Genomic DNA, 144,179 nt, shown 5'->3' with positions numbered 1-144,179 from the left:
TCCTCACCATGAGAATTATATCCACATTTGATTTTATTATTTCCTTTATTTAAAAAAATTTATTTATTTTCCAATTACAGTTGACACACAATATTATATTAGTTTCAGGTGTGCAAGATAGCAATTAGATATTTATGTACTTTATGAAGTGATTATCCTGGTAAGTCTTGTAACCATCTGACAGTATGCACAGTGAACATTATTACTGACCACATTCTCCATGCAGTATTTATATCCGCATGACTATTTTCATAACTGACCATTTCTGTCATGCTAAGTGAAATAAGTCACACAGAGAAAGACAAATGCCATATGATTTCACTTATATATGGGCTCTAAAAAATAAAATAAATGAACAAACAGAATGGAAACAAACTCACAGATACAGAGAACAAACTGATGGTCACCATATGGGAGGCAATTTGGGGAAATAGGTAAAAAAAGGCAAAGGGGAATAAGAACCATTTTTTAGAATCGTAATTTTCCAGAGCCTCTCTCTAAAGCACATTCTGTATATCATAGTCACCTTTGCAACTCAGTTGGAATAAAACTGACTTGTCAGTTTTTACCTTGCCAATTGATAATTCTTTCTTGATTAACTCACTTTAGGCATACTATAAATGAATCTGCCTTTGGGGGGAAAACCATCATCTGACACATTAGAAGTTGCCCCTGGCACTGTCTGCATTACCCAAGGAAACCAGGATGACAACTGGCAGTTCTGCTACTTCACAAAGTTAACCCAATTTAGCAAGTATGTTAACTTAGTTACAAGGAACTAGCAGTTGGTCCAGTACCCTTCCTTTCCTTTCACCCTGAGAAGGTGATCCTGATGCATATTTGAGAGTAAACAGAGGAAAGTAGCAAATACACAGAATCTCCTCTCTTCAGTTTGCACCTGCTACTGTGCAGGGGGAGGGGGTAAGAGGGAAGGGTGTGTGGCTGAAACAGCCAGAGGAAGTTCAGGGCCTGCACTATCCCTGCTCCACACACACACACACACACTCAAACAGGCAGTCAACCCAAGGGTTCCTCTAGGGTCTGGATACACATAGGAACAATCCCACTGGGCCTAAGAAAAATCTCACCACAAAGTGATGCTGATTAAGAGAGCCCTAGAAGACTAGAGTGATTCTCACCTCAACTCCCTTTGTCACTTGAGGTTACATGTGCTCCATGAATTGGATCAAAACAAGAATAAAACCAAAAGCTCTGTTCAGACCCCATCTTGCCAGCCTGGGCACGTATCCTTTAGGTGAACAGGAAGGCGGGCCACTAGCTCCTGAACAATGTTTGTCAAACACTGCAATACTTTGCTTTCTTGGCCTAGTCATTCCAAAAATTCAGTGCTGTCTTCTCTAGCATCACCTTATTGAGTCATTTGTTTCAATCAGCCCACTTACTCACCTGGAAAAGGGGGCAAGTACCCCAATTCACTTAGCAGAAATAGTTTTACAATGGTGTCTTCGCTAAGACACTATGCACAATCATGAAAAATCCTTTAGAACACCACTATTTACTTAATAAATCCCCAAATTCCTTGAAAACTGACTGAATACTGGCTAACCCAACATAGTAAGTAGAGAATAAACTTGAGAGTTGGAAAAGACTTGATTTAGAAATCAGCTTTGTCATTTCCTAGCTCTGTGATCATGAATAAATTACTTATTATCTTTAAGCCTAAGTTTTCTTTTTTACAAAATAATCTTAATAAAATTTATTTCACAATATAGTTCTGAGGATCACATGAAAAACATAGGAAAAGGCATAAAAATGCCTGACTCATTATGTAAACTAAATAAATTTTAATTGCCTTTCCTCATTTTTTTGCTAGTAAAGAAAATATCCATTAAAATGCTTTTGAATGTTGTATATGGTTTAAAAATTAAGTAACATGCTAATGTCTTATCTATGTAACTGTACTTTATTTTACTGATTTGAAGCAACTACTGTTTATATGATTATATATAAAATATGAATGAATTATACCTCTGTGTAGTCACCTCGTTGAACAGTTCAAATTGGTACCACAATCTGGATGTCTTATTCCAGAAAAGTATTGCAACTTTATTTCTCTTCTAACCAATCCCACTATGACAGAGAAGAAGAGATCTATCCATTTTCAGTTAAATAATAGCAAGACTTTATGACCTTTTGTTCCATGTCATACTTTTCTTTTGTGTTAGATACCACATATCTCTCCAGATCTTCTTATCTGTTTTCCAAAGCCTGCTTAGGGTCTTAATATCACAGATATAGCAAGACAGTGTTAAGAGAAAACTATGTGCGGGGTGGGGGGTGGGGGGTGGGGGGGGGAAGAAATGAATGTTGATGCATCAAAGAGAGTAGACAGAAATGGTCTTATGGCCAAGAACAACAGCAGGCTTGTCCATCTGTCCATCATAAAACTGAGTTGCGCCCACCAGTTATTAACAGAAGGTGGTTGTGTGGGCATCACGCTAAAATAGAATTTCTGTCATCAGGAAGACAAGGTGAGGAGGGAAGAAAAGGATTAACTGTTTCAGAATCAAGTTGTGGATTAGCATGATGTTTACAAAGAATTTCTGCATGTTTCTTACTTACCGACTATAAAGCTTTTACTCATTATTTTGCTCATTCATTAAATATGTCCTGGGTACTTTTCAGAAGCCAGGCACATGCCAACTGCTAAGGCTACAAGGAATCATTTCCTTGTTTTAGAGATCCAGTTTCATGAGAGGGACAGACAAATAAACAATTATAACACAGCAAGATGACAACTAATGTATGCATACAATGTGCCATGAGAACCCAAAGGAAAAAGTATTTAACTATGTAAAAATATGACTACAAATCTGCATCCTCTTTACACAGGGCCTATGCTAATTTTCTCTGTAACATTGCAGTGTTGTTACATGTGTCATAGGAGTCAGACCAGCCACAGAAGTAGAACAGAAAACTCAGGAATGAACAGATGGATCTTGATGAACTATGTTTGCCTTAGGATGTAAGAAAAGCATTGTTGACTTTACATTCACTTACTGCAGTCTTTATTTAAGTATGTGTGTGTTTAATTTGATATGATTTTTAATCCTGTTAACTCCATTTAAACATGTAAATTTCTGTTTTCTCTAATATCAGTATATCAGAGAGTGTGATCATTGAACAACACAGATAGATATAGGTTTGAATACAGATGTAGAAATAGATACAGATATAGTTGCAGACATAAAATAGTTTCTTGGCTTCTGGAAACATGATGTATGACAAATTTGTTAAATTTTACAACCAAACATTTTCTTTCAGGCAACTTCCTAACGAAAAAGTGAATATAAGACACAGCATTTATTGGCATTTAGCAAAAGTAAGACGTTCATATAAATAAATCCTTAGTGCTTTAAGACATACTATAAAGACTTCCTTTCAAATGCAGAAAAGAATAAAGAGCGAGCTAAGGTACTCCCATTGAAGCTAAAGTATAAAATCTATTTAAACTGTCAGCTTGAAAATCGTATTCAAATGTTTACTGGCCATGTTGTCAGTGTCCTCAGAAACATGAAACTCACAACAGTCTCAGATGAAATTTATTACTACTCTCTGAGACAATCTGCCCTAGTCGCACCTTGGCTGTCTCTGGCACTGGTGTTCCTCTCTGTTGTCCCTGAAGCCATGTAGTGCCCTGGAACTGCATGCTGCATGACCCCTCCGTGAACCCTCCCACAGCCACAGGAGCCAAAGGCACATTCCGAAATGTAGCGCAAAGTCTTTGGCATGCCTCAGGCACCCAGAGTTTGGTCAGCCTGGAAGAACCCACTCTAAAGAAACAGCCATCACTCTCCCTACCTCTGTCCTAAGGTCCTGTCCCAGTGGCCACCAAAACTGAAATGCTTTAACTCAAGGGGCCATAGTCACACTGTTACTATTATGCATCAGCCTAACAAGACATTAGAGTCCTAAACTTTCTCTCTAATCTTTCCTTCAGCCACCTAATTAACCTTTACCACATGACAAAATTTCATTTGTACCCTTAGTTACACAAGGTCTGCCCAGAAGGTATCCAGCCAAATAATATGAAAAACAGAGACATTTATTGAAGAAGGTACAAGATACAAGAAACATTTTGCATAGGACAATGATGCCTCAATCCCCTTCAGAGTAGGTACCTTGGGACCTCACACAATTCTTCCAATGGCCATCAGCTGCCCCATCGTATTTTCCTGAATCTCATTGACAGTCTGAAATCTCTTCCCTTTCAAAGGTGATTTTAGTTTTGGGAAAACCCAGGAGTCACAGAGCACCAAATCTAGGCTATAGGAGGGCTGAGTCACCTGGGTGGTGTGATGTTTCATCAGAAAATTCTGCATGGGACGTGATGCATGAGCAGGTGTAGTGTTGTGATGAAGCTACCCACCACCAGTTACCCATAGCTACAGCCTTCTGAATCATCTAAACTGTTCCTGCAGAAAAATGTTCAAACTTAACACAAAATTTGATGCAGATTTGTAGCTCTACTCCCTTAGTCATTTTGAATGTGATGGCCACACTGTATACATGCTCACTCAAGAACATCTATAGGCCCCACTGACTAATACCGTGAAGTTGTTATTGTTTACACATGCTCATTCCTGTCCACTCTCCTCAGTTGCCAGGTTACATCACCATTGTGCAAACCATTCTTATTTTATTAACAATGGCTGGACTTTTTTCAGACAGACCTTGTATACCATAAAAGCCACAATGCCCATATATAAATATTTTCTTAACTTTTTTATTCTGCCCATCTATAAATTCTATAAATTCCCAAAATACTTGGGCACGGTGTCAGTTTAATCCTTACTTCAGTCAGTGAGATAACTGTTCTCTCATATGGCTCTCATATTATGACACTTAGCACAGTTTCACATGGAATTTCATATTCACTGAATGTTTTCTGTTGATAGTGATGGCTCTTGTAGTGCGGCATCTGCCCTGTTCCACAAGTGTCATCCTATGAATGGACATGTTTTCCCCAAGATCTATCTTAGTTTCTTTTATTTTTCTCACAGATTCTAATTATCATAGTTTTTTTTTCATTTATTGTAGTTGAAGATTTGCAAAGAAAAACTGAACAAAGTAGATATCCTTACAGAGTGGGTTGAGTAATGACCCAAGCCCAAAGAGTCTGACTTACAAAAGCTATGAAGAAAGTCATTCACTAATTTAAGGCCAAAGGCCTGTAAGCTACTTGACATTAAATGGAGGCCAACAGAAGCATCAGTTTTGGAAGTTTCCACTTCCAGAAGTGGAAGTTTTTTTTTTTTTAAAGCAGATATTACTGTGAAAGAAATGGTTTCTTTCTGATGGTGAAAGTTGTGATATCTCTTCTACGTTTTCTATTAGCCAATATACAAAAAAGAGATAAACATTAACTAAATGATATAGAAAAAAGCTAGATAACACTCAATTTATGATTGTGTCATGGTTCCCAAACTCCAGAAACATGCCAGTTTGTACAGTTCTGAGAAATTACTTTCCCTGAAAGTTTTGGTAGACACGGTAGCAATACCCTGCTCTCTGCTCACAGAAACTAATCTAAGCTACAATGCTGTTAAAGTACAATACAGACCTCATAACTCGACCTCAAATATACTAAACTATTTGTAACACACTTCTGAATTTCAATTTATGAACAAAATAAAAACCATTATTTATTCAGCATATACAAAATACTTGGGCACTGTGTCAGTCTAATCCTTACTTCAGTCAGTGAGATAACTGTTCTCTAAAAGAGAATAACAATAAAAGAGAAAACAGGCCTAAAAAACTAATCTGCCCCAGGCATGAGTACTTTAATAACACTGTTTATTTGCATAAAAGATTTAAGCCAGTCATTCCCTGGTTTTCATACTTGAGGAACAATTGCAATCCACACTCAGAGGGCAGAGGCTCTGGATGCAGAATTTCCTTACCACATTCATAAAAGATGCTCAGTATCACTAGCCATCCAAGAGATGCAAATTAAAACCACAATGAGATACCACTTAACACCATTGAGAATGGCCATCAAAAACAAAGCAACAAACAAGTGTAGGAGAGGTTGTGGAGAAAAAGGAACCCTAGTGCACCATTGGTGAGATTGCAGACTGGTGCAGTCACTGTGGAAAACAGTGTAGAATTTCCCCAGAAAACTAAAAATGGAACTGCTTTTTGACCCAGAAATTCCACTGCTAGGATTATATTCTAACAACTCTGAAATACCAATCCAAAAGAACCTATGCACCCCAATATTCATAGCAGCACAATTTACAATAGCCAAGTGCTGGAAATAACCTAAGTGTCCATCAGTAAATGAGTGGATCAAAAAACTATGGTACATTTACACAATGGAATTCTATGCAGCAGAAAAAGAGAAGGGGCTCATACCCTTTGTGACAGCATGAATGGAACTGGAGAGCATTATGCTAAGTGAAAGAAGCCAGTGAAGGACAAATATCATATCATCTCACCCCTAACTAGAACCTAATCAATAAAATTAACAAGCAAGCAAAATATAACCAAAGACACTGAAATTGAGAACAGGCTGACAGTGACCAGAGGGGAGTGGGGAAGGGATAATTGGGCAAAAGGGTGAAGGGTTTACAGGAACAATTATAAAGGACACATGGATAATAACAAGGGGGGTAGAAACAAGGGAAGGAGATGAGAGGGGCTGGGGTGGTGGGAAGGGGTGGGAGAAAAGGCAGGAAACTGTACTTGAACAACAATTAAATATAAAAAAAACTGGAATGCAAAAGAAAACTCATCCATAAATAAATAAATAAAAGTACGTTGCCTATCAGGGACAGTACATATAATACAAGATATTTGTACCTTCCAGAGCCTATGTAGATTAAGACACTTTCTTTTTAAAGTCTTGTTCGACCTGTAGATCCTATTTCTAATAACCCTTTTAATCTTTTTAAAATAATCAAAGATCAAAGCTGTTACTTAGCTTTAAGCTACACATTCTATATCTTCCATTTTAATTTGTACTTATGCAAACTTTTACTTAGCGAGAAATACATTTCCCTTCATGAAGGAATGAAATTTGTCCTTATGGAAAATAGTACTTATTTTCAATAAACATTGACTAAGTAAGTACCTCTTTGAAATTTAAAGACTAAGCCTGAGGAGGGTAAAAAAGGTGCATGAGGCCTGGTCTGTGCCTGCCAGAGATGTGAAACTTAATCATGGAGACAGAAATAGTAGGAGTCAAGGTCAAAATTTAAAGTGGAGTCAAATGGTCTCTCCCCAAGGAACAAATTCTGACCTTGTTGCTTCTCTCAGAGCAAGCTGTGGCTTCCCAATCTGGGAGAGGGACCTGAAAACAATCATCCTCTAAGAAAAATGTTAAAGAATCTATTTCTACAATAATTCTTAAGGTGGAACGTGTGATGCAGGAGAAAGGAGGCAGTTTCAGAACTGACTTGAGTATGCACTGGAACGTGCATACTTTTACAAACAATATAGCCCACACCTTCCCCAGAATCACTGCTATAGGGAGCTGCCACACATAGGAGGGAGGATCTCGCGTATCCTTAGGGGTCTTCGGATAGAAAAAGACTGAGAACCACGGTGTCTAACGTGCAGAAGTTTCTCAGGTACAGCTCCTAATGACCCTATGGTGCATATTTCACTTATCTTATTTAATATTGACTGAATAATATTTTACATAAAAATCAAGATCAAGAGGGACTTAATTTGAGTAGCTGGTTACCTTTGTCACTCATTAAGATAAAAGGCTGTGTCTTCAGAAGGCCTGAATCACCACAAAGTTGAGTTGCTTAGAAAGCAGTCTGTGATAAAAAAAAAAAACAACAAACAAGCACGAAGATGGTTATCTAAAGCAAATGATTCTGACTTATTAAAAGCCCACCTTTGGGGATACTCCCATTAGCTACTATGGTTTATGCTCCCTAGATACCCAAAGTACACTAATTCTCTACGAACATAAAATACTGCAGGTTATTACGCTTTTCAGAAGACTTTGTTCTCTTCCTTACTACTAACATAAAATTCCCAATAATGCCACAGCCTCCTCAGTCTATCTGGGCCCTCAGTTTTACTGCCTACTCTCCCACTTCACATCCACCTGAGAAATGTACTCCTAACCAGTTGATGGGTCTATCTTACCCTCCACCTACAGACACCCTTTTTCCAGCATCCAGATTTATGTTTCTTATAGTTAGCTGCTGTACTGATCGACAATTTGGATTGTGGCACATGGCATCTTTCTTTTGAGTTTAGCTTTTCCCCCCTAATCATAGGAAGACATTTGTTTACTTTTTACATGCTTCTAGAAATCATAAAAATTTGTTGCACTAAAAAAGCATTTTTTAAATGAAAGGAATAAAAGCTGCTTAATTTTACCACATAGAAACCATTTAAAATTTTATTTTCCCATCAGTAGTTTTTTTAGGCATGTTTTTCTAAATTTTTATTTTGAAATAATGTTAGGCTTAGAGAAAAGTTGCAAAAATAGTGCAGAGAGTTCCTGTATATTCTTCACCCAGCTTCCCCTACTAACATCTTTCATTACCATAGTATAATTACCAAAATCTATGTATATTTTCCCAAGCTTATATCATACTTTTTGTTCACAGCTTCTCATATTCAATGATAGCATAAGCATTTTGATTATTTAAAAATTTGAAAAACATTAATTTATTGTCTAAGTAATGTCATACTACATCAATGCATTTTTTAAAACTATTTACACACTATTAATTAGATTGCTTGCAATTTCTTTCTATTATTAAAAATTCTCACCAACACAGCTTATCATGTTTTGAAACACCTACTAATTTTATAGGTCAAAAAATGTTCTCTCATTTTAAATTGCTATTTTTAGTTATTTTTGGTTTTTATTTTTGTTTATTTGAGAGAGGGGTATGGGAGGAGAAAGAGAGGGAGAGAAACATCAATGTGTGGCTGCCTCTCTCATGGCCCCCTACTGGGAACCTGGCCTGCAACCCAGTGCTATGCCCTGACTGTGAGCCTTTGGTTAACAGGACAGCACTCAATCCACTGAGCCACACCATCCAAGGCTGTTTTTAGTTATTTTTGAAGGTGAACATTTAACGTGCTTATTAACCATTTTTATATAATCTTTCATAAATTACTCATTTTGGATTTTTGCCCACGTACCTATGGGTGTATAAATGTATTACTTAACAATTTTAATAAAACTTGCACATTGAGAATGTTAAGCTTTGGATTCAGTGGTTGCCAATATTATTCATTGTTTGAATATTATGTTTTATTTGTTTGGTTTTCATTTTGATAATACAAAACAATTTTGTCAACTGAAAACACAATCTCTCTTTTATAGTCACAATTTGTAACAGAAATAACATTTCATAAAATTCAACTTTGATCCACTAACTCAGCATTTCTCAAACTGAGATCCACCCACTGTTGGGAATTAAGGAATTTTTTTTCCTTAATAAAAAGTCTATATGTGGCCCTGACCAGATAGGTCAGGTGGTTAGAGTGTCATCCTGATATGCCAGGGTTGTAGGTTCAATCCCTGATCAGAGCTCATACAAGAAACAACCAGTGAATGCATAAATAAGTGGAACAACAAAGTGAAACAAAGTGATGTTTGTCTCTCCTCCTCCTTTTCTCTTTCCCACTCTCTAAAAGTTAATCAATAAATTTTTAAAAGGGTCCGCACGATACTCAAATTTGACAAAAACTATTATCAGTACAAGGTCAAAGGAAAAATCTCAAGTTATAATGAGATGCCATGTCATACAAAATAAAAAGTTCATCAAAGGATCAACTTGCATTTTATATTCTCTAGTGTTAGTTACTGCATGCCCTTTTAATGTCTTATATTTATAACTAAATAATACTCTGCTAAAAATTATTTACTTTTTATTATTACAAACTGAAAATCAGAAAGCTGTATTCTGCTTCAGCAATTCCAAGTTACTTTCAAGTCCCCAAACACCCTAAGATTTCTCATAATTACTCACTGCTCTCTTTGCCTGAAACCATTATTACTGCATACCTACCAGGAGGAAAACTCCTCGCCTCACTGTCATTCCCTTCCACCACGCCACCCCTTCCTCCCACCCTAATACTGTCTTAATTAACGCATTCTCCACCGACTTTTTCTCTAGGTGTACATTTCCTGTTGCATACTAAATTTGTTTTTATAGCTTCGCCCTCCCTAACTGTCCGTAACCTGAGAGTAGGAGACAGTCATTGCTGTAGGCTGTGGTGGTTCTCACTAAGTTCCTTGAGCAACCTTATAACCAGTGTTTTGAACTCTGCATCTGGTAGATTGCTTTTCTCTATTTTGCTGAGTTCTTTTTCTAGAGTTTTGATCTGTTCTTTCACTTAGACCATGTTTCTTTGTCTCCTCGTTTTGACAGCCTCCCTGTCTTTGTTTCTAAATATTAGGTAGAGCCTAGCAAAGTTCCTGACATATAATAGGAGACCCTTCGTGTTTATAAAATGAACTGTGTTTTTCATATAAGGTAAAACACTTCTGGGAGAGTTTTAAGAAACTTGACTTTGTTTTCTGAATTACAGTGCTAAATAATACTGCAAGTCATCTACCAACTCTGCCATTTGTTCTGTCTCTGGAGTCCACATTTTCTCTTCAGCACTAATAAATGCTTTCTATTCAGTTAGAGTGACTCAAGGAGAGAAGAACACTTTCCTCAAAAATATGATTAATAATCACTCATTTAAAAAATTATTTCTGAACTTCCAGTTGAATTGGTGGCATAGGCAGACATGGCATGACTGTTTGCACAACCACACCAAAATTATGACTAAAATATAGAACAATCATCACTCAGAACAATCAGAAATTGGGCTGAATGGAAATCTGACAACTATGGAATTAAAGACAGAAAACTATACTTGAACTACAATTAAAATAAGAAAAAAGAAACCACATCCATCCAGACTGAGCCAGCAAGCTGGTGCCATGTCTATGATTTCATCAACCTGGCTAACACTTTGACCCATCTTGGAGATCCCCAGAGACTCCGCCACACCCAACTTACAAGCTCACTCAAATTGCTTTTTCATGTGAATGGCTGGTCTTGGTTCATGCTTCACAACTTCCTAAATTCTCTCAAACAAGCAACAGCTGGCCTCAGTGAGCCCCATGCCTGGCACTAGCAACAGTCAGCCTAAAGTCACAATTTGGCTTTGCCTGGGAATCTCCAAGCCCAACACAAGTAGCAGCCATCTCAGATTGCTTTATACCCCAGGCAGAGTGTCCCTGGACAAAACACAGGTGAGGGGCTGACCTTGGCCTGAACGACCCAAGAAACCCCAGGGCCAATACACACAGTGGACAGATACAGATCATGTCGTGGAGCACCACCACCCTCCCCCTGCACAGCTGATCTTCCAAGGAGGGTAGAGGTTGGTGGTCAGTGGTCACACCCAGTCCTTATACCTGACTGGCCTGGGTAAATCCCTCCCATTAATCTGCCAACAGAAACCAAGGCTTAACTTCAGGAGAATGGTGTGCTCAGCCCACAGGAAGGGTAAACCCTGAATACCCAGTTTGGGTGATAGGGGAGGGTGTGCCACAGGACCCTACAGGACACCTACTACATTGGGCCACACTAGAAAGACATGGAATCAAAGCAGCTCTACCTAATATTTAGAAACAAAGACAGGGAGGCTGTCAAAACGAGGAGACAAAGAAACATGGTCTAAGTGAAAGAACAGATCAAAACTCTAGAAAAAGAACTCAGCAAAATAGAGAAAAGCAATCTACCAGATGCNCCACAGGACCCTACAGGACACCTACTACATTGGGCCACACTAGAAAGACATGGAATCAAAGCAGCTCTACCTAATACTTAGAAACAAAAACAGGGAGGCTGTCAAAACGAGGAGACAAAGAAACATGGTCTAAGTGAAAGAACAGATCAAAACTCTAGAAAAAGAACTCAGCAAAATAGAGAAAAGCAATCTACCAGATGCAGAGTTCAAAACACTGGTTATAAGGTTGCTCAAGGAACTTAGTGAGAACCACCACAGCATAAAAAAGATCCAGTCAGAAACAAGGGATACACTAGTCAAAATAAAGAACAATTTACAGGGAAATATTAGGATGGATGAAGTCAAGAATAAAACAAAAATACGGAACAGGCCCTGGCTGGTGTAGCTCAGTGGATTGAACGTAGGCCTGCAAACCAAAGGATCACGGTTCAATTCCCAGTCAGGGCACATGCCTGGGTTGCAGGCCAGTTCCCAGCAAGGGATGCATGAGAGACAACCATACATTGATATTTCTCTCCCTCTCTCCTTCCCTTCCCCTCTAAGGACTAATAAATAAAAATCTTTAAAAAAAATACAGAACATAAGGAAGCAAAAATCAGCCATTTTTGGTTGAGAGAAATATCAGAACTGCAATAGCATAATCAATAAAACATAATTAAAAAAATCATTTGTAATGTTGAAATATTTTCAAACTTACAGAAGGGTTGGAAGCATAGAACAAAGAACTACTGAATATGCTTCAACCAGATTCACTAGTTGCTATGATTTTGCCATATTTAACTTCTCCCTTTCCACACATATCACAACATTTTTTCCTGAATCATTTGAGAGTTATTGGCAGAATCATGTTTTCTATACCTACATACTTCAGTATTCATTTCCTACAACATTCTCTTATGTAGCCACATTATATGGATCAAATTCAAGAATATAACATTTATACAACACTTTTAGGTAGTACACAGTCTTTTTCATTTTTATACAGTTATTTCCATAATGTCCTTTACACATTTTTTCTGAGTCAGATACAAAATTACATATTACATGTAGTTGGCACATCTTGTTGGTCTTCTTCAGCTAGAACAGTCCTTTACACTTTGTTTTCCAATACATTGAAATTTTTCAAAAGTCCCTTTGGGTCTGTCTGATACTTCCACGTGATTAGGTTCAGATTATACATTTTCAGCAGGAATACTATATACACCATGTTGTGACTTTCTCAGCACAGCACATCAGGAATCAAATTTCAGTTTCTCTATCACCACTGACGATATTCATTTTGATCACTCAATGAGGTGGTGACAGACAGGTTTCTCCACTGTAAAGCTGCCATTTCTCACTTTGGAAATAAGAAATCTCTGGGGAGATACTATGATAATACATCAATATGTTCCATTCCTCTTAAAACTTTAGAATCCATTGATTATTCTCTGAATCAACTACAGTGGTTACAAAATGGTAATTTTCTACCTCTACTATTCCTTTTAATTTTATTAGTGGATATAACTATTCTTTCTTCTGGAGGTTCTTTTCCTTGACTTGTATTTTTATTCCTTATAAGAATATCCAAATTAATGGCTTTTTAAAAGTTATTTTTAAATCACTTTGAAAATATTATCACATTTTTTAAATTTATTTTTTGAATTGTTGTTCAAGTACAGTTGTCTCCATTTCCCCCCCACCATTCCCCGCACCCCAGACACCACACCATCTCCCACCGCTGCTCCCACCCCACCTTGGTTTTGCCCATGTGTCCTTTAGACATTCCTGAAAACCCTTGCCTCTTCCCCTCTCCAATTATCCCCTCCTAGCTCCCCTCTGGGTACTGTCAGCTTGTACTTAATTTTAATTTTTCTTTAGTTTTGCATTTTTCATTATTACATATTAGGAAGCCCAGAACTGACTACACATAACCATTTTTCTATTGCATAAAACTTTGTTTCAAACTTCTAAGTCTTGCTTCAGACTTATAGTTATTAAGCCAATACTAAACTCCCAATCCTCTCTATCTTGCTGTGGCAGGATCCACAGCTGGCCATGATCTGGAGCATATTAACACAGAAAAAAATGGGCTGGTTGAAATAATACTCAGATCTCTCAGACAAAGAGGTATAGTCTTGTGGAGAAGGCACAGTGTGTTCCAGTAACTAAATGACAGTTTTCTTATTAAAAGCATCCAACTCACTTTCTCCTAACTTTATACTTTTTTGGCATTCTTCTGTCCTTACTTTTATTTCCCAAGCCTTCTTTCCCATAGGAAATAAAATGTGCTGACAAGCTGACATAACTATTGTAGTCTACTTGGCAGTTAATTTCCTCATAGAGACTTGCAAATTGATGTTGTGGTTCATAACCAGACTCTTGTAAGTTTGGTTAGAAGGAAGCAGTTTGTCTGGGCCTATTAACTTCTGGGTGACCACATGACAACCCCGCTTCTGAACCTGAAAGCTGTGTGTCAGACTCTGGACAACGACAATCACTAAGGAATGTCACATACACTATAACACCAGGCAGGAATGGCCATTCAGATTTAACAGAACAATGTTTCACAGAACAGTTGTGGATACTACATGAGTAATATATATTAAAGTGCCTGAAATACATTGCATTCTCAATAAACTGTCATTAGTTTATTTTTTTATTTTTCTAAACCAAATTTCTAAGGTTTTTCTAAACCTTAACAGGAGGAAAAATCCAAGTCTGAAAAATTTCCTGATGAAATGAGATTATCCTAAATTTTTCCCCCACTACTTCCTAATTTATTCTTAACACTTCTTCTTTCAAAGAGTTTTCAGTGTTTTCTCATTCGCACAGCTACCTTTTGCCCTTGACTGTCTTGCTAGCTTATTCAGAAATGCTTGGGGAGAGAATTAATGCAAACAAAAATAATATCTAAAAATAACTATATTCTGAAGAATAATGTATAAGATCTGTGATCTTAGGCAAGTCTCTTAACCTTTCTACAAGACTGTGTCATTAGTCAGTAATTATGCCTCTTGGTCCATCCTATAATCTCTCTTGGTGTCCCTCCCATCTCTAACATCTATAATCTATTTCCCTACTGTATCTTTAGGAATCGGCACCAAGCACGAGTTATATTAATGTTGAATGATTAGATAGATGCATTTTAAGACTACTATTTTGCTCACAAATACCATAAATAAGCTCAATTTTTACCATAAAGAAAATGAAGATCAGTTACTAACTTGCTATCCATAAAGTTTAAAGTTCTGGTTTAAAGAAACATGATTGACAAAAAAAATTATTGAGTGATGGTAAAAAATGGACACTAACACAGACTTCCTATACAAACCTCGACACCATTATGATGAGTGAATGGGTGGATTAATTGATTAAATACTTTATTCATTCCAAAAAAATATACCTTACTAATTTTTGTAGAGCATAAATTCTTGGCCAGTTTTTCCATTTGTGTTTTATTCCCTACCTACTAATGTTCAGAACACCTTGCTCACAATAACTAATTTCAAAAATCTGTCCCTCTGGAGTTTCTGTCATTTTTAATAAATAATGACACCTTTCAATATTGATCATAATCACAACACATAAGAGAAGCTTCTATATGTGTCTCTTTGGGTTTTGCAGTGGCATGTTTACTTTCTAGAAATTATTTTTAGTTTTCTATTTTACCCATTCCACATTAGTGATGAAAAATAATTATAAATGATAACTTTTTCATACCTTTCATTTTTTGTTAAATAATTTAACAAATTGGGGACTTTTAAAAATTCAATTGCAATCTATTACTGCAGGTACATAGCAGAAACTAGGCCAACAGTTTGAAAATTACCTACTGAGTCAAGAATGCAAAAACTTGAGTTAAAAGAAAAAGATTTATTGTCTTTTCTACTGAACCTTACTTTTCTAGAACTATATCTCTGTTTCGTTTCTTCCTTTATCTGCAATCACTGTGTCCTAAATGAAATGATTCACATTTCCTAGACCTGTTTCCTCAATCCAATTTGGTGCAGTTTAACACACATCGTAGACTACTTACTTCAAGTGAGCCACTACACTAGGTTCTTAGAAGTCAAATATCAATAAAACATATTTTCCAACTCTCATGAAGTTATAGCTTAATAGGTGCATTGTTTTTGCTTTTCAAAGCCACTGCCCTCATAATCATTTTAATTAGATATGCTCTGCTTTTACCAGTTTTATATTTGGGGGTTTGATATATTTCTGTTCCAAGATGTTTGAAAAGTCATTGGTCTGGAGGAAGCAACAGATATTTAAATAGTTACAATACAGTGTTATCAAGGTAATACATGTACAGTCTCAGCCTGGGTTCCTCAGAATACAGAGCCTGAGACAAAGGAATGTGATTCATGGAAGAACGGTTAGGAAAGAGGGAGAAAAGAAGGAAAGGGAGGAGAGTCAATCCTAGATTCACTATTGAATTGGCGGGCTACCCATACACATGGCTGTACATTCAGTCTTTAAAACCACCCTGATAATCTGCAAGGTATAGAAAGCCGGAAGCATTTATATGTCACTCTGTTCTTCACTGATCAAGGGAATCGCCCAGAGCATTAACTCTTCATCACTTCTGGGTTTTCATATGCTTGAGTGATGAAAATATTCCCAGGGGTGTCCCATGCTACTTCACTATCAAGTGAAGAATCCATAGGTGGAGAGTGAGGGAGTGAGTGGATATTGCATAAGCCTGAGGCAGGCACTGTCAGTTTGTCCCTGTAAAAAATGGGCAGAATCTTCATAGAAAATGTCATTCCAGTGTTGCTGGAATGAGAGGTAGGGTGAAGAATGTCTGAAGTGGAGCACAGGAAGCATCAGATGTAAGTAGAACAGAGTAGAAAATGATTAATTCTTCCTGGAAGAGAGGAGTCAGGAAAAGTTTCACAGACATAGAATTCCTCAGGAAAATTCTTAAAGTGGCAAAAGGAGATGTGTATTCCAGACAGACACAGAGGTTTCAAACACTACAATGTATTTGAAAAATTATAAGAAAATCAGTATTCCTGGAGTTGAAGTGCCTATAGATGAGGTTAGAGATATGGACCAAGCCCTAAACATGGTGGATTTAAAAAGCCATATTAGGAATTTAAATTTGGTAACAAAAAAATGGACAGTCATTTGAGTAATTTCAAATGAAATTTGAGAGAAGATGTAATAGAATAATACTGATTATTATATTTGTGAAATGAGAGGTGGGATGTGTGAAAAAGAATTAGAAAACACAAAAAGGTAGAATATTGCATTTACTTATTTTTTAAAATTATTTTATTGTTGTTGAATTACACTTGTCTATGTTTTCCCCTTACCACACCCCCCTACCCCAGCCAAACCTATCTCCCTCACTTGCTTCCACCACCCTTACGGTTTTGCCCATGTGTCCTTTATAGAAGTTCCTGAAAGTTCTTCTCTCCACTGTCCCCTTCCCCTCCCCTCTGGCTATTGTTAGATTGTTTTTAATTTCAATGTCTCTGGTTATATTTTGGTTGCTTTTTTCTTTTGTCGATTAGATTCCTGTTAAAGGTGGGGTCATATGGCATTTGTCTTTCACCTCCTGGCTTATTTCACTTAGCATAATACCCTCCAGTTCCATCCATGCTGTTGCAAAGGGTAAGAGCTCCTTCTCTCTTTCTGCTGCATAGAATTCCATTGTGTAAATGTACCACTGTTTTTTGATACACTCACTTAGTGATGGGCACCTAGGTTACTTTCAGCACTTGGCTATTGTAAATTGTGCTGCTATAAATATTGGGGTGCATAGGTTCTTTTGGATTGGTATTTCAGAGTTGTTAGAATATAATCCTAGCAGTGGAAATTCTGGGTCAAAAGGCAGTTCCATTTTTAGTTTTCTGAAGAAATTCCATTCTGTTTTCCACAGTGGCTGCTCCAGTCTGGAATCCCACCAACAGTGCATTAGAGTTCCCTTTTCTCCACAACCTCTCCAACACTTGTTCATTGCTTTGTTTATGATGATCATTCTCAATAGTGTGAAGTAGTATCTTATTGTGGTTTTAATTTGCATCTTTCTGATGCCTACTGATACTGAGAATCTTTTCATATGTCTCTGGGCCCTCTTTATGACCTCCTTGGAGAAGTGTCTCTTCAAGTCTTTTGCCCATTTTTTTAACTGTTTTTTTGTCTTCCTGGAGTGAAGTCATGTGAGTTCTTTACATGTTTTGGAGATCAAACCCTTGTCCAAGGTATCATTGGCAGATATGTTTTCCCATATAATTGGTTCTCTTTTCATTTTTAATGCTGTTTTCTTCAGCCATGCAGAAGCTCTTTTATTTGATGATGTCCCATTTGTTTATTCTTTCCTTTATGTCCCTTGCTTTAGGGGACATATCAGTGAAGACGGTGCTGCATAGAATGTGTGAGATTTTCCTGTCAGTGTTTTCCTCTACGACTTTTATCACATCATGACTTACATTTAATTCTTTGAATAATTCCCTAGATTAAATGGACTTAACTGAGATATATAGAAGTTTTCATCCCAAGGAAGCTAAATACAGTCTTTTCAAATGCACATGGCACATTTTCAAAGACAGACCATGTGATGGGACACAAAACAAGCCTCAGCAAATTCAAGAAAATTGAAATCATCCCAAGCATTTTCTCCAACCACAAGGGACTGAAACTAGAAACCAACCCCAAAGGGAAAAAAACAAAAACACTCACACTCATGGAGATTGAATAGCATGCTACTAAGCAATGAATGGGTCAAGAATGAAATTAGGGAAGAAATCAAAAAGTTTCTCAAACAAATGAAAATGAACTCAGGACAACCCAAAACTTATGGAACACAGTGAAGGCAGTCCTGAGAGGGAAGTTCATAGCAATACAGGCCTACCTAAAAATGATAGAAACTTTTCAAACAAACAACCTGGAAGAACTCGAGGAACAACAACAAAGACAGCCCAGAGCAAGTAAAAGGAAGAAAATAACCAAGATCAGAGCAGAATTAAGCAACATAGATACTAAAAGCACAATTCTAATGATCAATAAGTCCAAGAGCTGGTTCTTTGAAAAGGTAAACAAAATTGGCAAGCCTTTAAGCAGAATCATCAAGAAAAAAAGAGAGAGGACCCAAATAAACACAATCAGAAATGAAAAAGAGAGATTACAACTGATGCCATAGAAATACAAAGGATTGTAAGAAATTATTATGAAGAATTATATGCCAAGTCATTTGAAAACCTAGGTGAAATGGACAAATGTCTAGAAAAACATAATATTCTAAAACTGAATGAGGAAGAAGCAGAAAGCCTGAACAGACCAATAACGGCTAATGAAATTGAAGCAGTAATCAAAAAGCTTCTGACACACAAAAGCCCTGGACCAGATGGTTTCACCAGAGAATTTTACACAGCATTTAAGGAAGAGCTATCCTTCACAGATTATTCCCCAAAATTCAAGAAGATGGAAGACTCCCAAACTCTTTTTATGAAGCCAGCATCAACCTAATTCCAAAACCAGATAAAGGTACAACAAAGAAAGAAAACTGCAGGCCAATATTGCTGATGAACATAGATGCTAAAATCCTCAATAAAATATTGGCAAACCATATCCAGCAATACATTAAAAAGATCATACACCATGACCAAGTAGAATTCATCCCAGGGATGCAAGGATGGTTCAATATTTGCAAAGCAGTAAATGTAATACATCACATAAACAAAAGCAAAGACAAAAATCACATGATCATATCAATAGATACAGAAAAAGCATTTGATAAGGTACAGCACCCATTTATGATAAAAACACTCAGAAAAGTGGGAATAGAGGGAGCATTCCTCAACATAATGAAAGCCATATACGAGAGACCTACAGCCAACATCACAGTGAATGGGCACAAACTTAGAGCTTTCCATTAAGACCAGGAACACGACAAGGATACCCACTTTCACCACTCCTATTTAACATAGTATTGGAAGTCCTAGCCACGGCAATCTGACAACAAAAAGAAATAAAAGGCATCCAAATAGAAAGGGAGGAAGCAAAACTGTCATTTTTGCAGATGACATGATAGTGTACATAGAATATCCTATAGACACCACCAAAAACTACTCAACCTAATAAGCGAACATGGCAAAACAGCAGGATACAGAGTCAATATTTAGAAATCAAGGGCATTTTATACACCAACATTAAATATCAGAAATAGAAATCAGGAAAAAAATCCCATTTGATATAGCAACAAGAAAAATAAAGTACCTTGGAATAAACCTAACCAATGAGGTAAAACACCTAGACTCAGAAAACTATACAACACTGAAGAAGGAAATAGAGGAAGACACAAACAAAAGGAAGCATGTACCACCTTCATGGATTGGAAGAATTAACATCATCAAAATGTCCTACCCAAAACAATTTATAGATTCAATGCAATCCCTATTAAAGTGCCAATGACATATTTCACAGATATAGAACAAACATTTCAGAAACTTATATGGAACCATAAACGATGCCAAATAGCTGCAAAAATCTTGAGAAAGAAGAACAAGAGGGATCATAATACCTGATATCAAACTGTATTTCAAGGCCACTATAATCAAAACAGCCTGGTACTGGCATAAAAACAGGCACATAGACCAATGGAACAAAACAGAGATTCTAGAAATAAACCTAAGTCTCTATGGTCAATGAATATTTGACAAAGGGGTCAAAAGCATAAAATGAAGTAAAAATGGCCTCTTCAACAAATGGTGTTGGGAGATCTGGACAGCTACATGCAAAAAAAAAGAAACCCGGTCAGCAAATTACACCATACACAGAAATAAGTTCAAGGTAAACATTGCCTTTAGATAGATTATGTTATATTAAGGACATATGACATAAATCACTACTTAGAAAATAATAAAAGGTATATACTTAGACTTCTAGTCAAGATGACAGCATAGGTAAATACAGCTCACCTCTTCACAAAACCACATCAAAATTACAAGTAAACTACAGAACAACCATCCTTCGGAACCATAAGAAATCAAGCAGAATGGAAGTCCTACAACTATGAAATTAAGAAGAAACCACATCAAGACTGGCAGGAGGGGTGGAACTATGGAATAGGCTGGCCCCATGTTCATGTGTAGCAGGTAAAAATTAGGAGCAATGGGTTCCAGCCCCACACCAAGCCCCCAGCCTCAGGTTCCAGTGGCAGTAAAATAAGTCTTCACAAATTCTGGCTATAAAAGCCAATGGGGATTGAGGCTGTGGATGGCAGAAACTGCTGAACTCCCTAGAAGATCCTCTTAAAGGTGCCCATACACAGACTTACTCAGATTCGTCCCCTCTGAATTCCAACATAGGGGTAGCAGCTTGAAAGGCACCAGAAACATATGGAGAGAAATAGAATTGTCTGGCATCAGGGCAAGAACTGGGGGTATAGCTTTCTCCCAGACAGAGATGTTGGCAGAGGCCATTATTCCTTTTCTGAGCCATCATCCCACAGAGCTGTCAGGCAACCACCATGTATGAGATTCCATCAACCTGGTTCACACATTTGGTCCCACACTAGTGATTTCCTGAGGCCCCTTCCCACTTCACTTTTAAGCCCACCCAAAGTGTTTCCAGTGGCTTTGCTATACAAATGGCTTGTTTTGGTTCATGCTTTAGATTTTCTAAAATAAGAAGATCTGGCCTCAGCAAGCCCCATACCTCTTGGTAAGTGGCCCCAGGTCTGGCACTAGCAGTAGCTGGCTTGATTCACAGCTTGGCTTCACCTTGGCACCTACACGCCCAGCACAAGTGGAAGATTTGCAGATCACTTTGTAGCTTATGCTGTGTGACCCAGGACAGGAAACAAGATGGCTGACCTTGGATGTGCCAACAGCAATAAAGGCCTAACTATGATAAGAGGGTGTACATGACACACGTGATTGGCACACCTCAAGTACCCAGCTTAGGTGATAGAGGAGGCTGTGCCACTGGACCCTATAGGATACCTACTACACTAGGCCACTCTAGCAAGCCTGGAAGACATAGCAGCTCTACCTAATACATAGAAACAAACACAGAGAGGCTGTCAAAATGAGGTGACATAGAAACATGGCCCAAATGAAAGAACAGCATAAAACTCCATAAAAAGTACTAAACAAAATGGAGATAAGCAATCCACCAAATGCAGAGTTCAAAGCACTGGTTATAAGAATGCTCAAGAACTTAGTAAGAATCTCAACAGCATAAAAAAGATTCAGTCAGAAATGAGTGATACGCTAATTAAAATAAAAGACAATTCACAGAAAATCAACAGTAGAGTGAATGAAGCAAAAAATCATATCAGGAATTTGGAATATAAGGAAGCAAGAAACAACCAATCAGAACATCAAGAAGAAGAAAAAATAATTAAAAAAATGAAGATAGTGTGAGGAGCTCTGGGACAACAGCATGCTACCAACATTTGCACCATGGGGGTGCCAGAGGAAAAAAGAAAGAGCAAGAAATTGGAAACCTATCTGAAAAAATAATGACAAAAAAACTTCCCTAACTTGGTGAAGAAGAAAGACATACAAGTCTAGGAAACACAGGGAGTCCCAAATGAGACGAATGCTAACAGGCCCACTCCAAGACCTCTTTGAAGTTAAAATGCCAAAAACACTGAATCTTTAAAATGCCAAAGAGACTAAATCTTAAAAACAGTTAGTTACCTACAAGGGAGCTCTCATAATACTGTCATCTGATTTCTCAAAAGAAACTTGCAGGCTAGAAGGAATTGTCAAGAAAAATTCAAAGTGGACTTCCGCCAAGATGGAGGCATAGGTGGAAACACTGTGCCTTCTCCCACAACCAAGTTTGAATATAACAAAAGTTTTGGAGAACTAGGACACACCCAAAGACCAGAACATGGAATTATACAGAAGTCCGACAGCTACGAACCGTTCAACGAGGACGGTAAGAGAGGCGGAGCCAGCAGCGGAGCTGGGTCGGGCAGGACAGATCCCCCGACCTAGGCGCTAGGCATGCAGGCAGCCCGAAGCCAGTCGGGGTGCGGGGCAGACTGACCAAGGTTGCACATTCGCGCACAGTGAGACGGACCACGCAGGACCCAGGGGACGAACCCAGTGGTGGAGGGCTGACAGCAGTGGCAAACTCGCATGCAGTGGAACGAAACGCGTGGGCCTGGTGATGGTGGTGGCTGCGGTGCGGTGGGGGTCGCGGCAGCGGGCGGCAAAGGGAAGCCATTGTCCCTCTTTGACCCCGCCCCCACATACAACGTCACAACCCTGCGACTGAGTTGCCCTGCTCTGGTGAAAACCTAGGGCTCCGTTCCTGCTACTTAACAGGCAGGAACAGCCCAAAAGATGGCCCAAGAGGAACTCAAAGTCCTAGAGCCAATAACTCTAAGCGACCAACAGATTGCCAGCCTCTCAGAAGCCCAATTTAAGACACTATTTATCAGGATGCTCACAGAATTGGTAGATTACAGTCACAAATTAGAGGAACATATGAAGGCTAAACTAATTGAAATGAAGGGAGATGTCCAGGAAACCAATAGCGATGGAAAGGAAACTGGGACTCAAATCAATGGAATGGACCAGAAGGAAGAACGAAACATCCCACCAGAAAGGAATGAAGAAATGAGAATTCAAAAAAATGAGGAGAGGCTTAGGAACCTCCAGGACATCTTTAAACGTTCCAACATCCGGATTATAGGGGTACCAGAAGGGGGAAAGAAACAGCCACGAGTGGAAAACGTATTTGAACAAATAATAAAGGAGAACTTCCCCAGTCTGGCAAAGGAAATAGACTTCCAGGAAATCCAGGAAGCTCAGAGAGTCCCAAAGAAGTTGGACCCAAGAAGGAACACACCAAGGCACATCATAATTACATTAGCCAAGACCAAAATGAAGGAGAGAATCCTAGAAGCAGCAAGGGATAAGGGGACAGTCACCTACAAAGGAGTACCCATCAGACTGTCAGCGGATTTCTCAAAAGAGACCTTACAGGCAAGAAGGGGCTGGAAAGAAGTATTCCAAGTCATGAAATCCAAAGACCTACAGCCAAGATTGCTTTATCCAGCAAAACTTTCATTTAGAATGGAAGGACAGATAAAGTGCTTCTCAGATAAGGTCAAGTTCAAGGAGTTCATCATCACCAAGCCCTTATTATATGAAATGCTAAAGGGACTTATATAAGAAAAAGAAGATGAAAAATATGAACAGTGAAAGGACAGCAAACACACAGTTATTAACAACCACACCTAAAACCAATGCAAACCAAGAAGACAGCTAGATCAGGAGCGGAACCATAGAAATGAAGAACACATGGAGGGTTAGAAACAGGGGGGTGGGAGGAGGAGAAGGGGGGAGAAGTCACAGAAAATAGCATAGATGGTAGGTAGAAAATAGATAGGGGGAGGGCGAGAATAGTGTGGGAAATATAGAATCTAAAGAAATTGAGACACGTGGTTATAAACTAAGGGGGGAGAATAGTGGGGGAGGGAGTGTGTGGGTGGAGGGGAATGAAGGGGGGGAATAGAAAAACTGTAATGGTATAATCAATAAAATATATTTAAAAAAAGAAAAATTCAAAGTGATGTAAAGCAAGGACCTACAATCAAGATTATTCTACCCATTACTCAGTTACCCAGCAGAGCTGTCATTTAGAATGGAAAAATAAATAAAGAGCGTCCTGTACAGGAAAAAGCTAAAGGAGTTCAACACCATCAAACCAGTATTATATGAGATGTTAAAGGGTCTTCTTTAAAGAAGATCAAAGCTATGAACAATAAAATGGCAATAAATACATATCTATCAGTAATTGAATCTAAAAAGCAAAGTAAGCAAGCAAGCAGAACAGGAACAGAAACAGAATCATAGATACAGAGAATATTTTGATGGTAATATTTCTTCAAACCCTGGAAAGAGGCCTGAGGGTTGAAAGAAAAGGTGAAGGGACTAAGAAGTACAAATGGGTAGTTACAGAATAGTCATAGGGATGTAAAGTACAGCACAGGGAATATAGTGGCTAAAGAACATCTATGCATGACCGATGAACACGGGCAATGGCGTAGGGATTGCCTGAGGGAGTGGGGGGTGCTAGGTGGAGCTGGACAAAAAGGAAAAATTGGGACAACTGGAATAATATACTCAATAAAATATAATTTTGAAAAGAGGTGTATAGCTAAGAAGCCAACTGAGGTAATAAAATGGGACACACACAAAAAATATTTAATCAACACAAAGGCAGGAAGAAAGAACAACAGAGTAGGAAAAAAAGAACAGAAAGAAAAAGCCCTGGCTGGCATAGCTCAGTGGATTGAGCATGGGCCTGTGGACCATACCATTGGGGTTTGATTCCCAGTCAGGGCACATGCCTGGGTTGCAGTCCAGTTCCTAGCAGGGGACTCACAAGAGGCAACCATACATTAATACTTCTCTCCATCTCTCCTTCCCTTCCCCTCTAAAGATAAATAAATAAAATCTTTAAAAGAAAAAATAGCAAGACAGTATATTTAAACCAAAACATTTTAATTATTCTAAATATAAGTGGACTAAACATCCACAATTAAAAGGACAAGTTAATTCAATATGGTCTTTCTGAAACTGAACACAAAAGAGTACATAGTGAATAATTTAATTTATATGAAAGTTAAAATCAAACAACTGTATATTGATAGAAATTAGACCAATGGTTGTCTGGGGCAAAGGGTTAGAGCACAAGACCGACAGTTTGAGTCAGTCTCAAACACTAAAAGGTACAAGGAGAAAAGGGGTAGAGATGCGAGGCCAGAGGAGCAAACCACTAATTTCTGCCCCAGCTACTAACAGATAGAGTCAGGATTTTATCTAGATTATTTCCCAAGCCTTAACTATGATGTCGTGACTGAACTTTCCATAAATCCTTCCAAAGGTTATCTTAATATGCCAAGCAAGGGAGTGAAATTTCATCCTGAGCAACATGGACTTGATATGAGTATCACAGGAAGCTTGCGGGCATTTAAATAACACGTTAGCTTCTATTTTTCCTGAAAATGGAAGGAGTGAGTATGGAAAGTGAGGGGTGAGCAATGGTGACCTATAGCCAAACTTCACGTATTTTCTCTCCAATAGCTTTGCCTTCTCTGTTGCCTTGTGATTTAGCATCAGTTCCTCAATATCTCATGTCTAGAAAGTTCTCTGGTGTTTTGTCAGGGTAATTTTCATGTTCTTCAAATGTTATGTGTGTGAAGGTGAAGCAAGATAGGCAGCATATCATCTCTAGAAAAAGTAAGTTTTTAAAAAAATATATTTTATTTATTTATTTTTAGAGAGAGGGGAATGGAAGGAGAAAGAGTGGGAAACATCAATGTGTGGTTGCCTCTCATATGACCCCTACTAGGGAACTGGCCTGCAACCCAGGCATGTGCCCTGACTGGAAATCGAACCAGTGACCCTTTGCTTCACAGGCCCATGCTCAATCCACTGAGCTACAGCAGCCAGGGCTAGAAAAATAAAGTTTTAAAGTGAGGAAAGAAGAATGTGGTTCATACATAGACAGCTGAAATATTTTCACAATGACTAAATTCCAAACCACACTCTATTCATCACCAGCTATGAGATCAAGCAAGCCCACACACATTTATCATGTATATAGTGTATACCCAGTATTCTGGTCAATTAGAATGGATATCATTCACTTGCTGAAGAATTCAGTACCTGGTAAAAACATTGTTACAACTGTAAAATGTGATGTGTTATTTTTATGAACCTATTAATATTTGGTCAATGAGTCCAACATTAAGAATTCATTGTAAGTCTAAATATTAAAGCTTCATTCTATATTAGCCCACTCCAGAAATATATGGGTAAATTCAGCAACAATTTATTGAACACCTACTATAAGCTATGTATTGTGGGCTAGGTTCAGAAATGAAATAAAGTATACTCCTTGCCCTAAAAAAATAAATAATTCACAATCTAATGATGACAATTTGATAAAGGCTATAGTAGATGTATGCAACTGGCACAGCAAATGTCCTTGTAACCTGCTTTTTTTTCATTTTTATTACTTCTTAAGAAGTAAACAGCAAAATAGTTGAGCAAGATGCTCAAGAAATAGCAAGATCCCTGCTGTAGAGTTTATGCCTGAGAGATTCTGGAAACATACTCTCTAAAATTTTTGTCACTGGATAAAATGTAACATACAGTTTCAAATTACTTTGCCAAAGATCAAGTGTGTTGGTTATAGAGACATATCAGTTATTTTCTGTTAGAAATGTCAGGCTGCTGCCTATAAACTAGCACAGGTATTGCATTGTACTGAAGCCAACAGAAGTGGGTATTCGAGACAGCACAGTTCACTGAGCTTTGTCATCTAGGAGCACAGCAGTTGCACACTGTTGATTTGCCATTCCACTAAAAAAAAAAAAACCCACACATATAAATACTGTCAGTATTGTTGGTTAGTTAGCTAAGACACAAACTATATATAATTTTCTATTATTATCAGTTTTGTGATCTTTTGATTTAAGTCCTGAGGCTTCAATATTGAGTCATTGTCATAAAAACCAACACAATCTGATTAAACACAGACACACACAAACATTCATGTGAAATATCAAGCTCATCTAAAGAGAAGGAATATGGCCCTGGCTAGTATAGCTCAGTGGGTTGAACGTGGGCCTGAAAAACAAAGGATCGTGGTTCAATTCCCAGTCGGGGCATATGCCTAGGTTGCAGGCCAGTTCCCAGCAGGGGACACACAAGAGGCAGCCATACATTGATATTTCTCTCCCTCTCTCCTTCCCTTCCCCTCTAAAGATAAATAAATAAAATCTTAAAAAAATAAAGAGAAGGAATATGTAGAGTGATCAGGTATACATTTCTATCCAAATCGAAAAAAGATAAAATAGTTTATTCTTGTTATTATTATTATTAAAGAAAACTCATCTCACTGATAGAGATGCAGATTTCCAAAGGAACTCAGGGTATAACACTAAGTGCTCACTGATGTGTAACATTGACTTACAGTAACTCTGTTCTCTACTGAGAAGAAAAGTCTTATAAACACCAAGACATGAGAAAACAAAAGTGCACATTCTTAGTGTTAAATTGAACTGTACAGAGTATTAGAAACTAATAATAATGTATAGTATAGTGAATAAACCGTTCCTAATAAGTATTAATTGTCCATCTCAAAGGAGTGTAATAGAAAATAGTGACGAGTAGTCAAAGAAAAGGAAGAACTGGAATTGGGTGTTAAATGATGAACAGAATATGAATAAGAGAAAAGAGAACAGTTTAGGTACTAGGAACTACACAGGCAAAAGCACAAAAGCACATGTAGTCAGTTGGGTCATGAAAACGACATCTCTGGTTCTCGTGGTCAATTAACATCAAGCACTGGGTATAATCATGTTGGACAGTTAGGTTTGGAGCATGGAATACTATTCTGAGAGGTTTGAATCTCATCTAGTAGATAATAAGGAACCATTGAAAGTAGTAAAGAAGAAGGAAGTGGTTAATATACAGATGGAGACACCTAGAAGAATAGCATGTCTCAAGTCTAAGGGGAAATCTGTGAGCAAGATGCTAAAGCCTTGGTGGGCATGAGAGAGTGAATAAAAATGTCAGTAAATTATATTGAACAGAAAGGATAGGGAGTGGTTTCCAGAGAGCGTAAAACTCAAATGAAATTTGGTTGGGGGATCTGTGATACACGGAGCATGAAAGAACAAGAAGCACCCAATTCAGGACATTATGTGGGAAAGTGCCCTTTAGAAAGAAGCAGGTTTCTGAAACAGCAGGAAGTGAGTTGATGGAGGAGTTGGATGTGGGATCTTAAGAAAATTAAATGAAGTAATTAATGTAAGTATATGACATATAAGTGATTATTTGCACATCCACAGTTCAGGTTAAACCTCATCACCGCACCCTTGCAGGAAAGTACTTATGAAAAAAAAACATTTAAGGGTTTAAAAGGTGGTTGGAACGAAGGGGAAGGAACTCTTGAGTCCTAAAAATACCACTTCTTCCTTGCATTCCCATCCATATGTCTACCAAGTGGCTTGATCAGCCCACTTCAAATCACAGTAATTTCATGACCATTTAGCCCCTTATTACAAATCACCCTCTCAAATATAATAAAATTATTCAGGATGATTTATAACTTTAGAAAAGTAGTCAATCCCTGTGCTCACTCATGCTTAGCACTGGTGTAGTGCTCAGTGCAGAGTGTTTATTGACCACACATTGAAATGTTTCTTATATGACATCAAAAGCACAAGTGAAAAAAAGAAAAATAAATTGAATTTTATTAACATTAAAAATTTTTGTGCTACAAATGACACAAACAAGAAATTAAAAAGACAACACCCAGAATAGGAGAAAATATTTGCAAATCACATATCTGATAAATGACTCATCTTCAGAATGTATAAAGAAATTTACCACACTATAAGGAAAGGACAAATAGCCCAATTTAAAAATGAACAAAGATTGGAAAAGATATTTCTCTAAAGAAGATCCACATATGGTCAATAATCACATGACAAGATGTTGAACATCATTTGTCATTAGGGAAATGCAAATCAAAACCAGGATATACCACTTTACACCCACTGGGATGGCTATAATAAAAAAAAAAAGACAATAGCAAGTGCTGGTGAAGCTACAGACAAACTAGAATTCTCATGCATGACTGAGAGGAACGTAACTGGCGCAGCCTCTCAGAAAACAGTTTGACAGCTCTTTAGGAGAGGAAATGCAGAGTTACTGTACGACCCAGCATTCCACTCTTTGGTAAATATGCCTCCCCAAAATGAAAATATACATCCACGGAAAAAGTACACACATGTGTTTACAGGGACATTAGTAATAATAGCCAAAAAGTAAAAAGTGGAAACAATCCAAATGTCCATCAACTGATGAATGGATAAACAAGATGGAACATTTTTTGGCCATAAAAAGTCTGAATGAAATGTGCAGAATGGCCAAAACTATAGAAAGGTAGAGTAAATGAATGATTGCCTAGAATTTTGGGAGTAGGGAGTTAATAAAATTGGTGCTTCTTTAATGGGGATAAAATATTCTAAAATTAGATTGTAATGATGGTTGAACAACCCTGTGAATATACTAAAAAATTAAATCAAACATTTAAAATGGATGAATGGTGTGATATGTGCATTACATCTAGAATAAAAAATAAAGTTTTTAAACTCTATTGACCTAACAAAGTTGTCTATGGTGGATTTGGTCCTCTACCTTCCTGTAGGGAACTGCTTTGCATGGCATGAAAATGTAGCTCAGCCTCCGTGTAAAAAACCAGTGGGGAGCAAGTGGCATGCAGGACTATGCCCATGAAGAGATCTTCCCCTGGGGAATCAGGCCTGCATTGTACCTAGGCTGTTATGAGACTTGCTTTTGCTAAAACTCCCTCACTCTGAATTGGGGCACAGGTGCTTACTGTAACTTCCTGAAATCTGAGCTAAACCTCCCAAGTATGGAGTGTAACCAGTTCAACCACTTTTTCCCCCTGATCTGCATGCAACATTCTTCTCTTTGACATGATTAGCAACATTCTTTCCTTTGTTACTTGTAAAAGGTACACCTGCAGTGAACCTGTGCATAATAAATGAGGACTGTCCTCCAGGTAATGTACCCAGAAAAGCAATAAAAGCTTGTCCAGGCAGGGGCTGGGGCCCTCTCTCTTTCTCAGAGAGTGGCCATGCCATCCCTTTTTCTCCACAGGATTTCTGTAGTCTGTGTGTATTTGTTCACTAACAACCACAACACACACAGATCCTGCTGGCCGGATCTGTATCACCTTCCTATGTCCCAAGACTTAGCAAATCCTCCAGGGATGGAAGTAACCCCAGCTTCTGCTCACTTAAACAGACTAATCCCTAAAAAATGTGTATTTATCACATACTATGGATCACCTACTATATTGACAAATGAACCTACATCTTAGATTTCCAATTTAGTTATGTTTTCAATGTACACTTCCAGTGACCAAAACCAAGACCAGATTGATAAAAAAAATATGTACTGACTCCTACTTAGCTACACCTTCTGTAAATATTTTAATAGGATTAAAAATCACTCTGATTAAAAGTACTTCACTCTAAGATTCCCACACATCTATCTATTCAAAACTCTGCTTGCTAGTTAGTTGTAGTTTCTGGAAGCAAACAAAATGTCAGTTTTTATTTCCATGGATCATTTTCATTTGAAATCTTTTCTCTGCATAATCCAAATGTACTAGAATCATAATGTACTCTTTGTAATATAGGAAAAAGTGTAGAAATGAGTTATGTATAATTACACATGGAACATCTGTTTATTATTAGTATTTTTGACAATATATAAAGCAAGAACAGAAATATTTTATTTCATTGAAGTTATTCTAGGGTAATTTGTTCAAATTATTCTTACCCTAAAAAAAAAAGTTCTTAGTCTAAATATTTTTCTCAATTGTATTTCATGCAAACTGGCATACTTCACATACCTTTGTCTCTTTTTTTAGTTCTCTTTATTCTTCCAGGGGAGTGTAAATACTATGAGAACCTTGACTTTGGTGTTTTTCACTACCATATCTCCAACACCTATAACATACAATACTGAAGGGCTCAATATTCCAATATTGTAGGTGAATATATTCACAAAATCCCTCCAGTTTCCCAAGGACCCTATCTCTGGTGTATACAGAATAAAGATTTGGCATTTTCAACAAACAAAGTGAACAAAATATTTGAGGTTATCATTTACTATCATACTATGGTTATTTTAAATTTTGTGCTCATTATTGTTGTCATTTACCATGAAGTAATGGCTATAATCTAATTTGCACCGGGACTAGAGAAATAGGAAAATTTTACTTAGAGCTACAAGTTACCTCTTATTGAGAGTCAAATTAATGTAGTATTTTTCATTATAACAAACACAACTTTAGGATCTTCTAAAATATTTTTAAAAATAATTTCCTTGTAGAGAGTCATCAGAGACTATTTACCACGCTTTATTCATATTTTTTCTTCTTTGTTCCTTTCCCATTATCACCTACTATATTTTTTCAATTATTATTTTTATTTTTGTAGAAATAAATCCAAAAACTATATTACCATTTTTGCATAATTGTGTTTTATGTTATTTTTACAAGACGCAATTTTGATGCAATTACTAATACATAGTTTTTGCCTTTCTAACTTTCATGAAAGTTTTCCTGAACCTTTACTCCCTGCCAACTCAAGCTCTGTATCTTCCCACAGTCCATTTCTCTATCAAACAAGTGATACCACCCACTTTTCTTAGTTGTCTATAATATTTGCTCCCACACTTTGTTTTAGCTATCAAAGTCATATCAATCCTCAATATGAGAAAAAACCTCAAGAAACCATTCATAGGAAATCACTGTGAAGTTTTCCAAATATATATCACAGTTCAGAATTTTTTTCTGTTCTGAGACTAATTTGGGTCCCTTTCAACACTTGAAACTTCTATTTGTTATTTTTTCTCTTTGATAGACAATAATTGGATTCTACGGAATTTGAAATATGGATTTAGACTACATATATCTTAATACCATTAAGATAGTATAGTTTAGTTTAGCATAGTTTAGGTTTATACGAGAACATTCCGTAACAGTATGCAAGTAGAGGAATCCTTGGAAAATAAAAATTTTCCTAGCTGTGCTAGGAAAATAAAAAACAATTTGGATGTAAGTAAAGTTTTACAGTACAATCTCACGCATAGTGGGAGATACGAAACGAAGGTAAGCAGTTGTTAAGGTTAATAGTTTAGCATCAATGGCCTTACCAACTCATTAACACTGAAGAAAAGTAGAAGATGATTAGTATTTTTTGAGTGAGTACATGGCAGCCCCGAACAACAGAAACCACTCTGCAAAAGCAGTAGTTTGTTCTACCTATTCTGAACTCCAAAATCTTGGTTGAAAGTTTCTTCTGTTATCTTAGTTCAGATACTATCTTTAATACTATTTGGAAAAGTCATTTTAATAAAATATTTTAAATGATAGCCAAAGGATGAATTAGTTAAGAATACTTGACCCAATAATGTATACAGAGCCAAATGAATAATTTAGAGTATGGTTTTATATATGGGTCTGAATGAATTTTAAAGTCTCAAAACAAGCTGACAGTAACCAGAGGGAAAGTGGGAGGGGACAGTGGCGGGGGGGGGGGGGACAAGGGGGAGGGTTTTCAGGAACATGTATAAAGGACACATGGACAACCTAAAGGGGGTTAGGATTGGGGATGGGAAGTGGGTCTGGCTGGAGTGGGAAGGGGTGATGAGGGGAAAATGGAGACAACTGTACCTGAACAACAATTAAAAATGTGAAAATAAAATTTAGATGCAGATTCAAGAATAAAAAAAAGAGATATTGGAGAGCTACTGATGAACTTACATTATATCATAAATATCCTTTAAAATACATTGATTGACAACAGACCTAGAATTGTACTTGTACCTATAGGAGTGTAAGGATTTATAAATATGGAAAAATATATTCTGCAACAGAAATAAGTTTGCACCTTAAAAAAAGAAAGAAAAGCCAGAAGCATTTGGTATAAAATGTAAGAGAAATGGTTATATGTATGTGAACTCATCGTCCTAAACCATATAACTGAAAATAACATAATTGTTCCATTATATTATGTATCAAAGCATTTGACTATTTCAGTTTTCATACAGGAGTCTGAAAATCACACAAATCGCTCATGATTTCCAACTGTTTCAAGCCCAATTATAAGAGCTGCCTTTGAAAAGTCTGATTGAAAAATATTCAGCTTAGTAATAGAGAACATAAGGCAAAGTCTTAATTATACCACGGAAATTTAAAATCTGTACCTTGTAGCATGTAGGAAAAAAAAGGCTGGTTTATTACCCAGGTCTTTACATGTTTAAACGATGTGAAATTACACTAAAAGATTCTTGCCATCAAATATATTAAAATATATTTCAGCCTTTGGATTCATCAGAACACAATCCAAATACACACAAGCTCCTTGTTACAGCTGTGAAATGCTCGACTATCCTGACCCAGGAACAGCATGAAAAGTACCACAATCTAACAACACTAAACCCAAAGAAGCAGGGCTGATAGCCTCTACAGGAAAACTGGAGCTGCTTCTCCTTCGGGGACAATTAGTTTCAAATTAAGCATGCTAATTTCACGCTGAAGCGATCCACGGGGTTGATTTTCAAGCATCAGTGGCCACTATCAAAAGATTATCAATTGGCTAGAGGGGTTTTGTGAACCGATCACCTTCCTCTCCTAATACCCCCAGAAAGAATTTCAGTTTTGAAAGTGAGGGAGTGAATGATTACTTATAATTTATAAATTGTTGCCCATTACAAATGTTTACCTGATGTCTCTGCCTCAGGTTAATCCTTACTGAGGCTGCCTACCCATCAGGATCACTAAGCCAGCCCATTTTCCCAGACCATGGCTGGTAAGAGTCTTTCCATCTATTTCCATCTGAATAGTCTCACATTAAATTATGCAGAAAATAGCATTCACATTATTGAAAGGATGTAAACTGCTGATTAGTTCATCCTCAAAATGTTTAACAAGATCTCAGCTGAAGATTAAGGGAAGTCTAGAGAGAACAATCAAGCTCTTGCTAAATAGGAAAATTCACCTAGCCTCACAAAATTGCCATTAATGTACAAAGTTACAACAACAATAATTATGGGTAATGCTGTACCCTCGTATGGGAACAAAACTCAGAACAGAAATTTATATCGCACGATTCTATACAAGTGGGATCATTCTATGAAAGGGTTCAACGTTACATTGATGTTTGCTGTAACAAGGGCCAGCACTTTCTGTGTTAGAACTTGGTAGAACTATCCTTCCAGACGGTCACAGCCATTCCTATTTTCATTTCACACATTTCTTTCTCCTTCACTGCAGGCAGTGGAGTGGAAAGGTGGGTACAGGCAGTGGACATCTTCAGTGTCAGGTCCAGGTTCAAGTCCTAGCTGTGCACTTAATAGTTTTGCAAATAGTATTACTTCTTTGATGCTCAGTTTCCTCCTCTATAAAATAAGGGTATTAATTACTACTTCCTAGAGCTAGTATGAGAATTAAATAATACAATTTATCCAAGATGCCTGGCACTGGAAAGCAAGTAAATAAATATCAGATGCTTTCCCTACCTGGTATGGATAGAGCTTTATAAGTAGTAAAGTAGCATTTGAGACACAAACTTCTGAAATTATTGTGGAATTCAATTTGACTTCCAAAACTTAATATTGAAGGTGCTGTTTTTTCACACTGATGCATTATTCAAATGTAAAAAAAGAAAAGGAAAAAGAAAAACATCGCTGTCTTGAAATAGCAGATCTTCCACTTCAGGCTACCTGTTCATGACAATGAACTGGGAACATTATGCAGTAATGAGGCACTTCTGAAATCAGTGTCTGGGGCCTGTGAGAACTGGGAGAAAAACAGAATGCCATAGCACCAGATGATTAGAGCTCCAGCTCATACAAAATTAAAAGGAGTGAGAGTTATCTGAGTACTAGTTATAATAAAAATATGCGTGATAGTCACCTTGAGTTTACTTTGAACAACTACAGTTCTTCTATGAGACTCAGAAATCATTTTGATAGAACCAAAGTATAGATAAAAATGCCTTTATTTTTCAAATGCCTAAGACCGAGTCTATGAAAAAAGGTAAATTCCAGCTACAGTTAAAAACAGGATATGTGTTGTTTTTTTCATGGAAAACAGCACGGGCCAAAAGTCCCAATACCAGTGTGAAATAAATCATGCTGCTAAAAGGTAAATACTTTTGTCACCTCTAACCACTTTTTAATTAAAGCCTTTGTGAAAATATAGCTAGATTTTTAATAACTAATTTAAACATGGTTATCCATGTGAATGACACGTAAATTATGCTGTCAAGTCAGTCTGATACAATGCAAAATATAGCAGAAAAGATTTTATTCAAGAAGCTGGACCAACAACGCATTTCTTTGACTACAGTCAGTAAAAGATTTTAGCAAAAAATTAAAAGAAATGGTCCTTTTTGTTCTGAAGGTAAGGAATAAAAACAACTTACTTATATTTATTTAATATTTAGGATATTCCAGGCCCCTCACTTAATATCAACAATTCTATGGTGTAGGTTTTATTAATACCCCTAGCTAACTGCTAAAAGGATTAAGGCAAACAGAGGTTAATTAACTCATGTAAAATCATGTAATTGTAAGCAGAAGATATAGAGTTCAGTGTTGGACTCCACACTTTTCGCTCCTAAATTGTGTCGCTCCCTCTCTACCTCATATTTATCCTGTTCAAGTACTGGACAGGAATGTCTCTTTCAAGTTCCTTAGCCTAATGATTATATGATTCCAGAAGTGAATGAGTTCGGAGTCATACAACTTCTGCAGGTAGTAAGGTCTCCTGGGTTTCTCCAGGATGTTTCATTTTCTTCCAAATCTAAATGTGGAACAGAAAAGGTGCAACCTTCTTAAGAACAGCTTCACCCCATTGATGACAATCTCAGAAGTTCTTCAGAAGACGTACCTCCCACTCTGGCATTGGAACCTTTTGCATAATTTGCTAAACAGAAATATTTAATAGTAACAAAGCAGAAACATTTTAGTTATATTTCTGTCGATGGGAAGCAATGATAAATTTGTCAAAAGAACAGGTGAGATTGGGAAAAAATGTTTTTAGAGAACGTGGGACGTTTTGGGGTATTGCTCATTTCAAAATCCTAAGAAAGTAGAATCCCATGTTGTTGGATGACCAAACAAACAAAACAGAAAAGAACCTCCAATATGAATTACTAATAGGTTAAAGTGTAGAAGCCAGAAGAGTGTGATGCCACATGTACATGTGGCTGACAGGAAAAAAGTGGGAAGTGACCTTGAAGGGACATGGGACATAAAATAAGTCTTTGTGATTTATGGTCTGAAAGATCAACTAATATGCTAGAACAATTCTAAGTGCTATTTGGTAAGGTTGAGGAAGGAGAGCAAAGGCCAGTTACTAGATGATTTAAGCTTTCCCACTTCTTTAAGACTGTTGTTTTCTTAATTAATTTTATATCATACAGATATCCAAGGGAGAAGAAAATACAACACAGGCTGCTTATTATTGGTAGAGCAACTTCTCTGAAACAGTAGCTCATAACTTATTCATGTGCAGCTACAGCTACCCTATGGCTGCAGTGATGAGCATCTTTTCAGCATATAGTTAAATACATGTAGCCAGATACAGTATCCTTCCAAACTAATAATGTTAATTTATGGCTTGGTGCCTAAGAAATCGACATTGTGGGAAAGCAGTAAATTCTGTTTTGTAATTATTCTCCATAGAGGAAATCTTCACATGGAAGTCAGTAAAATAGCTGTTATGACCACAACAGTAAATCAGTTTGAGCAGAAACTCTAATGTACAATTTAAAGGTCCCACCTTAACTCTTCCAGTTAAGCTCAAGATTTGATTATTGATGAAGAATGTATTACTTTTTATTTTTAAAACTGTTTCATTGAAACCCCTTTAGGGGACTGGTATGAAAAAATTGTTTCTTCAAAATAAACCCAAACTGAACCTTCAATAGATTTATACAATTCCTTAGCTCTTCTGGGGGACACAAATAGTTAGAATAAAAGATGCAGCAGAGTTCTTCCCAGTATTACCTAGCTTACCTTTTCAATTCTAACTGGTCCATATACAATGGACCAGTTGTATATGGTCCTTTACTCTCACTACTATCCTTCCCACTTTGAGAGATATCCAAGAGCTTGACCTCTTCCTTTGAATTTGTCCTTGCTTGCCCATTCTTCATACTTGTTTTGTTCTCCCTTTGGCCATTCAGCTATTTCCTCAATTTTTCTTAAATTAGCCCTTAGATTCCTAATCACCACCAGCCTTCATTGGCCTCTTCCTCATTTCCATTCAATCTATTCTTTACGATGTTTTCCCTTAAAAAAGTTTGCAATTTTCCTTCAACAAGGACTCTCTGATGGCTCCCATTCATTTCTCATGAAAAAACCAAACTCCTAATTATATGAATCATTTATCACCAATCTCTATCACATGTCACTCCCTACAATTTTATATATACAACCATAGTGTGTTTTTAGATGTCCTCATGCTTGTTCTACTTGATTTTGTCCTCACTCAGTAATGCAGGCCTTCTCTTGAGTCAACCATTCCTCTTCACATGCCTCTTGAAAAGGGTTTATGTTCATTCTGTTTTCTCTCCTAGGAGTGACAGCCTCATCATTCTGTTTTCATTCCATTTCCTTTTACTCAACTCAGATCTCATCACCTCCTCCTGCAGTTGTCCCAGATCACCCCTCTTCAAACAACTTCTCATGCTTGCTAGGCCCCACAACACACACATCTCAACCTCTCAACAACACGTAAAACACTCTACTGTGTGCATCACCTGCTCCACAGGTAGAGCTCCTGGCAGGTAGAGCTCCTGGCAGGTAGAGCTCCTGTCTAATTCATTATTCTTTTCCTCAGGAAAAATGGCTGGCATACAGAAAATACTCAACAAAATATTGATTAATCAGATTCAGATTCAAATTAATAAAAGAAGTACTCAAAGTTATCTGCTCTTTTAACCTGGGATATCATTAAAATTATAATTAAGAAAAAACTAGCTCAGGATATCTGCATTGGGTTCCTCAGAACAAATTCCAGATAAGTATTTGGATACAAGCATTTTATGTGAGAAGCAATGCTAGGAAAATTTAGAAAAGGAATGGAAAAGTAAGCCCCAGAATAGAGGAGAGCCAATAAAGGGCTCACTATTGAACAAGATATTGTTAGCAACTGGGCTTACCCCTCCAGGCAACTCTGGAGCCAGTGCAGAGCTCCCCAGAGTTACCCGAACAGAGAGGCAAGGGGGCTGGGGTGTTTACTCACCAATTCCTGGGAGCCATCAGTGGGGGGCTGGTAGGAGAGCACATCTTCTGGCTTCTCCACCCTGCCCCATGGGCAGCACAGCAAGCTCAAACACTCAGGTGCAGGCAGTTGAAAAAGATGGGATAGAGTCTGGGAAATTGGCTATGATGAGAGGAAATGGGTACCAACGGCATTTACTACACATGATAATGAGAAGAATGTGGAGGAACAATACATGGACATGAATTTTCAATAGGTTCTTGGAAGGCAGAAAGCATGGAAAGCTAGTAACTGAGAAGTCAGAAGAAACACAGGGAGAAATGCGAAGGGAAGGCTGAAAGGTTGTAGATGCAGTTTGGCTCAAACTATTTTATAGAATCCCAATCCCAGACAGGATTGACACTTAGAAGTTGAAAGTGAGTCATAGGGTAGACAACACAAAGATTAACTGCAGGTCTGTTTTGCTGGCATTGGCAAACTACAGCCTACCACCTACATTTGTAGAGCCAGTGAGCTAAGAATGGTTTTCACATTTTTAAAGCATTGTTTTTTAAAAAAAAACATAGAAAGATGACATGACAGAAACTGTATGTGGCCTACAAAGCCTAAAAATTACTATGGGGCCTTTACAGAAAACATTTAGGGACCCCTGGTTGATAGAACAGGCAGCAGATGTACAGACATCTTCCACTTTCCAGGAAGTAATACTGCCTGAAGACAGGCATGTAATGCTACACACAAAAATATCTGAACTATCTTTGATCATACTCAGAAAAAGTAAGCAGCAAGTATAAGTGTTAATGTGCTAATTGAAGCATTTCTTGGACTGGTATTTAGAGATTCCTAAGATTAATGGCCAGCACCACAGTCACAAACCAAAAAGCAGAGGAAACCACCCAGGAAACCATCTCATACACCCATAGCACCCAGTTTTGTTCTTCCATAGGAACAGCTCACCAAATCACCAGACATTTGAGTAAAACCTGAAGTACTACAAAGAAAGATACAGATGAGTTAACAGAAAAAAATGATGCCATAAGAAAAATGATAATACAGGGGATTTGGAGAACTTTTTAAAACCTCAAAATATTGTTCTCAGAGAGATTCCAGAAAACTTTGAATCTATAAACAGAAAAGACGTTATGAAAAAATACCAGTAAACAAAAAAGTGCTCTCAGATAAACAAATATTTTACACACACACACATTCTGTCTCAGAGGTTCCTAAGCCTCTCATTTTTTTTGAATTCTTGTTTCTTCATTCTGTTCTAAATGGATGTTTACTTCTTCCTTTTGTCCCAAATTGTTGATTTGAGTCCTGGTTTCCTTCCCTTCACTGATGGTTTCCTGTACGTTTTTCATTTCACTTTGTGTAGCCTTCATTTCTTCCTTCATTCTGCAACTGAGCTCAATCAGTTCTGCGAGCATCTTGATTACCATTTTCTTGGGATTTTGATCTGTTCTTTCATTTGGGCCATATTTCTTTGTCTCAGTGTATCTGTTATGTAATAAGGGGCAGAGCCCTAGGTATTTGCCAGTTGTGGCACTGCCTGTGGGGGAGGGGTCAGAGAGGAAACAAGGCCACTCGCTCACTCCACTCTAGCCCCACTTTCCCACAAACTCTCCTGTGAGGCTGGGAGTTTCTCTCACTCAAACCTCCACAGATTTTACAGCTAGAGATTCTGAGTCTTTAGTTTCCAGGTCAGCCTGCCCCTCCTCACCTTCACAGTCTGCCACCTTGTGGCGGGTCCTCTCCGCCTGCCCAGCTGCCTGTCCCCAAACCTCTAATCAGCCTGGATGACTGTTTCTTCTACTCCTTGGTTGTCGGAGGTCCATGAATTTTTATATTCTGGCAGTTCTGGTTGTTTATTGTTTTTAAATTGGCTGTTATCCTTCTTTTGCAAGGAAGTAAAGCATTTCTATCTACACCTCCATCTTGGCTGGAACTCCTCTATTGATGAGTTTAAGATTCTCTCTTTATCTTTTACCTTTGGCATTTTCATTATATATATCTCGGTGTGGTCCTCTTTGGGTTCAACTTCTTTGGAACTGTGCTTCCTGGACTTGTTTGTCTATTTTCTTTGCCAAATTAGGGAAGTTGTCTTTCATTATTTTTTCAAATACGTTTCAAGTTCTTGCTCTTCCTCTTCTTTTTCTGGCATACCTATGATTCAGATGTTGGTACATTTGCAGATGTCCCAGAGTGGCGTTATACTACCCTGGTTTTTTTGAATTGTGTTTTCTTCTTGCTGTTCTGGTTGAATGTTTATTTTTTCCTTATGTTCCAAATCATTTACTTGAATCCCAGCTTCTTCCCCTCTAATGATGGTTCCCTATGGATTTTCCTTTATTCCACTTAGTGTTATTTCCTTTATTTCACTTCATGTCTTCCTTTATGTTGTTGCTGTACTCAGTGAGTTTTTTGAGCATCATGATCACCAGTGTTTTGAACTCTACATCTGATAGGTTGGTTATCTCCATTTTGTTTAGTTCTTTCTAGAGGGTTTTTTTTTTTCTGTTCATTCATTTGGGCCATGTTTCTCTGTCTTGTCAATTTGGCAGCCTCCCTGTGTTTGTTTCTGTGTACTAAGTAGAACTGCTTTAATTCCATGTCTTAGTATCAAGGCCTATTGTAGAAAAGGTACCTGTAAATTGTGTGGGGAGGAGCCTTAGGTAATCACTAGGGTGGGCATCCCGCTTCAGCACTTTGTGGCTCTGTGTCGGGGAGGGCTTGGACCAGTGACAATGCCATTGCCTGGTTTCTGGAATTTTTCCCCTGCACTTGCCCCACTTTTAGTCACTTCACCCACTTCCTGTACATGACTCTTGCCCTGGTAGTGAGTCTCAGAGTGGATGAGTCTGTGTACATTCTAAGTCCATGCAAACCCTTCAAATGGAGTCTCCTGAACAGTTTCTTTCACCACCCCAATCCCCACTGGTTTTGATAGCTGCAGTTATGGGGATTTATCCTCAACACTGGAACCCTGGGCAGCGCAGTTCGATCTGGGCCTGGGATCACTCACTTCTCAAGGTACCCTTCTCAATTTTTATCCACCACCCATGAATATGGGGCCTCCTATCCCACCGCTGCTGCTGCCTGTCCATGGCACACTACATCATACCTCTCCTCCTGTCTCCACGAGGCCACCACTCCTACCTGTCTGTATGAATGTGATTTCCTTGGTAGTTGACTCCCACACAGGTCAATTTTCTGACAGTTCTTCGTGTTATTTGCTTTGAGATCTCGATGTAGCTCTTACTCTGATTGTACAAGGAGACAAAGTGCATCTACCTACACCTCCATCCTGGCCAGAAGTCCTAAAGCAAATTATTTTCAACCAACAATTCCATTTTCAGTAAAATGATAAGATCAATAAGGCATGGATGTAAAATAAAGATATTTCTTGATCATGAGACCTCATTCATTTCTCTCCTGTGTACCCTTCCTTAGAAAGTTAGCTTGAGGATGTAAGCCAGAAAGAGTGCTGCTCAGGAGAGAATGAAAGTAAGTATCAAGACCACAGCTTTGGAAATGTCCTGGAGAGGAGCCAGGACAGTCTAGACCCAGGGCATATGGTATCCCAGGGGAAAGGCCCCCAAGGGAAAAATGGAATTGAATAGACTGAGAATTCTGGAAAAGGGAGGGAACATGCTACAAACATGCTCCTTTGAATGGCACAGAAGTCTCATTAGAGTATTGATATGATTATATGCAGATAAAGGAGAACAGGGAGAAGTAGTGTAAATGAATTCAGTCCTAATCTAGTTTATCAAGAAGAAAATTGAAGGTAATAAATCAAGAAATAATGGTGTGTGTATATATCTATTTAAAAAGTTACAATATCCAGCCATACCCTTCCCTACCCTCAGAGCTGACCAACTTTTAATGCTTTCTGTTTTGATTCTTCTAGTAGTTACTGCTATTTATAAGATATTGGGGCTTTTTACTATAAAGACTTCTTTACTGTTGAACTTTCTCACCACATGAATTTAATATTTCAATAAAATTTAATGTTTATCAATGTATGTATAAGTGAAATATTCCTTAGAGTTCTTCCTCACAACTAATATGAAATGAATGTGTTTGAATGTTGCTGAGTGTGATCCTGACTCCGAAAGGTGTCATTGATTCCATGTACAAGGAGCGGCTCCACCCCAAATAAGTTCTACTGCCACAAAACAATGTAGGTTTATTTTATGAGACAAATACAAACTTGCTCCAGGAAATATCGTGTAAGTTGGCACAAAAATATAATGAAATGGAGTGTAATTCAAGTAACGAAGCCAGAAAAAAAAAGGTTTCTTTCCTCTTCTTATGGAAGTGTTTGCTGCTTTCAGAAATATGTGCAATGTTTTCTCCACACTGGGGTGCAAATACATTGTTTATTTCTTCTACCTGGGTATTATATGTATGGCAAAGAGAATCATGCACTCCGTGGACTGGTATACCAAATGCATCAGCAAATATGGCAAGTGTAGAGACTGTCAGCAAAGATCTCAACTCATTTCAGTCTCAGATGAATAAGCTTGTGATGTACCAATGGGAAAAAAGGCAACAAGCACAGAGAGCAGAATCCATCAGAGCCAACACCTTGAATTGCACCTAGCAGTAAACTGGAACTGGAGGGCAAAATGTACTCCCTGTGGCTTATCCTATTAAGAAACTGGGCCTCTCTCATTTTCCGAGTTCCATTTTCAAAAATTGTTCCAGATAGACTGGAATGTAAGCTTAAGAAGGCCTGGGCAGAAAACATGCATTTAGTATGTATATACTTACACACATTACTTAGGTTTAGTAAATAACCTAAATAACACCACTTGGCTTTGGTCTATTAGGATATTAGGAATATTAGGATATTAGGAATATCCTAATAGTAATTTAGTATTTGTCACTAAACTTGAGATTTTTTTCTTCTTCTGTGTCAATTGACACAGTGTTAAATAACAGATAAATCTTGATGAAATATTGAAAATAGTAAATATTGCTGATACTAAACTCTAACTCTGTTGTGCTGCTAAAGCAAACTGCTTAATAATATAAGGGCAGATCTGGCTCTTATGCAAAACTGTGGAGTAAATAAGCTTCAGAGATCCATTTCTGTTGGAGCCTTACTCATACAAGCACCCCATAATCCAACACCTGCACCTTCCAAGATCAGCCCAGTGCCATTTCTACCTTACCAAACACATCTCTTCTATATGTTGTTCTGTCCTGTCCTAGGTCCAGTCATGGCAGAAGCATTAAGCTCATATTGTAGGAATCTAAATAGCATAAGCAAATTATTTAAATAATGAAAGATACAGAAGGAGAAAGACTGATTATGCATTTATGAATATTTATCTGCAACATACCTGAGAACTAATAGGAATCAAACACAAGAGAGCCTGATGGACCTGCAGGTAAATGGCAGTACTACACATTGCTTTAATGAAAAAGGACAATGAAGAATGAGCAAAGTCTCAGGGAGCGAGGCTCTGAAAAGGGTAATCCAGGGAGAGGGGTGCTATCGCTCCTCTTTTAGAAAGAAAACTTATAACAAATTTAAATGCTCATTAAAGTTTACAGAAGTAGAAAATCCAAAAATCATTTTTCCTAAAAATACTTAATTTATGTATCTTCTATATTTTTAATAGTCAAGCTTTTAACTCCAAGTCATACATTGCTTCAATGCAGCCTAAGATTAAATTCCCTCAGCAAATTATATAGTTTTACTAAATGATTCCAGCCACATATTTTATTATTTGTAAGTATGAAATATACTGAGTTGACTCTAACACTCAGGTTTAATCATGCAATAAAACAGCATACAATGTAGGAAGGAAAAAATTAACTTTTTATTATTGTACTTATTCTGATGGGACCAACCATAAAGTGACAAATAAATAATACTATTGACTATTCACTACATTTGTATTGATTTGTTGAATGTACTGCTGACTAGTTAATGGTATGTCAGCCATTCATTTACAAATACATGTTTCCAGAGAAGTCATGACATGACTTCCTATGAGCTAGTAGGAAACTTAGCCCAGATAGTAAGTATTTAAAAAGCAAATTATTTAACTTCATACTTGTTTGGACAAATTACATAGAGTAGTCCACATTAATACTATCCTACTTAATACAGAGGGTGTGTATTTCAATTGTAATAATTTGCTTTGCTGAGTTGTATAGTATACAATGCAACACAAATTATCTGGGCTGAGCTTGTATGATGAGATTAAGTGACAAAAGGACACCTAAACAGCTGCCATATGCTAAATTAAACAATTCTGAGTACATTGGGCCACATGGAACTGTAAGGATATACTACCCTGAACAATGCCATCAGCAATGGACTCCTAGGAAACCAGAATGTTGAGTCAACCAACATTCAGAATGTAATCAAAAAGGTGCGGCAGCTTCTATGAAGCTAAGGTTCTAGAGACCTTGAGACTAAAAGGCATAAATACAAACAATGCCTTAGTAATCAAAACATGATCTTTTCCCACCACTATTTAGAGCTATTTAGAAAAGAAAACTCATTCCCACTCCAGCTACACAGGTATGAAATAGTAGCTCTTTAGGATAAATGTGGAGAGAAACAGACAGATTTAGATAAGGTACAAGCCACATTAAGTTTTTATAAACAGCCCTTTAAAAAGAGCCATTTCAGTGTAATCTGCCAGATGCCCTAGATCTGGTGAGCTGTAGAGTTTTTCCATGTTATAATCCTATATAACTCAACATGACCACAGTCATTTCTAAATTCCTGAGTTAGACCCCTGTGTGTTTAAAATCGGTAACTGTGGTGAAAGACTATGTGGGTTTGAATCCTGCCTCTGTTATTTTCTGAGTGAATAAAGAGAAAGTAATCTTTCTATACTGATGCTTTGCAAAAGAGGGATGATAATAGTAACTACCCCATAGAGTTAAATTGAGGATTCATCTCGATGTCAAACAGGCATCTCAAATTCAAAAGGTCCAAAGCTGAATTCCTGTCTTCCCCTTCCAAGCCTGCTCCTCAGCAGTCCTTGCATCTTCGTAGTAATTTCCTCCTTCCCTTGTTCAGGGCAAAAGCCTCAAGTCATAACTGATTCTTCTCTTCCTCTCAGATGTCACATCCTATTGGCTCTGCATTCCAAACCCATCCAGAACTGAACCACTTCTCATTACCTGCCAGCACGCTACAAATCTGGTCCAAGGAAATAGTCCCTGCTTAGATTATTCCAACAGCTTCCTAACTGACCTCCTCTTCCAATCCTTGTCTGCACAGTCTATTCTCAACACTGAAGTTAGGAATCTGTTAGAATGTAAATCAGACTATGTCTTCTCTGCTCAAACCCTTCGCTGGCTTTGCCTCTCCCTCAGAACGGAAACCCAAGTCTAGAAGATGAGGCCCCTCATTACTTCCTTGACCTCACCTCCTGCTACTCTTTCCTCGCTCCTCTATTCTGCCACGTGGGCTTTGCGGCTACATCTGGAACAACGCTTGAAGCCACTGCCCCCTAAGGGCCTTTGCACATTCCCGCTTTCTGGGTCTTTCTTCTTCCAGGTGTCCACACGTGCTTAGCCCTACTTCAGGTCTTTGTTAAAATGTCACGGTCTCAATGAGGGCTTCTCTAACCTTTAAAAAAATAAATAACTTCTACATTCACTCATACACCCTTTCCTCCTCGACTATTTTTCGCCATAAAACTCGACCCATATTACATCTTATGTTTTACTTATTAATCTTGATTGTTGTAAGTCTTCGCCTACTAGAAAATAAATTCCCTAAAGTCAGAGGGGTTTTTTTCCTGTTTACTGTTCAGTATATAGTCCCCAGAGCCTAAACGAACATCCGCCACAGAGCAGGTATACAATAAATATTTATTAAATAATTGAATTCAATAAGTTAATAAGTACAAAATATTTTTAAATTTGTCTGGCACATACTAAGCATACAATAAGATTTAGCTACTGTTCACTCAAGGTATTCACTTATGTAATCACTTCTTTATAAAATTTTCTCAATATATTTTGATAATAGATTATATTAGCTTCATATTATATAAACATATAAGCCTATATTAATTTATTGTTTCTTAACTTTTAGCTTTTGAGTTCAATATGCAATTAATCTAACAATGAAAACTCACAAGCATAAAGTTCTGAAGACATTACCTACAAGGATCTGTTAAAAACTAATTTTTAATAACCTGTAAATAACACATTTTATACTTTTTAAATAGTCCCTAAATAGATTTTCCCAAAGTACATTTAAAATAAGAAGAATTATAGAGAGTTTTAGTAATATATAATTTGTATTTGTTCATACCCCATGATTTCTTAATAGTTATGAGCTAAACAGGTTCAAACAATGAGTTGAAAGAATTTTACTCAAGCTCTGTAATTAATTACTAAAATATCAAAGTAAGAAATCTGGCACATCATTACCTTCCTCTATCAATCTCTTTAACTCTTTAAAGAGATCTCTAAATCTATAGCACAATGATAGCAAATATTCATACTAATTATTTTGAATCACTATTAGAAAGTCTTGATTGTTGTGCATAGCAATAGTGGTATAGGCATTTCATTTTAATATTTACCAAATCAGTTATTACTTTATAATGTATAAATAATAATCTTCAGTTAACCCAAATATTTTAATTACCAAATGGCTTATTCTCCTACCTAACCAAGAACATAGGTATATTGTGCCCTAACTGGTGTGGCTCAGTGAATTGAGCACCAGACTGCAAAGCAAAGGGTTGCCAGTTCAATTCCCAGGCAGGGCACAGGCCTGGGTTGCAGGCCAGGTTCCCAGTAGAAGGTACGCGAGAGGCAACCACACATTAATTTCCTCTCCCTGTCTTTCTTGCTCCCTTCCCCTCTCTCTAAAAATAAATAAATAAAATCTTTAAAATATATATAGATAAATTGTAATGTACATGCTTCTGTATGCTACTTTCAGCTTTCAAAAAATTATCTATGTTGCCAAATTTTAGTGCTAAAAATATAAAAATATTAACATACAAAATATCATATAAGCAAAAATGGTACCTAGTATTATAAATATTTTAATTAATGATAGTAATATTGATTAAAAACTGGGCTCTTTGGGCTTAAATGCTCATTATAAATGAAAGAATTAAAATCTACAGTTTAAGTTCCTGAAATCAGGAGTTTCCATCAGGAAATAAAATAGACTTTGAAATATAATCATCAATTTATCAAGAAAAAAGAGTTGGTTGTAATCAGTAAAATGTTACATTTGGATGACTACTGAAGGCAATTCAAAATGAAGCATAATGCCTTACTAACCAAGGTCAAAAGATGCAAATGCAGGTCCCAGTTAAAATACTACTATTATAAAAAAAGAAAAGATAAAACAAAACTGCAAAATCCTAGGTTAAGCTTTAAAGAATATTTATGGGCAGTTCTAGAATCTATGAGCCTAACCAGTAAGAAGTAAAACAAATTAGCATCCTCTAAGACACAGAGGGTGAGGTTCTCACATGACGGCTCTAAAACTTGTGGTTTGAGAGTCATAAGCATATATTTGTATTTCCTTATGTTGTTTTAACCACACAGTCCATAGTTCCTTGTTCATGGAAAGGAAAGAGACTAAAGACTGAATAACCAGGCTTATTAGCAGAAAGGGCTGTAACCCTCCACAGTTACTCCTGCTAAAGAATTTGTAGGGCCTAGAGAGGATAATGGGTTAGAATCAGAACTCTTAGAATATTTCACAGAGAAAAAATTTTTAATTGAAGCCTATAAGATAGAATTAGAGCCCGAGGGGAGGAAATCTTTCTTAGATACCTACTGTCCATGAAGCCCAGCTATAAGTACATGTCAAAAACTTAGAAATATCCTAAGGCAATGAAAGTTCTAAAAACAAATGGTATTGTTTAATTTGCCCATTTAAATTCAAGCCAAACCCTGAAGCTGATGAAAACAGCCAAATTCAACATATCAGGATTCCAATGATCTAATTCTTTCATTACCAAAAGAGAGTCAAAGGCCATTGGCATTAGTAGAGAGAGGCTCAAAAAAGAAGCTAGAAGAGGACCTAGCACATCTATTTTAACATGGTCAAAAACCAAAGCTCATGGTTTGGAAGTTGATCATGTAAAAAATTGTTTCATATTGTATCTTGGCTTTAAAGAAATGATGGAGCTAGTCAAATGAGCTGGCCTATATTCAAAATGTTTGAGTCATTTTCTTCTATTCCTTTAAAATAATAAAAATACCAACAAATTAATACCACTATTAGGACCAATACTTCAAAAGCTGAGTTGTCAGCAATGAAGAATGTAATTTCAGAGTTATAATGAAAGCCTTCCTATCATAGCTCATAAAGATGATGTATGTGGGATATGATAATGTGGGAAAGGTAGATAGTTTTCCAAAAATAATATTTGAGCCCCAGTTATGTACAACAGCACAGTGAGAGATGACAAATTATTCTTGGCCACAACATATTAAAAAGTCACACACATACCTCAAAAAGTATAGATTTTTAAAGTCTGAAGGTATCATGAAAATGATGTCATTTAGTCTCTCATTTAAATGAAGCATCCCTACAATGTAGTTTTCTACATTGTTCATGATTCAAAAAGTAGAGTACTCTTTCATCTTTTTCTTTTGCTTACAATTTGTCAAAGAAATTGGGACCTTCATTATTCATTACTGCATGAATGGGACTCAGCAGCAATCAGGAAAGAGCTTCATTTTTCTCCTATCACTGCATCCAATTCTCCGTCAGGTCTCCCCTCCTCTACCCTTGACAGCATCTCTTTCAGATTTTTTTCATAACAGTTTCACCACCAGGCATTAAAATTTTCAGTCTTGTCTAAATCAAAGCATTGAGTCTCAAACTCCACTTGGAGCCTCTCCACTCCAGCCAGCTCAGGAATGACCCCTGGAGTGCGGGTAGAACAGCAGCAGGAAGGTAGGGAGGCGGGCTCTGTTCTGTACTCTCTGTGCTCCTTCCTTCCCTCCCTACTCCAACCCACCCCCTCCGTGCCCTTTACATTTCTGGATCCTGGAAGATGGCAGGGATCAACAAAGGGGTTCTGTTTATAACTCATTTGACTATTAAGTGCACTCTGTGGTATCAGGTGTCCAATAACTAAATTTCACAAGACACATCTGAGGCTTGTTGGGAGAGCCTCAGCAAGATCCCATAGCCTACAGATTTCCTGCAATAAACAAGGAACCCTTCAACTGACCTCTTGCTATCAACACACCCCTCTCAGCTTTGCCCCAGTAGGCAACCCACTTAGAGAGGGTCTGCCCCACTTAGCTCACAGGAGGCACAGTGGAAGTGCAGCTTGGCACACTGCTGACCCCTTCTAAGACAGGATAGTGAGAAGCTAGGAAATTCCTTGGCAAATGGAACAGGGAAACTTGAGACAGCTGAACAAACTGGCCAAGCAATTTACAGCCAGGTGCAGATGATCACCAGGGAGAAAGGCCCCGAGTGCCTGGCAGGGGGCAAACCTGGGGAAAAAAGGACTTGGCCTCCAGGTTAAGTAACCTTTCCTCCCCTGGCCTTTCCTCCCTGAAAATAACATCTAGGCCTCAGTTGTGTTTAGTTCTGGGCCCAGAAGAGCAGCAAAACCAGGTGAGGTGGAGGGACACTAGAACCAATGGCAATGACCAAGAGCCTCTGCCCTTTCACTGACCAATCAGTAGATACCATGACCCTGAAAGGACAGACCTGCAGAACTGATGAATATTCTGCTGAAACCCCTGAGAACCCCCCTAAGATTCCTGCCTGCAAGAGAGAAAAACCTCAAGACAAAGGACGCAGGGCACTCTCTCCCTCCAGGGGGCAGCCCATGCCATTTGCTTTCCCTTCTCCCACTTCTTTTCCCAGGGGCACTTGTCTCCTAAAGTCTAAGGCAATGGAAAGCGGGCAGCTTGTTCCAGGCTGATCTTGTGAACCTGCCCCCAAAGCCACCTTTTCTCTGGCTTCCTAGTGAGCTAAGGCAGCCCAGCCTGGGCTCTCCTGTTGCTTTTCGATGCTAGGCCCTTCCTTGTTCTACTGTTCCCAGATTTAATAAGTGTACCCTCATAGTTACCCGGACCCACGTGGTGAAATCTTTCCTACACGAAGTCAAGAACCCACACACTACAGCCAGTCCTGGGCAGGCCCACTCAGGACCACGTCCTTGTCCGGTAGCAACTCCTCCTTGCCCTGCTCTCAGGGGCAGCTACTTAGCTTCCTATCCTCCATCTTCCCCAGAGGAGAAACAGAAACCTGTTATCATAACACTTGACTCCAAATCACGCAAGGGCACAAGTCCTCTCCAGAATATGCTCATACTTTGCTCTGGTACATGCATGAGAAAAAAAACTTGTAGTTTCTGCAATTTTGAAAGCAACAGGCCAGAAGCTAAATGCAAATCCACCATTTCCACCATTTCATAAATAAGTCTAATTTTTATAAACAGTTCTCTTGGGTTTCCCAGCACTTGGGGCCTTGGTGGTAAAGGTGCCTTTACCAACAAAAGTGTTTCCCAACACTTGGTGCCTTCATACATTAATTTATTTAGTCCCGCAATAGCCCTAAGAGAGAGTTTAATGGTTTTCAGTGCTGGGTTAGCTCCCAGATATCCATGAAGCTTAAATACATTTGTCCAGGCCTTGGCTCAGATATACTGAATTAGACGCCACAGGGTTTCTGATATGCACTGTGATTGAGAACGAGTAAAGTAGGTATTGTTGTTTATATATTTTACATATATGAATATTGAGGTTTTGAGAGGATACATAATTTGACTTGGGGTTCTGACAAAGGATAAGGCTAAACAGGCATTTTGTTATTTGTCCAGCAAATAGTTATTGACATTGAATGATTTCTGAGACTGTTTGACTTCAAGGGCTCTGCTCCTAATCATTCAGGTAGATTCTATTGGTATGACTACACCAACATTGCCCTAATTTATTGCTATTTCAGAATACACGTACTGATTTTACTATGATACAGGTTTTATATTCTAGTGTGACACGGTAGCTGGACTAGTTTGCTGGTGTGGCAGGCAGTGGAAGCAGATGGGTTTATTTACAGCAGGAAGAATGCAATCAGGATAGAGTCGGGCTGCCCTTCCTGTCACGGGCCCTTTAATTACGTTTGCCTTATGTCCTTACACCTGGGCTGGATGACAGGGGAAGCTCACTAAAAGGACAGTTTCATTCCAAAGGGACAGAGCCATTTGGGGTGAGGGCCTGCAGCCCTTTATTTTTAATTTCTCATTTTGGGGTGGTTAGGTGGCAATTTAGAAAGATACATTCTCATTAAAAGAGCTTTATTTAAAAGTCGCTTTACATCTAAAACAACATAAGGGATGGGAGATGTCCTGTCTTAAAATTAGGACATGGGGTGACAAGCACCTTCACACTTCAGAGAGAGGAGCTAGACACAGCCTCACGGAAAGTTCTGAAAGCTGGCCAAATAACCAATCCTGTCATCCGTCCCCGGTCTGTTTGGGAGAGATACTCATTTAAAGGTCTTTGAAAGAAAGACTCCTACTCATAGGAGTAGGAAGCAATGGTGTGTTTGTTTTTTTTTACTCTTTTACAGGGAGAGAAGCGATATACTTCCTTTTACCACCGTATTAGAGAAACAATTATATCTTAAAAATTATGTACATATAAAATAAAAACAAACAGTAGGCAGAAAACACAATACCGGCATTAGTTTATATGGAAGCAAGATTGATTTTCTTTGATGATTTGAAATATCGTTTCATATTGTTACTATTTTCTCGGTAAAGCTTTACCTGACACCTTTTCCTAGGTGAATGGGAAGGTCGCACCTTTGCATTCATGTTGTACCTTATATACAAATTTTTTAAATTTCATTTTTCAATTACAGTTTGCATTCAATAGTTTTTGTATCAGTCTTGTACCTGATATTTCACTTGCAATGTGTCAGTGTCCTTAACAGCCGTGTATGGAAATGAACTGGTAAATCCTCACTTTCTCCCTTTAGTAAAATGAAAGCTCCGTATAGGTAGAGATCAGGTCATACCTACCTGTGTAACCCCAAAACCTATCACAGTACCTGCAGACATTCAACAAAATACTTAATGGATGAAAATGATTAACCAAGCTCAATTTGGAATAGAGTAAATCTTATGATTTTTAAAAATTTAGGTCTCAAAGTAACTCTGTGGGAAAATCTAAAGGTATGTAAACAACCATCTTCCTTTCAGTAGAGCGAAATTAAAATAAAATAAAATAAAATAAAATAAAATAAAATAAAATAAAAGGGCATATGCCCCAGAAGACAGAGTCCTACTGGTGGGTGAGTTCAGAGATGCTGCTAAACGTCCTACAATGCCCAGGACAGCCTCCATCCACAACAAAGAATTACCCAGCCCAAAATGTTAAAAGAGCCAATCTTGAGAAACTCAGCGTTAGAGGAATTCTGACTGAGCTAAAGTCTCCCAACACCCTCCTACACAAAAGTTTGGCCTTAAACCAAAGAAACAATATTAACAGCAAAAATTTACAAGTATAAAAGTTTGTTTTATAGATAGCATTCACAGTCTGAAGGCTCAAGGTCACACAGCTAGTTCATGGTAGGTTAGAAATAAACTATAGTCTCATTCGGAGCTAAACAGTCTTGAAAACTTTCTTCTTGACTCTCAGCCACTGGATCCAGGATCTAACCCAAACCTCAGCAGCAGGTGCTCCGTCACTGATTCCTCACACCTCACTTTCTGTGCAGGGTTGTCTTCGTCAAGAAAGCGACTCCTGTCGGATGTTTTTTTTTTTTCATTTAACTTATTTTTATGGTTTTCTTTCATTCAGTCAAGTGGCTCAGGTCTTCTTTTTTAGACTGGGCCTGTTTTAAATATTAAATCTAATCTTGGTTAGATACATTTTGCCTCAGACCCTGATTGAAAAACAATAAAACAGCATCCCTAACCGTCAAGAGCAGTAAAACAAACAATTGTGATTTTCTCCTTTTCCTTTTTAGATGAGCCTTTGAATGTCATTCACAAGACTCAGCTCCTGGAGGAAATGTCCTCAATCAACACAACCTCTTGGCCTTTTTACTGCCTCTGGCATTCCCAGGTTTCCCGCCTTTCACTCCCTCCCTTTTCTGCCACATTGCTACAAAATACATGTCGACCATCAGGCATGTTGCAGAACAACTGGACCCCAAACAACCGCTGGAAACATAAGGTCAACCTGGTCAGCTGCAGGTACAAATGAGGCAGAGAAAAAAGAAGTGTGACAAAATATAGCCTTACCTGGATGCAACCTTGGGCTGAAGGTAATTGACTGGGTAGAGCACCTTTGCTGTAATAAAAAGCTAACTTGGACTATGCTTCTAGTTTTCTATAGTTTTTTTCATCACCAGAAAAGGAGAAGTCGGAGAAAGAAAGGGAGGGAAGGAGGTAAGAAGGCAGCAGAGAGAACACAGGGAAGGAGGAAAGTGAAATAAAATAAGCATTTCATGAATATCTCCTGCATACAACATGATGCTATACACTTTGCCATATGTTATGGGATTTAATCCTCACAATAGTTCTTTAAGTTAGATACTGTATTATTATCTCCATTTTTCAGATAAGCAAAGCACAGTTTCAAAAGGTTAAGTAACTTGCCAAAGATCACATAGGTGGGATTTGAATGCATATGTGTCTGACCCCAAAGTCCAAAAAAAAGGGGGTGTCAGCTCTGGGAAAATGTTGCTAAAAACATTAAGAAAAACTCATTTTGGGTGTGACCAGGCATGATAAAAAATTGAGATATAGGATGGTTCTCAGATATCTGATCCCTATAACTTCTTCACAATATTTTCCTTTTAAAATATAGTATTTATTCACTTATTTCCTCAAAAAATAATTGTGGAGCACTAAGTGTGAGTAAGGCACTGTGCTAGTTGCCATCAAAGCTACACCTTTACACAAGATGAAATGTAGAGTCTAGTAGGAAAAAAAGACAAGTATACATGTGATTAAAATACAGTTTGATAAATGCTAGAACAAGTGAAACCTGAGGGAGGTATGGGAATAGGTAAATATTGACAAAGAGTATGTCAAAATTTCAATACACGAGTAAGTGAAGTTAAAGTACCTTTCTTCTTCTACTAATCCTAAGGTTAGAGGAACTGTGCATACACAAGCACATACCACACACACCACAACACATACACACAAATACATTCACACAAATGCTCATTACACCATTATTTTTCCAGAGAAAACCTAGAAAATTCAGTTAACTGTGCTAGATGTATTAAGACAATGCAACTGAATATTATCAAACCATTAACAATAATATTAAGAATATTTTAAAATATAGAGAAATATATATGCTTGATTTATTCAAAAATATATTCATATAGCATCTGTGATATACCCAGCAATATACTAGACATTTTGGATTAAAAAAATAAATAAAATATAATAAGGACCCTCAAGGAGCTCAGAGCCTAGAAATGGGTATCTATGGAGGGACCTGGAGAAGTGGACAGCAAATAGGATTTTCCACTTCGTGAAAATCCCAGGCACTGTGAAGTAGCAAGCAGTCCCTTGTTGAAATCCCATAAAGCTCAGATCCAATTCCAGGCACATGGCAACCTATGCAGACCTGGGTTTGATCCAAGAAAATTAATCCAAGGTGCAGAAAGATTGAAAGCAGCCCTAGGAAAGAGCAGAGCATGTCTAACTGGTGAACAGGGCACTGTTCTCTCATGCACCAAGCAGACTGGCCTGAAACATAGTGTTACCAGAATAATGGGGGAGGGAGTTACTACAGTAATGTTTTGACTCTAGGGTGTTAAGCCAGCAACTGATTTCCTATCAGGTTTTTGGTTCCTTGTGCTCCAGGAAGGACTGAACACCTGCAGGACTCAGGAAAGAAATGGACAAGTAAACTCAACATTTTAAATCAATATGAGAGCACTAAGAGAGGCATGTGCAAGTTATAACTGGAGTAGCAAAGAGGAGGTGTTTAACTGTGCATATAGGGACGGGACAGTGTGGGGACTGTGAGAAGGGAAGAGGGCAAAAGTTCTACAGAGAGAGTTGTAACATTTGAACTGAGGCTTGCAGAATAAAAAGGAATTTTCAGCATTATCAGGGAAGGAAGGAAGGAAACAACATTGAAAGGCAGAGAATCATCGAAGAATGTGTATCACCCCTGGTATTATAATGGTGGAATCACTAAGCTTGGGATGGATATGAGATGTGGTTGGAGATGATGAAGCAGGAAAGGTAATCGTAGGTTTGATCCTAGAAAGCTTTGTATACCTTGCTATGGACTTTTCATACGGTAATGGAGAGAGCCATTATTGGATTTTAAGTATGTGAAATGATCATACTTGCTTTTTAAGAATATCATATGTGCCCTGGCTGGTGTAGCTCAGTGGATTAAGTGCGGGCCTGCAAACCAAAAGGTCACCGGTTTGATTCCCAGTCAGAGCACATGCCTGGGTTGTGGGCTGAGTCCCCAGTTAGGATCATGTGAGAAGCAACCACACATTGATATTTCTCTCCTTCTCTTTCTCTTTCTTTTCACCCCTCTCTAAAAATAAATTAATAAAATATTTTTTAAAAGAATATCATATTTGCAATCGTGTGAAAAATAAATTGGAAGTGAATCAGGACTAATGCAAAGAGGCCTGTTAGTCTATAGGTGGTTCTAATTCGCACTAGAAATAATGAGCACTGAAGTGTATCTAAGGCAGTGGAGGTAAAGAAAAGCATATTCTTCAGATTGTTAGCAGTAACTGATTTCATCAGGGTTAGGCAGAGGTCTGGAAAAGACCAAGGTAACTCCAAATTCTCATCTTATGCAGCCAGATATATAAAGATGTCATTAAATAAAATCATAACTATGGAAAATTATACATTAACAAAGACTAGACAGCAACCTGAAAGTAAAAAGCTGTGATAGATTGACAAATGCTCTCCTGTATGCAAGAAAAATTGTTTGGGGTTACATCTACTTTTAAGTACAGGTTCTTCAAATTACTTGTTTATAACTTTGAACAGATTATTTTATCTCTATGAATTTAGCTTCAGCCAATATTAACTTTTTAGTTTCATCTTATTTCAAAGAAGAGTTAAAGAAGTTTATAAAAAATACATGCAATTCAACAAAAGAAAGCATGTAAATAGAGATAATGAGGGGAAAGAAGAAGGATACAAAACAAAGTTAATTCACAAATGTATCATTTACGATCCCATAACCTGGCACAAGAAGTGGACTCAGACTCAGTTCTGCGCCTCTTGGCTGGCTACCCATGGTGGGGAACACAATGAGTTCCATGACGTCACCCATTGTTACAGTTCAGAGAAGCTTCTCCATCAGGTACTCAATACAGATACATAGTAAAGCAGTGATCGGCACAAAAAATAACACCCTTGAACTTAATATGATGTAGTTTCTCAGTACCAGAAAGTTACCAAAAGCACTTCTACAGGAGCCAGTTTACCCCAAGCTGATTGAACGCTATTTCAGGGTCTGGGTGATTCCAAGAAAAAGTTTTAACATGCCTAAAAAAGTAAAGACCATCTGTTCGAAAAATCCTTCAGAGAGACCCCTCCCATGGAGTAGAGACCCCTCCCATGGAGTAGAGACCCCTCCCATGGAGTCACTCCAGAACACCATCTATCCACTTCCCACCCCAGGGGAGTTCCTGATGATGTGAAGCCAGTGGCCTAACAAAGCAGTTCAGTTCTCAAGGTTCTTCAGCCTCAATGCAGACCGCAACCCAGTTTTCAAATATGTATGATACAGCCTAAAACCTCACTCAGTCAAGCCAACTGAGAGAAAGGAAGTGTAGACTCATGAAAATTCTAAACATTCAAAAGATACTCCAGCCCTTTAGTATAAGCAATTGGCTAAACATATTNCTCCCATGGAGTCACTCCAGAACACCATCTACCCACTTCCCACCCCAGGGGGGTTCCTGATGATGTGAAGCCCCAGTGGCCTAACAAAGCAGTTCAGTTCTCAAGGTTCTTCAGCCTCAATGCAGACCGCAACCCAGTTTTCAAATATGTATGATACAGCCTAAAACCTCACTCAGTCAAGCCAACTGAGAGAAAGGAAGTGTAGACTCATGAAAATTCTAAACATTCAAAAGATACTCCAGCCCTTTAGCGTAAGCAATTGGCTAAACATATTGCCCATTAGAATTCCTCAAAGACTTGCTTGTAAATTATTTCTAATTAACATACTTTTCTACCATTTAATGCTGCCAGAAACTTGAAAAAAGTTTATTGACAAAAGAGTTTAAATAGGTTCCATGCCTCTCTTGACCCATATAAATTCATGCACAATCTGTTAATTTGCTTACTCTTCATCATACCTAAGGCATTAACTCGGAATTAGGGAGTGAGAATTCAGTTTGTTAAAACATAAGGCTTCTTGATCTTAGAATTTGCATGTGAAGCATGTGTCTTTCTTTTGCTTTTGCGTTCTTTCTATAGATGGCTATATAAAGTTTATGTGTGGGAAGTGCAGTAATTATTCAATACAGAGTTTCCATGAAGTTTTGCATAGCATATATCTTAATGTAAGACCTTCTTAGTGGTTGAGAAGGATGGGGGAGGGGTGGATTGCAAAGCTATATCTCACAACTTCAAGTCTGTCCCCACCTCGTACAACTAAGATATCCCTGAACACATGTATTTATGACCAAAGATTTTTTAAAACAACATAATGGTCCTTTTTTTGTCACAGACATTCTTCCAGGGCAGGAAAGGAGTTACATCGGCAGAATAAGTATCATTGTTGTGAGAAAAGAATGTGATGCCACTCATGGGCAGCCAAACACAAGGGTGAATAAGAGGATTAGAACAGAATGGGAAGAAAAGGGAGCTTAATTCACCGTGGAAAATACTGTTAATATTAGAATTTGTGAAGTATGAATGTCTACTAGTAGCTTTTATAGTTTTATTTTTATGACTTCTGATGTTTTTAAACTAATATTCATACAATATATAAAATCATAGGCTAACTTTAAAGAGGTTTGAATTTTGTGTAAGGCAGACCTGAAGTGATATAATAGGCTTTTAATGAAATATTAACATCAATTTCAAAATCTTGCTTTTTGTCCCTGAATTAGAACACTAAAATACAGTCGAATGAATTACAAAATTTACATAAATAGCCTCTTGGATTTTTTTAAATGCACAAATTTGAAGCAGCTTTTTGTAAAATGCTTTAAAATTCTTGATCCTTCAGGAAAATTTTCACTCAGTGAGTGATTCAAACAAGTCCTGCATTGAAGTCTTAATGGCCAGAAGAAAGCACAGAAAAGATGCCTGGAAGGCCACAGCCCCTTTCACATCAAAGGGCTGTAGCGCCAAAGCTTAACATAGCACCCTGATTTTGGTTCTTTCTTTCACAAAATTGACAGAGAGGTGCCAAATAGAAACTGGCCATGTGAAACTGCTTCCTCAATGAAACTAGGATTTTTTTAGACCATGACTTTAATGGTTGGGTCTAGTGGGAAACTACCCAAGTCTATATAAACATTAATATATTTTGGAAACCAACAGAAGAAAGAAGGATAAAGAGGGACAAAGAGAAATCAAGGCAAAAAAAAGACACATCTTTATTTTTAATCCTAATTATTTGTTTCAAAACTGTGCTTCCTCTAAACATGGAGCAATGGGATATGTAAAGCAGAATCTTTTGGACTCCTTCCTCAGAAGTAGCTTCCCAGTTTGTCTCTGGAAGGATGGAAAATAATGGGGCTAGCCCAGAATTTGCCAGCCTCAGCACCATTGACAAATGAACCAGATATTCTTTGTAGTGTGTGTGTGTGGGGGGGGGGGGGGTTGCCGTACTGTCCTGGGCATTATAGGGTATTTAGCAGCATCCCCGATCTCTACCAACTAGGGGTCAAAGAGAAGATAAAAAATGTCTCCACACTGCAAATTTGCCTCTGGTCAAAAACCACTAGTCTAATCTTCACCCTACACTAAATATTGTTTAAGTTTTTCTTTAGTTCCTTCTGAGCTTTCCAGATGAGGGAATGGACTGCTATAGCCAGCAACACAATGGCTGGGAAACTATTCTCTCCTGGCAACCTTCTTTTATTACAGCACATTTTATTAAATAGGTTGTCAGGAAGCCCTTTTATTTACCTGTTTTAATGCTATATTTATTTTTTAAAGATAATATATTTCAAGAAATAAAGGTGAAAAGAAGTATCCTGATAACTCAAAGATGTAAGGCCATTCTATAGTTATTCTTTCTTATTGCCCATGAAACTGTCATAAAAAGCAACCAAAATTTAGAATAGTGAAAGAGAGATTAAAGACCAGCCGGAAAAACAAATCATAACAGAAAACAAGGAATGAAACCTGCCATTTCTCCCTTGTTAAAATTTTTTTTCTCGACTACTTTTCCCACTCCCAGGGGCAGCACCATTTCTTTGCTCCCTCTGCAGCAAACCTCCCTAATTCTTCTCCTCCCATTCTCTGTTAACCGGCTGCATTCAGACCACCACCATCACCATTACATTAAAACTGCCCTCGTCAAGGTCTCCAGTGATCACCACATGTATAAACCCTGGTGTCCTTTCTCGGTTGTCCTCGTCTTGATTATCAGCAGCGTTTGACACAGCTGGTTCTTCTCTCCTCCCTGATACACTTTCTCCCTTGACCCCAGCACCCAACAACCTTTTGATTTCCCCTTCACTTGCCATTCCTCTTTCTTAACCTCCTGTACAGGTTTCCTCCTCTTTTCTCCTTCCTTGTAATAATGCAGTAGCCCTGGGCTCAGATCATTCATGTCAGGCTGCACTCACTTCCCAGTGAGTCATCCAGTCTATGGTCTTAAATACCAGCTATGTGCCAATGATGCCCAGGTTCACATCATTAGCCCAGGCCTCTCTCCCAGACTCCAGACTCATCTATCCAACTTCCTACTGTCATCTCCACTTGACTATCCCAAGTGTGAACTCCCAATCTTTCCCCCTAAACTTTTCTCCCCAAGTTTCTCCCCCATCCACAATTTCTCAAAAGCATCCACAACTCCATTCTATTGGTTGCTCTGGACAAAACTGGAGTCATTCATGATTCTTCTTTTGCTCACACTCTGCATCCTATTAGCTCAAGAAACTGTATTAGCTCCACCTTCAAAATAGATTCGATATTCTTTCACGTCTCACGTACTCCCCTGCTACAACCCCAACAGATGCCACCACCATCTCTCAACTGAAATATCGCAGAAGACTCATTTACTGCTCTTCTAGCTTTTCTTCTTGCCCCTTTAGGATATTCCCAACACAGTAGACATAGCAAGTCTTTTGAAAGATAAATCAGATTATATTATTCCTCTATTCAAAACCCGCAGTGCTACCCATTCCACTCAGGATTAAAGCCAAAGTCCTTAAAATTACCTAAAGATTCTAACCTGGTCTTCCCTCATATTTCTGACCCCTTTTCCTATTTCTAATCTCCTTATAAATTCCACTCAGCCTCCTTTCTGTTCAAGAAACATATCAGATATACCCTCACCTTAGGGCCTTTGCCCTGGTTCCTCCCACTTTCTAGAAGCTTCTTCCTCTTCCGTGATAAATACATCACCTCTTTTAATATGGTCTTTTCAATTAGGTCTATAGTAACTAACTTATTAATACTTACAGCCAGCACTCTTCCTCATCCAATCTCCAGCACTTTAATTCCCCTTTCTATACTCTACTTTTTCCTTTTCCTTACAGCACTCTTCAATTTTTTGAAAAAGATTTTTAAAATTTATTCTTAGACAGAGGGGAAGGGAGGGAGATAGAGAGGGAGAGAAAGGTTGCCTTTCATGTACCCCACTACTGGCCCGCAACCCAGGCAGGTGCCCTGACTGGGAATTTAACTGGTGACCCTTTGCTTTGCAGTCCAGTACCCAATCCTCTGAGCCACACCAACCAGGGCAGCACTCTTCAATTTTTAACATCAATAAATTTTTGTTTATTATGTTTATTATTCATTACCTGTTTTCGTATCTAGAATGTAAACATCACCAAGGCTTTATTTGCTCTCTGATGCACCCCAAGCACACTCAGAGTAGTGCCAAGTACACTCAGAGTAGTGCCAAGCACAGAGTAAATGTCCAGTGAGCAGTTTTCAAAAGAATAAAATAAATAAATAAGTAAAATAAAATGAACTAATATCCCACCCTAAAGTAGAAGGGATAGCAGCCTTCTCCATTTTTTATCTTATTTCCCACTGCTCTAGTTATACATCAGAGGACTCGGAGGGCTAGGAGGGGGAAGGTATTCTTTCCTAGAGAAGAGTAGCTAATATAGTGGGAGAGGTTTTTTCCTGAAGATTTTAGGTTTTAAGGGACTTTCTCTTTGGTGGGCTGTGAAGTTTTTGCCTGTTGAGGGATTTTAGGACTTTTGCATCCTCCTTATCACTCTGATTTTTATTTTGGTGGGGTTTCTAGTTGGAGGTATCTTCTGAGCTAAATGAATCAAAGGGACTAGGAATGAAAACTCAAAAAGTGGAGGAGGAAACAAGCCACTGAAAATAATTCAAGGAAACAGGAAAAGAGAGCTTCAGGTTGTCAGCTCAACTCTCTAAAGTAGGGAATAGGATTAGGGTTCAAGCTCAAAACTGAGATTAGTGATGAAGATTGGCATTAATTAGTGAATTACAGTGTTCCTTTTACTCTCAGGAGTCAGTGGGAAGAGGAAGTCCTAGAGTAATTGTATAAATAAGTAAATTAACCCCAATAGTGAAAGGTATAAAAAAAACTCTTGCACATACACAACATCTCCTCTAATACTTATACAGAGTGAGATGGTCCCTACATCCCAGAAACAATGAATCACAGACGTATTCATTATGTAATGCTTGCCACATATTACCCCAAAATTTAGTGGCTTAAGACAAAAGGAGGCATTTAGTATCTCTCGAGTTTCTGGGATACAGCAAACCAGATGCAGCTTGGCTGGGCAGTTCTGGGTCAAGGTTTCTCCTGAGATTCAGTCGGATGTTAGCTACAGACAGCTGAAGGTGTGACTGCTCTGGAGGATTTGTTTCCAAGACCAGTCATTCACATGGCTGGCAAGTTGGTTTGGGCTGTGAGCAGAAGGCCTCAGTCGCTTCCCGCATGAGTCTCTCCATGGGAATGCTTGAGTGTTTTCACAGCATGGCAGCTGGTTTTCCCCAAAAGTAAGCAATATAAGAGAGCAAAGATATGCAAGAGCAGAGCAGAAGCCGCCATGCCTTTATGTACAATGTAGCTTTCTACTGTAGTCTCCTGGCCACACAGGTCAGCCCAGATCCAGTGCAGGAAAGATGTGAATACCAGTGTGTAAGGGTATGAATACCAGTAGGAAGAACACTGAGGCCCTCTAGAAGGCTGACTACCATAGCAGTCAAATTGCTTCCCAGAAGAATAGCAAAATAATCTCAACCCGCTTCAGAGCTGACCCCGATGCATCTTTTCCTGCTTACACCACTTCAAAAAGTGAGAACATTTGTTCACCTTGCCTTGCCTCCCCACCTCTAGAGAGCTCTAAAACCTCTATACAATATCACCTTCGCATCTGTGAGCAGTTAGCCTACTTTTTCTTGGCAATGTATTTCTAATTTTAAAAGTGGATCACAAACAATAAAGTTGTGACACTTCTGAGGAAAGTATAAGATATATCATCCTCTTGATTTCACGAGGGGAAAGTCTAACCTTAGTGTGTTAGACTTAATACACCTGGAGGAAAGTTAGCAAATATTAAAAGACTGGGTGTGCAATGACACTCAAATATGGAACAGGCTGACAGGGTCCAGAGGGGAGAGGGGAGAGAATCATAGGGGAAAAGGGGATGGGCTCACATGAACAAGTATAAAGGACACATGGACAATAACTAAGGGTGGGGGGTGGAAAGGGGAGGGAGGCGGGGAGCATGGGGTGGGGGGCGGGCAGGGTTGGGAATATAAGACAGAAACCTGTACGTGAACAAGAATTAAATAAAAATTATATTTAAAAAAAAAGACTGGGTGTGGACAAAGGAAAAAGGGTCACGGGGCTTTAGTTATGCCTCTACCCATGGTACATAATTTACTCTTATATCTCAAGAAAGCACCCAATGTCTTTGTGTCTCAATTGCTCATATGTAAATGCAAATATTACCACACTCACGTAAATAAACAGTGAAGAATGAATATAAATTGAGAAATGAGCTCTGTTTTATATATATATATACATTCACTTACATGTTATATATTATATAACTAAGATATATCCACACCAGCTGGTGTGTCTCAGTGGGTTGGACGTTTCCTGAAAACCAAAAGGTCATGGGTTTAATTCCCAATCAGGGTACTGCCTGGGTTGCAGGTTCAGTCCCCAGTTGGACCATGTGCAAGAGGCAAACAATCAATGTTTCTCTCTCACATTGATGTTTATCTCCCTCTCTTTCTCCCTCCCTTCCCCTTCCTCTAGAATCAATAAAAGATAACAAATGTTAAAAAAAAAAAAAAGATATACAGCCCTGGCTGGTGAGGCTCAGTTAATTGAGTGCCAGCCTGCAAACCAAAAGGTCACTGGTTCAATTCCGGGTCAGGGCATACGTATGCCTTGGTTGCAGGCAGGTTTCCTGGTTGGGAATCAAGCCTCCCTGAAGGAGGCATCAGATCAATGTTTCCTGCTCACATCAATGTTTCTCTGCCTCTCTTTCTCCCTCCCTTCTCCTTTCTCTAAAAATAAACATGTAATATATTTTTTAAAGATACCTGATTTATCTAGAATATATATCTACCAATAACAAACTTAACCAAGTTCCTTATAGACATATACTATTCAAATTTAAAAGCATCACTCACCTCTTACTGCATCATTTCTCCAATACCTCTACCAACACTGCACTTTCCTTTCAACTCTAACATACTATGACTCTCAGTACTGAAAAAAGCTGATGTCATAAACACATTGTGTTGCAGTATCACTAAGGGCTACATCTGGTCTTGGTTACATAATTCCTGAGGTATCACCAACCTTGCTACCCTCAAAAAAGGGCCTTGCAGTTCAAGGAAAGGGAAGGGGTGACTGAGCAAAGCCCTGAAGCCACAAAAATTTTTCATGTGTTTTTTCATTGTTAATCCTTGGCAAAGAAGCAGCTTGAAGGTGAGAGAAGGCAGTGGAAAGCTTTAAAAATAATTATTTTTTTATCTTTCCTAAATATCATAGTACCTTCTAGTAACAAAGTTTGGAGGGCAGAAAGTCATCCAACAGACTTCAGTTACCTTCACTCCAGCAACAGTAAGATCAGAGACCCCAAAGCATAATTTCCCTGCTAAGTAGCAGCGAGGCAGCTGCATCCAACAAATGGCAGTTTTCATCATTAAATTTTTTCATGTTATTTTCATCTGTGACGTTTGTAATCCATAAGAGCAACCTAATAATAATTTAGTGAAATCAAAGACATTTTTAAATGCCTATACATTTTTATCGTTATGCTTCACGGAGGTACCCTACGTAAAGGTATCCCAATTTGAACTTCCCTTGTGCTTGGATTAGGGCATTTCTCTTGGAGCACTCTCACGCCAGGCTTCTGCTTCTCTTGGCAGAATCATGAACAGGCTAATGTTGTCTTAGAGGCTTTCCCATGTCCCCTTTCCCAACATCCAACATCACTCTTCTCTCATGCACCCCTTCTCATTAGCCAGGAACCCATCATGCTGTCTTGTGTACTCTGCCTACTGTTCAGTCGTGTTTCAGACTCTTTATAATCCTCCCTTTTAATACTACAATGTGTGTTTCCTTGGACTGACTTGCTTGCTAGGTGGGGACTAACCTGATCATCTTTGCTATAATGTTGGATTAGTTTTAATCATTATGGAATCTCTTTAAGATTGTTTCTTTTTTTAAAGCCTATTCCTACAAATAGTATCACAGCCCAAAATACAGGAGGTACTTTGGTGAACCTAACAGTTGATTCCTGAGTAAAACTGGACTTTTTAGGAAAGTGAAGTACACTGGGCAGCTCTACTTAGCTTAGGGAATTGATATAGAAAAGCTTCTCTCCCTGAAATCACCCTTAAAGATAGGAATGAAACCCCAAACATTTCGTGAGTATTCAATCAACTTCCTACTGCACTTAAAAGAAAATGTACACTCTTTTTTACTGCCGATTAGTATTCCATTGTGTAAATGTCCCATAGTCATTTTATCCACTCACCTATCAGTGGACACTTGGGCTGCTTCCATATCTTGGCACTGCAATGAATATAGGGGTGCTTATGTTCTTTTGAATTAGTGTTTCAGGTTCCTTCAGATATACTCCCAGAAGTGGATTGCTGGGTCAAAAGGCAGATTAATTTTCAATTTTTTGAGGTATCTCCACATGGCTTTCCACAGTGGCTGCACGAGTCTGCATTGCCACCAACAGTGCAAAGGGTATGGAAGCAACCCCTGTTTCCATTAGTAGGTGAGTGGATAAAACAACTATGGGACATTTACACAATGCATTACTACTCAGCCTTAAAAAAGAAGAAAATGTTACCCTTTGCGGCAGCATGGATGGATCTGGAGAACATTATGCTGAGTGAAATAAGCAAGTCAGAGAAAGACAAATGCCATATGAGTTCACTCATATGTAGCATCTAATGAACAAACTGAACTAATAAACAAAATAGAGACAGACTCATAGATAGAGAGCCAGATGACAGCTAAGGGGACTGGGGGAGGCTAGGGGGTGGAGGGATTGTGCAAAAAAGAAAAAGGACTCATGGACATGGACAACAGTGTGATGATTGTGGGGGACAGGTATAAGGGGACTAAATAGAAATGGAAAAGATATAGTCAAGATGAAATAAAATAAAATTTACACTCTTGTTTAGGGTCAAAAAGACCTGGCCTCTGCCAACCTGTCTCTACCTACAGTTCAGCCAAACGAGTCTTCTTTCTGTATTTGAACAGGCCAAGCTGCAACCTCATCCCTGCCTTAAGGCCTGGAGTGCTAAGTTCCAGTTTTTGGCCTGCAAATTACTCTTCATCATTTGGTACCCAGTTCAAATGTCACCTCTTCAGACAATCTAAAGTAATCTCACAATCACTTTCTAGCACAACATCTTGTTTTATTCATGGTATTAATCATTGTAAAATTCCCTTACTCCTGTTTACCTGCTCTTCCCAGGCCCCCTGCTAACATACTCTTCATTGAATTCATCCCTGCAGTATTTCTCTTGCACAATACCCAGAACCTATTCAGTGCTCAATAAATATGTGCTAAATGAACTCATAAATAGATGACCCAGGCATAAGTTAACTTTGAAATGTAACTAATTGAGCAAAACATCCTTCTTGTAGTAATATTAGAAAAATGAGGAGGGAAGATGTGAAAATCATTTTAACTAATGTAGCTAACATGTTCATAAGACTTTTATTGAGCAGGCACTACAGTACTTTTCATGAAGTATAAATATTGGATTGGTAAATCTACTGAGTATTTACCAATATAGCCTTTGAGAAACACTGCCAACTCATTTAATCTTCCATTCATGTTAAGAAACTGAATTTTCCTTTTGTCAGTTTCTAGCCATTCTAGATATGTGGTCTCTACTGCTAAGACTTCAGCAGCCAATGAGCAACTTGCCTGTCACATGATCCAACAAATGATCTCTCCCCACATGCAATGTAGCTAAGCAGAGAAGCAGATCTCAGAAGATGATAACCAAAACAGCATGAAAGGTATTTTTAAATCTATAGTTTATTACTCAGCAAAGTTCACCCCAGCATCCTGCCAAAAAAAACAAAAAGCCTAGAAATTGAGCATTTGGGTTTTTACCAGGCAACTCCAGTTTAGCTGTTTGTAGCTTGGAAGCAGATGTCTGAAAGCAGTTCAGCAAGCCTGCAGTCAGATGCTTTCTTAGAGCTCTCCTCTTAAAAAGGCAAAATTGAGGCAAGTAGATGGATCACAGCTTCCTGGGTTTGCTTTTGTTGTCTATGGAATATCACAGTTAATCCTACTTTGCTAAAGTGAAACTTCAAGGATTGAAAAAAAAGTATCATTTCTTCTATGAAAGATTAAATAAACTGGTAACAAAAAAAGGAAAGAAAGAAACTTAACATGAGTAAGGAGAGAGATAAACACAAGACAAGAAAAGCTAAATAACTCCCCCTTTAAGAAAAACATGTAGCATGAGAAAGCATTATTCTTAAAAAACTACAACAAAATTTCTTGAGACCACATGTCCTGGGAATACTTGGTCATTAATTTTTCCAGAGGAACTATTAACACAAATGACAAAACTCCACTAATCATTATTCTTCAATTATTTCACTATCAAATTTAAGAAAATACACATAATCTTATCTTGGCATACAAAAGAAAAAGTTCTTGGTGGGTTTTTTTTCATGAAGGGGGAGTGAAAAAACATGTCTTTTTATCAAACCTCATAATAGAGAGAGTTCACTTCTCATTAATTGGGTCTCATTCACATCTTTTTGTGCTTTGACAAGATTAATTTCAAGGGTAAGATTGTCTCTAGCTACATGTACTGTAAAATTCTCAATGTTTTCCCACTCTTCATGGACCATTTACAATCTGCAAGGTTTGCGGTGGGTATCAAATGTGTTACTGCCAATGGACAGCCACATCAGCAATGCTGAAAACCAATCCTTCTGTTTTCCTCAACATGCCATATGGTCCCATAAAAACGAGTGAACTAAAAGTGCAGCTAATGCACCTTGTCAAACTCGGTGCAGACTGTCTTTGATGTCACCGTAAGGAAACTGTCTGTAGATCAATGTATTCTCATTCTTTAGTCATCTACCATAAAACATGTACTAATTCATTCAGGAGGGGGAAATCAGGTTTTTAAGGCCTCTTCTGTTTCGCAGGAGCGGTAATGTTTTTAAGGAAATACACTGCAATAAAATTATTACACACATATTACAGTTTCAAGTAGAAGATCCCAGGTGTTTGTAGTAATGCTTTCCAAAAGATTAAGGATCGTGGTTTTAAGTCCTTTCCAATAAGTGAAGTGAGTACTCCAGAGAAATTAAAAAGCAAGCTGAAGCACCAAGATAAAGTTGTGTCCCCCTAGTGACCTCTAGAGTGTAGCTAAGCTCCCACAAGCGAGACTTAGAGGGGGAAAGGCAAGAAGCAAGCCTAAGCCAAGCGCGCTGCTGTTAACCAAGCCCATATATTTAATACACCCTCCTGTGTCTGAGTCCCGGTCCTAGTTCACATAAGCTGAAGGCGCAGTCTCCGCATTTAGGCCCATTGGGTCAAAATTCAACTTCAAACGCTGCCGCTTTCTCCTCCGCACAAGGCTCAGGTCCGGTTTCTCCCACGCACGGGCTTTCTGACCATGCATGGTGTGGAGCTGACTTCCCTCTCCGCAGTGCTGCGGACACCGCGTGGCCACTGCTGGTTCCCCAGCGAGAGCTGGAGAGCTCAGAGAGCCAGGGAGTGGGCAAGCTGTGACCTCTTCGAGTCAGCGATGCTGCGGGTGCTGAGGACCTGCTCCGTGAGCAGAGCTCTGCGAGTCCTCGGGACGCCCCCCTGGCCGACAGACGCCTAGGAGGCACCCTCCCAAGTTCAGCCTGGATCACATCGAGATGCCTCAAGTCATTCCAGCCACAAGCTCTTCCTGGTGTTTCCCCACTCCACTCCAGCCCACCCCCAAACTTTGCAACTTTGGAAGCTTTAGTTCCAAAGGAGCAACAGGGGGATTGCTCAGCTGGAGTCACTGCCCGCCTGGGCAATCGGGTAAAGGGATGAAAGGAAATAGCCTGCGAGGACCTGGCTGGTAGCAAGTCCCCTTGACCGTGGGGGGAAAGGAAAGCCAGACATCTCTTTCTCCTGCAGAGGATGGAGGTTGGAAAATGGATGCAAAACTAGTTACCTCAGGGATGAAGGAAGGGAGGAGGAGGTTGGGAGGAGGGAATATAAGAAGTGACCACAAAAAAACTCACTCTCTCTCTTTCTGTCACACACACACACACACACACACACACACTCGGCCTTATTCCGAAAAAGGATGCGACTCTAGGAGCCAAGAGTCACTTCCTAATACCCTCACTACCCTGAGGGAGGGAGGTGCAACAGATACCCAAGCTCATTGACTAGAAAGGGGGTGGGATGAGAGACAGAGTCCCCAGGTTTTTCCAGGTGACAAAAGGGGGACAAACTCCTGTCAGAGTCTTCCTGGAGGCAAAGGGGGTGCAGCAGTGTTGGGGTCGTTCCATCTCCCGAAAAAGGCAAACTCTTCCCCGGCAGGCAGCCTTCCACTTGGTCGCGTCTAGATGTAAACAGGCCGACCAGAGAGGCGGACCACGGGTGGGAGGTGGGATGGGACCAGGTGGGAATGGAGCGGAACTCACCCTTGATGCTGGGGGGCTTTCTCTTCTTGGCCATCTTCTGTCCCCACTCCTCCCCCAGACCCCTCACGATCTTCCTGAGGCTGCAGCCCAGCTCCTGGAACCAGTGCCGTGCCTTCCAGGCGAGCTCTCGCCCGTGGCTCTTAGCTCAGCGAGCTCTTTGTTGCTGTGATGGCATCTGCCAGGCAGCAGCGGCGGCGGTCCGGCTGCGCGCTAGGCTCGGCTCGGCTCGACTAGGGCGGACACCGCCGTCCTCCGCTATCCGCTATCCGCAGCACCGAGCTTTCAGCCTCGCGCTCACGCTGCTGTGGCTACTGTGGCTGCGGCTGTTGATGCTGTGCTGCTCCCAGTGCTGGAGGGGGCAGCTCTGGGTCCCCGAAGCGCCCGCCCAGAGCTGACCTCCCCCTTTCCCACACCCTCCCTCCCCCACTCCTCCACCCCCGGTGTCCCGTCTGAGCCGCCAGCTCCAATCCACCCGGTGACAGCACTGTCATCCAGCAGTCGCTGCTAGGGAAGACGACAGCGGTGGTGGCAGCGGGGGCTGCTGGGGTAAACGCGGAGCTCACAGCCATCTGTGGCCAAGGAGGGGAAAGGCAAGCCACCCGACTTTGGTAGAGCACGCTCCCTGCTTGCTTGCCTGTCCCCTGGTTTCCGAAGCCCCTTCCCAGTCAGCAAGGCGCGAGGTGGGACTAGGGGTGGGCCCAAGAAGGGCACCCGTCTCCATAGCCAACGAGAACTCTAGCCAATTGGAAGAGAACAGCCACCACCACTTGCCACCCAGCCCCTTCATCCTCCTCCCCAGAGCCTTCTCCGGAGCATGGAACCCGAATTCCAAGTGGGCGATGAGCCCCGGACACGATGCCTCTCAAACCACGAAGGGAAGAGGGAGGAGGGAAACTGAAGGTTAGTGGGGAGGGAAAAAAATAAATTCCAGAAGCAGCCCGCCGCTAGACACCTGGCAGGATGACCTAGTTCAGGCCCTAAACTTCTTTACAGCAAGGACTCAGGACAGTTCCTTTGGGGGTGGGAAAATAGAAAAGGAAGTTCACGCTCTCATATGTTGGGGGGATCGGGAGGGGGAGAGGTGTTTTCTTGGCCTCCAGTAGAAACTGTTCCAGTGGCCGCATTCTTTCTCGTTCTGACTGAGGGTTTAGAAAGTTTTCATTTTCCAGAAGGAGCTGTCCTACTCTAGCGTGCTGATCAGAGACGGAATCTCACCAGTGTCCCAGAATTGCCAAGGCATGCAAAACGTGTATGACACAGACAACCGTGTGGTGATGGCCAGAGGAAGGGGAGGGGGACAGGGCCGGGTGGAGGTGGGCAAAGAGGGTCTGGGGAGAGGGGACCTCTGTAATAATGTCAACAATAAAATAAGGACAATATGGGGGGGAAAGAGGTACATCTGAGAATGTAAAGGTGGTAACTTGGACGTTCAAAGAAAGGCAGAAGAAATATGGTGGGAATTATCAGCGTGGGAGATTAAAAATCTTTTTTTCTTTACAGGAACTGAAGTTTCCCCAAAACTCACTTCTTAATTTGCAAAAGTGAGGTTGGGAGGTTATTAACACTTATTAACATAACACTTCTCCTTTCCTCCTCTACGTTGCTCCCAACCCAACCTAAATTTTCTAAATATCCAGTGAGTGCCCTGATGGGTGGGCCCTGTTGGTTGGCTTGCCTCACAAAATGATGGGTCTCCAGTCCAATTCCCATTCAGGGCACATGCCTGGTTTGCAGGTTCCCTGTGTATGCAGGCCCAGGGGTAGCGGGGGTTGGGGGTGGGCATGTTGTACGAGAGGCAATGAATCAACCAATTGATGTTTCTGTCTCGAAACATGTTTCTCTCCCTCTCTTTCTCTCTCCCTTCTTTTCTAAAAATAAATAAATAAAACCTATAAGAAACACATCCAGTGTTTCAATTCATTATCATCAGCCAGAAGTTGCCCCTGGTGTCCCTATCCCTGGGTTTGACTGTTGGCCCTGAAACTTCATACCTCTGAAAATCTGCACAAGACACTTAAGTCCTCTGTTCTGTTTTCTGGTTTGTAAACAGTCGTCTCAAAGATTTCTTCCAGCTCTAATAAATGTCCTGAGAACTTTTAGTTACAAAATCATTGCAAGTTATTTCTGCACCCTTTCTTAACTTTATATATGTATTACATAGAAGTAAGTAATCTGAAGAACATGTGAAATGCCCAATTCTTGTCACAACAAAGGGGTAAAACACAAATTAAAAGGCTTATTTTAATTAGCAAAATAGGCCCATTCTCAGACTTATGGCCAAAAATAAGACTCATAATTTTCCTCTTCCAAAAAGATGTCCCTGATTTAATTCAAAACTGCTCTGTCACCTCTTCAAACTCTTGAGGTGTGTAAATATTCGGTATATAAATATGCTTAGTTTGTGTTCACATCCCATCACTAATATGAAATAATACATAGATTAGAATAATGTCTTACAGTTCATTCATTACTTTCACTTAGTTTATTTCCTTTGACCCTGCCTGCAGCCCTGCGAATTTCGAGGGCAGGCCTGTCTTCCGTGCTGTACAGAGGAAGAAGTGGGGTTTGGGGAGTGCACTGACCTGTGCACAGCCGCCAGGACTCCACGCAGCTCTTCCAGCTCACTGCCGGGCTCTTCCCGCGGCCCCAGCTGCCTATGAAGTAGAATATTTCTGCTTCGGACCAGGGACATGTTCCCATTTTCTATTTGTTTCTTCCACAGCCCCGATACTATTCTCCTCAGAGAAAACTCAAAATTTTAGTGGATAAAGTATATCTAATTTTTGTACCTGTATGTAAGTAGCGCGTGTTTACATTTGTAGCACTTCAAAGTGCTTTTACCTGCATTTTCTCAACTGAAGTTCACAACTCTCTGAGGAGATGATGAAAAGAGGTTTATTTGGCTCAAATGAACAGATTAGGAAACAGACCCAAAGACATTGCCATCACAACTAATTAGGCCCTGGGTTTTTAGGCCGAGTGTTTCCTGAGTAGCCCACAGTGCACACTTTTGCGTAAGGGTTGCAAACGGAGTGCCTGTAGGGGTCAGCAAAGCAAAATGCCTGACTCAAGCAGTATAACTATGTAGGCTGTACTTGAGGGAGGGGTAGGGACTACAGGAAGCCGAGACCATATGCATTACTGCGTAGACACAGGTTGCCTTGTAGGAAAGGAATCCTGTGGGTGTATGGATTCTGTAAAGGAGCCAGGAATCCCCATTTCCAGGTAAAATATCCTTTTTGATGTTGGTTAACACATAAAACAAAGCAAAATAAGGCAGGACTACCAGAACATGTCTGCCAATAATGCAAGGAGGGGCAAAAGTAGGTTTACAGTTGTGAGTACACAAAACACAGAGTTCGTTCTTGTATTATTATTTATTAATTATTGTATTATTAATACAATTAATAATACAATAATTAATAAATAATAATGAACAACTATGACCTACTTTTTTCCCACCCTGTACACAGCCCATAGGCTGTGTATCTGTCTGTTTTACATCTCATCAGTTAAGTTTTATCGCAAAAGAACAGGGACTAAAATGAGTCCTTGGGTAATAGTTCTGATTCTGATGGTGTCCACGTACTTTTAGAATTAGCAATTATCAAGTTTTTAGGTCCACTTAATCATGATTTCTAAGATTGCAGAGACTGGCGTTTCTAAACTTCTGGCCATTCTTAGAGCCATCAATGAAAATGACCACACTAAGTCAAAATAATTTTTAGGTCACCCGTGATTCTGCTGGTCACGCGGACACTTCCTCATTTGATGATGATGAGGATAAGAACAAAGTTGGCTAATTTATTTCTCCTATAGGAAGGTTCTGAATGAATCTTTTCAATAAAGTAGCCACAGTGCTAAAATGGTAACTTTAGTTATACTAAGTAATATTATTCTTTCTAGATTATTCTGTCAAGGCTACTTGTAGAGTAAAAAAGGTAATCAGAATGGAGAAAAGGAATACACATTCCTCATGTGGAAGCATAAAGTGAGCAATAAACAGGAAAACTGAACTTGTCATACAAATTATACTAAAGATCAAAATGAAAAGTATAATTTATAGTACACAAGCCACAATTACCATTAATACTATTTATTGCACTTGCAGTGAGAAGGTTGTAAAATATAACCCTCAGAAGAATATTTTTGGCTGAAATATTTTATATTGAATTAACTACTGTAGTTTAGGGAAAATGAAAAGGAAAAATAAAAACATTTTAATCATATTAATACTAAAGGATGTTAAAAGAATCCAAACTTACCCACTATTGAAAAACACCTAGTACTTTTAAATTTTACATATAAAAAATTATAGCACTCACATCAGCCGAGATTTAAAGGGAACCTACACTTATGTGATTAGAGCTAAAGAAAGGTAAGAAGAGAAGGATGGTGGGGAAAGAGTGGTATAATCCAACTAGTTCATTAAAAAAAGATTCCTGGGGCACTTAGGGACTCAAAATTGGCCTGTGAAGGTGTGGGAAACTGAGGCTGCTTCCCTATCCCACCCCACACACCACCATGGATGCATGAAGCCTTAAATAACATGTCTTCCCTTTCTGCATGTTAACCAGGCTGACACGGGTATTCATTTTAATAAAATTTCACCTCATTTTAAATGGAGGGTCCTGGAGTAAGTGCTTATAGAGTCTTTTCCTCTTTACCTCATTTTATTTCTCCCATTGATGATCTCAGCCTCAAGAAATGTAACTTCACTTCTGCATATTCGAATCGCACAGAAAACAAGAAATTCAGAGACACAATTTAGGGGCTTAAATGTAAATTCTAGGTTTCCTAAATAAAATCTTCTTAAAATGACCTCGTCACATTTTACTACTCTCAGAGCCAATGTCTCCTACAGAGATAGCTCCCCTATCCATGACAGCACTACTAGTACTACTAGCAATTGAATATGTACAGAAGAAAAGTTTATTTAATGTTGCTAAGTTCAATTTGCCTGTTGTCACCTAACCCCTCTAAAAAAGAGCCAGTTAACACAGAGCTCTTTTTGCATGCACAATGAAGTACTCATTGCTGTTCAACCTCATGGAAACCAAAGGCAAACAAAAGAAGGCATTTGAGAGAAATAAGAAGCTCTAAAGCTGGGTCTCTACTCAAATTACCAGAAATTCCCCTCAGAGAAGTTATACAGACCTAGCCTGAGTAAGGACAAATATTAATGGAAGGGTAGTCTGACATATAGATGGTCTGCTATGCATAATTCATCGCTAAACTCTCAAGATTTTCTGGAATGTATAGATTGTTTTCTTTGGTACTCCAATTGGCCAGCTCAAGAACAGAATGTTCAATCTGACCTCTGCTAGCTTCCAATTAATTAGTTTACCTCAAAGTGTTCTTTTTTAATTTTTATTTTTCATAGATATTTTATTGATTATGCTATTACAGTTGTCCCATTTTTTTCTCCCCTTTACTCCCTTCCACCCTGCACCGATCGCCCCTCCCACCAACATTCCACCTTAGTTCATATTCATGGGTCATACATATAAGTTCTTTGGCTTCTCCATTTCCCATACTATTCTTAACCTTCCTCTGTCTATTTTGCACCTACCATTTGTGCTTCTTATTCGTTGTACCTTTTCCCTCATTCCCCTCCTCCCCCCTTACTAAAAAGGTTCTTAAGATGTCTGAAGTAACCCTCTCCATTACAATTCTTTTTTTTTCAAGTAGTGTTGTCTTTTACGCTCATCCCAAACCACTCCCCCATGCTCCCCACCTCCTTCCCATTTCCACCCCCCTTAGCTGTTGTCCATGTGTCCTTTATACTAGTTCCTCTAAATCCCTCCCCTTTCCCCCCTGAAATTCCCTCCCCCTCCCCTCTGGTCGCTGTCCCCCTGTTCTCTATTTCAGTGTCTTTGTTTTTATTTTGCTTGCTTATTTGTTTTGTTGTTTAGCTTCCTGTTAAAGGTGAGATCGTATGGTATTTGTCTTTCAACACCTGGCTTATTTCACTCAGCATAATGTTTTCCAGTTCCATCCATGCTGTTGCAAAGGGTAGGAGCTCCTTCTTTCTCTCTGCTGCATAGAATTCCATTGTGTATATGTACCATAATTTTTTGATCCATTCATTTACTGACGGGCATCTAGGTTGCTTCCAACTCTTGGCTATTGTTCCATTACAATTCGTGTTAATAGCTCTTGTTTTTTTATTCAGTCCACCAACCAATCCATTCATATTTGACATAAATTTGCAAATTAATAGCGCATAAAATAATTAAATGTTCATGAGATATTTTGACAATGGATCAAATTGTATTTTCTATTCTTTTCTCTTTCCTATTTCTCTTTAGTCTATCAAATATTTATCTAAACAATACATATTAAGTAATACTATGTGCCAGTCACTGTTCTAGATCATCAAATTTCAACCTTTTTCAATTCATGGCACACATAAGTAATTTACTAGAATTCTATGGCACACAAAAATATATTTTTGCTGATCTAACACAAAAATAGGTATAATTTTCATTCATTCATAGTGGACAGCTATTGCTGTGTTGCCTGTTGTCATTTTGTTTATTTGACAATCTAACGGAAAAGAAGTCACTCCTAACTAGATAGTCAGGTAGTACATGTTTTCAAAATTCTTTCAGCACACTGGTTGAAAATCATATTTCCAGGAGGTGATTGGTTACACAATACATAAATAAAACAAAGTGGTCCACACATTCATAGTATTTACAGTTTAATAGGGAAGACAGAATTAACTAAATAAATGGATAAGTATAAATTGTTACAAGTTCATGAAAAGATAAGAAACAATGCTGTGGGAGAGAGTAACATAGAGAATAATTTAGACTGAGAATGTCAAGGAGGATTTCTTTGAGGAAGAGATATTTAAACAAATAAATAAAAGTAGAAATGATCCAGGCAAGAAGTGAGGTAAAGACTGCTCCATGCACAGGAAACAGCATGATCCAAGTTCCCCAGCATGAAATTCAGGATTAGAACAGTGGTTTGAAAATTGATCAGGTATCTCATCAATTTTAAAAAATTGGTGAAATAACTCCAATTATATTTATTTATTTTTATTTTGTATGTGCTATCACACTGATATATTGTGTACATTATAAAATAGACAGAAAATTTGAAAGTTTTAAAGGATAGGTTTTAAATGGACTTTCTTGAACATCCCCAGAGACTACTGCACAAAAGGAACTTACTAAAGACCAATGTAGGTGAAGTTTATTATGTGATGATTTTAAGCAGGGAAAATGATACGATCTAATTTACATTTTAAAATACCACTCTGATTTCTGCATGAGTAATTGGAATAAGCCTAATGAATTACACAGTTAGAGGGTTGGATGAGAGTTAAATTTTCACTCTAATACTCAGGTGTGCTCTGGAGCCCATAGAACCTAGGGGCAATGCACTCAGTGGCAATGAGCACAGCTGGAATCTAGATCTTGGTATCTAAATACCATTGTCCACTAAAGAGACCAGGATCCTTGGAGAAACAACTCCAGGTCTATAGCAGCCAAAGTACTAAGTGAACTTGAAACCTAGATAGCACAAGATGTACTCAGATGTACTCAAAGACTAATGAGGTCATGTGGAAAGTATGAAGGAGCCAGGGTGAAGCACTGTCCTACTGATCAAATATATGAAAATTTGAGCCTCAACAAATTAATGACTATAATGGATTATATACCTGTAATAAATAAAAGTGATGAATTTATAGTGATATTCAAAAAAGAGAGTACTTGAGCTATTTTTTAAAGAATATTTGCTCTAGGACATGTAGAAAAAAGATAGAATTAGAAAATCATCATTTGGTAACTTCTGAAGTAATAACTAAAGATCATCAATGGATGCTAAAAGCTTTAGATAAAATTGTTGGAAGCATTATACTGAGATGGTCAAAAATATTATTCAAAAAATATTATCCAGTGTATTAGTTATTCATTGAAAAGGGAAAAATGTACCTTTAGAATGAAGCCTTTCTGTGATCACCACCTTAATCACTCAGTGGTCAAACTGAGCAACACCAACACTTGAACAATGTGTCACGTGCCTCCTGATGGCACTCAATAAGATGTACACAGTGTCACCAATGTAATATTCTTCTCAAAAATGTCTAACCTAGATCTAAATCTAATCGTGAGAAAACAAGTCAGATAAATCCAAAATGTATATTTCTATAAAAAATAAAGGTCAATGTCATAAAAACAGGCAGGGTGATGGTTCTACAGACTAAAAAGGTATAAATAACAAAAGCAATTACAAACCTAAACCTGATCCTGGACCACAGTGGAAAAGGTGAATCACCTGTAAAAGACAGTTTGGAAAACATTAAATATGTACTATACATTAGATATTATTGAATGTAAGTTTTAAGTGTGTTATGATGTGTTGGTAGTACTGTAGTTGTGTGAGAGAATGTCTTTATCCTCAAGAGATGTGCTCCAACATATTAAGTTCAACATATAAAAATGACTAAATATTAGCCATTCATAAGGCTCAATCTAATATTTAGACATGAATGCCATGATATCTGCAACTTACATTCAAATGGTTAAGCAGGAAATTAATAAGTGATAGATAAGTAGGTAGATAGAAAGATCAAATAAAACAAAATGCTAAAAATTAATAAATGATGAAGAAATAAAAATGTTCATTGTAAAATCTTTCAACTCTTTTGTTAGGTTAAAATTTTCAAAATTTACAACATTAAAAATGAAAAAACAACATAAAAAAGTGAAAAATTTAGGCTTTTCCAATTAAAACAGCCCTTTTAAGATAAACTTGGTCTCTGAGAAGACTAATGCTCAATTTTTCAAGGTTTTCCCCCTTCTTACTCACTCTCTTCTCCTTTCATCCTTTGTGTATCTGAGCACAGAAGTTTATATAATATTTTAGCAATAGCATAGTGGCAGGTATTGTCTCATCTGCATGATTTCCTTCTCTCCAGGCATCCCTATGATGTCTGGTTGATGCGGACCCTGCCTTGCCTGGGCTTTGGGCACTGGTCTACATGCTTATTGTGACTGCTAACACTGGTGTCTCTGAGTCTCAACTCTTCATAGCCAGTGCATAGTGACCGCTCTCAAGAAGCTCAGCCATTGCTCCCTGCTGACCAAGCTGTCTACATTGATTTTCACTGATGTTGCTGATCTTCTGAGACTTAGCAATATCCTCCATGTGGACCTCAACTTGAACTAGCAAAGCTATTACTATAATGTTCCTTTAAACAGAAACCTCTTCTGAGACATCCTCTGCTATGAATTTATGGCAAGTATATTAAGGCTTATTTCTAAGTTGCCCTTTATATCTCCTCAGAAGCACTCAGGAACCTCTAGATCTCTTTGGCACCAGCCATGGGAACCCAATTATTTTTCTGCCTAAGACACCATATCAGCATTTTTATGCTACTGTGGCCAACCCATGTTAGCACTGCGCTTCTCTCAGAGGCTTCCAACTTCTCGGCCAGTAATGTCCCCAAACTCCCCCCCCAAAACTATCAATCCACCAAGTTGTACTGTGAGTAAAGGATGTTGTCTTATCTTTTCCTCATTTGTCTCTCTCACACACCCCTTAACTCTTTCCCTAGCGCTTTCTACTTTTCATATGGTGAGCCTTCTTTTAGGTCATATCCTTCATTCTTTCTCCATATATCTCGCTGTAAAACTCTATTTTCAAATAACTACACTTACCTCTTGGTTTGCAAAAGGATGATTTTGGAATTTAGAAGACTCTTTTCCTTTTTAAAAACCCTGGATTTCAAGACAATTGTCTCCCAACCAACTCAAAACAGTCAATTTTGAGATTCAAAGCTAAGCAAAGATCCCATTTCTCTAGGTGGATTAAGCCTTCCCAGAAGCAATAAATGCCACTGATTCGATGTGTAAGGAGCTACAGGGCAAAAGATTTATGAGAAATTAAACGTTCATTGGTTCCCTAAGCCAAAAACATTATCCTCGTTAGTGTTACCAAAGTATATTGAATCAGGAAATCTAAATTCTAATCATAGTTTCTAAACATAAAATTGACCGGGTCTCTGTAAGGGGCAGCAGCGGGGAAGAGAGGGACTTCAAAGTACTTAGATAACTGGGATTGTATTTTTCAAAGGCCCAAACAGCCTGCAGAGTAAATACCTGCCAGTTCCAGTGGAAACAGTCTCATCCTGAGTCAGGTCAAAGGCTGAACAGCACAGTTACAAAGAACAGCCTGATCTCAAAGTATGTCCTTTCTATACCAAATTTGTTGAGTATTTTTCTTAAATCATAAAACAATCTTGTAATTAGTTTTTTCAGCATATATTAAGAAAATAATTATTTTTACCTTTCATTCCATTAAGGTAGTATATCAATTGATTTGCATATGCTGAACCATCCTTGAGTCCTAGGGATAAATCCCACTTGATTGTGGCATATGTAGGGTGGGGCAATAGTAGGTTTACAGTTATTCACACAGAAAATGATGCAATAATTAATAAATAACTCACAAACAAACTCTGTGTTTTGTGTACTCACACTTGAAAACTTGCTTTGCCCTACATTGTGTAATCTTTTCAATATGTTGTCTTTGGTTGGCTAATATTTTGTTGAGAATTTAATTAGAGATATTGGGTTATAGTTTTCTTTTTTTTTTTTTGTAGTGTCTGTATGTGTCTTTTGTATTAAGGTAATGCTAGCCTCATGAAATGAGTTTGGGAGTGTTCCCTTCTCTTCATTTTTGGGGAAGAATTTGAAAAGTATTGGCATAATTCTTTAAATATTTCATAGAACTCAGCAGTGAAGTCATTTGGTCCTGAGCTTTTCTGGTCGGAAGGTTTCTGATTACTGATTTAATCTCCTTACTTGTTATTGGTGTTCAGATATTCTATTTCTTTATGATTCAGTCTTTGTAGGTTGTATGTTTCTAGGAGCTTGTGCATTTTTCTAGATTATCCAATTTGTCAGCATATAATTATTCATAGTAGTCTCTTATGATCTCATGTATTTCTGTACCATTTATAAGGTCTCCTCTTTCATTTCTGATTTTATTTATTTGAGTCATCTCTCTTTTTCTTAATCTAGCTAAACTTTTGGCAATTTTGTTTACCCTTAAAAGAACTCTTAGTTTCATCAGTCTTTTCTATTGTTTTTCTGGTCTCTATTTCTTTTTTTTAAATATATTTTATTGATTATGCCATTACAGTTGTTCCATTTTCCCCTTCATTCCCCTCCACCCTGTACACCCCCTCCCACCCACATTCCCCCCTTTAGTTCGTGTCCATGTGTCACAAGTTCTTTAGCTTCTACATTTCCCACACAACTCTTGCCCTCCCCCTGTCCATTTTCTCCCCACCTTCTATGCTACTTATTCTCTATACCTTCCTCCTGCCTCCCCCCACTCCCCTGGGGCTAACCCTCCATGCAGTCTCCATTTCTGTGGTTCTGTTCCTGTTCTAGTTGTTTGCTTAGTTTGCTTTTGTTTTAGGTGTGGTTGTTAATAACTGTGAGTTTGCTGTCCTTTCACTGTTCATATTTTTATCTTATTTTTCTTAGACAAGCCCCTTTAACATTTTATATAATAAGGGCTTGGTGATGATGAACTCCTTGACTTTGATCTTATCTGAGAAGCACTTTATCTGTCCTTCCATTCTAAATGAAAGCGTTGCTGGATAGAGCAATCTTGGATGTAGGTCTTTGGATTTCATAACTTGGAATACTTCTTTCCAGCCCCTTCTTGCCTAGAAGGTCTCTTTTGAGAAATCGGCTGACAGTCTGATGGGAACTCCTTTGTAGGTGACTGTCCCCTTATCTCTTGCTGCTTCTAGGATTCTATCCTTCATTTTCATCTTGAATAATATAATTATGATGTGCCTTGGTGTGTTCCTCTTTGGGTCCAACTTTTTCGGAATTCTCTGAGCTTTCTGGACTTCCTGAAAGTCTATTTCCTTTGCCAGATTGAGGAAGTTCTCCTTTATTATTTGTTCAAATAAATTTTTCATTTGTTGCTCTTCCTCTTCCCCTTCTGGTACCTGTATAATTCAGATGTTGGAATGTTTAAAGATGTAGGAACCTGGAGGTTCCTAAGCCTGTTCTAATTTTTTTGAATTCTTTTTTCTTCATTCTTTTCTGTTTGGTTGTTTCTTTCTTCCTTCAGGTCCACTCCATTAATTTGATTCCCAGTTTTCTTTCCATCACTGTTGGTTTTCTGTGCATTTTCCTTCATTTCATTTGGTGTAACCTTCATTTTTTCATCTAATTTGTAACCAAATTCAACCAGTTCTGTGAGCATCCTGATCACTGGTGTTTTGAACTGTGCATCTGGTAGGTTGGCTATCTCTTGGTTGCTTAGAAGTATTGGCTCTGGGGCTTTGATTTGTTCTCCTGATTGAGCCATTTTTGGTCAGGTCACACTGCCTGTTATGTATGAGTGGAGGAGTCTTAGGTGTTCACCAGGACAGGGCAACCCAGTTGCTGTGTTATGATGCTGTACATGGGGGCGGGGTCAGAGTGGGAACAATATCGCTTGCTCCACTCTCTCTTGGATTTTAGTTCCTTCTGCAGCTTCCCACCAGCAAATTGGGCCCTCTGGTGCTGGCTCCCAGGTGGGTGGGCTTGTGTACATTCTAGGACCCTGTGGGTCTCTCCAACAAACTCTCTTGTGAGGCTGGGAGTCTCTCCTGGCACCTTTTCATTGGTGCTTTTAGGCTTTATTTCCCATTGCTGGGGCCCTGGGTTGTGCAGTCTGTCTCACTGACCATGTTTGCCTAGTTTACCTGCACTCAAACATGTGTTGGAGGTCAACCAACTGCCTTGCACACTCTGCTGGTTTCCTCCCCACACCTGGGGTCTGCTAGCCCTGTACCATCTGCGCTCCCGGGTCTGTCAGCCACTGCCTTTTCCTGAGCAACCCCTCTCCACTGGCCTCTGACTCCAACCCTCTTACCAGGCTGGTTGAATGGTTGTCAGACTTCCATACAGTTCAATTTTCTGTCTGTTCTGGTTGTGTTTTTGTTCCTAAATCTTTGTTGTTCTTAATTTTGGTTGTGTGAGGAGGCACAGTATTTCCACCTATACCTCCATCTTGGCCGGAAATCTCTGGTCTCTATTTCTTTTGTTTTTGCTACAATCTTTGTTATTTTCTTCCTTTGTCTAACTTAGGCTTAGTTTGTTCTTCTTGTAGTTCCTTGAAGTGTAAAATTATGGTGTTTATTTGAGATCTTTCTATTTTGTTAACATATACACTTGACACTATGCACCTTTTTCTCTCTATAGTGTTTCCATTTAATTTGTTTTTACATTTATTTTTTAAATCTCCCTTTTAATTTCTTCTTTGGTCCATTGGTTGTTCAAGAGTATGTTGTTTTGTCTCCACATGCTTGCAATATTTCCAGCTTTTCTCTTGTTACTAATTCTACTTTCACTGTGATTGAAAAAGATAATTAGGGACTTCTGATCAAGATGGAGACATAGGTAGACATGCTTCACCTCCTTGCACAACCATAGAAAAAATTACAACCAGAGTTCAAAACAAATAACACTCAGAACTGTCAAAAAATCAAACTGTATGATGTCAGACAGTCAAGGATTTAAAGAACCCACATTCACCCAGTTGGGTAGGAGAAGCAGGATCATGGAGACAGGCAAAAGACACAGTGTGGTGCAGAGAGGCAGTGGTGGCAGTAGTGGAATGAACAGTCCTACATTCACATATGGTGGACAAAAACCAGGAGGGATACCTTGGGAACAAGTGATCCCAGCCCCAGGCCAGACCACACAGCCCAGGGTTCCAATACCGAGAACATGAATTCCCCATTACTTCTGGCTGTAAAAACCAGTGGGGGTTGGGGTAGAGGAAGAAACTGCCAGATTTTCACCAATTAAAGGGCCTACACAGACTTAGAATATATGTAAACCCACCCACTCAGGGTTTCATCACCCGGGTAGCAGCTGGAAGGATGCCAGCAGCATACAAGAAGTGGATGAAGTGACTGGAAACAGGGTGAGTGCCAGGCAAATCTCCAGAAGCCAGGCAGTGGCACTGTACCCTCTCCAACACGCCTCCTACAGAGCCACAGTGTGGTGAGACACGTCACCCCATTGTGGCATATACCTGTCTTCACGCCATACAACTTAACAGGTGTGCTAACACAGGGAGTCAAAGCAGCTCTACCTAATACACAGAAACAAACACAGGGAGTCTGCCAAATTGTGGAGAAAAGGAATACAGCCCAAATGAAAGAACAGAACAAACCCCCCAAAAAAGAACTAAATGAATCAGAGATAGCCAACCTATCGGATACAGAGTTCAAAATACTGGTGATCAGGATGTTCAGAGAACTCACTGAGTATGGCAAAAGCATAAGGGAAGAAATGAAGGCTACATTGGGGGAAATAAAGAAAAATGCACAGGGAAGCAACAGTGAAGGGAAGGATTCAAGCCAATGATTTGGAATAAGAAGAAGAAATAAATATTCAACCAGAGTAGCAAGAAGAAATGAAAGTTCCAAAAAATGAGAATAGACTTAGGAACTCTGAGACAACTTTAAATGTACCCGCATCTGTATTATAGGAATGTCAGAAGGAGAAGAGAAAGAGCAAGAAATTGAAAACTTATTTGAAAAAATAATTAAATAAAATTTTTCTAATTTGGCAAAGGAAATAGATATACGAGTCCCAGAAAAATAGAGAGTCCTAAAGAAGTTGGACCCAATTTTGTGTCTCAGCCACCAACATGCCATCCAGACTGAGGAAGACCCGGAAACTTCAGGGCCTTGTGAGCCACGGCCACAGCCGCATCGTTTTGTAATCCCTAGGCAAGCACAGGAAGCACCTGCAAGGCCAAGGTAATGCTGGTGGCTCTAATCATCACAGGATCAACTTTGACAAATATCCCCCAGGTTACTTTGGGAAAGTTGGTATGAGGCACGACCACTTAAAGAAGAACCAGAGCTTCTGCCCCACTGTCAACCTTGATGAAATATGGACCTTGGTCAGTGAGCAGACATGGGTCAATGCTGCAAAAAAACAGACCAGAACTTCTCCCATCATTGATGAGGTGCGATTGGACTACTAGAGTTCTGAGGAAAGGAAATCTCCAAAAGCAGACAGTCATTGTGAAGGCCAAATTCTTCAGCAGAAGAGCTGAGGAGAAGATTAAGGATGTTGATGGGACTTGTGTGCTGGTAGCATGAAGGCACATGAAGGGGAAATCATTAAATGCTCACAAGTGCCTTTGGAGGAAGAGGAAGAGGAAGAGGAAGAGGAAGAGGAAGAAGAAGAAGAAGAAGAAGAAGAAGAAGAAGAAGAAGAAGAAGTTGGACCCAAACAGGACCACACCATACATCATAATTAAAGAGAGAATCTTGAAAGCAGCGAGAGAAAAGCAGAGAGTTACCTACAAAGGAGTTCCCAAAAGACCACTAGCTGATTTCTCAAGAGAAACTTTGCAGACAAGAAGGCACTGGCAAAAAGTATTCAAAATGATGAAAAGCAAGGACCTACAACCTAGATTACTCTTTCAAGCAAAGCTATCATTTAGATGGAAGGGCAGATAAAGTGCTTCCCAAACAAAGTAAACCTAAAGAAGTTCATCATCAGCAAGCTATTATTATATGAAATGTTAAAGGGACTTATTTAAGAAAAAGAAGATCAAAACCATGAACATTAAAAAGGCAACACATTCACAGCTATCAACAACTGAATCTAAAAGACAAAAATAAACAATGCAAACAACCAGAACAGGAACAGAATCAGGCATGGAGATCATTTGGAGGGTTATCAGCTAAGAGGGGGAATCTGGAAAGTAGTGCAGGGATTAAGAAGCATAATTGGTAGGAACAAAATAGACAGAGAAATGTTAAAAATAGTATAGGAAGTGGAGAAGCCAAAGAATTTACATGCATGACCTATGGACGTGAACTAAGTATGGGGGTTGTGGGAGGGAAGTGGGATACCAGGTGAAAGGAGGCAAAAGGGAAAAATTGGAACAAGTGTAATATCGTCATCAATAAAATACACTGAAAAGAAAAAAGATACTTAGCATGACTTCAATCTTCTTAAATTTGCTAGTTTTGTTTGTTTGTTTGTTTTTGGTGGCCTATCATATAATCTATCCTGGAGAATTTTCTGTGTATTCTTTAAAAGAATGTGTATTCTGATATTGTTAAAAGGAATGTTCTATATATGTCCTTCAGGTCTATTTAATCTGACATATAGTTCAAATCAATATTTCCTTGTTTATTTTCTGTCTCGATAATCTATGCACTGGTGAAAGTGGGGTATTGAAGTCCCCTGTTACAGTATTGTCTGTTTCTCCCTTCAAAAAAGTTAGTATTTGCTTAATACATCTAGTTGCTCCAATGCTGGGTATGTATATATTTATTACTATCTTTTTGATAAATTGAATCTTTTATCATTATATAATGATCTTTTTGCCTCTTATTAGCATTTTTTGGCTTTAAGTTTATTTTGTCTAATATAAGTATAGCTATTCCCTCTTTCTTTTGCTTTCCACTTGCCTGGAATGTTTTCTTCTTCATCCCTTCACTTTGAACCTATGCGTACCCCTACATGTGAAGCTTTTAGAATTCTCTCTTTGTCTTTGATTCTTGACAGTTTCATTAAAATGTGTCATGGAGAAGGTTGTTTTGCATGGAGATAATGGAGTGATCTATTAGCCCAGGGAACTTGGATGTCCAAATCTTTTCCCAAGTTTGGAAAATTCTCAGCTATTAAAGGAGCCCTTCTGCTCCCTTTGCCACTTTTCTACTTCTGAAACTCTGATTAGCCTACCGCTTGTACATAAGATAGTGTCCCATAGATCATCTATGCTTTCTTAATTCTTTTTTTTTAATTTAGAGAGAGAGGGAAAGGGGAGGGAGGGGGATAGAGGGAGAGAGAAAGAGATCAGTTTGTTTTTCTATTCATTTATGCACTCATGGGTTGCTTCTTGTATGTTCCCTGACTCAAGATTGAACCTGCAAACCTGGAGTATCAAGACGATACTTTGACCCACTGAATTACTGACCTGGACCAACTTTCATAATTTTTTTTCTTTGTTCTCACCTGACTGGATTATTTCAAAGTTCCTATCCCCTACATCACTGATACTATCTTCTTTTTGATAGCACTTTTCATTTTGTCCACTGAATTCCTCACCTCCAGAATTTCTGCTTGGTTCTCTTTGTAATTTTGATCTCTATGTTAAATTTCTCAATTTGTTCATAAATTGTTGTTATGACATCATTAAATTTTCTTCATGTTTTTGCAGCTCATTAAGTTCCTCAAAACAACTATTTTTAACTCCTTATCATTTAAATCATAAAATTCCATGTCTTTGAATTTGTACACTGTAGTATTATGATCTATAGTGATGACATGTTTCTTGACTCTTCATGTTCCTTGGAGTTTTGTGTTGCTGTTTTAGCAATTGAAGCAGCAGACACCTTCTTAGATCTTTATTTAATCTTCTGGTGAAAGATATTTTTTGTTGGCCTAGCTTATATATGATACTTTTATAATGGGGGTGGGATCTGGCTAGATTACTGGGCAGAGTGGAGGGGTCCCCAGGATGGTATGGAAGGCTGTACTCTCTGAAGTGAGGGAGGGGTTGCAAGAAACCCCAAGGTGGTGGATTAAAGCCACCACTATAACCAAGTATGGAGCTGAAGGTTCCTCAAAATAGAGAAAACCCCCTTAACTATCACTTGGCTGATGAGGGGAGTGGAACAAGGCCATTGATGGCTACTTTGCACGTCTGAAAAACTTGGCCAGTATTTTAATAACGTTAAACAGCTGTGCCTGCACTCACGACTGAGGAGATGGGCATGACTCTAACCTGTGACGTGATGTAGCCTGAGGGGCTTCCTGAGCCTGCAGCTTGGAAGTGGCTTGTGCTTCATGATGGCCCCCTACCCAGACTAACAATGACAGCTGAGAAAGGCAGAAGAAACCAGACAGGTGTAACCCAATGTCAGGTGTAACCCATTGTGGGAGGAGTTGGAAATGGGGTTACAGAGGAAGGTCCATGCCAGGACTTAAACCCAGGCACAATAGCCACGCTGGGGCTTAACCACACTGTTTTGGGAGTGGAGAGGGGGCTCACTTGACCAGCAGCTTAGAAAGCAGGAGAGCAGGATGTAGCAGCAGAGCAGAGCTCTCTCTCTCTCTCTCTTTCTCTTCCACGCAGTTTGAAAGGATGCAGAAGGATTCCCGGCCACCATAAGGATGCAGTTTTGGATTAAGAATGGGACCCTAGCTGAGCTACGGACTTCTATTTTCTTTTCCTGAAACAGGGTGCCCCTGACTGGTCTGGTTTGGCAAGGGGAGGGAGGAGTGTGTATGTATGTGTGTGTGTGTGTGGGGGGGGATGTTTTAAAGGGACTTTGGAATTTAACAGCTACATTCTGCTATTAATATGAACCTGTATAACTTTTGAATAAATAGTTCCTTTCCTTTTTACCAAACTCTGGTACGGACAGCCACAGTTCATGTCAACAGCCGGTAAAGAAGGACCGTAGAACAAAACCACCCCAGGGTGCGGGTTTCTGTAACACCACCAGGGCAAGACAGATCTCCTTACCCCCTCGAGGAGGGTAAACAACTAATGTGGCTTGTGACACAGCAGGAGGAAGCCTGCACAGAGCATACGTGGACTGAAAAGGTCACAGCACACACGTGTCGTGGAGGTGAACATGGTGACAACCCACCCAGTAAGAGATACTGTGCCCCCATGTGTGCCTAGAGAATCCTCCGACCTGCCTCTGGATCATGGCTCATGGTGGCGGGAAGACGGGCAGAAATGCTGTGCGGGCTGATGCACATTTGGGCACCAGCCTAGATTGGTTGGAAATTTGGACACTTCCACCTCACGTAGGATTTGGGGGTAGAATAATTAAACAGAGGGTGCTCAGAAACTTGCTCTCTTTCCCCCCCCCTCCTTAGTCCAGTGGTGGGTCGGATCCAACCCAGGAGACCTTGTAGCCAGGCCAAAAGCCTTGTGCTCCTCCTGGAAGAAGAGGCGGCAGCAGGAAGCAATGACAGTCAGCTGTGCTGTGCGGTCCTGCTGGGCCAGTTGGACACAGACTCGAGAGAGATGCCTGGAGCCAGACTATGACCAGTTGGCTTATCTGGCTAAGCCAAATGGACAATCATGCTACAGCCACCTGTGTATCCCAAAGAGTGGTAATTTTAAATAGGACAAAAAAACCTCCAGGTACAACCTTGAACTGAGATGGCAAAGGGTGGAGGGTTTATTTTCCTTTGGGTATCCTAAAAGGAAGGGGTTCTAAAGCAGAAGCCCATTATCCTTCCAAAGTTAGACTCCTTTCCTTTTTCAGCAAACCTCTGCCTCCAGAATGTACGGGTGGTGGGAAGCAGAGCCCCACATGGCTGTATGGGAACACTTTCTCCAGGCCCCTGTGGATATCTCTGCCCCACACTTCTTTCTCCGTCTTGTGGCACAATTCTTCAGATTACATGTCTTCTTTGGGTCTTACAAATCTCCAGGTTGGCTCCTGGGAACCCCCATTTTGTTCTGTATAAAGTGGTGCTACAAGTTCGTGTTTTTCCCCTTGTCCATAGGCCTTGGCCTGTTTTCTGAGGGGCCTCAGTTTACAGGAGGTTGCTCTCCATGCTGTGCTTGGGATCGGGCACAGGAGCCGGTGGCAGTGTTGGGGAAGGTGTGGCACTCAAGGTCCTGGGACTGTGTGTAAGCCAGGTGGGGGCATCCTTGGGGAATGTTCACCCAGTGGCTCCTGGGTGGGCTCCCTGCTGGAGTTCTAAATGCAGTCAGCAGAAACCACATCCCTTTAGTGCTTCTGCACATTCTTATCTGCATTTCCTGATTTCATCCCTCCTCCCACATCTTAGGGGGTCTGCCTCAATACCCTAGGTGCTATACGACAGAAGTGTGTTTCTTCAGCAGTCTACTGGATAGCTGGGGTAGGAGGGCACTCATTCACCATTCTCCTTCTCCCTCATGGGATAGGTCACCAATAGCTAGTTCAACCCCACACTGTGCTGCCTGAGGGGAGGGGTGGCACTGGCAAAGTCCCTCTTACCCTCCCCAATGCTCTAAACTTGTACTCTTTCTGTTTTGAATAAAATGCTAGACACTCACCTTAGGAAGGCTGGATTACTATAAAGCCTCTCTTACCCATGGGGCTTTGCCCACATCAGCACTCTCCTGGTTTTCCCCAGGGGTGTGGCCAGTTCATAACCCCCTGGTGGTCCCACAGCCCACACCAAAGTCTGGCTGTGTGCTGCCTGATGCACAGGTGGGAGAGCCTCCTCCTGGGACCCTTGGTGTGGCACTTGGATCCCACAGCTCCCACAGAAGTACTTTCGATTGCGAATGGATGCCAAATTGGTTGTTTGAAAGGAGAGACAAAAAAGAGGAAAGTCTATCGATGCTGATGTCATTCCCCTGCTTCTAAGTGTTTACTCTGAGCTACTGTTTAATTAAACTTATCCAATCTAAACATAAGGAAACTGAAGCCCAGAAAACTGAAGTGATTTGGTGTAGCTCTCACATGAAGAATGTGGCAAACATTGACTAGAAGCTAATCATTGCATAGCCTGCTAACCCAAAGTTTCCCAATTCTAATACAGAATTCTTACACATCTGAGTATGCAATAGACCAATTAGTGGCATCCTAGAAACCTATCAGGAAAAATACCTTGCTTAACAAATTCAAAACTCTAAGATATGAAAGAGGTTCTGCTTTACTTCAGGCCTATTCCTTTATAGCTGATCTTATAAAACCTTCCTAACTTGTTTCATTGTTTTCATTGTTTCTACCCTACAAATTCATCTCATATGTCTCAAATGGGCTGCACACCAGCTTCCAAACCTAAAATGAATGCTTCATTTCATCAGTCACCTATGTAGAAATCCTAATTACTCTCCATAGATTACAGAGGAGAATATTGACTACACAATAAAAGACAGAGCTAGACTCAAATCATGGCTCTTCCCTCCCCCTTTCTTTGATAAGCTGGGTTTCAAGACAATCACTCAAAAATTATGCCCTTTAATTTTTAGAACTGACAAATGGGAATAAGAGAGCTCAAGGTTTAGATATTAGAGCTTAGCCAAATTTAAAACTTTCCACTCCACATAAATTAATTACATAAATAGCATGTAGGAAAAAAATAAAAGCAGCAAAAACACCTCAAGAGTAATTAAAGAAGTGAAAAAGTCAAGTCATAACTTCAAAAATTGGTGGCTATTAAAAAAAGATACAGAAGTTTCCAAGAATTATGGAACAAAGCTCAGAGCAATATGGCAAACCCCTGGACATCATCCTCCAAACAAGCACTATACAGGAAAGATGAGTGAACAAAATCTTGAAACATCTTAACCACTCCACAAACCTCCCATGAAATATGACAGAGAGATCTGGAAGATATGGGTCACCTTTGAGGAGACAACTTCCCAAGGGAGAAAAAGTCCCGTCACAACTACCTTTATATCCTAGCAGAACAGGGAAAAACTGGGACTCACTATTTGGGCATGTTCCAGATGAGAGAAAAATGAAGAGGACAGCAGAATGATCATTGACACTGAGCATTAATTATCTCCAACAATACATGGTAATTTAGCAAAAGGGAGCAAAAAAAAGAGAGAAAATAATTAGGACAAGAGTCTCTGAGGATGGAAAGTGAAAAAGAGGCATGCTTAATGCCTGAAAGGAGTAACCTACACACATATTATTGACACAGGAGCAAACCTCTCCATTTATTATGTATCTTTTCCCCAGAGGAGGAATGAGTGGGGATTGGGAGGAAGAGAAATTGCTACTGGGGAGAAGTGGGTGCTTGTGCAAAGGGAAAATTGGTGAGTTGAAGTAGATAACCCAACAAACAAAACAAAACCATTTTTCAGATGACTTTCTCTGAAGCAAACAAAGAACTCAGGACACCAGGAGGATTAGAAGGAATAATCCAAAGCCCAATGATATTATTAGTGTGATGGAAATAAACTACAGTAGGGACAGGATTTAGCACAGGAAGAATTTAATAAAACCCCAGAAAAGCCAAGCAAGGACCCCAACAGAGGCTGTACATAGTAACAGTCGACGTCTTCCACTCCCCTTGAACCTAAGGTGATAGAAAAACTGGAGGAATTCATCCACACCACAGCAAAGCAAATAGGAGGTCTAGACAAAATTGTCATATGCAATATAAGAAAAATAAAAATGAAAGGCATAACAAGTTTGTAAACATGCATCAGCAAAAATAAATACATATAAGAAAGGAGAATACAAATGATAAACGCATTCTGGAAGTTAGTAGAGCTGCGAAAGAAAATGTCTTGCAAGTACTTCATGATGTATATGTTAATGAGAAAACAAAAGCAACTTTAAAAATAAGGTATAAAGCAATATTATAGATGAAAATGAAAAAATGCATTGCCAAGAAAACAAAGTGAGAACCAGTATCAGCAGGTTCTATTACAGCAGTATCATAGAACTAAAAAAACTAGAAACTATAGAAGGAGCATTTACTTAATAGAATTTCAAACTCCAAACCCATTTGAATTTAAATTCCCTCTATTCCCTACTGTATGTGGAGTAAGGGGTCAACATTAGCCCTCTTTTCCTGGCTCCACCTCCCCAACTTGCTACTAGTCACTGTTTCTGATCTGGGGGGAATGGTGGGGTGAGGTGGGGTAGAGAATGGAAGATGCTAAGGAAATGGGGCACAGTTTTTGTGGCAGGTATAGTTGTATCCCACCTGCAGGGCCCACTCGCTGGCAATGATAGTTGCTGACTCTATGGGGCACCTTTGTGGCTTCCTCATGCATCCCTCATGGTTGCCTGGTCTCCGTCTTTTCTCTCTGGCTACTTCTCATGTCCTTCAGACAGCATACTTGGTTAGGGCCATTATTCCATGGAATACTTATCAAGTCTCGAAAACATCCACATCTATTCTGCGTGGGAGGAAATAGAGCCCAGCCCCAAAGCATCCACCTGTGTGCTCTGCCACCAGACAGAGCACTTCCGGCCACGGCATCTCACATTCAATATATTCACTGCTAAGAACTTCAAGTTCCTGAAGTTGCATAAAGGTCCTTAAGTGCTCCCTAGAAAGGTCTCTCCTTGATTTGAGAAGAGGGAACATTTACTAAATTCTGTACTACTACTACTGGGCTATTTGGTCCAAGTTCAAGGACAGATGAAGAGACCTCTGTCCTTGGCCTCTTTATGAGGTTGTTTTTACTTCTATTTACTCCTGAAGCAGTAAATGAATTGCTGTTGATAAAAATAAAAGAAGGAGAGGTCAGTGGATGCAGCTCACCATGATTTATATACATTCCATTGAACCCATCTGAAGGTCAGTGGTATTGATAGCCTGCCAATATCGCAGGTCAGAGAAGGATATACCAGTACTCAGCTATGTCAATACTCAGGAACAGTTGAGAAAGCCAGCAAAAGTCAATGTTCTCCAAGCTCTGAAATCTTTTTTCTTGAGCAAATGCTGCAGCAGTTTGGGAGTTTCCATTTGTGTCTATTAGAGCATTTCTACCATAGAGGAACACATTCTTCCCCTTCTCCATTGGGGAGGTGTAATTAGGTGGTGAAATGCTAAGTATGCTGTCACCTCATCTCCAAAAGTATTTCCTCTTCAACCTCAGTTTCTTTCGTAAGGCTGGGGACGGGTGGATAGCTAAAGCTGGCAGACTAGTCTAGGACCGTGAACTTACTACGTTCTACATAAACCATCTGGTTCCTCTCTTTAGAATGAGAGGCACATACCATTTTGTTTTCAGCTCTTATGGTTTCCAATGGAGCATTCTGACCTTTGTCTATCCTACCCTGTTATTCGTCTATCACACCCTGATGTACAGTATTACTGCTGGGGTGTTTGTGAGTTCAGGCAGAGACTCTAAAACCCACCTTTGTTTTCTCTGGGATGGCAGCTTGCTCACAAATTCTTGGTAAATTGAAATTAATTTTAAATAAAGACCAAATTTCTCCTTCCTTTTTACCTATGCATACAGTACCCACCCTTCAGTACTAGAACAGGCTACCTTTCCAGGGAGGTGGCCCTGTTCTATTTCAGCTCCATTAATTTTTTCTTGTCTCTAAACTTCTCTAAAACCTTATTAATATGAGGCTTTATATCACAATTTTAAATTTGTGTTTATCCCGCCACTTCAATGAGACCCTGAGTTCTTTAATGGTATGGATCATCTTACGCTCATTTCTTTAGAGAAGTTCTTAACAAACATTTAATATTGAAATAAGTATTATGTTAAATCATAAATAAAAATCCTATCTATCTATATTAGAAGAAATCACTCTTTTAGGTTGCACTGAATAAAATTCAGAGAAGGATAATCATAGAAAGTTAGAGAAAGAGGAGACTTCAGATCTGATCAATTCTGTAGTTTTTCCCATTTTAATGTAGCAGTTGTGTTACAAACGCTGCCTCCCTTCACCATCTGCTGACCATTCTAGGAACTGCACCTTCTTGAATCTCGTTTTGCAATTGCTTTCATTTCTCCAAGTTCCAGAATATGGTTAAAGTCAAATTTTTAATGTTTTATTTCTAACACTACTTGTTCACACTCTAGAGAAAATGAAATTGTTACCTGCAGCTAGTATACGTTTTGGCACTTGGGTGCTGAAGACAGATTGTCTGTATTCACAGACAATCTGAGTGGAAGAGCCAGTTCTTCCACTTCATAGCTGAGACATCTTTGCCATCCAGCTTCCCTATCTGAAAATGGGAATAATAAGAATAATCACCTTGCAAGGTTGTTGTGAGGGTAAATGAATGCATGTCCACAAAACATTTAGAACAGTATCTGGGAAAGATCAGGTCCTCATTATTCTCATTGCTTAGTGGTGGCAGTAGTGTATTTTGTAACTTTCATATGAATGGCAATTTATTTGTTCTTTTAGTACACTAAACTCCTATAAAACACACACCCACACTCTGTTCTATTTGTCTTTAAAATTCTAGCACTGTGTACAGTGCCTGGATACACAGTAATCACCAACTGCTTGTTAAATGTAATTTATAAGAAACATGATTATTAAGCATATAGGCTCTGAACTCAGACTACTTGAGTTCAAATACTGGCTCTTCCATTTACTAGCTATGAAACTGAACTTTTCTGTTTTCACGTACATTATTAAATAATGGTGATTACAACTCCTACTTCATAAGATTGTTGTAAAATTAAATTGTGTACACGAAAACCAAAGTGAAGTCTGGCACACAGCAAACAATCAATAAATGTGAGATAGTGTTCATAAAGATTTCCCAAAGTAATGTTTATAAAGTAATATAAGTAGATGTGAAAGAAGATGTGACAGTCCTGAGTTTGAACTCTGATGCTAACACTCATTAAAAATATGTTTTTAGCCCTGGCTGGTGTAGCTCAGTGGATTGAGCACGGGCCTGCGAACCACACGATCGCAGTTCGATTCCCAGTCAGGGCACATACCTGGGTTGCAAGCCAGTTCCCAGCAGGGGACTCACAAGAGGCAACCATACATTGATATTTCTCTCCTTCCCTTCCTCTCTAAAGATAAATAAATAAAATAAAAAAATATGTTTTTAAACACGTTACTCAGCCTCTGAGCCCTAACCTAGAAATCAGATAACACAACTTTCCTCCTAATGCCTGTGAAAAGGCTCAATGAAATGGAGTGTGTGTATTGATTAAGACTGTATTTGAGGCATTGTAACCATTTAATAAGTAATGAGCTTTGCTTTGATGATATAGCTCTTATTTTTACATTTAATATCTATACAACTAAGGAATTTAAAATCTAGGTTAGGAACTAAGAATTACATATGTAAATAACTATAATGTAAAATATACATCAGAAATTTAGATACTTTGATAATTTATGAGTACGAGAAATCAGTGCTGCCTGCAGTGACAGTATTACCTGAAAGAGAGAATTTCCATAAGGGGTAATAGGAACTTGGTGGATATCCCAAACAAAAAAGAAAATACGACACAAGGAAAACTGAACCAAAGCAGGATGGCTCAAAACTGAACAAAAACACAATGCACAAAGCTTATTTGAGCAGTAGAGAAAGAGGGGAACAGTTGGTAGATTTATTAAGTCATTCATCAAATTATCCAGTGCAATGTTTTACTCTATACCTATACTGTCCAATAGTGGTAGTCACTAGCCATATGTGGCTAGTGAGTTCTTGTGTGGTTGTGTAAGGTTACGACAAAATGGAAAATGCACCAAGGTGTAAAGCAGAATGTTATTGCTTAAGGCTGTACTCCCCGACACAGAATGTTCCAGGAAGATGGGATGAGTGGTTAGACAAGTAAATAGCCAAATAAGGTAAATATGTGGAGCAAGGCAGACCGCCAGAATCTGCCCGCCAACGAGTAACCCCGCCAATCAAAAGAAAAAGCTGTGTTCAATTGCACCAATTGCTAACAGCCACATCTGCTTCTGGATACTGCTTGCTTGCTGCGCTCTATAAAACCCCTGTAGTCTGTAAGCCAGGCGCGACTTCCATCTTGCAGCTCTGAGGAGCTACGTGACTCCGGTCACAGTTGGGGAAGTTCGCCCCTGCGCAGGTAAAGCTTTTGGCCAATAAATAACATCACGAGCTCTAAGTGCCTGGACATTTGGTTTCTCGCCATTCGAATACAACAGTTGATGTAACTAAGGAACACAATTTTTAATATTTACTTTAATTAATTTCAATTTAAAAACTGAAGCAGTCTGTATGAGCTCACAATTCCACTCCCACATGTATACTCACAAGGATTGAAAATAGGACTGGACTTATATGCATATTTGTTTTGGCATTAGTCTGAACGGCTGAAAGGTAAAAGCAACACAGTGTCCATCAACAAATCAGTAGATAAACAAGATCTAGTATATACATACAGTGAAATATAATTCAGCTATAAAAATGATTGATACAATATGAATAAACCTTGAAAATACTATGCTAAGTGAAATAAGCCCCACACACACCAGTATTTTGGGATTCCACTTATGTGGAAGGCCGAAAATAGGCCAATTCATAGAAACAGAAAGTAAATTAAAAGTTGTCAGAGGGAGTGGGGAATGAAGAGTTATTGCTCTTCATTTGTTATTTTGATTGTGGTGATGGTTTCACAGGTGTATACACATGTCAAAACAGGTCAAACTGTAAAAATGAAGTATGTGAAATCAATTTTGCATCAATTATATCTTAATAAAAACTGTTATATAAGAGCCAAAAAAGCACAGAAAACAGATTAATTTATATAGCAAAAACATAACTAGGCACAATTTAGCTTGATGAGCACAGCTCCTTGGAAAAAGAGAAATGCTTTCTGGCTTTTCTGGTTAGAAGAACACTTGCTTAGCCTATTATTTTAAAGAGTTTTTCTATAAATATAGAACGAGACTCAGGAGAATCCAAGGACAAGGCACCTTAGTACAATAGGCCTAATGACAACTGAAACTCGAAGCCAGGTATTAGAAACAAGTAATCTCATTCCTATTTGAAGATATGAAGTTTTCATTTTCTCTCTTTTCTGGTGATTATTTTTCTCTACTCACTTTGTCTGTTCTCTACCAATTGGCTCCCAATGCTCATAGTTTCTGTTCCTCTGTAACTTTCTACTTGCACTTGACCATAATGAGCTTCTAATTGCTGGGCTGTCAGCTGCCTACCACCAAGAAATACTTCTTTTCACTGTTTCTTTGATTGTCTACATTAATCTTTTTGTGCCGCACCGTTGGTTAAAAAGTACCCATCAGCTCATGAACTGACTTCCCTTGGGTCAGACTGCCCATCCCTGGGTCCAGACTGCTGTGGGCAAGAGGAAAGACAAAACACAAACAAACAAAAGCAACCACACACACACTTATGTACACACAAATATACAAATATGACAAATAATAATTTTTAAATCCACGTGATGGGCATATGGGTAATTTTGTACTTTTTTGTTCATTTTTTTGGTTTAAGATGTTTAGAGTTAGAAATTGAAAAAAAGAAGACATGTAGCCAAAACCTACCCATCTTTAACAGTCCATTTTGTGTTTTATCCACCTCTTTGAAGACCTTCTTGATGATTGCACGACAAACTGAGTTCTCTTTTCTGAATTCCTCTGGTACTTTTACTATGAATTTAGCATTTAACATTCTGCCTTGTACTGGTTCTGAATAAATACATTATAAATTCCCAGATTACAAAGTGTAAGGTTCTCGTAGGGTAGTACAAAAACAAATTATATTTGAAAGAGATTATGGCCGTCCTATAGTGGACAAAAAGGATTGTGAAATTAGTAGCAAGATTTAGGTGTGAGTGATGAGAGCCTAAACTAGGATAGTAGCAAGAAAAATGGAAAATCCCGGGGATCTGGGAAACATTTACACTCCTGGCTTTCTTTGGGGGTTTTTATTAGCTTTCCCAAGACATATCCAAACCTGGACAGCTTTACAGATCGCCAAGCTTTGTAACTTCAACAACTCTCCTCCCAGAACTCAGGATTAAATTGGAAGAGGGTGGCTTTAATTCGGCTTTAATGTCCGCCGAATTTTTCAGGCGGACATTCACTTTCAACATTCATTGGCTGAGCCGACTTTATTTAGATGGGCTTACGTTGTACCTTTATTTCCAAGGACATTCTCTATAACCTTGCGCGTAGGCAGTAATAAATAGCCTTGGAAAGGTCGTATCAGCCAACGTGATTAAATTACCTCGCTTGTTTAAATTTCTGAAGCCCTGAACATTCTTTTGCTTTAAGTCCAGCGTTTGTGAGTAAAGTGTATTTGGATGCATTAAAGCAGAAACAATTTGGGTTTGGCATGTTTCCCCAGATAAATAAAAGGTTGAATCCTCAGCAGACTGCTCCACGCAAAGCTTCCGAACCAGGGCGCGGCCTCTCACCCAGATTCCCCGCGAGCCGTGCGCCCCTGCCATTTGCCCCGTTCCCGAGGCGCCAGCTCACCCTCCCAGCCCCAGTCTGACTGCCCAACCGCCTTGGGGGCGGGGGGGAGGGCAACACCCTGCTGTCAGCCTCAGCTACCCACAAGAGGGCACCCTGTGTGAACTCAGAGAACCAGACGGAAGCAAAGTCTTTTCGAGGACCACCCAGCTGAACAAATCGGGTCCAAGAAGCGAGTTAAACCCCGTCCTAGGGCCCCAGGGACAGCCTATAGGAGGTTACGGAGCGAGCTGAAGTTCTGCTACCCGGACCCCGAAGCTTCTCTTACCGTTTTCCGCCCACTGTCTTCTTAGGCTAGTCCTCCCCCCTCTTCGGCCCCTCCCACTGGTATCTCGGTGGGCGGGGCCGGGATACGGGCGGGGAACTGCGCTCGCCTGCCGTTCCGAGATGCGGCTGTCTCGAGAGGGTGAAGAATAGTTCTCTGGCGGCGAGTTATCATGGCAGCGCTGCTTAGGCGAAGCTGCGCGGTGAGCCGGAGAGCAGGGCTGGGTGGGGCTGGGGAAGTTGGGGTGTTTGGGGAATGGGCTTGGGCCTGAGATTGGCATGGCCCGGGGACGGCGCCTGGGGAGCCTTGTTGTGGAAGGAGTCTGCCTCAGGTTCCTTAGCCCCCTTGATACTTGACCTTTGCCTTGTAGGCCTGGATTCCGGACTCAGGCCTTGCTTTTCGGGCACACTTCCTCCTCTCACTTTGGGACAGGATACTTCCCAGGTATTGCTGGGCATCTGCCCCCTCCAAATAGTGGCGTCCAGTTTTTAGAATATACTTTTATTTCTCTGATCTGGAGCCCTCCACATATTTCCTCCAGTAATCCCACCCTTTTCTGAACTGAACCTATCTCTGAATCCTGTTTTTGCTGTTGAGAAAACGCTGTCTAGCAGCTCTCTGTCCCCAGCTCTAGAAGGGAATCCTAAAGTTACTGTCGTTCTGCAATTGATGTATACTAGGAAGTGGAGAATTCAGATAGTCTTACCTTGGGGCCTGCAAAGTCACGGGGAAAAGGAAAATGAAGCAGCAACTCCTTGGGATACTTAGTATATTTAACATGCTTTTGGTTTTGCGATATGTTTCTACATGACATGTTAAAAAAAATCTTCAGAATTCTCCTTGAAGTTTGTCTGTGTATATTCTAGTGTTGGGTTGCAGATTCTAAATTGTCTTATTCACTAAATGCATTTTGTTATCTTAAATATTAGATAAAATGCCACTAAAATGTCATTTATAATTGAGTTAAGAAAGTTATGTTCTTGACCAAAAAAGTAACAGTGTTAGAATTTAGAATTACTTCGGTGGGTTGTTGCCCCATATTTGTCATTGCCATTTGAGTTAATGGGCCCTGAAGACAGAAATTGGGGGATTTCTTAAATGATTTTTAACTATGACACCAGAAAAAAGTAGATTTCTCAATCTGTTCAAGGAAGGGTATAGAAAAACCTGATCTAGAAGATTTCTTTCCCTGTATCTTTTCTTTGACATTCCTGTGAAGCTTAGAATATTATATTCCTCAGAAATAATATAAAACTATTCTTGTATTTTGTATTACTTATTATGCTATTGTTGAAGAGTCGATACTTGATTAAGGTTTCTGTCTTTTGGATATTTGGAATTCTGTGGCTCTGGGCAAAGACCCTAAAGTAATACATTCAGTATGGCACTAGGCTTCCAAGAAATTATCCTATTTTAATTATCTCAACAAGTGATAATTCCTTTTCTTTTTTTGAATTATATTTCATTGATTATGCTATTACAGTTGTCCTGATTTTTCTCCCTTTTCCCAGCACCCCCTACTCCCTCAGGCAATACCCACACCATTGTTCATGTCCATGGGTCTTGGGTATAAGTTCTTTGGCTACTCCCTTTCCTATACTGTACTTAACATCTCAGTGGCTATTCTGTAAGTACCAATTTGTACTTCTTAATCTATTTACTTACCTCTTAACTCATTCACCGACAGCCTACCCCCATTTGGCAACCATCAAATGCTCTCTAGCCCTGGCTGGTATGGTTCAGTAGATTGAGCGCTGGCCTGTGAACCAAAGGGTCAATAGTTCAATGCCCAGTCAGGGCACATGACTGGGTTGCAGGCCAGGCCCCCAATAGGGGGCATGTGAGAAGCAACCACACATCAGTTTAAAAAAAAAAAAAAAAGCTCTCCGTATCTATGATTCTGACTCTGTGCTTGTTTGCTAAGCTTGTTTTTTAAATTCAATTGTTGATAGGTATGTACTTATTGCCCTTTTATTGTTCATAGTTTTGATGTTCTTTTTCTTAAATGAGTCCCTTTAACATTTCCTATATAATGGTTTGGTGATGATGAATTCCTTTAGCTTTTTCTTGTCTGAGAAGCTCTTTCTTATCTGGGAAGCTCTTTATCTGCCTTTCAATTCTAAATGATAGCTTTGCTGGGTAGAGCAATCTTGGCTGTAGGTCCCTGCTTTTTGTGACTTTGAATATTTCTTGCTAATTCCTTCTAGCCTGCAAAGTTTCTTTGAGAAATCAGCTGACAGACTTATGGGAGCTCCCCTGTAGTAACTAACTTCTTTTCTCTCACTACATTTAAGATTCTCTCTTTATCTTTAACCTGTGCCATTTTAATGCTGATGTATCTTGGAGTGGGCCTCTTTGCATCCATCTTGTTTGGGAAACTCAGTGCTTCCTGGACTTGCATGTCTATTTCCTTCACCAAATTAGGGAAATTTTCATTCATCATTTTTTCAAATAAATTTGCCTTTCTTGCTCTTTCTCTTCTCTTTCTGGCATCCCTATGATATGAATGTTGGAATGCTTAAAGTTGTCCCAGAGGCTGCTTACTCTATTCTTGTGGATTTTTTGGATTCTTTTTTCTTGTTGTTCTTGTGAATGATTGATTTTTGCTTCCTTATATTCCAAATCATTGATTTGATTCTCAGCTTCATCTTCTCTACTGTTGTTTACCTGTAAATTGTTCTTTGTTTCAATTAGTGTATCCTTCATTTCTGGCTGGGTCTGTTTTATGCTATTGAGGTCCTCAATCAGTTTCTTGAGCCTCCTTATAACCAGTGTTTTGAGTTCTGCATCTGATAGATTGCTTATCTCCCTTTTGTTTAGTTCTTTTCCTGGAGTTATGATCTGTTCTTTCATTTGGGCTATGTTTCTTTGTCTCCTTGTTTTGGCAGCCTCCCTGTGTTTATTTCTGTGTATTAGATAGAGCTGCTGTGACTGTCTTGGTAGTGTTGTCTAAATGTGTTAGGTGTCCTGTAGGGTCCAGTGGCACAGCCTCCCCTATCACCCAAGCTGGGTACTCAAGGTGTGCCTTTTATATCAGCTGAGTACACCCTCCTCTTGGAGTGGGGCCTTGAGTGCTGTTGGTAGATCAATGGGAAGAATTTATCCAGTTCAGTCAGCTGCAGGGATTGGCTGTTATCATTTATCACCAATGTCCACCCTCCCTGGAGGCTCAGCTCTACAGGGGCAGAGTGGTGGTGTCCCACAGGGTCTATAGCTGTCCACTGGGTATGCTGACCCTGGGGTTTCCCAAGTGGTGTAGGCCACGTTCTGCCCCCACCTGTGTTTTACTCCAGGATACCTTGCCTAAGCTGTAAAGCAGTCTGAGATGGCTGCTACTTGTGGTGAGCTCAGAGATTCTAAGGCAAAGCCAAGCTGTGAATCTAGACTGGCTGTTGCTAATGCTGTTGCCAGTGGTTACCATACAGCCAGCTGTTGCTTGTTTGAGAGAAGATTTAGGAAGTTGTGGAACGTGAGCCCACAGGAAAAGCAGGTTGGGTGAGCCTATAAGTTGGTTGTGCTGAGTCTCTGGAGATCTCCAAGGCAGGTCAAACATTATTAGCCTTTTTTCATGGAGTCTCAGATATGGCACCAGCTTGCTGGCTCTGTGGGAGGAGGGTTTTAAAAAGGGACAGTGGCGTCTGCTGGCTTTGATGCCAGATACTTCTCCCTGTATACTACTGGTGCCTTTCAAGCTGCTGCCCTATTGCTGGTATTCAGAGGGAGTGAGTCTGAGTAAGTTCATGTGTGGGTTCTTTAAGAGGAACTGCTTGGAGTTCCAGCATTTTCTTCCACTGACTCAATCTCTGTTGGTTTTTGCAGCCAGAAGTGGTAGGGATTTCTGTTCCTGGTTCTGGGACCCTGGGCTGGAGGCCTTTTGTGGTGCTGGGACCCCTTACTCCCAAGATAATCCCTCCCGAATTTTTATCTACCACACATGGATGAGGGACTAGCCCATTCCATATCTGCACCTCTCCTACCAGTCTGGATAGATGTGGTTTCTTTAATTCCATAGTTATCAGACTTCTATTTAACTTGATTTCTGATGGTTCTGAGTAATGGTTGTTCTATATCTTAGTTGTAATTTTGGTGTGATTGTGCAAAGAGGCAAGCCGTATTAGCCTATGCCACCATCTTGACTGGAAGTCTTGTTCTATAATCCCTTTCATACCCTGTTTTCCAGGTTTGAAAGTAACTATGAGTTTGCAACTAATCCAGGGTCTCAAAAATATTGTATAATCTCAACTCAAATTCAGTTTGAGTTTAGCAGCTCTAAGTTCAAATACTGTACTATTTCTATATCGATGTCTTTTAAGCCACCTGTCTAATTAAGTGGCTAACATTAGTATATAATTAAGAGGTCACTGGATGTGTTCCCTGGCTATAGCTACCTTTCCCCGAAAAAATCACATTAACTTTTTGTAAATTATTTACCCTATTTAATGTCTCTCAAAAGACTATTGTACAATTTTTGGTGAGGTCTAATTTTTGTGTAGTGGTGTCTGAACACACATTGAGAATAGTTAGATTTTTTGGTCTGATTGTTGTGGTATGCTTTTCTTCTCTACAGAACCTAATAACCAATTAGGAAACTTGAAAGAAAGAGTGGTTTAGCGAGGTGGTTGATGGTATGGGTTCTTGGTAGTACATGTTAGAGTTAGAATATTGGTTCCACCAAATAATAGCTGAGCAACTTTAGCCAATTTTACTTGACCTTTCTGAACCTCAGTTTTTTTGTGTGCAAAATAGGAATAAATATAGTGTCTTAATTCTAGACATAACCTGGATAATTAGTTAATTAATATGTGGAATATGACTATAAATAAAATAGGTTTGGTCTATGATAACTAGATAATGAGGATTAGAGAAACCACATTTTACTTTAGAAATTAATGAAAATTGCAAAGAAATGTGAATTTTTATACTCTGTGTAATTACTTTTTCCAAATTGTATAAAGTATGTTGTTATTTCAAAAGAGCAGTTTAAATCAAGATATTTGACAGTTTTTATTGTCACTTTAAATCTAAAACTTAAAGTATCATCTACAAAGTAGACAGTTTCTTTTTATAGATTTTGAAAAACATAAGGAAGGTCAGTTCTTGATCTTTTAGTACATTGTTCAGTTTTTCTTTCTAACTTAATAGAATTGTCAATGAGTAGCTTTCTCAGAATCTTGTGAAATATAAATTATATAACTTTGACCATCCCCAGACATTTCTGAAGAGTTATATGGTTTTCAGTTTGGTAATTTTAGTTAATATAGGTGATTACATTTGTCTACAAACTGTCCTGAGTATAAAAATAGGTTGCAAAGGAATATTAAGTGTATATCTGATTATGTTTTTAACATATCCCTTTGAAGAAACATGAGTATTAGGGTGGGACAAAAGTAAGTTTATAGGTGTGAGTACATGAAACACAATTTATTCTTGTGTTATCTATTGTATATATTTTCCATGCAAACAACTTTAAATCTACTCTGCCCTGCCCTGTATTTCAGATATTAAGACAAGTAGTATATTAACAGTTTAGAACAGAATTGGCAAATTTAAAAGTTAAAGGGACGGATAGTAAGTTTTGGCTTGTGGACCATGTGGTCCCTGTGCCAACTCTACACCTTTTGTGTGGAAGCAGCAATTAACAAGGTATTCCAATCAAATGTAATTTATAAAATTGGTGGCTACCATAATGTGTTGGCTCCTGGCTTTGACCATTCTAAGAATGCTTATAGACAACGGCAGAAAATAAGGAACATGGTTTTAGGCTACTTTGTTTTGTGAAATAGAGTGAGATATATTAGAAAATGAGATCCTCCGAGTGGACGATTCCCAGAGGCATACCTGGGAAGCTCACAGGGACAAGGTATCAAAGTTGATGAACTGGTCAACTCTTGCACACAGTGTAATACCATCCTCTTGTTGCCATAACCTCAATCACAAGCGTCCTAGAGCTTGTAAGTAAAATATCCAACATAATGGTTCTGAGTGTGCTACTACTCCTGACTGTTACTTGCCTTGGAAACGCTCCATGTTAGTAGGGTGAATACTACTGATTAGTTTTATTTTCATTGCTTAAAGGAAAACAATGCCTTTTTGATAGGTGTTCAGATACCTGGTAATTGGCTTATTTAATATAGAAATCAAATTATAGTTGAAGGCACTTAAGTAATGACTCAAAAAACTCTGCTGAGTGGTCAAACAAGTTGCCGTAGTCACTTGTAATTGTCAGGATTCTCTTACTTGATTATTGTTTAATTTATCAAGTTAACTTTAATAAAATTGTTCTTTACAGGTCCTGAGAAATCGTTCTTGTTTTGACTGGCGATCACAACATACAAAAGCTGCCGTACAACATGAACGAGGATTGGGATTTAGTTTTGGTATATGTTTTGTTCTGTTCTTTGACTTTAAACTCAAACTTATTATATATATGTGTGTATATATATATATATATATATACACACACACATATATGCAGCTTTTTATGTGTATTTGTCTGGAAAATGTTTAAGAAAATTTGGTAATGTCTGTCAGTAAATAGAATCAGTCACCATCCACAGATGGTCCACAGTTAGTCTCCCACCCATTCTTCCTGATCTCATTTTCTCCTTTAAGCATAATTACCGACCCATAGGTCTGTGTTAGCATCATACATATATTCTTGCCCTGCTTTCTAGGTATGTAGCACAAAATAAATAACAGAATTACTGATACATAGGAATAGTCTTCAACTTAAAAATTTGAGTGCAATAAATACTTCTTAAACATTTATTAGATAAACAATGTTAGGTGCCTGCTAATAAGCCAAAGCCTGTTTGGCCACAATATGCCTGAACTGCAGTTGTGGTGCTAGTTGATGTGGTTCTTAGTTCTGGGACCAGGGATGTGGTATTGGAGCAAAAAGAAATATGATTACCCTTTCCTCTCCAAAGTAAACATCCCAGTCAAAAAATTTGAAATAATAATTCCTGCCTCTGGCATCCTTTCCGTCCTAAAGTGCTTCTTTTTTAAAAATTATTATGATACCTTTCCCCTAGTTAAAAACCCATTTTTTCCATTCACTTGGACTCAGAAAGTAGTTAAAAAGCTGCTAAGATAATTAACTCACACCCAGGCAAGAAAAACAAACTCAGAGCTCTGTAGGCTTACTATTTTTGTTTTTTGTTATTTTTCAGATTGTTCACTTCTTTATAAAGTTTTTAAAAATAGAACTAAATAAAAAATTTTCAGTGATGAGAGGATAGCCAATTAGGGCACTGGATCTTTCTAATTCCTTGTTCAAATACTAGCATAGGTTTGGTTTGATTGCTCTCTAGTTTGTCACTTACAGATTGTGAGAGTCCAGCAGCAGAAAGCCGTGGTGGGTTGCTGAATGACAGAGGATGGGACAGATACAGGAATTTAGGAGGAGATTGTGAAGTTCAAGTAGAGGAATAAGGATAACACACAACTGGTTGTCTTTGGTGTTTTTTTATCTGTAAAATGGGAACAATAGCTACAACACAGGATTTATCTGAAGATGAAATTTATATGTAAAGTTGCTAGCACATAGCCGTGGCTGGACCGAGGTAAGCTCTCAATAATAGACCTCTGCCTTTCCTACTGTTTACCCACCCGTAACCTTGGTATGGACTGACCCCAGTTTTATTTATTTATTTTTTAAAGGTTTTATTTATTTTTAGAGCGAGGGGAAGGGAGGGAGAAAGAGAAGGAGAGAAACGTTGATCAGTTGCCTCTATGAACGAAACATCAGTCCATTGCCTCTCGAACACCGCCAGCCAAGGGCCTGACTCTCGACCCAGGCATGTTGCCCTTACTGGGAATCAGATCAGCAACCTTTCAGTGTGTGAAACAATGCCCAGCCCACTAAGCCACACCAGTCTGGGCCTAACCCCATTTTTAGAAGTAAAGATATATATAGGCAGAGAACTGTGAGCTTATAGGCTAAGTATATTTTCATTGGTAATTCTATTGTAAATCTATGGGGCTATCATTTCCTCATTTGGGGGATTTTGTTTTCTTGTCTATAAAATGAGGTTTGGGTTTAGGCTGTTCAATTCAGCACCAGAATTCTAGTGTCTGTTACATTTTACATTGTACATCCCTATAAAAATGATTATTATAATCTTAAACACTCTTGCTCATTTCTGCCTCTGTACTTTTGCACTCATTCTTCTTGCCTAAAATACCCTATGTCTCTTTTAAGTTTTACCTGTACTTTGAGGTTGGATGTAACCACATTAAAGCCCAGTGATAGTGTGGGTTTGACAGAATTTAGTAGTGATTGGCCCCCCTCCTCAGTCCGGACCCCATATTCACATCACTAATTTCATAATATCACAACCCCGTATTTTATGTAATTGCATTGTTTAGACATCACTTACAGCATTATAGCAGAGTTTTATATCATTACTTTTTGAGACACTTTTTTTACCACTTTTACCAGTTGTTTTTTGCTGATTCATACATTTAAAATTCTAAGTTTAAAGGAGTAAAACTGAAGCTACGATATTGATATTTTTATGTGATATTTTGGAATGAGTTTTATTGGTTTGTGGTCACTGAGAATAGCCCATTTCCCTAGAAAGATTGATTTTTTATATCAGGGCATGTCTTATGTAGTTTTATTTTGGTGTTAAACACTTGATAAATATGCCTAGGATGTAGTTAAATTTTTTTAAAAAATTTAGACCTCACCAAGTAGAAGAGAAAAGCTCGAGTTTTTATCTGTTACTTACTTATAAAAGCTAGAAATCTTACCTGCCTCCTTTGGCATAGATATATATTATAGAATGAAATCTTGATTAATTAGAATATAGAGTGAAATCTTGATTAATTAGAAAGTGCATTTGTAGTCTTTGGCTTTGTGGTTAATCAAGGGTTAAAATCTTTAGTATAAGCATAAATTTCCACATACTCATTCCATAGGTGTTTTCCCCCATGTCATTGTGCTGTTTTGATCTTTTCTAAATAACTTTCCCTTAGAGTTGACTGAACAGCAGAAAGAATTTCAGGCTACTGCTCGTAAATTTGCCAGGGAGGAAATAATCCCGGTTGCTGCAGAATATGATAAAACTGGTGAGGTGAGTATATACATTAAAAAAATTATTTCTCAGTTACACTTGACATGTGATATTATATTAGTTTAGGTGTATACTGGTGATGAGACATTATGTAACTTAAACGGTCATTCCAGTTATTCTTGTACTCATCTGACACCATGTATAGTTATTAGAATATTATTAACAATAATTCCTATACTGTAGTTTACGTCCCCCTGACTGTTTCGTGACTGCCAATTTGTGATTCTTAATCCTTTTACCTTTTTCACCGATCCCCCTCCCATCTGTCAGTCATCAAAATGTTCTCTGTATCTATGAGTCTGCTTCTGTTGTGCTTGTTCATTTATTTTCTAAATTCAGTTGTTGACAGCTATGTATTTATTCCCATTTTATTGTTCATATTTCTATTATCTTTTTTTCTTCTCAAAGAACACACTATAACATGTAGTAGTTTCCTTGTGAACTCCCTTAGCTTTTTCTAGTCTGGGGAGCTCTTTGAGTGTAATTTGATTCTAAATAACAGCCTTGCTCAGTAAAGTAATATTGGTTATAGGTCCTTGCTTTTTATCATTTTGAGTATTTGCCAGTCCCTTGTGGCCTGGAAAGTTTCTGTTGAGAAATTAGCTCACAGTCTTTTTTTTTTTTTCAATGTTCCCCCGAGGGCACTTTTTTTCATTGCTTTTAGAGACAGATGAAGGGGGAGAGAGAGAGAGAGAGTGAAACACTGCTGTGAGAGGAAGCATAACTGGTTGCCTCCCATCTGAGCCTTGCCCAGGAATTGAACCCGTACCTTTTGGTGTACTGGACAGTGCTCCAACCAACTGAGCCATACCAGCCAGGGCTCAGCTGACAGTGTTATGGGGGCTCCTTTATAAATAATTAATTGCTCTTCTCTTGCTGCTTTTTAGGGTTCTCACTTTGTCTTTAACCTCTTGCATTTTAATTACGATGTGTCTTGATGTGGGCCTCTTTGGGTTCCTATTTTTGAGTCCTAGACTTGTATTTCTCTTTCTTTCACCAGTGTAGGGAAGTCTTATGTCACGTCGATTTTCAATCTCATGCTCGCTCTCTTCTCCCTCTGTCACCCTCATTAGGAGAATGTTGGTATGTTTGAAGTTGTCCCAGAGTTTCTTTCTACTCTCCTCATTTTTTTTGTGCGTTTTCTTTTTGCTTCCCTTATTGAGTGCTTCTTTATATTACAAATTGATGTTTTGAATCTTGGCTTCATCCACTCTACTGTTGATTCCCTATAAATTATTCTTCATTTCAGTTAGTGTATCCTTTATTTCTGACTGCTCTTTTTTATGGTTTCCATGTCTTATTTTTATGCTGTTGAAATTTTCTGTAAGTTCATCTACTTTTCCCCTAAGTTCATTGAGCATCCTTATAACCAGTGTTTTCAGCTCTGCATCTAGTAGATTGCTTGTGTCCATTTTGTTTAGCTCTTTTCTGGACTTCTGTTGTTTCATTTGGGTCCATGTTCCTTCATCTCCTCATTTTGGCAGTCTCCCTGTGTTTGTTTCTATGTATTAGGTAGAACTGCTGTGTCTTCTGGGTTTGGTAAGGTGACCTTAGATAGTAGATGTCTTATAGGATCCGGTGGCACCACCCTCCCATTCATCTAAGGTATACACTCCAGATGCCCACCTCCCACCCCACGTGGGCTTTATACACCCTCCTCTTGTAGTTGAGATTTGATTGCTGTTGGCACATCAATGGGAGGAAAATTTACCCCCTGGTCAATTGGCTACAAGACTGACTGTGACCACTTTGGAGGATCAGCTGTGCAGTTGCCCATCCCACTGAGCAAGACTTACTTCAGCGGGCCCCTTGAGTGTGTCACTTATGGAGGTGGTTGGGTGCTGCTTCAATGTGGTCTGAAACTGTACACATGGTGCACTGGTTCTGAGGCCTGTGGGAGATACAAGCCAAGGTCAGCCATCACCTATGTTCTGCCTGGGGCCACCTGACATAACCTGCAAAATGATATACAAATGGCTGCTGTGTGCTGGGCTTGGAGGTGCCCACAAGCAGCCAGGCTGAGAACAAAGGCAGGCTAGTGCTAGTGCCAGGCAGGGCTGGTGCACTTATTGAGAGGTATGGGGCATGGTGAGGCCAGATGTTGCTTGTCCGAGACATCGTAGGAAACGTCATGGTCCATCATTTGGGACATCGTTTGATGTCTCATCATCTGAGACGTCATGGTCCATCGTTTGGACCATGAGTCAAGCCCAACCACTGGTATGGAAAAGCCACTGGAAACAGCGTAGGTGGGCCTGCAAGTTGGTGGGCAGGGTCCCAGGGTATGACCAGGGTGAGGCACAGTTTATGGAGACTCAGATACAGAGCCCTTCTGCCTGCTCTGTAGGGAAAGGGCTCAAAAAAGGAGCAGTGGCCTTTGCCAGCAGTTCTATCTGGAGGAAGGTTGCCCTTCCAGCTCCCTCCTTAATGCCAGCCAGTTCAGTTTCTCCTCGTATGTCCCTGGTACCTTTCCAGCTGCTTCCCCTGGTGCTGGAGCTCAGAGTGAATGAGCCCAAGAAGGTCCATGTGCAGGTCCTTTAAGAGGAACTGCCTAGGGTTCCAGAAGCCCTCTACCTCCCTCAGCCACAAACCCTGCTGGAATTTACAGCCAGAAGTTATGGGGGCTTATCTTCCAGGCACTGGAACCCTGGGCTAGGAGGCCTGGTGTGGGGCTGGGACCCCTCACTCCTCAGGGGGCACCTCCAAGGCCTTGATATCCCTTCTGATTTTTATCTGCCACACTTGGGTGTGGGAGCAGCGCTTTTCCCATCTCCACCCCTTCTACCAGTTTGTGTGCTACTTTCTTTGAATCTCTAGTAGGACTTCATTCTGCTAGATTTCAGGTGGTTATGAATGGTGGTTGTTATGTAATTTAGTTTTAATTTTGATGTAATTTTGGGAGGACGCAAGTTTTGCATTTACCTATACCTTTATCTTGACGGGAAGCCTCTGCATTTTAGGACAGGAAGATCTTTTACATTTTTCCAAGACTACATAATCAAATATCTAGATTTTTAAATGCAACTGGCTGTCTTCTTTAATCTTTTTTTTTTCTTTTAGTACCCTGTCCCTCTAATTAAAAGAGCCTGGGAACTTGGTTTAATGAATGTACATATTCCAGAAAATTGTGGTAAGCTCTCTTCACATTTTTAACCCTGGCATGTATAGGAACAAGAAAAATTGTGAAACTCTACTCATTCTTTTGAATATTTATTGCCATTAAATATTGGCTTTCTACCTTTGTCTTCCTGTGTAGAGTTCAGTATTTGCTTTGCCTGTTTCTAAAAGCCTCATATTCAATACTTAGAGGCATTTTTGTTCTTTATAACAAGTTCCAACTTCAACTTGATTCTGAACCTTGGTAACTTTTGTCTGTAGAGCTGGTCAATTTGTTGCATTTTAATTCTGCCTTTGAGTTATAATTTTTCCCCCTGCGAGGTCATCTGTGATGTTTTCTTTGTTTTCCCCAGGAAGGTCAAAGTTTTAGTTAAGCTGAATTAAGTTTTTAAAAAATCATGTTAAAACAGGAAAACAAGGCCAGATTACAAATAGCAAGAGAATATTTTTGAATTTTTATAATTTACTATAAAGAAATATAATTTGTTACTGTGCTGGCCATAGCACATTTTTAGTTTCTTGGGTTATAGATACTGTATTTGCAAATTTGCCTTTAAAACCAGTTAGATGATTACTTCTTGGCCTTTTTCATTAAGATCAAGTATAGTACCTGTTCTGATTAGTTTAACATCTGATAAAGACCTCTATCTGAGAACAACACATTCACTGGGTTTTGGGAGCAGGAAGATAGAAATGGAGTTTACCTGTTCCTGATGCGCATAGATCCACTACTAAAGTGCTTCCGGGAACAGTGCACCCCCTCAGGGACAAGAAGCAGAATAAAATAAGTAAATAAAAATAAAACCAATCAGATTAACTATTTAATTACTTCCAGTTGGGTCATATTAGAAATAATTAAAATAATTTACCTTTATTTCAGTTCAGATGTACTATATATTGTCATGGGTTTTTACTACATTTTGATACTATAGGAGGCCTTGGACTTGGAAGTTTTGATAGCTGTTTAATTGCTGAAGAATTGGCATATGGATGTACAGGAATTCAGACTGCTCTTGAAGCAAATTCTTTAGGGGTAAGTCACTTGGAAAATTAATTGCCTAACTGAGCTATTGTTAATGAGACAGCATTACTAAGTTAGGTTAGTTGGTAGAACACAGTTTTCTTTTCCAAGAAACACAAGATTCTGCAGTGAAGCCTATACTTCTTTTCCAAAAGTTGATCATGTTGGCTTGTCTATACTACTTGGAGTCCTAGCTATCCTAGTGGGGAAACTGTATGCTTTGGCTGCTGCTTCAGGCTAAAGTCCACATTCAGGGAAAGGATCATGATGGCAATGCTAAAATTTAGTAAGCAGTTCTTAGGAAGCCTGGTCATATATGCTACATTATTTATCCTAAATTTAATTCATTATGTAATACAGTATTATACCAAGTTCTATATAACTTAATTTTATGAAAATACTTGTATTAACAGATTTATTTTCTTATTTTAGCTCTCCAACTTAGAGGCAGAATAAAGCCCCGTTCTTTAGATTTACCCATTGGGGGAAAATAGTTTTCTAATTTTTAAATTGTAGTATCCCTGAATTTATGTACATAATAAAAATATCTTTTTTGTGTCACTTTTCTTCGATAGCAAATGCCCATTATTATTGCTGGAAATGCTCAACAACAAAAGAAGTATTTGGGGAGGATGACTGAAGAGCCATTAGTCTGTGTGAGTATGTGCAGCTGAAGTTACCAAAGTATTTAGGTACAGTGATAATTCTGGGATGCCAAGAAAGTGTCATAATAATGATTCTTGGTTATTTCCAAATGAAAAATATTTACTTGTGGTATATCATGGGTGCCAGAAAATTGTTATAATAATCCCTGGCTCATTTCCAGGAGAGAGAGAACTATTTAGTGGTTCACTCTGCTGTGAGTGGCTGTGTCAGAAATTTAGATTGAATGTATGACAGTAAGTTTGAATCAGTAGTCTTTTGAACTAATAAGAAATTAAAATGAATAAAAACATGTCAGGCCCTGGCTGGTGTAGCTCAGTGGATTGAGCGCAGGCCTGCAAACCACACGATTGCGGTTCGATTCCCAGTCAGGGCACATGCCTGGGTTGCAGGCCACTTCCGGGCAGGGGACGCACAAGAGCCAACCATACATTGATACTTCTCTCCTTCCCTTCCCCTCTAAAGATAAATAAATAAAACCTTTAAAAAAAACAAACATATCAATTTATTTGTTAAATGAGTAACTTGAGTCTACGGCCATACCACCCTGAATGCATCTGATCTCATCTGAATGAGTAACTTGGGGAGAATATTTATAGATGAATTCCCTGAGAGCTACTCAGCAACTGTTTAAATTGGATATTTTTATTTTTTATTTTTTTGGGGGAAAGGTGTGCAAAAGGCCTTTATTCTTTTAGATCCAGGAAAAATTCACACTCTGCACAGCCTGTAAAGTTCAGCAAGAGAGATCTGTTCTCCAGGCAGAGGTTTCCCTGATGGGATATTACTTCTCCACACAGTCCCCTATACATACATACGCATATATACTGAGGTTCTATTTTGAAAGCATTTTTACTTAAGAATTTTTTTCTTCTTTTTTTATTAGTCAAATTTTAATCTAGCGTGTAATTGTGATACTGAAATAATAATACATTGTTACTAAAATTTAGCTAATTGTGAGAGTTGTTCTGAAAGACTAGAAAGAAATATTTGAAAATAAATGTTTATTTATTCAGGTACCTAAATTTTGGGCAGACTGCCTAATAAAGACATTTATGCTTATTTCCTAGTTGGTAATTTTTTTTTCAATACATGAGAGTTTATTAAAAGGCTAATTCCCAGTATTACCTCAGAATTGTGTGAAATATCTAGAGTCTTATCCTATAACATATAATATTAGAAACTGGCTAAAAATTATAGAATGTAGATGCTTATGGGAATCTGCCTTAGTGCACTGATAAGAATATTTGTGCCTTGGCTGGTATGGCTCAGTGGATTGAGTGCTGGCCTGTGAACCAGAGGGTTGCCAGTTCAATTCCCAGTCAGGGCACATACCTGGGTTGTGGGCCAGGTCCCTAGCAAGGGACTCATGTAAGACAACCACACACCGATGTTTCCCCCTGTTTCTTCTTCCCTTCCCCTCTCTCTAAAAATAAATAAATAAAATCAAGAATATTTGTAATTTTCTTATTAGTTATAAATAGGTATTTCTAGATTACAGTCTTTAAAAGCAATTCAAGTACTTCAAACATTTTTAGCAGTTTTGTTAGATATCAATACCTTCAGTATATGTAAAAATATATTCATTATAATTCCTAAGCTATTCTAATTTCTTAATTAGTAAAGATTTAATATACATTTTCCACCTTCTTGTGCAAAATAGCAATAGATCTACTCAAGATATGAAGTCAAGGGTAAAAATGAAAATAGTCTATAGGTATATTAATTACGAGTTTTGATTACTTCCACTGAGATTATTTATTGTTTAACTCCCAATAAATATTTATAAAATTATATTACACACAGTATTTCATTGAAAATTTTAAAAACCTTTTAAACTCTTCTGATTATAAAAACAATATAGAAAATTTTGAAAAGTATGAGGAACAGAAACATCTGTGATCCCTCACATATGAAGTTAATTAGTATTACTGTCTTATTTTACTGTCTATCAGAGTTTTAAATACATATAAATATGTTTTTAACAATTAGGGTCATATTATATGTGCTATTATATCTTTATTACTATCATATGCATTTTCTTTTTAAAGACTGATATTTATCACTGTATAATAGGCCTATTGATATACTGTAATTATTTCACTATTCCCTATTGTTGAGTATTTAAATTCTTTAGATGTTTGCTTTTAAAAATAATACTTGATACAACTTTTTGGTTTTAACTTTACAGTACAGATATATTGTTATTATGTATTCATAAGCACGAATACATAATACATATGTATTATGTATTCACTCTTACCTGATCATGTATGGTCAGATATACAGAGAAAAATAAGGGTGACACCATAATTATTTTTAATACCATTTAGTGCAAAATAAATTTTCCAAAATCATAACAAATTGTGTAATTACATATGTATTATATAAATAAAATAGTAAAAACTATATATCTTTTTAAAAGATTGGGTTAAATCTTTTAAACAGGGTATACCTAAAATATGTGCAGTATTAAGCAGTCATGGACAAGTATTACCTCATGAGGACAAGCTTGTTATGGGCAAGGCATTCAGTAAAGTCCATTTCGTTCATATATGGTCTTAGAGCCTAGAAGTCTCAGTAAAGAGCCTAATAATGGTGAAGAAAACTCTTCTCATAAAATCATACCTTTCTAATGACACTAGGAAGTAGCTGGCATGTAACTGAAATAACACTGAACTTGGGGCTCCAAGACCTGGCTTTAGGGCTTAGCTCAGCCATATAATAGTAATGTGATCTTACACAGTCACTTCAGCTTAAAGTCTCTTTTGAAAATAAGTAGTATATCTCTAAAAGAAATAGTAAAGATAAAACACAATGCTTATGTTTTCATAAGAAAATCTTCACAGAGTGTCCCTTTTGCAAAAATATGTTAGAGCAATTATTTTGTACCTGATGGCTAGAGGAAATTTAGTTTTTCTTTAACTGATATCCATTCATTCATTCATTCATTCATTCATTTATGCAATATCCAAGTTGCCTACTTGCTATATGCAAGACTTTAGCTTATGGGCATTGCAGTTTTTTTAACATTATATTTTATGATTCTGCTGTTACAGTTGTCCCAATTTTTCCCCCTTCGCCCTTCCCCCATCAACTCCCAACCCCTCAGGTAATCCTGGGTCATGTGTATAAGTTTTTTGGCTACGCCCTTTCCTATACTCTCCATCTCCATGGCTATTCTGTAACTACCTATTTGTACTTCTTAATCTATCTACCTCTTCACCCATTCACCAACACCCCACCCCGATCTGGCAACCATCAAAAATGCTCTCCGTATCTATGATGCTGTCTCTGTGCTTGTTTGCTAAGCTTGTTTTTTAAATTCAGTCGTTGATAGATATGTATTTATTGCCATTTTATTGTTCATAGTTTTGATCTTCTTTTTCTTAAATGAGTCCCTTTAACATTTCCTGTATAATGGCTTGGTGATGATGAACTCCTTTAGCTTTTACTAGTCTGGGGAGCTCTTTCTTGTCTGGGAAGCTCTTTATCTGCCTTTCAATTCTAAATGATAGCTTTGCTGGGTAGAGCAATCTTGGTTGTAGGTCCCTGCTTTTTGCTTTTTGTGACTTTGAATATTTCTTGCTAATTCCTTCTAGCCTGCAAAGTTTCTTTGAGAAATCAGCTGACAAACTTATGGGAGCTCCCCTGTAGGTAACTAACTTCTTTTCTCTCACTACATTTAAGATTCTCTCTTTATCTTTAACCTGTGCCATTTTAATGCTGATGTATCTTGGAGTGGGCCTCTTTGCATCTATCTTGTTTGGGACACTCTGTGCTTCCTGGACTTGCATGTCTATTTCCTTCACCAAATTAGGGAAATTTTCATTCATCATTTTTTCAAATAAATTTGCTTTTCTTGCTCTTTCTCTTCTCTTTCTGGCATCCCTATGATATGAATGTTGGAATGCTTAAAGTTGTCCCAGAGGCTGCTTACTCTATTCTTGTGGATTTTTTGGATTCTTTTTTCTTGTTGTTCTTGTGAATGATTGATTTTTGCTTCCTTATGTTCCAAATCATTGATTTGATTCTCAGCTTCATCTTCTCTACTGTTGTTTACCTGTAAATTGTTCTTTGTTTCAATTAGTGTATCCTTCATTTCTGGCTGGATTTGTTTTATTCTTTTGGGGTCCTCAATCAGTTTCTTGAGCCTCCTTATAACCAGTGTTTTGAGTTCTGCATCTGGTAGATTGCTTATCTCCCTTTTGTTTAGTTCTTTTCCTGGAGTTATGATCTGTTCTTTCATTTGGGCTATGTTTCTTTGTCTCCTTGTTTTGGCAGCCTCCCTGTGTTTATTTCTGTGTATTAGAGCTGCTGTGACGGTCTTGGTAATGTTGTCTAATGTGTTCTGTAGGGTCCAGTGGCACAGCCTCCCCTATCACCCAAGCTGGGTACTCGAGGTGTGCCCTTTGTGTGGGCTGAGTGTACCCTTGTGTAAATGCTGTTGTCAGGTCAATGGGAGGGATTTACGCAGGCCAGTGCAGTGCAAGGACTGGCTGTGACCACTGACTACCAGCTCCACCCTTTGACAGATGGAGCATCAGCTGTGCAGGGGAAGGGTGATGGTGCTCTAGTGTGATCTGTGGCTTTCCAGTGGGTGCACAGGCTCTTCGGTTTCCTGGGTGGTGCAGGCCAAGGTCAGCCCCAACCTGTGTTTTGCTCAGGGCCACTCTGAATGAGTTATAAAGCAGTCTGAGATGGCTGCTACTTGTACTAGACTTGGAGAGTGCCAGGAGAAGCCAAGTTGTGAATCTATGCTGGCTGCTGCAAATGCTGTGCCTGGAATTACTTAGCAAAGGGTATGGGGATTGGGGGCTCATGGAGTCCAGCTTGTTTGATTGGATTTGGGAAATTTTGAAGCATGAGCCAAGGCCAGTCATTCATATAGAAAAATCACAGGTAGTAGTTTGGGTGAGCCTGTAAGTTGGGTGGGATGGAGTCTCAGGGGATCTCCAGGGCAGGGAAACAGTGTTAGGCAAGTTGATGGAGTCTCAGATATGATACCTACCTGCCAGCTCTGTGTCTCTGTGCGGGGAGAACTCAGAAAAGGGACAATGGCCTCTGACTACTTCTCTGCCTGGGAGAAAACTATCTTCCAGCTTCCACCTTGGTGCCAGACATTTCAGTTCCTCTCTTAAAGCCACTGGTGCCTTTTAAGCTGCTACCCAGTACTGAAGCTCAGAGGGAGTGAGTCTGTGTAAGTCTATGTGTGGGTTTTTTAACTCAAGCAGTCTCTAACTGCTTGAGACTCCAGAAGTTTCTTCTACCAACTCAATCCCTGCTGGGTTTTGCAGCCAGGAGTTTTGGGGGCTTATCTTCCTGGCACTGGAACCCTCTGTGGGGGAGCCTGTTGTGTGGCTGAGACTCTTTGTTCCTGAGATATCCCTCTTGAATTCTTATCTGCTGTGTGTGGATGTGTGTGGGACTAACCTGTTCTGTGTCTCCACTCCCCGCTCCCCAGCAGTCTGGATGGATGTGGTTTCTTTGATTCCATTGTTAGACTTCCATTCAACTTGCTTTCTGATGGTTCTGGGTGATGGTGGTTCTATATTTTAGTTGTAGTTTTGATGTGGTTGTGCAAGGAGGTGAGCTATGTGTACTCATGCTGCCATCTTGACCAGAAGTGAGCACATTTCACACTTCTAAGGTATACTTACAACTAGTATTTTTTTGTTTTGGTAAGTGGGAAGAATAGAGCCAATTTTATACCCCACCTTTAGTAATTATCTGAACCTAAAAGCAAGCACTGTAATTTATTATTTTTCTTCTGGTTGTATCTTTATTTTCACTTTACCCTGTTTTTTTAATAGTTTATTTTTTATTTTTTTCCCACTACCATTTATCCCCCTTATACACTCTCCCACTTCCAACCTCCCTATTCCTCATCCTAGTTAAAAAAAACCAAACATGTATTATATAAACTACTTCAACTTCCTTTAGAGTAGAAGGTAAAAAATATTTTTAATAGAGATAAATGCAACATTGCTTTGTAGACAATACAAATTTAAGATTGGTGGCATTATCACTAATAAAGTTGTCATGCTATACTCATTCATTCAAATACTTGAATACTGTGTAATGGGTAGACTGAATAAAATAATGACTAAAACTGAGCTCCTACTCACAAGAAGCTAATCTGGTAGACCCTTAGATCCTTACCCAGAATGTATTCATTTTTGCATATAATTATGCAAAATAGTAAAATTCATAAATAAATAATTATGCTTAAAGGGATGTTACTATAATGCTTGATTTTTCTAGTTCTCATGGAAAAATTTAGATTTTGTAAATCAAACTAATCAGAATAGTGAGGATCACAAGTGCTAGGGACAGTTATTTTGTAAAACATTTATTAATAGACAATAGGGATACCAAGCGGCTCAAGAAGCTCTGATATAGCTAAGGGAGAAACACATAAACGAATGTAATACTCTGTGTAATACCATATAGTGTGGTAAAGAAGAGAACAAGTTACAGTGGGAACAAAAAAGGCTTCTGCTGAAAGTGCATTATAACATTAATTTTAATTACTAGGAATGAATCAAACATGAACATAATCTCTGAAGAAACAGCCATGACAAGCCATTTTGTATAGAAACATATAGACCAGTACACTACGTAAACTCTAAAAACTTTTCATTATTATAAAGCTGAGAAATGTCTAATAGCATATTTCAGGAAAACTAAATTCCTAAAGGTGGGTAAAATAAAATTTTGGCACTTTAAAGCATTATCTTTTCTGGTCAGTTCTTATGTTTAATAACCATTTTTTGTTGTTGTTATGATGCTGAAAACATCTTGGAATCTCTAGGTAGGAGAGTCATCAATCTACTTAACTCATATGATACCTGAGTCGCCTCTGGAGTACTCAGTGAAAAGGCCATCTAGCTTATGTTTTAATGTCTGGCAGTCACAATGTCCTGAAACAGCTCCATTTGGGATCCTCTCTAGCCATTAGAAAGCTCTTCTGGATACCATGCTTCTGAAAAAAGGACTGTGCCATTTCAATTTATAATCTTACTTCCTCACACCGTAATAGGTGTTCAATAAAAATTTGAATGAATTCACTGTAGTTTTCTATCAATTCAAATTTTCTCCCTTGGCTATATAGTGTTTTGGGTATTTGAATATAGCTATCATGTGGATCTTATCTTTTCTAAGTTATTTACATAACTTCTTAATTGTTTGTTCATTCAACACAGTAACATTCCATCACTTTACTAATCACTGACTCTAAAATATCCTGGAGCTAAATACTGTACTTCTGCATGGTCTGATGAATGCAGAGTAGGATGGTTCCACCACTCTTATTTTATATACTGTTATAAATATAGCTTATAGCACTAGCCCTGTTGGTTTATATAAAGCTTACTCTTTTCTTAAATTATCAAACCAGCTTCCCCATCTGGTGAAATTTAAGTTTTTGTATAATCATTAAGTAGTCTATTAGCTCTATTAGCTCAGTCTCAGCACTGACTTCTTCCCTGAGCTTTACCCTACTATATGCACTAGTCTATTAAATATTTCTTCTTGGCTAGACTTAACTATCTTAAACTAAATGTGTCTCAAACCAAATTATTTCCTTCCCATTCTTTAGAACTGCTTCTCTTCTAGATTATCTCTGGCTGGAAGTTGCTTAAACTGAAAAACAGGAAGTCATCATAACGTCTTCTTTAGCTCCCCAATGTCCTGCTTAGTCGTCATATCTGAACTTCACACCCCAGTTCTCAACTGCAGCTTCTAGTCTCTGGCTTGCTTCTTTCTTACCTGTACTACTGCAAAGCCTCCTTAATGTGTGTCCCAAGTCATCTTGTGTAGGTACTTCTGCCACTTAGAGGTTCTGTGAACAGGGGCAAATTACTTAAACCTCACTGTGCCAGTTTAGTTATTTGTAAATGCAGATACTTAGTACCTATGTCATGGGGATTATTTTTTAATTTTTATTTTTATTTAATTCTTGTTCAAGTACAATTTTCTGTCTTATATTACCAGCCCTGCCCCCCCACCAAGTGCTCCCCACCTCCCTCCCATTTCCGCCCCCCACCTTAGTTATTGTCCATGTGTCCTTTACACTTGTTCATGTGAGTCCATCCCCTTTTCCCCTGTGATTCTCTCCCCTCTCCCCTCTGGACCTTGTCAGCCTGTTCCATATTTGAGTGTCATTGGTCATATTTTGCTTGCTTCTTTGTTTTGTTGTTTAGATTCCTGTTAACGGTGATATCATATGGTATTTGTCTTTCACTGCCTGGCTTATTTCACTCAGCATAATGCTTTCCAGTTCCATCGATGATGTTGCAAAGGGTAGTAGTTCCTTCTTTCTTTCTGCAGCATAGAATTCCATTGTGTAAATGTACCATAGTTTTTTGATCCAGTCATTTACCGATGGGCATCTAGGTTGCTTCCAACTCTTGGCTATCGTAAATTGTGCTGCTATGAACATCGGGGTGCATAGGTTCTTTTGGATTGGTGTTGCAGAGTTCTTAGGATATACTCCTACTAGTGGAATTGCTGGGTCAAAAGGCACATTCATTTTTAGTTTGGGGATTATTTTGATGTTTAAATGAGTCAAGTACTTAGAACAGACCCTGAAAGATAGTAATTATTATTACCCCCCTTAATTTGGTCATGTATACTTTTATAATGATAAACGATCTAAAATATAAATGTGTCACTTTCTTGGATTCACAGAAATATTCGCTGTTTTTAATTCATCAATAGCATTTGTACCTTTTACAGTTTCTGAACCCATTTTAGAATCTAACATCTTCAGAAAAGTGCATATACTCTTCATTTTTCCACATTGGGCTTTCTGTACTCCCCTGAAGCCCATGTACTTAATTCCTTAAGGTTCCCTGTCACAATCATAAGTGTCCATAAACTTTTTTGAATGCACAGACTATACTCTCCTTAGCATGGTGTGTACGTCAGTCTTCATGACCAAGTCCCTTTCTGCCTCTTTTCATGGCTTTCAGTTTCATACTTTATTTTCCAGTGCTGAACTGCTAGTGGTTCCCCCTGTTACAACTGCTGTTTCATTCTTGTGTGCCTTTGATCTTCTTGCCTTACTTATTTGTACTTCAAGATATAGCTCTTCCAGTGAGTTTTACTTATTTCTCTTCTTTTCACCTTCCTAACCACTCATGACCTCCCATCCCACTACAGGTCTATATAATCATTTTTAATGTCCCTATGTACCCTATTACTTTAGAACTAAAATTAACTGTTAAAGTTTCTTCTTTGGATTCTAAGTTACTTTAAGGGCAAGGCGCTGTGTCTTTGGGCTTTGTATCCACAGGACCTGTCACTCAGTAAATATCAATGAACTTCAGCTACTCGGTGCTTTTCTTCCTCTGCCCCCGTTTTCTGTTCCAGCTTGTCTTTTGTCACTTCTCTGTTTAGGAGTCTTAAGAGGCTCCCCTCTCTGTACCAGATAAAATTATAACTTCGGTGTGTTATAGAAATGGTTCTTTATCATCTGTTTCCTTTCTTTCTTTCCAGAGTTGTTTCCCACCATCCCCTTACATGCATAGCGTTTACATGTTATAGAACTCGGGTGCTTTAGTGTTCCAAACATTGGGTAGCCCTGCTTCTTGTCTTGACATCATTGCGTATGTTGTTACTTCTTGAAATACACATTTCTTCTTTTCCCTATCCACGAAGAATTCCTTTTCTTGTATGAGGTTTTAAACATCACTTCTGGGAAGCTTTTTCTGACAGCCTAAAGCTAAGCCAGTTTCTTAAGCCTATTGTATATGACTTTAACAGATACATGATTACAACATAGCAGTCATCCCCACTGTTACAGTACGAAAATCTTGAAGACAGGATATCTTTCATCTCTGGTTTTTCCACCTAGGTTATAACCTGGTACATGCTATAAACTACTTATTAGGTGTTTGAATGAGTAAGTACACATGAAATTGAATTTAACTGGGTTGAAGAGATCTAACATTTTAATTTTTGGAATGGTTTACTGGTATCCTATGTCAAGCTTAAATTATATATTAAATAATTTTATATTTCAGCAGTTAATTTGATTCTCCAAGAACATTTTATTTTTAGGTATTTAAAAATATTTAAAGTCCTGGCTTAAAAAAAATAAAATACACTCCTTATTCTCTGTTCATAGTTTAATACTTAGCATTTAGAGTTTTCTTTTGTTTCCATATATTCCAGGCCTACTGTGTAACAGAACCTGGGGCAGGCTCTGATGTAGCCAGTATAAAGACCAAAGCAGAAAAGAAAGGAGATGAGTATATTATTAATGGTCAGAAGATGTGGATAACCAATGGAGGAAAAGCTAATTGGTATGTTGCTGAAAACATCTCTGTGTATTGTTTAGTAATTATTTTACATTCAGGATATCCCCTCTGTCCTTTATTATGAAACCACCAGAATTAAAATAAGTTTTATTCATAGAACTTATGGAAGGTCCATAGACAATTATAAGTAGTTTAGTAGTTTTCAAAAACAATTTTTAAGCCTTGAACTATGTCTTCAAGTTAACTCTCAGAAGTTACATTTGTAAAATGAAACAGAAATACCTGCTCTGGTTGTATCTGACTAGGAAAGCTAGAACCCCATCCCTTGGCCTCACCATCTCCCCTTCCATAACCTGCACCAGAGCCTTCTTGGAACCATTCTCCTGAGACTGAGGAAGAAAGAAGACATTGGCAGCAAATTTCTCTGATTCCAAGCAATAAGTAATGGCAGTTTTAAAACTCAGGTCATCTTAGAGAAGACATAATTTTACTTTTATGAAATCTAAAAGGTTCAAATGAATAGGTCCAAAAATACTGACATGAAGTTCAACAAAGGATCAAAAACCACTTGTGTAAATCTAAAATGTTGAAGGAAAACATATTTGATAGTATTATTTTGGGGGAAAAAGATGGAAGTTTAATAAATCTTTATAGGTTTAGTAGGAATCAACAGTGTGATGTATCTGCCTTTAAAAAGCTAATGTGATTTCTTGCTAAAATACAGTAATAGAAGGATAGCATCAGCAAGAAGGGGGAAATGGTAACAGTTCTGGGCAACACACTTTAAGATACACACTGGCAAAATGGAATTTATTGCTGGCAAAACAACAATAAATGTGTTGTTTAATGAATTCAGAATCAAGAAAGAATCCTGCTTTAGGAGGAGCCTATTAACATGGCCTATGGCCCTGGCTGGTGTAGCTCAGTAGATTGAGCACAGGCCTGTGAACCAAAAGGTCGAGGTTTGATTCCCAGTCAGGGCACATGCCTGGGTTGCAGGCCAGTTCCCAGCAGGGGATGCACGAGAAGCAACCATACATTGATATTTCTCTCCCTCTCTCCTTCCCTTCCCATCTAAAGATAAATAAATAAAAATCTTTTTAAAAAACCATGTCTTATGAAGAGTAAAGAAATTAGGTTTGGTTAGTTTGGAAGAATTTTGAAATTTTTTATTTTTTTCCCCAATTTTTTTATTTAATTATTTTTCAAGTACAGTTTTCTGTCTATTACTCCCATCCCATCCCACCCCCCATCCTCCCCCCTCCCTCCCATTTCCACCCTTCTCAGTTGTTGTCCATGTATCCTTTATATAGGTTCCTCTAAAAAGAATTTTGAAAATTTTTAAATAAACACAGAAAGAAAAGCAGTCTTGCACATGTGTTCAGGAAACCAATTTAGCATCAATGGGTGAAAGTTAGAAAAACACAGAATTCAGCTCAACATAAGGATAAGCTTTCCAACAACAATGCTGTCCAGTGTCTTTACTTATCTGAAAAAATATGAGTCAATATATCTGTGTGCTCTGAAGTGCAGTTTTCTGGCAAGTAAAGCATTATTTCTGGGAATGAGCTTACCAGAGTGTCATTTGTTTTGCTTTAAATATGTCTACCAATCCCTTGCAGATGTCTAATAATTGTGGATATCATTATCTTTAACTATGTGATTATAATATCAGCAAGTAATTAAAATATTAAAATGTAGCAGGTTGAGAGAAATCTAACCATGCAATTAGAAGTGTTCATAATTTTTAAGAACTCATTAAGTACAACTCTTCATGTAGTAAGACAAATTAGGTAATATATGAAACTAAAATCAGTTTTTACTATACTTGATCTTAGCCAAAAGGCCAAGAAGTGATAAAAATCAGTTTTTATTATGTATTACTATTATCAAGTAAATCTATAGAGTGAGTGGTGGTTTATTAGTTTTATTTATTTTTTAAATATAGTTTATTGATTATGCTATTACAGTTGTCTCAGTTCCCCCTTTTTATTCCCTTCCATTCTGCATTCCCTCTCCTGCTCACATTTCCCCTCTTTAGTTCATGTCCATGGGTCGTACATATAAGTTCTTTGGCTTCTCCATTTCTATACTGTTCTTAACCTCCCCCTGTCTATTTTCTGCCTACCATTTATGCTACTTATTCTCCATACCTTTTCTCCCTCTCTCCCCTTCCCACACTCCGCTGATAATTCTCCATGTGAACTCCATTTTTGCGATTCTGTTCCTGTTCTAGTTGTTTGCTGAGTTTGTGTTTTCTTGTTTTTAGGTTTGGTTGTTGATAGTTGAGTCTGTTGTCATTTTACTGTTCATATTCTTTGACCTTCTTCTTTACTTAGATAAGTCCCTTTAACATTTCATGTAATAAGGGCTGGGTGATGATGAATTCCTTGAACTTGACCTTATCTGGGAAGCACTTTATCTGCCTTTCTATTCTAAATGATAGCTTTGCTGGATAGAGCAATCTTGGATGTAGGTCTTTGCCTTTCATAACTTGGAATACTTCTTTCCAGCCCCTTCTTGCCTGCAAGGTTTCTTTTGAGAAATCAGCTGGCAGTCTGATGGGAACTCCTTTGTAGGTGACTGTCCCCTTATCTCTTACTGCTTCTAGAATTCTCTCCTTCATTTTAATCTTGGCTAATGTAATTATGATGTGCCTTGGTGTGTTCCTTTTTGGGTCCAACTTCTTTGGGACTCTCTGAGCTTCCTGGTTTTCCTGAAAGTCTATTTCCTTTGCCAGATTGGGGAAGTTCTCTTTCATTATGTGTTCAAATAAGTTTTCAATTTCTTGGTCTTCCTCTTCTTCTGGCATCCCTATGATTCAGATGTTGGAACATTTAAAGATGTTTTGGAGTTTCCTAAGTCTCTCCTTACTGTTTTGAATTCTTGTGTACTCATTCTTTTCTGCTTGAATGTTTCTTTCTTCCTTCTGCTCCACACCGTTGATTTGAGTCCCTGTTTCCTTCTTGTCACTGTTGATTCCCTATACATTTTCCTTTATTTCACTTTTCACAGCCTTCACTTCTTCCTCTGTTTTGTGACCATCTTTAACCATTTCTTTGATGAGTATCCTGATTACCAGTGTTTGAACTGTGCATCTGATAGGTTGGCTATATCTTCATCGCTTAGTTGTATTTTTTCTGGAGCTTTGATCTGTTCTTTCATTGGGCCATTTTTTTTGTCTCAGTGCACCTGTTACATAGTAAGGGGTGGGGCCTTAGGTATTCGCCAGGGCAGCGGGGCAACCCAAGTCACTTCATCATGACACTGTAAGTGGGGAAGAGGTCTTACAGGAAACAGTGCCACTTGCTCTGCTTTCTGCCTGTTTTCAGTCATTTCCCCAGCTACTCACAATCAAATTGGGCTTTTCTGGTGCTGATTCCCGGTGGGTGGGTTTATGTACATTCTAGGACCCTGTGGGTCTCTCCAATAAACTCTCCTGTGAGGCTGGAAGTTTCTCTCACTGCTGCCTCAACCGCCACAGATTTTTACAGCCAGAGGTTTTGAGACTTTGCTTCCCCATACTGGAACCCTGGGTTGCTTGGTATCTTGCTCCCCAGTTGTTCCTCCAGGGTTATCTGCACATGAATGTGAGACCGCCCAGTCTGCAAGGGGCCACCTCACCCAGTCCGCCAGCCACCACCTTGCCCACCGAGGTCCTCCAGCTGCTGCCTTTCTGTGAGTCCTCTCCACCCGACTGCTAGTCTCCACCACTCCTACGGGTCTGGATGAATGTTTCTTCTTTAACTGCTTGGTTGTTGGACTTCCATACAGTTCAATTTTCTGGCTGTTCTGGTTGTTTTTTGCTTTTAAATTTGCTGTTATCCCTCTTTTGGTTGTGCAAGAAGGCACAGTGTGTTTACCTATGCCTACATCTTGGCTGGAAATCAGTTTATTAGTTTTAAACAGAGAAAATAAATGTGTTGTTTAAGGAATTTTTAGAAAAGTCCTCCTATGAAGATATTTAGAGGGAAAACTCAGCAAATATTCATAATAGTTTAGCTACATCAACAACACTAACAGCTGCATACAGAGGACAGTAGTCAGAACATAAGGGTCTCTAACTCATATTATTTCTTTTCACAGGCAACCCTACCTGCTGTCCTTTTCCATATTGCTTATCCCTTAAAGAAATAACTTAGTTTGGGGAAAGAAAAAGTGCCAGTTTCAACATACACATACTTTTCTTTTTGTATTACATTACCTTGATATAAGGAATTTTTACTTGCAACTTGTACACTAAAAGAAGTTAAACATCATATAATTAAGGAGTAGACTTTCCCTAGCCCCATGGTTCAATTGATTGGAGCGTTGTTCTGTACAGTGAAAGGTTGCAGGTTCAATTCCCAGTCAGGGCACATACCAGGGTTTCAGGTTGGATCCCTGGTCAGGGAGTATACAGAAGGTAGCTGATTGATGTTTCTCCCTCTCTTAAGTCACTGAACATATCCTCAGGTGAAGATTTAAAAATAAGAAAAAGATGTAGACCTTACCTGAAATACTAGCTTTGCCACATCATAAGTATGTAACTTGGCCTTTGCAAGTTTTTAAATTTCTCTAATTCTTCATTGCCTCATCTGGGAAAAGGGGGCAATAATATTGGTAATCCTTGGAAAGATGAACTGAGAATAACAGTCATCACATATTGTCTGCTGATACCATTATCTTTATTGTGTTTTATGTATATATTATATTAGGTATTTTTTATTGGCTCGTTCTGACCTGGATCCTAAGACTCCTGCCAATAAAGCCTTTACTGGATTTATTGTGGAAGCAGATACCCCAGGAATACAGATTGGAAGAAAGGTAAAGTATATATTTATCAGGAGTTAAGGCCTCAATTATTTGAACCAAAAATTTCAAAATTATCATTTCAGTTTCTTTTACTGAAAACATTTTATTTTTATTAAGTTGAAGTAAAAATAAAGCTGTATTTTGATGTTGTCAGGTGAACTAATCTATATTTCCAGAGATTTTAAGTTGAGAATAATCATTTCAAGTCATTATTTGACAGAGTGGCCATTCATGGTGCTAGTCTGTGTAGAATGCTAATAGCAGTTGTGAGGAATAATGAAGCAGAAATCAAACTATTATTTATAAGGCCTGTCCAATAATGGAGTTTTAGATATTTCAGAAGATTGTCCCACTCTTTTTACTTCCTGACAGTAACCTTTCAGATAGGATAAGTGGCATTTATACCTATTTTATGGATTAAAACAATGTGACATAAATTGATTACCTACACCAAACAACACTAAGATAAAAATCTGTGCCTGAGGAAAGTATGGAAATGGTAAAGAACCTTGAATGTGAGAAGGCAATAAAATTTGTATGTAAGTAAGAAAAGGTATTTTAACATAGCTGAAAGGTGTTGTAATCTGAATGTGCAGAGATAATTTAGCATTAGCATTTCAAGGAGACTAAAAAGAAAAGTTTACCTTTAACAAATCAAAGAAGGAAAGAAATGAAGTCATTAAAGTAAACCTAGTGAGAGCTAAAGAAGCATGATTTGCGAGTATAACTCAGAACAGAAATAGGAGACTGTTTTACAACAGTAAAAATCTCTTTGCAAAATGAATGTATGGAAGAGAAAACTAACTATAAATGACCCAATGATGTTGAATTACTAGAAGCTACATAAATACATTATTTTCCTCCCAAATGGGGAAAGGTACAGATTATCTGGTCAGATATTAGACAAAGGGTGGCATGACCTGAACTGGAAAGGCTAACATTTGAATTGACCGAGTTACATAAACTTCTAAACCAGTAATGTCTATTTGTGTAATCCTGTTTTAAAAACATCAGAATCTCTCTTTTGTACCCATGCCTCTTTAAAATAGAAGCATTTTGCTAGATTTCATGAGAGGAATAATTTCGTTTATAGGATATAGGTTATTAAAGGTGGAAAAAAATTTCTACGATATTTCAGTCCATGTACTGAATATTACAACTGAAACCCAAATGAAATTATTTACTCAGAATTACATATTTAGAGGCAGAGTTGAGCTCAATACTAAGGTGTCCTAGGAACTTGCCCAGTGCAGTTTCTGACACTATATTCTATATTTTGTCTTAACAGTAGATATAAAGGTAGACTGTACTTCACAAATAAAAGTATAATGAGATTGTTATATATAACAAATTATAAGTACTAAGAATGGTTGTGCTTCTTCTAAGCAATTGGTTTATTTATATTTTGTCTATGTTTCTTTTTTAGGGATGGCTGCTAGAAAATTTAGGGCCAAAGTTACACCCATCTCTAGAAAGTATAAAGTACCTAACAGTTTATACTTTTTTAAAGTAGTAAACCCACTTCCAATTTTATCTTGCTATATCTAGTCTCATTTTCTTTTTGCTCAATTTTCTCCTTTTAAAAAATCTCTAATTCAATAAATATTTATTATTGAGTTAATACTATATGGTAGGTACTATTTTAGGTATTGGGGAAATTGTATGGATCAGAGCAGACATAAACCCCTGTATTTGGGAAGCTTCCTTTCTCATGAGAGAGACATAATTACATTGTATGCAATTAAACGTCCTTATATCTTTTTTTGAAGCATCCAGCATTTTATAAATTTGTGAAATTTGATGAGTTTCAAAATGGTTTGTGTTTTAGAAATTATATGGCTTGAAATGGGTCCAGGAAGCTTTTTGGTTTTAAGTGTTCTGGTATTTTGAGGTGATTCTGGAAAATAGGATAAACAGTGTTTTCTTTTTTTTTAATTTTTATTTTTATTTAATTCTTGTTCAAGTACAGTTTTCTGTCTTATATTACCAGCCCTGCCCCCCCACCAAGTGCTCGCCACCTCCCTCCCATTTCCGCCCCCCACCTTAGTTATTGTCCATGTGTCCTTTACACTTGTTCATGTGAGTCCATCCCCTTTTCCCCTGTGATTCTCTCCCCTCTCCCCTCTGGACCTTGTCAGCCTGTTCCGTATTTGAGTGTCATTGGTCATATTTTGCTTGCTTCTTTGTTTTGTTGTTTAGATTCCTGTTAACGGTGATATCATATGGTATTTGTCTCACTGCCTGGCTTATTTCACTCAGCATAATGCTTTCCAGTTCCATCGATGATGTTGCAAAGGGTAGTAGCTCCTTCTTCCTTTCTGCAGCATAGAATTCCATTGTGTAAATGTACCATAGTTTTTTGATCCAGTCATTTACCGATGGGCATCTAGGTTGCTTCCAACTCTTGGCTATCATGAATTGTGCTGCTGTGAACATTGGGGTGCATAGGTTGTTTTGGGTTGGTGCTTCAGGGTTCTTAGGATATACTCCTACTAGTGGAATTGCTGGGTCAAAAGGCACGTCCATTTTTAGTTTTCTTAGAAAATTCCATACTGTTTTCCATAGAGGTTGTACCAGTCTGCAATCCCACCAACAGTGAACTAGGGTCCCCCTTTCCCTACAACCTCTCCAGCACTTGTTTGTTTCTTTGTTTATGATAGCCATTCTGACTGGTGTAAAGTGGTATCTCACTGAGGTTTTAATTTGCATCTCTCTGATAGTTAGCAATATCGAGCATCATTTCATGTGTCTCTGGGTCCTCTGTATATCCTCATTGGAGAAGTGTCTGTTCAAGTTCTTTGCCCATTTTTTAATTGGGTTGCTCGTCTTCTTTGAGTGGAGTCGAGTGAGTTCTTTGTATATTTTGGAAATTAAACCTTTGTCTGAGGTGTCATTGGCAAATATGTTTTCCCAAGCTGTTGCTTCTCTTTTTATCTTGATACTGTTTTTCTTAGCCATGCAGAAGCTTTTAAGTTTGATGAGATCCCAGTTGTTTATTCTTTCTTTTATGTCCCTTGCTCTACGAGACATATCAGTAAAAATATTGCTGCATGAAATATCTGAGATTTTCCTGACAATGTTCTCCTCTAGGGCTTTAATGGTTTCACGGCTTATATTTAAGTCTTTTATCCACCTTGAATTAATTTTGTTGTATGGTATAAGTTGGTGCTCAAGTTTCATTTTCTTGCATGTAGCTGTCCAGTTCTCCCAACACCATTTGTTGAAAAGGCTGTCTTTACTCCATTTTATGTTATTGCCCCCTTTGTCAAATATTAATTGACTGTAGAGAGTTGGGTTTATTTCCGGGCTCTCTGTTCTATTCCATTGGTCTATATGCCTGTTTTTATGTCAGTACCAGGCTGTTTTGATTACAGTGGCCTTGTAATAGAGTTTGGTATCAGGTATTGTGATCCCTCCTACTTTGTTCTTCTTTCTCAAAATTGCAGCTGCTATTCGGGCTCATTTATGGTTCCATATAAATTTTTGAAGTGTTTGTTCTGTGTCTGTGAAATATGCCATTGGTACTTTAATAGGTATTGCATTGAATCTGTAAATTGCTTTGTGTAGTATGGACATTTTGATGATTAATTCTTCCAATCCATGAACATGGTATATGTTTCCATTTGTTTGTGTCTTCCTTGATTTCTTTCTTCAGTGTTGTGTGGTTTTCTGCATGCAGGTCTTTTACCTCCTTGGTTAGGTTTATTTCCAGATATTTTATTTTTGTTTTTGCTATATCGAATGGGATTTGTTTCTTGATTTCTGCTTCTGCTGTTTCATTGTTGGTATACAAAAGTGCCTTTGATTTCTGGATATTAACTTTGTATCCCGCTGTTTTGCCAAATTCATTTATTAGTTCGAGCAGTTTTTTGGTAGAGGCTATAGGATTTTCCATGTACACTATCATGTCATCTGCAAGCAATGACAGTTTTGTTTCCTCCTTTCCGATTTGGATGCCTTTTATTTCCTTTTTATGTCTGATCGCTGTGGCTAGTACTTCTAACACTATATTGAATAGAAGTGGTGAAAGTGGGCAACCTTGTCTTGTTCCTGATCTTAGTGGAAAAGCTTTTAGTTTTTGCGCATTGAGTATGATGTTGGCTGTAGGTCTCTCATATATGGCCTTTATTATATTGAGGAATGTTCCCTCTATTCCCATTTTTCTGAGTACCTTTATCATAAATGGGTGTTGTACCTTATCAAAAGCTTTTTCTGCATCTATTGATATGATCATGTGGTTTTTGCCTTTGGTTTTGTTTATGTGATGTATTACATTTACTGATTTACGAATATTGAACCATCCTTGCATCCCTGGGATGAATCCCACTTGGTCATGGTGTATGATCTTTTTGATGTATTGTTGGTTGCGATTTGCCAATATTTTATTGAGGATTTTAGTGTCTATGTTCATCAGCGATATTGGCCTGTAGTTTTCTTTCTTTGTTGTGTCTCTGTCTGGCTTTGGAATTAGGATGATGCTGGCTTTGTAAAAAGAGTTGGGGAGTTTTCCCTCCTTTTGGATTTTTTTGAATAGTCTGTGAAGAATAGGGGTTAGCTCTTCCTTAAAAGCTTTGTAGAATTCTCCTGTGAAACCATCTGGTCCAGGGCTTTTGTGTGATGGGAGTTTTTTTTTTTTTATTACTTATTCAATTTCATCTGCTGTTATTGGCCTGTTCAGGTTTTCTTCTTCTTCTTCATTAAGTTTTGGAAGATTATATTTTTCTAAACATTTGTCCATTTCACCTATTTTTCAAATTTCTTGGCATACAGTTCTGCATAGTAATTTCTTACAATTCCTTCTATTTCTGTGGTATCAGTTGTAATCTCTCCTCTTTCATTTCTGATTGTGTTTATTTGGGTCCTCTCTCTTCTTTTCTTGATGAGCCTACTTAAAGTTTTGTCTGTTTTGTTTACCTTTTCAAAAAGCCATCTCCTAGATTCCTTGATCCTTAGAACTGTGCTTTTAGTCTCTATGTCATTTAGTTCTGCTCTGATCTTGGTTATTTCCTTCCTTCTACTTGCTCTGGGCTGTCTTTGTTGTTGTTCCTCGAGTTCTAGGAGGCGTCGGGTTAGGTTGTTTGTTTGAAATGTTTCTATCTTTTTTAGGTAAGCCTGTATGGCTATGAGCTTCCCGTTCAGGACTACCTTCATTGTGTCCCATAAGTTTTGGGTAGTGGTGAGTTCATTTTCATTTGTTTCCAGAAACTTTTTGATTTCTTCCCTAATTTCAGTCTTGACCCATTCATTGTTTAATAGCATACCATTCAGTTTCCATGCTTTGGGGTGTTTTGGGTTTTTTCCTGTGGGGTTGGTTTCCAATCTCAGTCCCTTGTGATCAGAGAAGATGCTTGGTATGATTTATATTTTCCTGAAGTTGTTGAGACTGGTTTTGTGTCCTATCATGTGGTCTTTCTTTGAAAATGTCCATGTGCATTTGAAAAGAATATGTATTTAGCTTCTTTGGGATGGAGGCCTCTATATATATCAATTAGGTCCATTTCATCTAGGGTGTCATTTAATGCTGCAATATCTTTGTTGATATTTTGTTTGAAAGATTTGTCCATTTTTGACAGTGGGGTGTTAAAATCCCCTACTATAATTGTTTTGCTGTCAATATCTTTCTTGAGGTCCTCTAGGATTTTCTTTATATATTTGAGTGCTCCTGTGTTGGGTGCATATATATTTACAATGTTAGGGTCTTCTTGGTGGATTCTTCCCTTGAGTATTATGAAGTGACCTTCTGGGTCTCTCTTTATGGCCCTTTTTTTGAATTCTATTTTGTCTGATATGAGAATTGCTACCCTGGCTTTTTTTTTTTTTTTTTTTTTTTTTTTGTCCATTTGCTTGGAAAATTTGTTTCCATCCTTTCACTTTTAGTCTGTGGTGGTCTTTTGACCTGAGGTGGGTCTCTTGTAAGCAGCATATGTGTGGGTCATGCTTTCTTATCCATTCAGCTATTCTATGTCTTTTGATCGGAGCATTTAACCCATTTACGTTTAAGGTTATTATTGATAGGTACTTATTCATTGCCATTTTTGTACCACAGTTCCTCTTTGTCTCTCTCTTTTCCTTCCTTTCCTTAAAGCAGCTCCTTTAGTAATTCTTGTAGAGCTGGTTTGGTGGAGGCGTATTCTTTTAGACTTCTTTTGTGTTGGAAGCACTTTATTTGGCCTTGTACCTTGATTGAGAGCCTTGCTGGATAAAGTAGCCTTGGTTGTAGGCTTCTGTTTCTCATTACTTGGAATATTTCTTACCACTCTTCTTGCTTGGAATGTTTCCATTGAGAAGTCAGTAGGCAACCTTCTTGGGACCCCCTTGTATGTTACTTCCTTTTTTCTCCCATGCTGCCTTTAGGATTCTCTCTTTGTCTTGGATTTTTGCCATTTTCATGATGATGTGTCTTGCAGTAGGCCTCTTTGGGTTCCACCTGATTGGGACTCTCTGCAATTCCTGGATTTGTGTGACTTTATCTCTCCTCAACTTAGGAAAATTTTTCGTTATTACTCTTTCAAGTAGGTTTTCTATCCCTTGTTCTTCTCCTTCTGGTTTTCCTATTATTCATATATTATTACTTTTCATATTGTCTTGCATTTCTCTTAAACTCTCCTCATTCTTTCTGATTCTCTTTTCCATTACTTGGTCCATCTGGGAGATTCTTTCTACCCTGTCCCCGAGCTCACTTATGCAGTCTTCCACCTCATCTATCCTGCTCTTCATACCTTCATTTGTGTTCTTCAGTTCACAAATTGTATTCTTCATTTCCTCTTGGCCTCTGCTGATGGTTTCTATTTCCTTTATCATGTTGGTATAGTTTGCCGAGAGTTCATTGTAGCTCCCCTGTAGTTTCTGGTAGCTCATTGTAAGCTCTTTGAATTTCCTGATAACCAGTGCTTTGCATTCAATATCTGATAGTTGAGTTGCTTCTATTTCATCTAACATTCTTTCTGAGACTTCCTCCTTTCCTTTCATTTGGGGATTGTTTCTTTGTCTTCCCATTGATTGTGATGCTCTTCTTGTTTAGTTAAATTTTTTAAAGCCTTGCCCTGGCTGCTATGGCTCAGTGGAATGAGTGCTGACCTGCGAGTCCTCCATCCGCGCCATCACTGGGCCTGGCCGCTCCACACGCTGCAGCCCAGTCCTGGCCCATGGAGGTGCCTCTCCTCCCACCTGGTTCCTCCACGCAGGAACGGTAAACAGTGTTTTCTTAAACAATTTTCTCAGATATATCTGAGTGAAGGTCTAAAGTACTAGGGTTCATCAACTCTTAAAGACAAAATAAAGAGATGTTGATTTATTTTTCTATCAAATGTATATTACTGTCACCATTTCTTCAAGACTGGAAGCAGACTATGAATATTAAAGCAAGCAAAGTAAAGAATTTGTTTATAGCTCTGTGTTCCCCTAGCCCATACTTCTCATGCTGCTTATTAAAAACAAGGTTGATTTTTTTCTTTAAGGAGGGTCATGGTGTCTGCAACTTATTCTCAAATAATTCAAATAATGCTAATAGTTGTGCATACACACACCCCCAACACAGAAATAAAGTAACTGTGGCAAAATGTTGAAAATTGGTGAGTCTAGATAAAAGGTATATACTACTACAACTCTTCTGTTGAGAAGAGTTGGTCTGAGTATTTTCAAGACAAAAAGTTGAGGGAATGTAGCTACTTCGGCAGTTTCTTATAAAGTTAAATGTGCACTTACCACATACCCAGCATTCCTAGGTATTCATCCAAGAGAAATGAAAACAAAGACCCATACATGAATGCTTATAGCAGCTTAACTTATGATTGATGAAAACTGGGGGTGGGGAGTGTTCATCAACTAATGAGTGGATAATGGATGTGTGGTACATCCAATATGGTGGAATATTACTCAGCAGTAATAGAAAAGGTTTACTGACCCGCAGCAACATGAATGAATCTCAAAAGCACTATGAAAAGTGGAAAGTCAGACACACAGGCTGACCTTATTATTCTACTGGTGTGACATTCTGGGAAAGGAAAAACTATATGGACAGAAATCAGATTAGTGGTTGCTGGGAGCTGGGAACACAGTGAACGAAATGACTGAAAGGGGGTACGAGTGAACTTCTGGGAAGGCTGAAATACTCTGTGTCTTGACTGTGACAGCGATCACACGTAAACAGAACTGTTAGAAATGTATGTGCAGATGGGTGAGTTTTTCTGTGTGGTAAGTTCTGCCTCAATCTACTTTTTAGAAACAGTTGAGAAAAAACATAGATTCAACTTTTAACTAGTATATGACTTTGCTAGCTCTGTTAGTGAAGCTAAAATTAAGTGTTCTAAGTCAGTTTGCTAAATGCTTTTCCTGACATTCACAGTAAAAAGGGAAAGAAAAGAGCCTTCAAACATATAATGAGATTTGTCTTTGTAGATACATATAATATATACATGTAAACCCTTCGATGAAACATTGTTTTAAATTAGAGGTGGACACTTTTTTGTAATGATAGAGATCATAAATAACTTTAGATTTTTCACCGTTGTAGTAAGAAAGTAGCCATAAATAGTATGTAAATGAATAGGTGTGATTATATTCCAATAAAGTTTACTTTACAAAGTAGGCATTACAGGCCATAGGTTGTTGACCCTTGTTTTAGACAATTGCAGAAAGTCATAAAAAAGTGGTTACAGCAAAAATTCATGCTAACTCATAAAATGTTCCTTTAATGTATATTGTTTTTTCTACTAGGAATTAAATATGGGCCAGCGATGCTCAGATACAAGAGGAATTTCCTTTGAAGATGTGAAAGTGCCTAAAGAAAATGTTTTAATTGGTGAGGGGGCTGGTTTCAAAATTGCAATGGGAACTTTTGATAAAACCAGACCTCCAGTAAGTAATATGACTTGCTAATCTTTGTATGATCTCTTATGTATTACATTGAGTAGTTTTATTTTTAACATTGTAAGCTGGGCATGTATTTCTTTTTTAATATCTACTTTATAATTATTTTATATTTTAGAATTATTCAGTTCTTTTGCTGCCTGTTACAGAAATTATTTTAGCAAATACAAAATTACTGTAATTGGTGCTAGATTTACAGAGTCCGTTTGTACTAAGTTTAATTATTTCTGCTGATAGCGTAAGGGAGAACCAAAAAACCCCAGAATTGTCTTCTACAGGGCAGGCCCCTTGTACGGGCGTTCCTGGCTAGGTGAGTGTTCTAGGAATGTATGTGTAGCAGGGTACCAGCTGACATTGTTGTGAGAGGCTGCATTTGGCTTCAGTGAAATTTTTTGAAGATTCTTTCAAAGCATTTGTGCATTTCATGGAGGGTTATTTATGATTACAGTCACACCATACTGAGTGTTTAGCAGTTTTTGACCCAAAACGATGTCACCCCCATGCTGCACTCTCCCCATTCACCCAGCCTTGCCTGGAGTAACATTTTTTTTGTTTCCCCTGATGAAAAAAAATCCTCAAAAGGAAACATGCCCATGTGGAAGAGGTGAAACAAAAAGGGCAAAGACATTAAAAGGCATCAAAAATCAGCAAATTCAAAACTTAGCAGTGGGAAAAAATGGCTTCATAGGTGTATTGCATCAAATGGAGAGTACTTTGAAGGTGACTGAAGTTCAAATGTAAGAATAAATATACAATATTTTATAAATAAGTTCAATTTTTAGGAGTCCCCGCTCATACTCATTTTTTCCCATTCATTAGGGGTATTTTCCCTGGAGAGCTTTCCTTTGTTAAACTGAAGAATGATTTATCTCTAGCAATGATCCTATACCTCACAAGTGTCTTCCATTAATCTTAAGTTCATAAATATATAAATTTAAATGCTGCTTTCCCTCCCCACCCCACCCTAGTCTCTTGTTGCCTTAAACTATAGATTACCTCTCTGTATAATCCTTAATTTAGAATCTTAGGCAAATAGCCATTATGCTGCGTGTTTTAAAGTGAGCTTGAACTTTTGCTTTGTAAAATGTTATAATGCTAGGTAGCAGCTGGTGCTGTGGGATTAGCACAAAGAGCTTTGGATGAAGCCACCAAGTATGCCCTGGAGAGGAAGACTTTTGGAAAGCTCCTTGTTGAGGTAATTTTAATATTGTACTCACTTTGTTCAAATGCAGATACATTCATTTTCATCTAAATATTTGAAAATTATTTTTTAAGTATAAACTATTTCTGCTCTGGTAGCAAGAAGATAATGTAGTCTATCGGGATGACTGTCAAGAGTAGATTTTCTTTACACTGCCACTGACTTTTGTCAGCTGAGGGAATTGTGTTAAGAAAAGAAAAAAGAACAGCCAATATTTCCTGAGTACCTGTTGTATACCTGACACTGTGCTACACATTTTATTGTCTACTTTTCCCAGTACTAGGCTTGTTTCTAAATGTTTGCTCTCGCTTTCTATACCATGAACCAGTAACAGTTTGTGCACTGGTTCACAGATCAGATTTGGATTGGTACAGCTCTATGTCCATTAAATCTCAGTTTCATTATTTATCTCTTTATGCTGTATTCTAGATAATTTTTCCAGACAGTTTTCCATTTCTCTGATCCTGTGCCTAATCTGCTTCTTAATCCTATTTGTTGAATTATTTAATGACTTTTTTATTTACAGAAGGTATATTCAGTCCTTTTTCGGTTTCACCCCTTCTTTTTTATGGTGTTCTGGTTTTTTAACACAGCTTCTCTTTCTCTTGTCTCCTTAATTACATAAAAATATTTGCTTTATAGTTGGCTTCAGATTTTCTTTTGGTATTTCCAAATTCTTCCGGTATTAGTCTTTGGATCTGTTGCATCTTCTACTCTCTGTGATGGCCAGTTATTTTCTGCCCCCTTCCCATGCCCCCTTCCACATCAGCCCACCCCCTCCACAGTCACCACAGTGCTGTCTGTTGCCCATGTGTTCTCTCCCTTAATCTCTGCTTGTAAGTTTATCTGCAGCAGGTATTCTCTCTTTTCAGTGCATTGTGGTAGCATCCCAGAGATTGACTTTTATACTTTTTTGTACTTTTATTGATACCCCAGAGATTTCACCATTTCAAGAGCTGGTTTTCTTTTATTTATTTATTTTTTTGCATTAATTTTCTCCACTTAGGAACCTTGATCCACAGAGACTGTACACAGTGATTCCACAGTTTAAAAGCTTCATTTCTGTTTTTGAGCCTTTCAGGCAGAGGCCTCAGCAAGAGATAAGCTTTGTGGCCTCCCTGCCCTTATGAGCCGAGACTTTTAGTTCTCCCTTTGGAAAGAAGCTCTTTTCCTAGGTGCTTTTTCTTTGCATTCATGGAATCCCAATTTTAGCCCCTTATCTTCATGCTTGCATCCAACTCTTCTTGTGTGTTCATTAAAACTCCGGCTACTTTCCCACGGAACCCAAATCTCAGTCTGATTTTTTTTTCTTTATGCTGTTTCTTTTCAGTTAGGATTTAAATTCCTTCTTGGAGGTACCTGGTGATTTGTTTCTTTTCCTCAGCTGTTTTTTTTTTAATCAAGCATTTTTTTGTGGCCAAAAATACAGTTTACATTAGCTCATTCATATTGCTGGAACTGCATAAATACAGGTTGGTAAAATACATATTACTGACTATTAATTCAGCTTACTCTTCAATAGATAACAACTGCAAATACTAGTCAGTGCAGATCTGTCGTCATTTACAGCTCTTCATTCCAATAGGACTCCTTTTAATGTGTCTTATTTTAAAGCATATGTCCCATTCTGTATTCATTATAATTTATATTATACAGTATAAGTAAACTTAACTAATAAAAGTTATTTATAGTCCCATTGTTCAGAGATAATTACAGTGGACATTTTTCTCTATATTCTTTCTCCATAGATATATTTTTCTAAATCTGTAACTGTATTATGTATTTGAATTTTTCAATTATCAATATGTGGTGAACATATATCCATCCTATCATATATCTTGGCCATATAACTCATACAATTCTGTAAATTGTATCTCTTACTATCTCTTAGTGAAAGTATCCATCTTATGTCTCCTATTTGATCATGGATCTCTAGAAGATAAGAGGCATCTTTTATTTGTCCTTGTCATGGCACTCACTTTCCCCTGTCAACATCTGATATTCATTATTATTCATTATATATAGCAATTTTCTTTAAAAATCCTAGAAGAGACTCAAAGGATATATACAGTTTGTAGTATTCATGCTAAAAGTGTATAACTTCATTCCAATCCTAAGAGAACATCAGACAAACCCAAATTAGTACAGTCTATAAAAATAACCAATCAGTATTTTTTTAAAATGTCAAGGTCATGAAAGACCAGGCAAGACTGAGGAATTATAACAGACTGGGAAAGACTAAGAAGGAAAAACAACTAAACTAAATTAGAGTTATATCTGAGATCCTTGAAAAGAAAAAAATCACATGACTAGCAAACTTGGCCAAATTTGAATGAAGTTTATAGTGAAGTTGATAATATAGTACCAATGTTAACGTCCTATTCTTGGTAAGTGTACTGTGATTCTGTAGTATGTTAGCGTTGGAGGAAGCAGAGTATAACTTTTTAAGTCTAAGATTAGTTTAAAAATTTAGGAGAAAACCTTTTAAGTTAGTCAATGATATTCTTAAACTTTTTTCTTTTTAATTCTAGCACCAAGCAGTATCATTTTTGCTGGCTGAAATGGCAATGAAAGTTGAACTGGCTAGATTAAGTTACCAAAGAGCTGCTTGGGAGGTTGATGCCGGTCGCTCAAATACCTATTATGCGTCGATTGCAAAGGCATTTGCTGGAGATATTGCAAATCAGGTAGCTACTGATGCTGTGCAGATTTTTGGAGGCGCTGGATTTAATTCAGAATATCCTGTGGAAAAACTAATGAGGGATGCCAAGATCTATCAGGTAACATTAAAAATAATTCTTGTTTTTTAGGAAACCGTGTGTCTATAGATGACAATAGATTGTGATCATTTAGAGCAGGGATGTCAAACTCATTTTCACCAGGGGCCACATAAGCCTCGAAGTTGCCTTCAAAGGGCCAAAATAATTTTAGGACTGTATAACTGTACCTACTCCTTAACTGTTAATGAGTTGAAAGTACATTTGGCCCTTTGAAGGCAACTGCGAGGCTGATGTAGCCCCTGGTGAAAATGAGTTTGACACCTTGGTTTAGGGATTTTATGCCACTAGTAATAATAATAAATGACACCACAGATGGTTTTTAGTTGAAGTTTTTAGAACTAATTAACAGAAATAATGTTATCTTTAAGTATATGCCTTAAGAGAAAAATAGGTTAGCAAAGTAAATGGTCTAGATATATACATGGGTCTAGATCAGCCTTTATTGAGTCTGGACATCCTAATTGTAACTCACCCTTTGCTCTCCGAAAAGTATGCATAGCAGTTGTTTATGTATGTATGTATATATGTGTGCATGTATGTATGTAACACGACCTGATGATTCCCAGTACCACAAGATACAGTTTTCTTGATTTTAGAGGAAGAGGAAGGGGGTGGGGAGGGAGAGAAAGAAACATTGATATGTTGTTGCACTTATTTATGCATTCACTGGTTGATTCTTTTATGTGGAATATTGGGATGATGCTCTAGTAAGCTTAGCTTCCTATCCAGGGCAGTATGCATAGCAGTCAAAATTAAATTACTTTATTTTGAATCTTGCCTGACAACAATTGAATTGATTGAAAGCGTAATTAAGAGTAAAAAAAACCAACATGTGGAGATAGGTATAGATAATTCTGTTTTTTAAATTAAATTGGTGAGGTTAGAAAAATTTAAGAGATGAGAGTAATGTAGTAAATTAGGTATAAATGCACACATTCTTTGCATGTAACTTAAGTAAGTCTAACCCATGTTCTTCATTATCTCATCCCTTCCCTCTACCTCTGAAACTATTTGAGAAATCCAGTCATTTGAATTCTAGTAGTAGAATCTTAGAATGCTAGAGTGAGAAGGAAATTTAGACATAGTACAGCTTCTCAATTTAGACATGAAAAAAGTGAGGGCCAGAATCTGTGCTGTATCCAAAGGTGCAGATTTATCTGGTGATACTGTCCCTCTTCTGCAGCCTATAATTATTATCAACCATTTAACTTTTCTCTGCCATCTGAGAGATGAACTAACAAGTTGCTAGGATTAAAAGTTCAAATTGGGCCCTGGCTGGTGTAGCTCAGTGGATTGAGCACAGGCCTGCAAACCAGAGGATCGGTGTTCGATTCCCAGTCAGGGCACATGCCTGGGTTGCAGGCCAGTTCCCTGCAGGCTGGTTCCCTGCAGGCCAACTCCCAGCAGGGGACGCACGAAAGGCAACCATACATTGATGTTTCTTTCCTTCTCTCCTTCCCCTCTAAAGATAAATAAATAAATAAAATCTTTTTTTAAAAAGTTCAAATTTGGAAATGAAGTTTGGCTACTAGGAAGTGAACAAAACCAAATTTTTCCAGCAACATTTTCTTTAGCAACTCTGTTCCTTGGGCAGCTAGAGAAAAAATCAGATGTAAGAGTAGGAATGGAAAATGACTGAAGGTAACAACTAGCTAAAAATATTTCAGAAAAATTGGAGAAATAGTTTTAGCGATGTCAAATTTCAGATTACCTGGACTTTTTTGAAACAGTAATATTTGATTTTTTAAGACTCCTCGAGGGTTGGGAATACAGGAAAGAAAACTGTACTTGAACAAGAGTTAAATAAATTTAAAAAAAAAAGAAGTAGAGCCCCAGGAATATTAAAAAAAAAAGACTCCTCCAAAGTTCTGGTAAATCACTTTTTATAATAATTTAAAATCTTTACAAAGTCAGATTTTGAATCACTGTACTATATATGGTTTGATTGAGTTGGGTATTACAGTAGAGCTTACATGTAGTACTTTCCAAAATATTGAGTAAATTGAAGTATTTGTGTAGTGAAGATATTTAACCTACCTGTATATTTTTTCCTTGCAGATTTATGAAGGTACAGCACAAATTCAAAGGCTTATTATAGCTCGTCAACACATTGGCAAGTATAAAAATTAACAGGATCACTATAGAGCCCTGGGTGGTGTGGCTGTTGACTGGAGCTTTGTTCGGTACACCAAAAGGTCCTGGGTTCGATCCCTGATTGAGGCATGTTCAGAAGCAACTGATCAATGTCTCTGTCTCTCTCCTCCTTCCTCTCTAAGTAAAAAAATTCTCCTTCAAAAAAAATTGCTTGGGGAAAAATGACTATAGAAACATGATTAATAGAATATAATTCACTATTTAAGCTACAGAAACAAAAAAGGGCTTCAAGATTTTTCCCAGTGAAAATCTTAAAATAAGTGCTCTTGAGTAAACATGTGCAACTGATTCTAATAGTAATTTTACCTTTGTTTAACTTTATGACTTGCCTTTCCTCAAATAGATTTGGTTTCATTAAAATTATGTGTTGTTCTTAGTACCACTGTACTTGAATTATATTAACCTTGAAAAATACATTTGTTTTTGTTATTTTGACCTTTTAAACTTAAAGTAGCAGAAGTCAATATTTTCCCAATGACAGAAACGTGGGCTGATAAAAGTATTCAGGGTGTTTTAAAATTTACATTGAGAAAACATTGTAGGATGTGGATGCCATCAGATAACTTGCGAGTGACTTTCTAGACTTAATGATATTGTAGTAGAGTAGTTCATTTTGCTGCAGTTTGGAAAGTATTTGTTTTCAGTTTGTACAGTAATAGTAGAAAATTCAATGTTTATATTCTCTCATTATACAATAACCAGAAGTTACTCAAAAATCTATTTAATTCTGAGCCCACATTTCACTTACCTTTTTTATAATCAATCAATAAAATTTGCTTTAAATTACTTTATGACTTTATTGGTCTGTGGGTAACCTTTGGTCTACTGTACACAATCTCACTTCATCTGCATACATTCTGAAAAGAAACTTAAGTAAAAGTGTTCAGTATTTATTAGTGTCTGTGTTCTTTCCAGGAAGTATTATTACTTCGTGTAATAGTGGATACCTAATTTATATACCACGATGGGAAAACAAGTCATGTTTTGATTTTGAACTACATAAAGTTACCCGCCCATTTTTCATGAGATTATATTATGAGATACCTCAGAAAATACAAATGCAAAATAATGTAAGAATCAACATCTGTGGCCCTGACTGGTGTGGCTCAGTTGGTTGGGCATTATCCTGCAAAGGGAAAAGATGCTGGTTTCATTCCAGGTCAGGTCACATGCCTAGGTTGCAAGTTCTGTCCCTGGTTGGGTGATGTAGTGTCCAGCAGTT

General features: G+C 38.5%; 1 protein-coding gene, 1 non-coding gene and 1 pseudogene across 2 annotated transcripts; all 3 read left to right on the top strand.

Moving 5' to 3' along the window:
- Positions 1-84,540: 84,540 nt before the first annotated feature.
- Positions 84,541-85,043, top strand: LOC118985530 (60S ribosomal protein L27a-like; annotated as a pseudogene).
- Positions 85,044-99,110: 14,067 nt separating this feature from the next.
- Positions 99,111-143,743, top strand: ACADM (acyl-CoA dehydrogenase medium chain). Its single transcript, XM_037042264.1, has 12 exons — positions 99,111-99,216; positions 105,304-105,391; positions 107,997-108,094; positions 111,155-111,224; positions 112,144-112,244; positions 112,808-112,888; positions 123,075-123,205; positions 127,858-127,966; positions 136,670-136,810; positions 137,922-138,017; positions 140,555-140,803; positions 142,862-143,743. Exons 1-12 carry the CDS (start codon positions 99,187-99,189, stop codon positions 142,931-142,933), a joined length of 1,266 nt encoding a protein of 421 aa, XP_036898159.1. The 5' UTR covers positions 99,111-99,186; the 3' UTR covers positions 142,934-143,743.
- On the top strand, positions 111,782-111,973 carry LOC118985683 (U2 spliceosomal RNA). Its single transcript, XR_005066170.1, has one exon. It is a non-coding gene; the product is annotated as a U2 spliceosomal RNA (small nuclear RNA).
- Positions 143,744-144,179: the final 436 nt, after the last annotated feature.

The sequence above is a fragment of the Sturnira hondurensis genome, unplaced genomic scaffold, assembly GCF_014824575.4.
Source record: "Sturnira hondurensis isolate 20B ecotype Veracruz unplaced genomic scaffold, ASM1482457v3 Scaffold0000648, whole genome shotgun sequence".
Lineage (NCBI taxonomy): Eukaryota > Metazoa > Chordata > Mammalia > Chiroptera > Phyllostomidae > Sturnira > Sturnira hondurensis.
The sequence above is the reverse complement of the archived record's forward strand: the minus strand, read 5'-3'. Positions and strand labels throughout refer to the sequence as shown.

Coding starts and splice junctions, on each gene's coding strand:
- ACADM (XM_037042264.1), top strand. CDS start 99,187: ATGGCAGCGCTGCTTAGGCGAAGCTGCGCG. Junction 99,217..105,303: donor TGCTTAGGCGAAGCTGCGCG/GTGAGCCGGAGA, acceptor TGTTCTTTACAG/GTCCTGAGAAATCGTTCTTG. Junction 138,018..140,554: donor TTGGAAAGCTCCTTGTTGAG/GTAATTTTAATA, acceptor TTTTAATTCTAG/CACCAAGCAGTATCATTTTT.